We start from the raw sequence: 117,127 nt of genomic DNA on the forward strand, positions 1-117,127 counted from the left end.
GTTTATAAATTTGTTATAATTCTCATGGTTTATATATATTAAATTCCTGTGGCTTTTTATTTCATTGCAAACTGAATGTCTTTTGAACAGGAATGCTCGTATAACATTATACAGCCCTGAGATATCTCACTAGATCTGTTGTTTGCTTATGCTGATTATGTCCCTTTAAATAATGGTTCTTTTAGATCTATATATACTGATGGAAAGAAATAAAGGATCACACGGATAGCAACGAGAAATAATGAGTACATTAAAAATCAATTCATATTGTCAGAAGTTGACTGGGAACAATGCAACATATAGGCAGCACATTCAACACTACAGACATTTAATCCCACATTACAACTTTGTATGAAATACAGACATTACTATGCTAGTAGTGAATTAAATTTGGTCTACAATTCAATGTGTTCCCTTATTTCTTTCCATCAGTATGTCTATTCTCTGATTAGGATTTTCCCCATCCCAACCAGTGTCATGACTGGTATATCAAAGGTTGTGGTGTGTGGGGAAAGTGCATATAAAGACTTGCTGCTAATGGAAAAATGTAGGTTTCCTCTGAAGACCATCACAGTTAGCAAATGTTTGACATCCAATAGCATGATTAATTAATGTGCGCTAGTGATGTTTTTCACCAATTTTTGAGTTGGTTATACACCTAAAGATTCATCTATTCATCAAGATGTATAATGTAACCGTTTTTCAAAATGTGCAGCCTTAAAAGCTAGTGCATAGGGAAATCTTCACCTGACGTGCTTGCATCACAGGATCAAACAACCTTAGTGGATCCATTCAACTGATTGGGGGTTTTCTTGTTCCAACCAGTGCACAACAACTGATCAAAGGCTGTGATATGTGATTTCCTGTCTGGGAAAGTGCATATAAAAAGATCCCGTAACAGAAATTTTCTTATTCATGAACAGTACTCCTGCATCTGCATGTTGAGTTAGTTGCAAGAACAGCAGTTTTAAAAATTCATTACGTGAACGCAGGCTCTTGAATCATGCAACAGTGATAAGTGATATGTTCCAGGCATGAAATATTCCTGTTTTTTTGTTAGTTATCACCCAGTTTTGACTGTTTTAATTGTCAAAAATACCATCATAAATATCTTTCTGCTCCTATTATAACATACACGTTTGTCATATTTACATGTTCAAGATTCCAGTCTGAGCTAAAATGTGGGCACGATACGCTTATGACCACCGACTATTAATCACAATACCATAAAATACTTTTGCTATTCTCCCACATCTGTACCTTTTTTGGCAGACTGGATCAGATCATGTATTTCAATCAAAATTAATATACAGTGAAATCCCTTTAAAATGGACATCCCTGGGACTAAGAAACATGTCCAGTATTTAGAGGGATCCAGTTTACAGAGGTTAAGTTCTGTACTGATTTTTTAAAAGTGACTGTAAAACATCTGGTTTTGAGGAAATTCTGGTTTACAGAGGGTCCTGTTTTGAGAGGTTTCACTGTACTTTGACACAGTAAAACATTTTTCGCATGGGGATGTAAATATACACACCTGTTCTAACATACAGATGTTCAAGAAAAACTATTTCCAGAAATGTAGATCTCCTTGGACATCTTTAAAAAAAAAAAATCCTATTCCTTTGAAATGAATACAAACCAACGGCAGATCAGAAATAACTAAATTATTCAGGATTAGATACGCAAGCTCCTTTTATTGTCTGAAAAAGCCAATATGACATGTATCCAATATGACATGTATAAAATTAATGTTGACACATTTATAGAGAAGAAGAGAAAATGTATCTTGTTACATGTACCTGTACTCCATGGACCGAATTTACAAAGCCTGTTTAGGACTTATGCATACATGCGTTTAAAAAAAACAGGCTTTGTAAATCCGTCCCCATATGATTGTTTCTTTATACCCAATACTAGTCATGGTTAACCACTGAACACAGAGAAAAGATAAGTAGAAAAAAAAGTTTCTCACAGGTATGTTTTAGAAAATAGTACGTAGTACTACAGGATGTGTTAGCTAATTTTTCTACAATTGTAGATTTAATTTTTTTAATCAAATGACTCCCTTGGATAAATGAATGAAAGACGAATAACAAAAACGTTTCCAATCCAGAGTAAAATGAATAAAAACTATAAAAAGGAAATGATAAAATCTATACATTTGTAGTATAATGCTAATGAAATGCAGCAAAGTTTCTTGCAGCTGTGGTATTCAGGTCTATTAAAACCTACAAAAACGTACACACACAACAGATTATTTTCAATACACATCAAATATTCCATATACTGTATATGATTTTTGTTAAAAGTTTTTTTGTGTGTGCTTTTATCCATTTAAGGTTCATGCATGCTATTTTGGACACACACATACACACCTCACCTGTCAGGTGTTAGCTAAAAGAAGTCGTGGTAAAGGCCTTAAATCTCCCCAATGAGCTATTAAAACTTGCTCTGGATTGCAGCCATTACTGGGATGCGAACTCAGCACCTCCTAATCTTAATACAGACAGCCTAATCACTACACCACCAGTGATGGTATTCCATAAACCAAGCATCACCCCATATGTAGCATCATGCTGAATTACCAATGCTGGTTGGTTACAAAGACATGTTACATGGCTAAAACTGGAATAATCATGTGAGAGGATATATGAGAGAGAGAATGTAAACCATTCCAGTCTTTTTAATTGCTGAACATTTTAATAAAGCCAAATTACATTATTTTATGGATGATGGGATATGGCAAAAACATTTTGTCCCCAATGTATTAGTAATTATTTTTGGAACAGCCCTTAAAAAATGTCAGAAAAATAAGTTACACATGTATTAGTATTACATAAACACGCACAAATGGTTTATTAGCAACAGTCAAATACCACTGCTAAATGTTACTGTAAAGTAATCAACTGTTATAATTGTTTTAGACCACAAAACTTTTGTTGAAGGAAAAAGAAAACCCAAACATTTCATACTGATGGTTGACAACCTGAACTAGTTATGTCCAGTTTAATTACAACATGAGAGTAGTGCATTGCTTAGCTTTTTTCCTGGGGTTTTTTTTTTTTTTTTATGAAAAATAAATTTTAAAAATTATCATTATTTTATTTTATTTTATTTGTTTATTAAAGGGCTACGGGTATGTGGGTGAACAAGTAGTGAGGCAAAGGAATTTAAAATTTGAATAATTAAATACAATTGCTTTTTTGCTTTTTTCTGACTTTTTAAAACATTAAATGATTAAACTGGGGGGGGGGGGGGGTGTATTATTTTTAAAAATTTTGATTGGACATAACCATTTCTGACTGTCAGCCTTTAATATGTACAACAATCTATTTTAATTTGGTGAAAAGAAAATTTCTGGGTGAGAAGAAAATTTCGCCAAATTATCTATTAAATTTCAAAAATAGCAGAAATGCTAATATATTCTGTAAAAAAATGTAATTTTTTTGCCAAATTAAAATAAAATTAGAAAATGTCTTTTAATATTTGCAACTGGCGAATTTGGGGAGTGCCAGAGCTAGCCCTGAAGTTTAATAACAGTCCAGCCAAATTCATTTTGTAGTCATCTACCTCCATGCTTTCAAAATTATTAGGGCCGAATTTACAAAGCCTGTTTATGTCTTACACGTGTGTAACTATAGACATTTACAAGGCTTAAATCCCTGTTTAAGAAAACCAGGCTTCGTCAATTTTGCCCGTAAAGTCTATACTGAAGACTTTTAAGACTTTAACATCATGCATGCTTGTGATGGCATTAAAGATTGGAGTCTAAATTCTAAAGTTTTATAAGCACAGACCCTGGAAACACTTCATACCAAAAATATGAACAACAAAACCCATGGACCCATGAAATCAACATTAAAATTATCCTTGGCCACAGCCAAGACAACAAAGCATACACATACACGTAAATCCAAGTAGCTTAAAAACAAAATAAAATTCTCCAAAACAAAAACAACAAAATAACAGCATTTGCACAAAACCAGTTCGAAGCTACCAAGGTTTCCTCAAAATAAGCCCAGGATTTCTACATGTACAATTGGGACTGTCCTTAGTCATATTTACAATAAGCATGGAGTTGGTACATATATTTAACAACATAACTTCCATCTTGGAAAATTAAAATGAATTCTGTGTATCATACTATTACTAGATGTCATGGGTTGGATATTCCTATAGCTAGTAACAAAATATACAACATGATGCTAAACGCATTTCCCAGCATAAACTGAAACGTTTGCACAACATGGTAACACTAAAATCTATATGATTACATGCTGCCAAGTACAAAGTCGTTAATTTTCCCCATCTGTGTACAATTTCTTGTCTATTTTTTTCTAATGTACCCTTAATTTTATCACCCATATGTCACTTTTCCCTTCAATTCCCTTATAGGTCACTTTTTTTTCTCTTTAATTCTCCTGCAATGAATTAAGATAAGACTATGCATAAACAAAAATCTAACATTTTTAATTAAAAGCTTCTAATGCATAATCCGTGGTTATATTCTGGTTAAAAAATTAAAATTGCAGGTGCATTGTATACATGTAAAACATATACTCACTCCCAACCTCTTTTACTATTGGCTCATTTTCAGAAAACCTTTGTAACAAGCTGTCCTTAAACTATAAAACAGCTACCTGTATAATTCATATTATACAATTATACAATACAATCCATGAAAGAATAAATACAGAAGAACAAAAATGTACAAAGTCATTTCGTAAGTTTGTCTTTTTACAAACAACAAGTAGAGTGACCAGCAACATCTGCTTTGTATTTAAAGAATAAACAAAACTACCCACCAGATTTCTACTGCAATCAACTACTAATCTGATTTATAACTATTTCATTTTGTGTGAATTTCGGTGAAGTAGAATTCATTTTAAATGCTTATGCTTGATATTACTTCCTAAAAATAAGTGTATGGCAAGCAGTGTAATGTACTGTATTGACAGGTTAACAATGACATTAAACACATTTAGATACAGCTATACTTCGCCATGTGTTCTGACTTATGTTGTAGCTGTCAAGAAATGTCCTGTGATATATACATTCCAGAAAGTAAATTGAACCAAATCGGAATTACTGATAAAGTGAAATGATTAGAAAGGACTACAAAGCAATAGGAAGCCTTTGTAAGTTGTAGAAAAATTAGTTACTATGGGAAGAGACGATTACAAATGTTGTCAACTGAAGCCAGTATAATATTCAGATCATTTACTAGGCCATCAAAGGCCATATTTATAAAACTCAATATGATTAGGATTCACATTTAAGCTCGAGAGATCCAACTTTAACACCTCGCAAAATGCTTACAAGACTGAGTCCATACACTGCCACTAAGGTTTAGGAACAAGACCCTAACTGTCCTTATGGATGGCTGACAACAGAGGCATTATGTTTTGTGAAGGTCATGAAGAGACATGATAAGTTAGAATGTGAAATGTAGTAATACAATGATTAACTTTTGACATACTGATCACACAATTTCTAACATCTGGAAGACTAAATCAAATTACATATTAAATATTGAATTTAACAAACATTTTTCAGGATATACAGTTGTTAAACACCAGTCGACTGATATTTAACTCAGCAAGACTCCCTGACTGGGTCAGATTTCAAAAGGTATCTCTCACAAACATATCCATCCTTTTGCACATGCACTTGCTGAAAACACAGTCTCCATATTCATGTATGTGTTAACAAAACAAGCATAACTGCTGTTCTAAAGATGAGAAAAATGCAGTAGCTTCTATAGACAGACTACTAATAGCTGCAACAACAATGTTTGAGATACAATAATAATTTCCTATGGAAGTACAGATGTGGGGAAAAATACAATAAAACTATTTGGAAGTAAACATGTTCAATATTTCTGTTACAATTAATGTCCGACATTTTGGCAGCAGATAAGCTGCCTTCGTCGGGAAAATGAGATCCTATTATATTTTATTTTAATATTTAATGGTTTAGTTACGTATAACCATTTAATAACTACCATAAATAAGAATGTTTAAAAACACATTTAATAGCTGTAACAGAAATATTGAACATGCTTCTTTACATGACCCAATTTGGGACTTTCATACAGTATATATTTGGAAATAAACATGATTATTATACATGGCTGACAAACATTTGTTAGTATGTGTGCATACGACAAAACACTAGAATACAAAAAACTAAAATAATTATGTCATTCCATCATTGTACAATGGAGCTGAAATGCACTGGTGTTGTAGAAGATAAGCCCACCCCTCCCCATCTTGAGAACTAGTGATTGTACAATGCCAACTATTCCACAAATAGCACCAACTCTTGATTTACAAACAAAATCTTGCACAATCAAAACCTTAGCCCAGCATGTCTTTGGTAACAACTAGCATTTAAACCGAAGCACTAAATGGTTTGCAAATCTTGACATAAATAAAGAATGTCCAATTTATCAACACATCGAAAGTTGCACATAATCTGCAGTGACAATAATTAATATTTTGGCCAAATTAATTCGACAACATAAATCCTTTTGGTAATAATAACAAATCAATCCAACTGTACCGGTAATTGATTCTAAAAATAAATTCACTTATGGTACTCTTAATTATGTTAATGTCTGATGTATTCTGATACATGGTTATGTCCAGGTGACCTTTCATCCAACCAGTCATAAGCTAGTCTTGAAATGTTTCAGCAGTTTGATGAATTTGAAAAAGCCTTGGCTGATTTATGAACAGTACCAAAATACATCCCACCTCCACTCAACTGAAATGTTCTGATTAAAAATATAAATGAAATGGAACAATTTACAGATGAAATTTAATTGATCCATTTTGTAGATTATTTGCAGATGAAAGTTCACCTAGACCTGTCTACTTTATTTAATCTTTTGGTTGTCTATAATCCATAATAAAACATGAATCAACTATTATTCGACCTCAAATATATAAATGCACATAGTAGCAAATACAGAAATATACTAAAAGTATAACATTTGGATCTTTACTTGTAAACTATTCTAATATATGGACTTGGACTCTTAATTTTAACTCACAGACTGCATACTGTGTTCAAAAGAACTTTCAGGAAATTATGACCAAACTGAAATATGCTCACATCTTCGAATGTCTTTCAATCTTAATGGAACATATTATTTTAATGGTCCTCACTATAATATAAATACTACGGTACTCAAAAAAGAGTTAAAGGTCAAATGTTTTAAAAAATAACCAAACTTGGCCACAAATGAAATCAGCCAAGTTCCCTATGGCAACACAGAAGCAAGCTTTAGTATACGAATGTGATGAGATATGAAAATGAAAGTAACACATGTCCATTATGGGTTTGACCACATCTGTCACACCATGGTCGCATACAATTGATAACGTGAAAACTATTGTGAAACTGCATGGTTTACGCATGCAAAACGTGCATGATGTTTGTAGTGGTACAATACATTTTTTAACCTTTAATGTCAGTTTAAATTCGCCAAATTTTAGGAGAAAATGCTGATCAATTGGAAGTGATAAATGCATTCGACTTTGAACTTCCGTAAGACAACTTAGTGATCAAGACTCATCCTTAAGAACCTATGCTTCTTTCAGATTCAGTTTTATAAGCCATCTCACACCTATGGTGCTAATATCAATAAAAATATAAGGATTAACAAATCACTTGACCCGTAACTTCTTTAGAGTATCAGTAGTATAAATTATTAAACAGCGCAGACAATAAAAGTTATGCTAATTAACTTTCTTTTCTGTAATATTAAGAGATTAAATAAACAGAAGAGGTGAGGGTTTCTATTCTTTTAAGTATGTAGCTAACTTTCAGCTATAATCTATTATCATACTGTACATAAAATGACTAAAATATCCCACACAAAGTGATTTTATTATTTAACAAAAAGGTTATTACCACTGTGTTAGCTACAGCCAATAGTCTCAACTGCAAAAAGTTGTAGCTGGGTAGGAATCTAAACTGGCAGCATGTGCCTAATGAAAGTACTTCAGATCTAGAAACACAACTAAATCTATATATTTATTATAAATTAAGAAAATACCTAAGCATAAGAAAGACATCTTGATTTGAGCAAAATGATATATAACCAATTGTCTAAGAACACTGAGTAGAGGTGAAAACCTACTGAACTGGGCGTGTAACATGAGATGCAAACTGGAATGTATAACTATGTTATGAGAGCAAATGCAGTTCTAACAACCTAGTACAATTATGTACATAACTTATAATAATTACATCTGTATACTACATGTGTATATATCTTCAAATACATATTTCATAGTACTCAAATACGTCTCCCGTAATGATTCAAAGTAAACATCCATACACTGAACACACAACCTTAATAATCTAGAGCAATTTACACAGATCCAATGGGACTAGAAATTTCATCACTGGAAAGCAAGACAATTTTGTACAGACAAATCTTGGCTAAAACATTTATCAGTACAAAATTAAAATGGTTTGATCATTGGTAATTTATGTCATGAATAAATGTATAACATCTGTCTTTTTTTATTTATTTACTGTTAAAGCCACTGATCCTAGTTTCCGAGGGATGAACTTTGTTTTGTTTTGTTTCCCATGAAATTAATTTTGAGCTATTACAGACGAGCAGGACAACCAGAAACACAGAATTTGCCGAAATTGATAATTTGTGCATGGTTGTAATTATATGTAATGTGTAAGTTAATGGTAAAAAAGCCGTAATAGTGGTAAATATTTACAGTGGTTAAAAACTAGGGTCAGCAGTTTTAATGAAGGTAAAAATGCTGACTGGTAGATGATTTTTGTAGCTACAAATTCATCACACTGTTGCTTGAACTACATGCAACGAAAACCATTAATTATAATTCATTTGTAATTTTAATTCATTTGTACTAATTCTTAACTTAAATTCACATGTTATCAGCAAATATTATCACCCAATCTGACAAATATGATAAAAAAAAATTCTCTGATTGAAGCATCACATTGCCTTAATCAGCCTGCCCAGTAAAGGCTGGTTTCAAGTTATTGAAAGTTTGTTTATAAATACTATTTGTTTAATAAGTTTTCCTTTTTTCTGCCTATAGTCTTATATAATAGTCACAGCGATGATGATTTTTATACTTAGTCTATTAATACAAAATTTCAAATTCATAATATATTCAACCATGCGTCTTTTACATCATTAAATCATAATACATTTGTGTTCTACTATGTTTTTTAAGTACATCATTAAAACATAATAAAAATTTCCCACAATATCATCATTTTAAATGTTCATTAGCAAGAGTCAAACCTTGGAGCAATAATAATGCCCAAATGAACATCTGCCAAAACAATGCCCATCTTAAAATACAAAATATTTATAATAAATAATATTCAATTTAGCACATGATTAATTAGGAGATAACCATATGGAGGTTTTAGATTTGTGGGTGTTTTTGTCTATTTGATCCCACAAATGTCATTTTTGACTGAAGGCATTAGTCTGAGGTTAAAAATGAAACATTTGTGGGCATCAAATAGATAATAACACCCACGAATCTAAAAACTCAATATGGTTATGTCCATTGGAAACTGAATTGTTTTTCTACGGAACTAACTTTATATTTGGTATTTCTTAAAAAATAATACCTGGCTACAATCTAACTGTAGACCCTTGAACCGTAAATTTGGCCTGTTCCAACTGCTTATGACGACACTTTCTAATTACGTCATTAGCTTTCCAGGTGTTATTTTTATTTGATCCCGGAAAAAGAATGTAATTAACCAATACAGAACACACTCGCCATCAGTTTACAATAATTAATTAACAGCTGTTGGGACAGTCAACTCAGATTCAAACGAATGACAAATTTCCCAAACATTAGGTTTTCAAACTACTTTGTATCTTTTAGGTGATACAGGTCTTTAGATAGCACTGATTGAAGCCAAAGGAATTTCCCTGTACTGGCCCTGATACAAAATAAACATGATATTCCTCAAACATCATCCAATTTATATTTACTTATTTGTTGTAAAATGTCAAATTGCATCATCTTTTACATGCAAAATAATTATGAAGTCACAGGTTTATTAACCAGTGAAAAACAATGTATATTTACTATACACTACTTTAGCCTCAGCCCAAGATGTAAAATTAATTTACTACCCAATGAAATGGATGAGATTACCAATTATTTTACGCTAACTGCTACAGTAAATACGATTGCACATAGACAAAACAGCAAACATCAGTATTAATGAAAACATGTTTAGTTCACCATCATCATTAAAAATATTTCTGAAAAGAACTGGACCCATTCTCTTTGCTACCATCTGTACTTCTTTCACTGGCAGTAAATGCGACTCAATCACTAGTGGAAGCTGTGACTCATTTTCTAGTGGTGCTTGTCACTCATCACTACCAGCAGATATGAGTCGGTCACCACTAACAGATATGACAAAGTCACCACTAGCATATATGACAAAGTCACCACTAGCAGATATGACACAGCCACTGCTAGCAGATATGACAGTCACTACTAGCAGATATGACTCAGTCACTAGTAGCAGCTGTGACTTGGTCACTAGTAGTCAATCACTGGTAGCAGATCCACTCGAACACTGAACAAAAGTACACCCAAGGTCCTGCTGTCATAATGCCACAGATTTTGCTTTGTGGATAAGCAAACATGACACATTGTCGTAAACAACATTTTACTCAGGTCAGTGGTCATCACTTGTTCCCTATGCTCTTCATTTCCTCATTATCCTCCCAAGAAAATGCCTCCTAAATGAAATTCACATTGATTAATCATTCTCGTCTATAATACTGGTTCGAAGAAGCCAAAGGTAGCCACAGGCAAACTCTTTATATGCGTCTGCCATTGAGAAGAAAGCTGGAAAAACCGGACAGCCTTCCACTCCACGCCATCAATAACAACTGAAAAAAAGAAGAAAAAAAACGCATAATTAAACAATTATTTACGACAGATTCAAAGTTTTGTCTTACTGTTTTTTTATACTTATTTTGGAAAAAAACATAGCATTGTTTGCCTGAATAATATAGTTTGTGGTAAAACAAATAAAGTTTATATTTCCATTAACATTCATTTGACTGTACATATGGAATAATATGACTTCACAATCACCATTTGTTATGGCTGTCTTCATCTTCAATGTGAGATTCTTTGAACTTTGTGACAAAATTATTTCAAGCTAAGGAATGTTTAATGCCACTCCAGCACAAATACTTTGATTAAATCATCTTTTTAAGAGGAAACATATTGTACAGGGCCGTTCAACAAAAGAATCATAGCTAGTGTTAAATGTAGTGACTTAAGGTGAATTTTACAATGCACTGTAAACTTTACAGCCGTTCCACAAAGCAACCTTACAGTAGTCGGCAGTGCCCCTTTATTAAAATCTTCTTTGCGAAGAAGTACAAATTAGTTAAATAATAAATTGGTTACTGACTTTTCGGAGCATCTTGGATGTATTCACTGGTATCAGACATCCATGAAGTAACTTTGTCAGTTTATTTGCTAAGCAATAATTGCCAAATGCATAAGACATGAAAGTTAGCTGCCGTATTTTCGTGTGAAGTTCGTATGGCCTAGAATGTTTTTCATAAAAGTTATTTGGTATATATTAGATCCATTTTTACACAAGAAGTTAGTATCCTTCTTAGAAAATTATCAAATCATCAACTGCCATTTGACAGCTACAGTAGTGGTTTACAACTGCCTCATACCAATTGTAAATTTTCACTGTGAAGTGGAATGAGCTGGCGATCGTAGAAAAAAATTAAGGTCACGATGGTAGATATTTACGGTGATAGTAGTGCTAAGATCACTTTGTGGAATGGGGAAAGATAAAGTAAAGAATAGCAGTACTACGGACTAACAATTGTATGCAATACTTGCCATTGAGAGCTACATTCTGACTTTTCGACGTACAAATAAGACGGCTGATCCCATCAATAATCTGACTCTTTGACTCCAGTTCTTTTGTTTTCTTCCCTATCCTCATAACTGAAAATTATCAGTAAAATAAGAGATAAAATATACAAAGACTACTCTTGAAAATAACCATTTGTAACTGATTTCCGTGTATAATACTCAAACAAGTAATTGAATACATTAGGTTTAGTTAATAATTATGATTTAAAAAAACAACAACTAAATTTAAGTCATATTTGTATGGATGTTTCATGTAATCACAAAAATATTCAGGGCTGAAAATCACATTGGATCAAAATGACAAAAAACACTTTACTGGGTCTTAAAGGGGGTGGGGAGTGGAGGAGGTAGTTGTAAGCTTTTCACCAAAGATCAACAGGAAGAGTTTTTTTCCGGTAGTGCTAGAATCAGAAAGATCTGAGGGACTTTCGTCTCTAACTTCTGAAATTTTAAAAATGATATTCAAGCAAATAATTTTTGTTTTGTTTTTAAATATGTCATTATTTCATGAAATGCCACATTAAAAAGAACTTCCTTTCTTGTTTCTTCTCCCGTATGACAACTGACATAGTGAAGGTGGGTAGGATACACTCGTGGTAATGTGAGCGAGGTCTCCCCACCCCCACAAAAAAGTTAAAAAATCTTCTTTCTTTTCATTATTTATTTCATGAATTGCCCCATTTAAAAGAACCTACTCTTTTGTTTCTTCTCCCGTACGACAACAGACATGGTGAATGTGGGCAGGATACACTCGTGGTTGTGTGAGAGTCGACAGACGTGTATCGATCGGAACGCCGTCTTCAGCGAACACTTGTTGCTGTCCTTCTTACTGGCCTTGTCGAGACCCTCCGACTTGCTGGAGCCAATCCAGTAGTCGACCTGCAGGTCAAGGAACTCGCCTGTCACTCCAGCAGCTATTCCTGAAGGTTGGCTGAAAACAGGTTGAGTCGACAATTAGTTCAATGATGTAGAGTTCTGTACAAGTTAAGAACATTTGTTACAGACACTACAGCACATATAGGAGATAACCTTATAAAGGTTTTTAATTTGTGGCTGTTATTGTCTATTTGATGCCCACAAATGTAATTTCTGACTGAAGGTAAATAATTAACATTTGCAAATCTAAATACTCCATATGGTTTATGTCCATTGTCAACTGAAGCAGTTTCCACAGAACTATATATTGATGTCAACTAAATGTCTTGTATGGTTACATTCTAGCCATAAACCCTAATTTAACTTGTCTCACTTTTTTAATGACATCACCTTCTGATGATGTTACTAGATTTGCAGGTGTTATTGTCTATTGGAGGCCCACAAAGCAATATAATTAACCAATCACAGTTCAGAACATACTCATCATCAGTTGACAATATATGTAATGTGGAGCTGTGTCAACTGTAAGGTAATTTGCCACATGCCTAGAGGATGAACAAAATCTGAATGGGAAATAACAGAGGTTAGTTATTTACTGTAATACAAATATCTTTCAAGACAAAATTGAATGGTTGAAATCTTATAGATTTTTCTTATTCACTTAGTAAGGATAAAGACCCAGATATGATGTTTGCTGGCAAAGGACAGGTTTAAATGATTTTATTGCACAAGATATTCACAGTCTTCACTTGACTGATAAGAATACAATTTTCATTGGTTCATCACAACATACAAATTTCCTAGAAAATGAATACAGATGTTATCTAATGAAAAACATGTACCTTAGACCTCAATAATATGAACACAATACCACCAATACCTAGTAGACGGAGATAAAGCACTGATGTTTGGCGAGCTCGGTGGAGTCTGGGCGTCTCCAGGTTTGAGAATGATTGTACTGGTGGGTGGGGAGCTCGACAGTGCCTGACTGGGAGGACTGGCCGCGCCTTCGTCAAACTCAACTGAAACAACACAGACGACGAAACACTTTGTTACATCTATGATCAAAACTCCTTTTATGGTATTACTTAATGTTAAGAATCATACTCTGCACAAGCCTTGTGTAATGTTTCAAATACGATATGAAGTAATTTGTAAATCATATATGACATCCGTAAATAAGAGGTGCTAACTGCATTAAAAACAAAAAGGGAATTCCCCATTTAAAAGTTCAGGTCCAGATCGCATATATGTGCGATACAAAATAAATTTATCACAGGGTGTCAAAATGTCTTTTTCACTATAGTAAGATTGAAAAGGTATGTAATAAAATACATGTTTGTGTCAGTTGTATAGCCTAATAAACCTCATATTCATTCATGGGGAATGTGATTTTCATTCAGTAATGATAAACATAGTAACAAGACCTCAGGGAAGAATAATCTAGAACCTTCTATAAATATAGATTTTATTACATGTATTATTATTACTGATGGATTTAAATTCAATACACAAATCTTCTGTAAAACATGCCACGGAGCAGTATTACAATAAGAAAACAAAGATTAAAAAAACAAAAGAAGAAAAAAAAGAAAAGCAAAACGAAGACCTGCTCAAAACAATAAAAAAGTGTTATAACAAATATGATAACCCTACACATTTCAGGAAGTATATACAATATTATGTATTATGTTACTTAAAAGGAAAGGAAGGAGGAAATGTTTTATTTAACGATGCACTCGACACATTTTATTTACAGTTATATGGCATCGGATTACTCAAAAGAGACCATTTTTCTAAATAGTTGGGTTTGAACTGGAGAAATGGTTTAACTTTTCCTACTTTTATTGAAGACGGTTAAAAAGGAAAAGAAAACAACAAACCAGATGTATTGGTCAGTTCTTGTGTTCCAATCTTTACCTCCTGAAAAATAATGAATACCAGATACACTATTTGTTAAAAAAGTTTCAACTTAGTTTTTCTAAATTAACTGACAATGTGTGATTTGGAAAAAATGTAAACCAATCTAGAAATAGCATTTAAATAGCAAGTAACCATTTTTCAAATTAAAATAAAGGTTATAAAGAATTAAGGAGTGTTTGTGTATAACAAAGTTATTCCTAAGTTTATTTTGTTTAATGACCCTACCAGAGTACATTGATTATTTAATCATCAGCTTGGATGTCAAACATGTAATTATTGTTTTTCTGCCATACGTAAATGTAGCAAGTCATAATTTCTAAAATACTTACACTAAGAAAGGGTATAAATTTCTGGGAAGATTCTTCATCAGCACTGAAAATCAGAACAGTTTAAAAAAATGTAACAGTCTGAATTTTACGAAGATTTCTAACCAACATTCTGGTCAAAGTGCATTTCAAAATTGACAGTATCTATGTTTCTTCACTGGTATATTAAATTTGTAATTTGTTAGACATGTTGTTCTTTCTGTGAGAATACACATAAAAAAAAGTAAAGTAAAGTTTGTTTTATTTAACAATGCCACTAGAGCACATTGATTTTTTATCTTATCATCGGCTATTGGACATCAAACATATGGTCATTCTGACACTGTTTTTTAGAGGAAACCCGCTGTCACCACATAGGCTACTCTTTTACGACAGGCAGCAAGGGATCTTTTATTTGCACTTCCCACAGGCAGGATAGCACAACGCACGGCCTTTGTTGAAACAGTTATGGATCACTGGTCGGTGCAAGTGGTTCACACCTACCCATTGAGCCTTGCGGAGCACTCACTCAGGGTTGGAGTCGGTATCTGGATTAAAAATCCCATGCCTCAACTGGGATCCGAACCCAGTACCTACCAGCCTGTAGACCGATGGCCTAACCACGACGCCACCGAGGCCGGTACACACACACACACATAAAAAAGATCATTTGCTATTAACTAAAAATATATACATTATCTCCTCTTCTCTTATACTCTAAGGTCAACAAAAAAAAAATTCATCATCATTATGGCTTGGTTCAAAATAAAATATAACATATTTTACCTTACTTTCACTTCCTATCGATATTTTGTAAATGGAATAATTTTTTAATTACAATATTTTCTTCAAATACAAATACAGTAACACTGGTAATCTTAAACATAAAATATTTTAATAGCAAGTTTAACTGAAAATGTTCCAGCTTTTTTAAAAACGGAAGTGTTATACAGCCAGTTTATGGTTACTGTAGGAAGGTGAAAAGTGACAACATTCAAATACTTAATCAAATAATAATAAAAAAGCTTTATTATTACTAGGCTTTGCAAATTGAACATTTACATGTCAGGTTTTTTTTTATTGTTAGCAAAATTAAAATAAATATTATGGTTAAGTTTTATAAAATGAATGCGAAAAAAGTATTATTCGTGAAACATAACATTAGAATTACCATTAGATGTTATATTTATTGTGTACGAAGCCAAAATGATATTGATGAAATTGTCTGTTGTGAACCTCATACCATGTGGAATATCATATGTATGTAATATTATACTGTCTTGTATAGTCAAGCCACATAGTAAATGATAACAATTAATAACAAGCTTACAGAAATATATAACTCACCACTTTCCTTTACACATTACCATAACTTCTGCTATGGGAAACATGTAAACATTGCTGGCCCCAGTCAAGTACTTCGATAAACGATTCACTATTTCTTGAGAATCTGCAAAAACACCCAACAATAAAAAAAATTAAAAAAACACACAAAAAAACATATCTATACCAACACAAGAATTCCACAGCTTGAAATGTCTCGCATACCATAGATTTTTTTCAGTACACTGTGATGGACATCCAAGTTTCACTAACCTGGGACTTATATTTTGTGGGAAACTGATCAAAATGGGAAATTTTAACGTAAAACTTTAACGCACCATCGAAGTAATACCAGTATTTCTTATTACTTTGTAAAAGCAAGACAATAAAATAAAACAAAATTTCCATTTAAAAAAGGTAATGATCAGACATGATCTTAATTTGATGGTTTATAGCTGGACATTTTGTGTAAGATTTAATATTTGCTGCAAGCCATAATTATTTATTTATATCAATGATAAATGAAACAAATTGAGTCTACTGTCAATAGCTGTTTGATAGTGCATACATCAAGTTCTTCATTGAGATTTTTTTTTTTTTTAAAGTAATTTTAGTAAGAAGAATCTCTTAGGGAAAAGGAACATACCAAGGGAAGGTTTTGATGGATCTGTTTTATCGAATGTGTCCTTCCATAAGGAATCAGAAAACAAGGAAGCATAGGTGCTGTCCATAGCGGCAAGACATTTTCCAATACAACTGGTACCTGAAAACAAAATAACTACAATGCTTAACAGCAATTCATGAAAATAGAAACCAGCTTTAAATTATTACAGTTCTCAGTTTTATGATCAATAATTACCATAAAAAGGCAATATAAATAATTAGCTGTTAAGAAAATATTAACATTCACAGTATACAGTAATATTTTGTGACTTATTTTTTTTATTGTCAAAATTAGTTACTGCTTGTGTTGTGATATAATTTATACAATAAATTACTTTACAGCAAAGTAAACCAAAAGCCTCTATTCAGTCTTGGCCAAAAAAGGCGATCGTTCACTCCTGTCCCCCTCTTCACTTGTCTGGCAACTTTTAGTAGAGTGGCAAATTGTCTCACAGTAAAATGTTAAATACATTTAACTGAAACTTCATCTGATAGCATGCCGGGCATCATATCAGGAGAGTGATCTACAGCTCGACTCGAGTTTGCTCATTGCGAAGATTGCTAGTACTGTATCAGACTCACCAAATGGAATGACTAGAAATCGAATGAAGTTCTGCCAGTCTGGAGATTTGGCAGAGAACTGCTCTACATATGGGCGAAGCACAGAGTTTATGTAGCAGTCACCGCCAGCCACTCCAACCTTAATACAAGGGCTCTGCGGGTTGCTGTTACAACTTTAAGAAGAAGAATAAAAAAAATGTACATAATTTAAAAAAAAGAAGTAAATTAATATATTTTAAATGAATTCCATACATCAGATTATTAACAAAATGTATCACTATCAGATGACTGATTTTAAAAAAATCTTAAATCCTTTATGAAACCCACTACATGTAGTTCAAACTCCCCACATCTCTCAATACAGTAATCACAATATAGTAATTAATATTTCATAAAATTTAAATTTGTAACAATATTTAGTCATGATATATGATTCTGACATTATACATGTACATGACAGAAATGCTTAAATACATATAAAGATTATATTGCTTACTAAACAGTTATCACTGATTGTAAAATAGCTACAACAATACAAGCATATTGATTATGGCCATTTTTGGGGGACATTCTAAGAAGCATCACAGCAGATGTCAAATTACCATAGTAACTTTGTTTTTCATATTTTAATCAGCAGCATACATCACAGAAGAATATTCTCGCTTGATTCAAATAAAAAGATGAAAGTACTAAACAAAAAATATATATCATAATTCCTTCAGACATAAACACTTAGAGGTCTTACACCATTCCATTCACTACTGTTACAGTAATAATTTATTTTTAAAAATATTTCTTTTCTCAGTTTTTGTTGCAACCTAGTTTTTTTTATTAAAGTATTTGTAATATGGTGCATACGTCCATATGTCCGTAACAAGTTCTAGAAGCTCCAACTCTACTCTCGTCCCTGAAATTATTAAGCAATACATACTTTGTAGTTTTGGGATTTAAAAATTGTCACATACAACAAACAGTAAAGATTTTAATAAATTTTATGCTGAAGACCACCAGGTCCTGTTTCAATTGTTTTCTTCTTATTGTGATATCTAATTGACGATTAAAGGGACACTCCCTAGTTGTTAACCATTATGCCGTTGTTTTTCACTATTTAACCCATTTTCTCACAAATAAAATTGGACTTTACTTACATTTTATTATTTCGAATATACATTTCCATTCACCTGAAGTGTTTTTTTTGATAATCCTGGTAATCCTGGTGTTTGTAATACCACAAAATGCATTTTTCTTATTTCTTAAAAATGCATGCTCGTTTGAGAAAAAAACGTTGAGCAGACAAGGTCTAATCTATTTTTAGAGGGGATCTTCCCGTTTCAACGTCACAGATGTTGGTATACCACGTGACCGTTATGGTTCAGTTTGTTTTCTCGTGCACGGTTCGCGCAATCAACATCCTATTTATTGTCGTTTGCTTGTCGTTCATTTGTGAGGTTTTTCTTCACAGTTCGTTAACATTTTCATTAACAATAAAGTTCAGACAAGTAAGTATCTCAATACAAAACATTACAAACCCTTAAAACTAATAATTTTGCTAAGTCTTACGATATCTGGAGAGGGGATACAACCTTGGAGGGTGGGGGTGGGAGGCACAAGCTATATTGTTACCTTTATTTAAATAGAGTAGGACAAAAAAAATATTACATTTTCGTCCTGGGGAGGGGAAGTGCCTCCCCACCTCTGGTTCCTACAGACTGTATACTACTACTACTACCACTATCACTACTACTACTACCAACAATAATAAATGGTGCATCTAACTGCTAATAACAATAGGTTAGCCACTATAGTACCCGGTGCCGAATAGCAAATGTAGGCTAATTGCGGTTTATATATAAAATTTATTATTTCAAACACTGTAGTATAGTTAACATGGTCAGTGACGGACTATCATTGTCATCTTATTCCGATTCAAGTATCATGATTGCTGCAGCAGCCACTTCCTCAACAGAAGCACCCATGTTGGTAAAGTAACTTCCTGTTCCAAACTCATTCCTTTTGCTGTCCAGGACAGAACAGATGGAACATGCTCAGGAGAGGTGAAAGGAACTCACCCCATGTCTGTGTGCACTCTGGGAAATTTGTCGTGACATAGGCATTTCTGTGCTTTGAGCGACATCTACCGGTGACATCAGAATACTAACTTTCAAAATTATTTCAAGTAATTGGGTCACAGGGATTCCCATGGTATTTATCGATATTAAACCTGCTTTTTCACTCTATTTTATAAAAACGTTATCTAAGTGTTACAGTTTTGTAGATTAACCAAAATTAGAATTAATTTTCACGGGTTGAAACTAGGGCATGCAACTTTAATAGATGGCAGCTCAGTGGCCATCCAAATATCAACCTGCAATTAGGCACAATCACCTCTCTAAGTAGAAAAATACAGACATGTGATCTTCTCAACCCTTGAAATTCACGACAGCAATCTGCACTGCCACTGCAAAAGCTGTTTTTGTCATTATTGGGTTTTCCTCATTATTACCTGTACTAAACTGCTGTCACAAAATCAACTGAATTCCAAGGGCTATCTTCTAAATGTGTTATTAGCTCAAAACATGCTTTTACTTACAATTTTTGTATTTTGTTCACAAAAAAGCTGATGGATGCCTTGACGTCAGCATCTGAGCACGTGCAGATGATCTTCCACTGTTTGTCCTGCAGCTTCTGAACCAGAACCTGTGACCAACACAAACACATTACGGATTCATCACATGTTATACAGGATGGGATTCAGATACAATCTTATTAGCCCTGACCAGGTCTCTCAGTGACAGTTATACATTATGTAAGTTATCTTCGAAATGTCTTGACAGGAGGGGGACTGACTATAGCTATATAATTGCAAGTTTTAGAGATCTCTGCACAATGCCAATATGTTAAATACTAGTTGCTGATAAATTTTTAATCAAACTTCTAAAAATAAAATAGTCCTGTAATCATCAGTGTTCATACACCTTGGAAACAAAAAAATTCCAGACCTTTTCCAGGCATTTTCCAAGACAAAAAAAATATTTTTCAAGACTCACTACATTGCGCAATTGCATACTTCAAATCTTCGATAAATGTCGGCAATTGTTAGTCTTGATTTCCCAAATATACATTAGTGCCGAGATTCTGCCGGTTTTACGCAACTGAAATTTTCTATTTGAGTACTAAAGACAAATTTTGATACCTTTTCCAAACCAACTCACAAAAAAAGAGGTATTTTTCCATACTTTTTCCAGGTCTGGAAAATGGATTATAAAAATTCCATACTTTTCAAGGTTTTCAAGACTCTGTATGAACCCTGAATCATGCAAAACTACCAATAATCTGCAACCATCTCCAAAGTATGAAAGCAATATTTGCTATCTTGTATGCAGATCTTCAAGTGAATTTTATATTTTAACCTAGAAACAAAGTTAATTTTATTTTATGTTTTGAAAGTTAAAATGAAAATTTCAAGTTAACGAGAAATAATGCTACATGTATGTAGATGCTATAAGTTAATGATACGGGCATCAAATTCAAATTTCAGAGATAAAACTTAGCATAGATTGACATACTAGTAGCAGCACTATTTCTGTTAAGTTAACAATTAAAAGACATACTTGGCCCTGCCATTTTAACTTATTAAATAGAATCATGTTATAGTTCACTGTAGTATTATTACTATTAACATACATACCTGGCCCTGCCATTCTAACTTATTGAATAGAATCATGTTATAGTTCACTGTAGTATTATTACTATTAACATACATACCTGGCCCTGCCATTCTAACTTATTAAATAGAATCATGTTATAGTTCACTGTAGTATTATTACTATTAACATACATACTTGGCCCTGCCATTCTAACTTATTAAATAGAATCATGTTATAGTTCACTGTAGTATTATTACTATTAACATACATACCTGGCCCTGCCATTCTAACTTATTAAATAGAATCATGTTATAGTTCACTGTAGTATTATTACTATTAACATACATACCTGGCCCTGCCATTCTAACTTATTAAATAGAATCATGTTATAGTTCACTGTAGTATTATTACTATTAACATACATACTTGGCCCTGCTAACATCATGTTATAGTTAAGTATTATTGCTATTAACATACATACCTGGCCCTGCCATTCTAACTTATTAAATAGTATCATGTTATATTCACAAGTATTATTACTATTAACATACATACCTGGCCCTGTACCTGGCACGTATCATGCCATTCTAACTTATTAAATAGAATCATGTTATAGTTCACTGTAGTATTATTACTATTAACATACATACCTGGCCCTGCCATTCTAACTTATTAAATAGAATCATGTTATAGTTCACTGTAGTATTATTACTATTAACATACATACTTGGCCCTGCCATTCTAACTTATTAAATAGAAACAGTTCACTGTAGCATTATTACAAGAATGTACCTGGCCGTATCATTCTAACTGTTCACTGTAGCATTATTACTATTCAGAACGTACTTGGTTACACCATTCTAACTTATTGAATAGAACATGTTGTAGTTAACTGTAGCATTATTACTATTAACCTTCTGATTAATTTTTTTACCAAAACCACGATTGAGGGGAGACAAATTTATAACTTATAATCACATATTTTTGCTTAAATTTGTTATAAATACTTAAAATAATGTTCATATGTGAATCGGTAAGTATTATTTTCATGTGTTTTCAAATTTTTATATTATTTTAGAACAGTTAATGTTGATTAAAATTAGGTAAAAAATTAACAAAGTCACATTGACCTGCACCCATTTGTGGCCAGTATTTATGGCCATTATAACAAATAACTGTTTTTCTGACCAGAATTAGTTTCAGAAATGAACTACATGTATGCGATTCATATCCCAATATTTTGTAATTTTTGTTGTTGGTAACACAGTCAAATCTATGATCAAATTAGCTGTCACAATCAGCTATCAATTCCTAAAAATTACCAGGACATTCTGCCACTGTTGTCAAGTGAAAATATTTGCTGAAAATCACTTTTTCAACTAAAAAATTCCAGATATTTCTCACACAAAACCAGTGATTCAGTGTTGTTCTATTATTATTTCTAGTCATTGCTGTATGCAAAACGGTTTGAAATAAAAATGAGTGTTTGTACTATACTGTATGCAGTATACAATGTGTTGGTTTGTGTGACTTCGGCGAGATTAACAACGTACCTGGCCCTGCCATTCAGCTGTATTGACAAGAAACACGTTGTCCGGCAGTCGATCATCTCCATTACCAAGGACATTACTCAGCTGATCAAGGAGAGCTTTACGTGGCTTAAAAAACAAAAACAATGCACAGTTATAGCATATTAGGCTAAATACACATTATACAGAGTTCTGATTATTAACATTAAAACAGAACTTCAACACGCATCTCGTCAAATATTGTATTTTTGTAGTATACAAATATAACATCGTTTTCTAGTACAGCATAAAAGAAGAACATATAACCTTTGAATCATAATATACAAACACAAATTTGAACATAGGTACTGCACAAAGTTATAAAACAAATGAAATAAAAAAAAAAACATGTCAGAAATGGATATTCATATTTTTCTTAATCTGTTTACAATTAATTTTGTTTTAAATCAAATTATCCATGGCAGTTTTCTTTTATAAGGAACTGAAAATTACAGATTAGAAAAGGAACATCAATGCACACATTGCTTGATAACAAAATTGTTTTTGCAATGAATAATGATAAACTGTTGTATATAGATACATATATATGTAACAGTGCATGGACATCAGATGCATATGAACAGAGATTGATTGAATGTGCAATTTATATGCTAAAAGATTGTGTAGTGTAGACCACAAATAACACAATATTATTACTTTAATATGTAAACTGTTTCAAATTTTTATATTTGAACACTAACCTAAAGAAATTATGTATACTTAAAGAGATTATTACTTTTGCACATAAGCAAAATATTATCAAAAGTAATTTTAATTCAAGCTAAACCAGAGATATTAATGGCACTTTAATGAAAAATTATTCCTATAAAAGGGAAATGTAACCCATAAGAAGAAAATAAATTCAACTGTATATGGATGGATTTGCTACACTAGATCATAATATCATGTTGAAATACAATCAATATTAAATTAATGACAAACAGTAATATTGATTTTTGTTTATCTCCAAATAAAGGAAGTACCTTTGATTAATATCTGATAACAGGAAATTACATCTTTATTACATACAATGTATTTCATCAAGAAACAAAGATTGCAGTGTCAGTGTCAATATTTGAAAAATAAATGGAATACATGTACTACAATGTACAAGTGAAATTCAAGTTGAAGCACACAATGGACAAAAAAAAAAATCAATAAAAAAAAAATTCAAAACAGTTTGTGTCACCAACACTCAAAGCCTCAAACAGTGAATTTGAAATAAGTATCTTCAGAGCATCATATATATATTTTTACATGTACAAATGTACCAGTTTGGGCAATAAATAATACAATTCTGACCGTTACTGTAGTAACAATACTACGTACAAATTACTAATTATTTAATGTTTATTTTGCATCATTTTATAAAAATAATAATTAGGTATCTTGAATATAATTTGTGACCAACAGAGAAGAGGTTACCGGGTACATGCAATTTGTTACCTGTTTTAACTGGAAACCAAATTCAGTGTTAATTTCTCTTAATGATTTATAACCTAAATATGGTCTTTTTAAAACAATACATTTATTCTGACAAACATCACATGTATTTTCTCTTCTTTCTTTCTTTTTTAAATTTTAGCAAAAGGTCAAAACATGGCCTTTTATTAAAAAAAACCAAAACATTGCTGATTTATGATATGCACACCAGTAAACATGGGTTAGTGTTCCCATCACCGACACAATATTAAGCTCATAACCAAATATTAAATTTCAAGCATACTGAATACAAATGAGTTAATATGCAAAAACATTTTGTTTAACAATGGCACATGTTCAATTATTTTCAAATTATTTTCAAATTCACATCAATATAGAATTTTTTTTTTTAAAACACTTTTAGCAAATACTTCTAACTATAGTTATTTTCTGACCGAGTTTATCAAATATTCTTCATCGTAGTACTTTCTGAACAAATAGACATCACTATAGTACACTTTTCATAAAGTGGAACTACAGAAGTGTAGAAACTGTGCATTTCTCACAAAAATGGTGGGGTGGAGGAGTAGGAAAGACTGTACATAATGTTTATGTCAAGGTCAATAAGAAGATAATTATATCAGTCTAACTACCATCTACAATTTATTGCAGTTAAATCAAAGCACAACAGAGTTAATTACATAAATATACAGAACTTCACATACGTTGTTTTCGCTTCCTATTTATTGCACGAGTTTATTTTGCACAAGAATATATACCACGAGACCGCGTAGCGATCAAGTGATATGTTCTTTTGCAAAATAGACGAGTGCAATAAATAGGAAGCGAAAACAACGTAGGTGAAGTTCTGTATTTATTACATACCTACTTTTATGTTTTACAAAAACGGTTTTTAATTTAATGTCATAACAACACTTTGTTAAATCTATGATTAAAACTCCTTTCATGGATTCATTTAACGTTAAGAATTATACTCTGCAGCAGCCTTGTGTAATGTTTCAAATACGATATGAAAAGAAAGAAGTGTTTTATTTAACGACGCACTCAACACATTTTATTTACGGTTATATGGCGTCAGACATATGGTTAAGGACCACACAGATTTTTTTAGAGGAAACCCGCTGTCGCTACTCTTTTACGACAGGCAGCAAGGGATCTTTTATTTGCGCTTCCCACAGGCAGGATAGCACAAACCATGGCCTTTGTTGAACCAGTTATGGATCACTGGTCGGTGCAAGTGGTTTACACCTATCCATTGAGCCTTGCGGAGCACTCACTCAGGGTTGGAGTCGGTATCTGGATTAAAAATCCCATGCCTCGACTGGGATCCGAACCCAGTACCTACCAGCCTGTAGACCGATGGCCTGCCACGACGCCACCGAGGCCGGTCAAATACGATATGACGTCATTTGTAAATCATATATGACATAAGTAAATAAAAGGCACTAACTGCAGTAAAAAGAAAAAGAGAATTCCCCATTTAAAAGTTCCGGTCCAGATTGCACATATGTGTGATACAGGATAAATTTATTACACGGTTTCAAAAGGCCTTTATCACTATAGTAAGATTGAATAGGTATGTAATAATATAATTTATATAAAAATTTAAATAAAACATAAATTAGCTGTTGTTAAAATAAGTATTTATAAAGATACACTATTTATACTGATTCACACATAAATATATTTTTAATACTTATATTTTAGTTGTGTGTTGTTTTCGTTATGATTGAAATACATTCAAGCATCTCATACACTTAACAACTAGTCCTAGTTTCACATAATCAAATACAAATAACTTATTTAACAAAGGTATTGCTATATGTAGTAAAGTGGAAGATGTCAATATTTTAGGGGTTGAGAAATGTGCAAATTGGTTATGTCCTGAATCTAGTTTTGACTATGCATCATTTAATAATCACATGACATTTTCATCATTTTGTTTATAGATGCCTACAAAGAATGTAAAGACAATTTCAGGTGCAAACAGTCACTGGATTAAAAAAACAAAACAAAAAACCCAACCCAGATGCTTTCAATTTCAAAGGACATGCTCCCATTTCCACCAATTTTCTTGTGTATAAACTGTGCATTTACCAGTATGTCCTCAACATCCATGGTTAGAGCAGTCATTGCATCATCATCATCATCAACACTTAACAGCAATATTACTTTTACCACCATATTTTGATAGTTTACCCCAAACCTACACCTAGAACAAGACCACTGTGTACCCGAAAACCGAGAGCTGAACAGATGGTGAAGTTGCATGCAGTGCTGTACAATCACCAGACTGGAGGAAGATTATGATGTTAGTTGTTATAAGAGTGATATGCCAAGCGTATTATGTGAGAGTGTAAGTTAGACAACCAGGTTACTGTCTGTCGACCAACATGCTAGTCATGTTGCAGCACACGTTGGCTGACACAAGAAGAAGAAGCTAAAACAAGCAGAAAGGCCAGCTCGCTGGATGTACACCGTGGCCGTGACACTGACCGCGTTGTCGGCACGACCGTAACTGCTTCGCCTTATAACACTCTTGTGTTCCTTTTTCGTCTTTTTTTCACGATACGACGTACTCCTTTCCCGCATAAATCGGCGGGACTTGGGTCTGAGGAGATCTGATTTTAATTTTGGCGACGACTCGCTCGGAGTTTGAGAGTCGGATAAATCCACATCTTTTTCCTGATTGGTTAAAAGGTGGGGATGGAAGAATAAGTATTGGATCACAACACAATCAGGAAAATGTGACAATTTTACGTTACGCATTACAAAATCATTGTTATGTCTACCAAAGTGCACAGGCTATATATTTTTTTTATTTTCTTAAAATAAATCTAAGCTTGGAATGATGCAGAACAAGAACAAACCTAACCCCATGCCATCTGACTGTTTGGCAATATATTTTACTGATTATAATTTAATATAAATATGAAAGGATTGTATACAGGTATTTTTCAGCTTACAAAGCCATCTCTTATACCCGGTACAATGCATTAAGCAATGACATTATGTTTGCAGTTTTATTACAGTATACTAACAGATGTGAACTAATGAAAAAAATCCCATTATACATAAAATAATTCTTGCTCTCACGTAAACTGATATTCAACTATGAGGTTACTTATAAAGTTATGTATTGCATCATTTTAGAAAAGTAATTTTTATTTACTTATTTTATATTTTAAAAGTTGCCTCACATTTTTGTTCGTTTGTTTGTTGGGGTTTTTAAAAGTTTTTTTATGGGTTTTTTGCTTTGTTTTGCTTACATCATTCCAAACCAAACCAAATAAATCCAAAATTATCCTTGATTATAACAGACACCAACATTTTATTTCTTTATTTTATGGTTCAACTAAAAAATTTTATCTCTATTTTTATTTCATTTTACAATTATGACAAATGTAGGGGTTTTTTCTTTCTTAAATACCATAAATACAGGAAACAAGTCAACCATTATCATATACAAGTCTTTAGGCTATAGTGAATAGTATTTAGGTTTTAGTAAATTTCATTTTAAGAAAAGCAACTATACCATAAGGAGAATTTTGTGTTTCGTCAAAATATAATACCTTTACAAAGCATATTAACTGCTTTAAATAGTCACCCACCCTGAACCAAAATCAGTGACCACTAATGCACATTATTATTGGGTTTTTTAAAATTCTACTGCAGTGCAAAATGTCTTGCCTGTCACTGAAACAAGTACCGGGTAATTAAATAATAATGATTACGTCAAATTACTGCAGTGCGAAAAATGACCCCAAATTTGTATCTCAACCTTAACCAATAGTGGGAAGCCACTGCCTATACTTGACATATTAATCACATAATTAGTGTGATGAACACAGAACAATAAACTACATAACACATGCAGTTAGATTAATTAAATGAACAAATAATAACTGTGCTTGCATGTATATTAATATATCCCACTTGCCACTTCAAAATGTTGCAAACGTTGTGTGTGAACACAATTATTAACTTGTCTGTATGGAATTGACCAAATAAAAATGTAAATAGAACAAATAAATCACAACTGATGTACTCAATATACTACATGCCACAGGTTTTTAACACAATCATATGATTCATTCAACTATACAATTATACATACTCTATTCATACAGTTATCAAGTAAAGTGGGACATGTTAAAAAGGTAGTTTTGTGTAAATTTAAGTTTAATCATTTATACAAACAGAATGTTGTATTGTAAATAATTTTTGTTTAATAACACAGTGCATGTAATTATTAGTATCATGGACTTGTTCTGTTTCTGTTTTGTTTCCAACTGACAGTGGGCTACATGATGAGTTGTTTTTAAATGGCAGCCAAAAAGATTAGTTTGGTAAACGATGCAAAAAGATGGCATACATGCAGATATAGCAAAGATTGTGATTATTACTTTTAAAATACAGTCATTATACTGTCTGAAATCTCGGTAAATGGTGCATTGCCACTGCTAACTGTATATACTGGCGTAATTACATGTATATATAGGTACTGCTTCAAGCTATACAATCACTGCTGTGACACATATACATTATGAGTATACTAAATAGCAACAATATTACCTTATCCAAAGGGGGAAAAAAACCCAGATGAAAGAAAGAGTGTTCTGAAATCCCAAATGAACCGAGTTGCTGGAAGCAGCAAAACGAAGGTTAGTTATAGAGAGTTAGCTTTGCATGAACTAGCAGTACTTACAACATTTATATCTACATCAGTCCTCTTTGCAACATTTGTCATATTACAAGTGGGTGGTGTCAAATTACATGTAGGTGGTGTCAAATTAGGTGAACTGTCGTCACTCAATTTCAAGGGCTCCTGAAACGTTGCAGAAAATATCTATCAAATTAGCAGCAGTAACTACTGTATTATGCATGTACTCTGAGAGTCTGTCAACCTCAGTTCCAACTCGATATCACACATGTATGCTGTATATCATTAAACACTGTCAAATTTGCTTATAGTTCTGCCTTATATATGCAAATATGACAAATATATTGTATACATACACTAAATTGTGCCAAGTTGCTTCTAGCTCTACATTATGCATGTTGTATACATTAAACAGTGCCAAAGTTATTTCTACAGTAACTACAATGTATATGGTAGATTATACTATAGTATACATGCTGTATACATTGAACAGTGCCAAAATATTAATTTTTTAGCTCTACATTATGCATGATGATAATGTTAAACAGTGCCAAATTTGTTTTAACTCGCAAATTTGCATGTCTGTATATGCTGAACAGTGCTAAACATGTTCGGTCTCTACACTGTGCATGTTGTATAAATGTATATATTTACTGAACAGTGCCAAATGTGCTTCCAGAATACAATTAAACTGAAACTGATCAAACCGCATGCATGCACAATTCTTTACTAAAAAAAAAAGAAAAAAAAAAGCAACAATAACGCTTCTTGTATTGCCAACACCACATTTTATTCTATTCTTAACTTCAATGATCTACAGGTCAAAATCAAACACTGTAACATCTGGCATCTACATGTAGCATTACTGGCCAATGATGGACATTATAACTATTTCATACTCTGACCCCAGGTGAAACATGACAAAATGGCTTGATAGTATGGATGAGCATCTGTTGCTTAATATACAGTAAAACCCATCTAAATCAGACACCCACAAGACCAAAGTTTGTTTAAGTTTGTTTTGTTAACGACACCACTAGAGCACATTGATTTATTAATAATCATTGGCTACTGGATGTAAAAAACATGGTCATTTTGACACAGTTATAGAGAGGAAACCTGTTATATTTTTCCACTAGTAGCAAGGGATCTTTTATATGCACCATCTCACTGACAGAATAGCACATGCCATGGCCTTTGATATACCAGTCGTGGTGCACTGGCTGGATGCACAAGACCAAGCAAAATGTCCAGTTTAAGAGGTATTAGGTTTAGAGATAAATAATAATCTATTACAAATTCAATGAACTGTCAAGTCTATTTTAATGATGTTTGTGGGTTTGTCCCTTATTTCCTTAAAGTAATGATCAGGCAAGATTTTGGACTCCGACTGGTCTGCATATTCAACAATATTTAATGCACATTATTTCTTAAAATATTGGTATATTAATTAAGAAAATGGCAATGATATGAGTTGACTAAACAGTGTGGGGCGAGTTGACCAACTGCGTTGAGGGCGAGTTGGTTTTGGGGCGAGTTGACCTGCTCCCCTGGGTATGAGCAGTTATTGCTCAAAGTTTCAATAAAGAATTGAATTGTATCCCGATACCAGCTCCCATACAGAAGTGAATATCAACGAGAAGACCACTGCACCAACTTTGTTCTCACTAGCCACTAACAACTGAACATTAACCAACTCACTACCCTTGACAGGCAGTCCAAACAGCTGGGGTGTGTGCCTAGGACAGTGTGCTTGAACCTTACTTGGATATAAAGGTAATTAAAGATGTCAGTCAGAAAAGCAATATGCTCACAAAATTAAGACATAAAATCTAGGATGCTGTATCTTGTACAAAGACTATAATCCTTCACACAGGGAATGCCTTTTATCATACTATGGTATTTACTACAAGTTATTTATTTCTGAGCTGACTGTTTTCTAAATTGAACACAAAAATAGTACTTTTTTTGTTATTTCTGAAACACTTTTACTTTTCTTCATACATCAAACAAAACTGAAATTATATACAAAAAATATTGTTGTAGGAGGATGGGATGGACTATAGAATATAATTCAAGAAATCAATTATATAGCTATAAAAATAATCTACTTGCTTTATATTTCTTATTATGATTTAATTTGATTGCTGAATGTCTTGAAGTAAATATACATGGTGAGAAATTAAAAAATAATATATCTTTAACATGCATAACTCTGATACTTGGCAGAGAAAATGTGGGGTTGGCAATAACAGTAAAATCAAATCCCTTCTGTCGATTCACATATACAAGTAAACAAAAACATCAACTACATGTGTAATCGTTCTGGTTTTACAGTACAAAATACATGATATCTAGCTGAAGCAACTGACAACACATTGCATGCTTGCGATGCCTGACTTGATTAAATTACCAAGTTGGCATTTGACGACACAATACTTAAGTATCTTTTACACTAAACATTGGTAATTAGTTTCAACAACATTATATTAAACGTAACAAAAACAACAAATATATTTATTACATATTATATATAATCATGAAATATATCTACAAAAATTTATATTTAATTAATTTATTTTGTTTTTTTACTGCAATGAAAATACAGAAATCATACGTATAGTTTCCAAAATGAGTTTCATTCTTTTAATATTTTCACTTGTGATTTTATGGCATTATGGTAGTTTGGGATACACATGAAACTTGCATAATTCAATGTTTGTAAGCAGATTTAGAACACTGGTTTATTAATATTTATTCTACATAATCATTTACTTTAAAGGTTACTTTTACATCATCTTGTAAATATTTCATACATAGCCAACATTATTGCTTGATTTAAAATTAAAAAGAAAGTTTCTAAAACTGTTAATAAATCGACATCAAGATATGTATTATATTTATAGAGTGGGCTACACTCAAACAATTATCTGCTAGATCCATTTAACCATATAAAAAAGAAAAGAAAATGCACTGCAATACTTCATAATCTGGCAAAGAAATATAGCAGATTTACTCCTGTCATTAGCAACTTGCTTAGCAATAGTTGGATATTTGACAAAATATGTATAGAATAAATAAACTATTTCATGTATTTTTATCCAATACTATTTCCACATCAACCATAAAGCATGAAAATCTTATCTTTACTGAGTTATCTTATCTTATCTGCTCAGTTTATAAAAATCTTATTTTGACATGAAAATATTTTTTGATTAAAAAACAACATGAAATAGCACGACACATACTCATATCATACACCATATACTAGTGTAACTACTTTCATCCTATACATTAATTATGACAATAATTTCTAAAACTCTAAAACTGTTAGGAACCGAACTACTTTATACAATAAAAACTAAAATAATTATAAAAACAGATGCAAACTACTGAGGAAATTAATTTACTTCAGACTACGTACAAAATAACCCTAGTTACACAATGCATCAATGGATATCTCTGAACAATAACGCTTCACAACAAGCAAACTTACTTGAGACCGAGGTGGTTCAAAATCCTGAGAGTTAGAGGAACGGCTCACAGTAAAAAAGGGTCTAAAAAGAATAGTAATCAAATATCTTTTTAAAAGATTCAATACAATTGTTTACATATAGTAAAACGAGAAATTATGTATTACAATTAAAATTCTGTAAAATTTTAATACTTTATTTAGTTTCGTGATAAATTTTGTTTGCAATTTTCATTAAAAATTATATGAATACTTTTTATTTGTATTAAACATCTGAAATGTAACACTAAATTAAATTTTAAGAGAAAATAGAAATAGATACTTAATTATACTAACAAAACTGAAATTGATCTAAAACATACCGGGAAGACTGGAACTGATCAAAAGCATACTAACAAGACTGGAATTGATCTAAAATATACTGAGAGGACTGAACTGATCTAAAACATACCAAGAAGACTGGAACTGATCAAAAGCATACTAACAAGACTGGAATTGATCTAAAATATACTGAGAGGACTGAACTGATCTAAAACATACCGAGAAGACTGGAACTGATCAAAAGCATACTAACAAGACTGGAATTGATCTAAAATATACTGAGAGGACTGAACTGATCTAAAACATACCGAGAAGACTGTAACAGATCAAAAGCATACTAACAAGACTGGAATTGATCTAAAATATACTGCAAGGACTGGAATTGATAGAAAGCCAGGCTTTCTGCCAGAAAATAATTTGAGGATATGTAATAAGAAAAAAAACCCAGATCATAAGTGCCCAAACTAAATGGTTATGGGTTTGAAATCTTTTGGAATTGAACACTGCATTTTATGCACTTTGACAAATTTTAAACAACAGTTCTTTTACTATAATCTGCCTAAAAATTATAAAAATGTATCCATGACTTTCCAAGATTTTAGAGTACACGTAAATTTACCCTTTGTCCTCTGGCAGAACTAGAAAGTTTACTAGCAAGACTGGAAGTGATCTAAAAATATATTGAGAAGACAGGAATTGTCCTAAAACAAACTAACAAGACTGGAATTATCCTAAAACAAACTAACAAGACTGGAATTGTCCTAAAACAAACTAACAAGACTGGAATTGTCTTAAAACAAACTAACAAGACTGGAATTGTTCTAAAGCATACTGAGAAGACAGGAATTGTTTTAAAGCATATCAAGAAGACTGGAATTGTTCTAAAGCATACTATGAAGACTGGAATTGTTCTAAAGCATACAAAGAAGACTGGAATTGTTCTAAAGCATACTAAGAAGACTGGAATTGTTCTAAAGCATATCAAGACTGGAATTGTTCTAAAGCATATCAAGAAGACAGGAATTGTTCTAAAGCATATCAAGAAGACTGGAATTGTTCTAAAGCATACTATGAAGACTGGAATTGTTCTAAAGCATATCAAGAAGACTGGAATTGTTCTAAAGCATACAAAGAAGACTGGAATTGTTCTAAAGTGTATTAAAAAGACTGGAATTGTTCTAAAGCATACAAAGACTAGAATTGTTCTAAAGCATACTAAGAAGACTGGAATTGTTCTAAAGCATACTAAGAAGACTGGAATTGTTCTAAAGCATATCAAGAAGACTGGAATTGTTCTAAAGCATATCAAGAAGACAGGAATTGTTCTAAAGCATATCAAAAAGACTGGAATTGTTCTAAAGCATACTATGAAGACTGGAATTGTTCTAAAGCATATCAAGAAGACTGGAATTGTTCTAAAGCATACAAAGAAGACTGGAATTATTCTAAAGCATATCAAGAAGACTGGAATTGTTCTAAAATAAACTGAGAAGACTATATTGTTCAAAAGCATCCAAGAAGACTGGAATTGTCCTTAAGAAAATCAAGACAAACTGGAATTGTTCTAAAGGATACTGAGAAGACTGGAACTGTTCTAAAGCATATCAAGACGACTGGAATTGTTCTAAAATAAACTGCGAAGACTATATTGTTCTAAAGCATCCAAGAAGACTGGAATTGTCCTTAAGAAAATCAAGACAAACTGGAAGTGTTCTAAAGGATACTGAGAAGACTGGAATTGTTCTAAAGGATACTGAGAAGACTAGAATTGTCCTTAACCTTCTGACTACTACAGGTGAGATATCTCGCCCTACGTCACGCCAGTCGACATACTGTACACTGTATACAGTGCATATATTCCCCAATTCATATCTCCCGCTGTTTTGCACATGACATTCACCGAAAACATTTTTACTTAACAAGAAACAGTTTATTTTATAGCATGGTAGCTTTTGTTTGGTGTTTTTCCAATGAAAAATACATTGGAATTTTGATTTCAAAAAGTGGTTTTAGGCAAGTATTTTCGCTTGACAACAATGGTGGCACGTCGAGGTCATTTTCAGGGATCGATAGTTGATTGTGACAGTTAATTTGATAATAAATTTGATTGTTTTACCAACAACAAAAATCACCAAATATTGGGATATGATTCGTAGTTTGTTCTGGTCATAAAACCACCGTTATCGGAATAATGGACATAAATACTGGACAGCTGGCCACAAATGCCCGTATGTAGACACAACTTTTTCGATTTTTTGCTTAATTTTAATCACCATTAAACTTATCTAAAATATAAAAATTACAAAAACCCACGAAAACAATACTTACCGATTCGTATATGAACTTTATTTTATGTATTTATAAACATTTAAGTGAATATATGGGAGTAAAAATTATAAACTTGTACCCACTCAATGTGGTTTTTGTAAAAAATTAATCCAGTAGTCTAAAGGTTAAGCAAACCAAGAAGATTAGAATTGTCCTAAAGCATACCTCAGCCTTGGCTTTGGTGTTGACATGACACTCAGCGTGTCGAGTTCTGGACCACTGTCACTGAGGTCATCCAACTCATCAAAAAGGTCATCGATGTCAGCCGGCGCTGCATCAGGGTCAATGAGATCGTGGTCAGCTTCTGAGTCCAAGACCTTTAACACAAATATATCATCAACAGTACACATTAAAACACAAGTGTATCATCAACAGTACACTTTACAATAAGTGTATATTCTCAACAGTACACTTTACTAAATTAATGTATCATCAACAGTACACATTAAAACAAATGTATCATCAACAGTACACATTACAACACAAATGTACCATCAACAGTACACTCTACAACAAATGTATTCTTAACAGTACTTTCCAAAACTAATGTTTCATCAGCAGTACACATTAAAACACTAGTGTATCATTAACAGTACACTTTACAAAACTAATATAATGTATTATCAACAGTACACTTTCCAACACAAATGTATCATCAACATTTTACAACTGTGACAGATTCAAATTTCTATTCAAAATGCATAAACAATTTTTAAAAAGAAAAAAGAAAGAAGAAGTCATGATATTTGTCATTTAATACAATATAATGGTTTATACTGTACCAGTTTAAATGTGACACTTACATCTTCTGAAACCTTGAACTTCTTCAAGAGTGCAATAAACTTTTGCTTAATATTTCGTTGCTGTGGAGAAGAAAATAAAAATAAAATATCAATGAGATTTGACATAGGCCTATATTAGAATATGGAGTAAAAAAACACATGCTTTACATAAAACAAACTGATGACTGTTGAACACCTTTGTTGAAGGTTCTGGAATACTATTAACCAAACACTAATAATGTTTTATTATTAAGTGGGATGTAGCCCACTTGATGCGCTGTCAGTCTAGGATCGATCCCCATCAGTGGGCCCATTGAGCTATTTCTGGTACAAGCTAGTGCACCACAACTGGTATGTTAAAGGCCATAGTATGTGCTATCCTGTCTGTGGGATGGTGCATATAACAGATCATTTGCTACTAATAGAAAAATGTAGTGGGTTTCCTCTCTAAGACTATTTGCAAATTTACCAAATGGTTGACATCCAATAGCCGATGACTAATAAGTCAAAGTGCTCTAGTGGTGTTGTTAAACAAAACAGACTTTAACTTGTGTTAACACAGTAGTCTTGGATAATATTAATTCTAACAAAGCTAGTATTTTGTTTATGACATATTTTGTTGGGTGCAAAGAGGAACATAAAGCTGATTCTGTATTTTTCAGAATTAATTCTGTAACACTATTTAAAAACTTGCAACAAGTCATTAGTTTTCATCAGTGTATCTATTTAAATAGGACACAAACATCATGAACTTCTCATATTGTACTTCCTTCTTTGAATGCACTAACAGATAACAGATGAACTTTACTTGATGTTTTAAATTAAATTTACTGCTAAATGTCACAAAACACAAAAGCTGATCAATGTGTTTGTTTGCAGGAATACATTTTACAAAAGAAAAAAACGAAGAATATTCATGTAGCAGCTAGCTGTTTTAGACAAAGGTTAAAAGACTTGAATTCATTTTCTATTCAAACAAGTCACTGATTCTAACTTATAATGGGCAGATTGAAGATTTTTCATGGATAGGAGTGCAACTTTTTAATATAAAAATATTTCATTTTAAAAAATGCTAAACGGAAAGTTTTTTGTAAACTGATTAAGAATTGCTTAGTATAATGAGGAATTTAAAAAGAAAATTGTTCTTCTTTGATCAATCATTTGTTGTATGTTGTGGGTTTTCAGAGTATATTTAACTCTTTGAAGGGGATGAAACATGGAGCCATCCCCCCCTCCCCATTTTGAGATGAGAGCACTCCTACAAAGTGGATTCAAATGATAACAGTAAAACTATCAAGTGGATTCAAGTGTATAAATGTATCAGATTGCTGACTAAAGCCTGCTTATGACAAAATGTTTTTTTTTTTATATAAGAATTGTTTGTAAGTTTTTGTGAATTTATCAATGTACATGTATACTACTCAAAAGAATTTAAGGGTCAAAAATTTATTACCAAATAAGTTTCAGAGTGTATTAGATTGATGTAAACTACACCAAATTTTTTATTTATTGTTCCATATTTACAAAAAAACACAAATAAACGTCACTGTATACAAGAAAGTCACATGACATGCTGTCAAAGTTGAAGGTTGTCAAACATGGATTTTACACATTAGAACATTCGTTTAATAGTGTGTGAATCCACCCCTGGCGCGAATACACTCGACACATCGTTGCCTCATGCTGTTGATCAGACGTCTGAAGAACTCTTGGGGAATGGCCTGCCACTCTGCCATAAGAAGTTGACCCAGATCATGAAGGTTGGCCGGAGGGGCATGGTTATCCCGAACTCTCCTGCCTAATTCGTCCCAAGCATGCTCTATTGGGGCCAAGTCAGGCGAATATGCTGGCCAATCCATCCTGGCGATACCTTATTGTCTGAGAAAGTCCGTTACCACCCTGGCGCGGTGGGGTCTGGCATTGTCATCCTGCAGAACTGCCCCGCCGCCAATCTGCTGAAGGCCTGGGAGAACCAACGGCCGGATAATCTCATTCAGATAGCGGATTCCATTCAGATTGCCATCCACCACATAGAGGGGGGTCCTGTGGTGGATAGAGATGCCGCCCCACACCATGACGCTGCCACCACTGAACCGGTGACGTTGTCTAACGTTAACGTCAGCGAAGCACTCCCCAGGACGTCTGTAGACACGAACCCGACCGTCGTTGAACTGGAGACTAAATCTGGACTCATCAGTGAACATCACTCGACCCCACTGAACACGTTGCCACCGCAGATGAAGCGTGCACCAGTGACGTCTGGCCGTTCTGTGACATGGTAGGAGTGGTGGTCGAACAGCCTGGCGACGGCAGCGTAGATTATTGGTTCTCAGACGATTGCGTATGGTTTGATCAGACACTTGAGTTCCAGTCGCAGTCCGCAGATTGTCACGTAATCAGCGTGCAGTGGTTGTGCGTTGACGTAGAGCCATATTGGTGATGTAGCGATCCTCTCTATTTGTAGTGCTTCGGGGTCTTCCCGAACGTGGATGATTTCGAACAGAATTCGTTGCTTGGTACCGTTGCCACAGTCGGCCAACGACACTCTGACTGACACCAAGTCTCAGAGCAACATTTCTTTGCGTATTGCCATCCTGAAGCCAAGCAATAGCCCTTCCTTGATCTTCGATAGTCAGTTGAAGTCGTACCATTGTCGAATTTGGAGTGTGCACCGTACACGAACGCAAGCTCCAATTATACGGAAATTCAGCATTGGGAACATGGAATACACGTGCAAAGCGTGCAAATGAAGCGCTTTGTGAAAAAGCAAGTTATGGGCACTTAGCAGACCTTTCACTTTCGCCCTAATTTACGTGCAAATGTAAGCATGTTTTCGCCATTAGAACTAGTCGACAGTGTCAATGACAGTGGATTTTAATTCATTTATGGGTTTCTTAGACCCACTTTCGTCAAAATGGAACAATACCATGCGTGACATTATGGTCTAGCTAATATAATTGACATTCAGAAAATAATGTCGAAAATATCGTCTGACCCTTAAATTGTTTTGAGTAGTATATAATGGTTACAAATTGTATAAAATTGGGTAGCAAAATTATTTTATACTAAATTTGTGACTGCTATTACATCGATAAATTCACACAAAAAATTACAAACATTTTAATAATTACAAACAACACTTCTATTTAGTTAAAATGGTGGGAAGTTTGTAATTATAAAATGAGAAACTTACTCTGGACATAACGGGCCAGACCTTGCCACAACTCGTGTTGTAATGGTGGGAAGTTTGTAATTATAAAATGAGAAACTTACTCTTGACGTAACGGGCCAGACCTTGCTGCAACTCGTGTTGTAATGGTGGGAAGTTTGTAATTATAAAATGAGAAACTTACTCTTGACGTAACGGGCCAGACCTTGCTGCAACTCGTGTTGTAATGGTGGGAAGTTTGTAATTATAAAATGAGAAACTTACTCTTGACGTAACGGGCCGGACCTTGCCGTGACTCGTATTATAATGATGGGAAGTTTGTAATTATAAAATGATAAACTTACTCTTGATGTAACAGGCCGGACCTTGCCGCAACTCGTGTTGTAATGGTGGGAAGTTTGTAATTATAAAATGATAAACTTACTCTTGACGTAACGGGCCGGACCTTGCCGCGACTGGTCTTCCGAGGCCGCGTGTGTCCATCGTCGTCCAGCATCATGGGTTCACTGTCGCTCATCTCGTCGTTGGACGAGTAGTCCTGGTCATTGTAGTCGTGGATGTCCTCCTCATCACTCTCTATATCGACATCGGGCGACCGATCTGAAACATGGCACAATCATCATGTTCACAACGGGAAAGGAGAGAAGTGGAATATTTGTTTTTAACAACACACCAGCATGTTTTAAATCACGATTATTTGGAGTCTAACACATGGTTAGTTTGACACTTGGTTGAGACAGAGGGAAAGAGAGAGGGAACCTGTTGTCACAACATACATGTAGTTTAGTCGTACTGAAAAAAAGTAAGGTATCTGTTATATGTAGTTTAGTTTCCATGGATAGGACACACTACACCTTTGATATACCCTACATGCATGCTGAATAACAAAAGAAATGCAAATATTTTAACACATATGTTTTTTCAATATACAATTAATTAAGTAGATAGACTGTCAAAATGTGCCAAAATATTCACAAGACATTGATATTTTAATATATAGCCCCAAAAACTAATGGAATTTAAACTAAATAATTTAAAAAAAAAAAAAAAAAAACCTAAATTAATATATGAATTTCTTTTTGCTGTTCTGTATATATGCAGTCATAGGACACTGGTTGAGATGTGGAAAAAACCCCGAGTCTGTAACGGGTGACTGATCCAGTGACACATCACACCTATCACCTGAGTTAATCCAGCCCCAATAAAAACAGAAACATACCAACACAGCTAGAACACTGCACATGCTTACACTATCATTTCTGAAGGAAAAACGTTTCAAAAACAGAAGGTGTTTGCTCTTAAATATAAGGAAACCAGATTTCTGTGAAGAACTGAGAAGGAAAAAGGAAAACATATCTAGTTTCCTCTGGAAAGGCTTCTCCACAGTAACAGTACTACTTCCAGGAACGCTTTTCAACAAATCATGCTGCAAAATACTTTCAGAAAAGTTTGTTTTTCAACAAATCACACTCCAAACAAAATGTTAAAAATATGAAATTCAATAAGGAATATTTTCTGTAAAAACAGAATCCTCCATGACTAAGAGTTATCTTTCAAATGGAATTGGTCCAGTACCAACAAAATAACATAACAATGCAATATGGAACCATTCACCATTAGCATGTACATGTAAATCTGCATTACAGAAAGCTTTAACAAACCATTAAACAACAAGTGTGTATAAGTTTAACAGTGAATTAACTAGGATAGAAGTACACAGCTGCCCATTATAATGCATGCACATACATGTAGGTTTTTACTTGTGAAACCCGTGTAACATATACTGTATCTCTTACAATTGCCCCACATGACACATTAATGGAACAGTAAGGTGATTCCATCCCTTTATCACCCACATGGGACCAATTATCACTAGTCACATTTTTACCATTCATGTGTATGTATATCAGACAGTTCTATTAACCGCTCTTCCAGAAATATGTTCACAACACTGGTGTTTTCATATACATGTAGTTATAGAATATGGGTGTATAGTCATCAGTTTCCAATTATCATGATGACGTGTCTGGTAACATCCAAATAAATTGGATGTTAAATGTTTTTTATCAAAGCTTACAAGCATTAACACTAGATATATCCAGTGTAAAACAACCTTCAGTCTATGACAGTTTTGTATTTAACGTTAAATCATGTGTTACTTACAACTTCTTAGCATAATAAATTTTGACAAATACTTTTTGTTTCTTATCATCCTGGTGTTTGTAGAAGGTCAAGACTTGTTTTGCTAAACAGAAAAAGTAAATGTAACCTCATAAACTAAAGGATCATGCAGTGACTTCAAACATCTAACTATTACTGTAATTTTCTATTTGAGAATCAACACTAGTGTACTCAGAATGATGTGTTCACATTATCAATTTACTTGAATCAGACCTCACTATGAACATTATGGAGAGCAATTTAAGGTATTACTATATTGAACACTGATACTTAATCTTTTTGTTGTACTATTTTCTACTTTAAATCACATGCTAACGGGAACTAAATATTAATCTCCTATCCTTAAACATCATTGTCTGTTGAACAAATCATGTAGAAGAAGCTCAATATCTGTTACTTGTCATTGGTTGCTAACCAATAATTATCAGTGCATGCAAAAGGGCAAATTAACAATTGTTTGTTCCAAACACATGTAAAGTGTAAAGTAAAGCATCAATATTAGCCAGGTTGATTGGTCTTAATAAAAATCTACAAAAAAAAAAAAAAAAAAGGAAGAGAAATAATTATATATCTGCTAACTATCTCATGTGAAGACATGAGCGGAAACTCGTCTGCGTGACTTATTAACAGCAAGGGAACTTCAATGCATTTTTCCTACAGACAGGATACAGGTAGGACACTAGTTGATACATGTGTTGCCAATCAAACTGAACTGGTGAAACTAGGAAATAGTCCAATATTCATCATTTTCCTTTAATGTGAACCCAAGATGGATTGGTCTTTCTGCACCAACTTTTCATCATTTGGATTCATTTTTTAATGGTGTGAAGCTTATTTTTTGCATGAAGATGTGTGAAACCGATCTCCTTATTTGACATTTTTCACCTGGAATTATTAACCAAAAACAAAACCATGTGGACAAGATTATTTATTTACCCCAATTGTGCAACAATAATAATATATATATATATATATATATATTTTTTTTTTAAAGTGCCACATTGGTATTTTATCAGATGATAACAATTACCAATAACAGATATAATCTAGTGCAGCAAAGTCAGCGAATGTAATTATATCCAATACAGATAGATTTACGCTGTTCAAGGATGGACACATTGGGTTTTGTGCAGTAAATCAGCTCATGAAGTGTGATGAATGCCAGCTCAATGGAAATGGAGATTCCCCTACTTGTTTGGTGGGGTTTTTTGTTGTCAGGATGCAAGGACTCTGTCTGATTTAAAAATCAATTCCAATTTCCCGTTAGCTCCGATAATGAAGCTCTTCTGGCACAACTTGAGATGAGACGTATAACAGGCTGCAGGACCCAGCACGTTTATTATACAAGTTGCTCACAGTGCCGGCAGGCAGGCTAGCCCTCTAGCCACACGCATTTTCAACTTTATATAGTCTATAAGGCAAAGGAAGGGAAGGAAATCAAGTTTATCTAAAAACCACCAAACACATGGTCTAATATATTGTACTTATGACAAGGCAGGTGTAACCAGTGACCATTTGGTTGGAATGAATGAAAAAATAATGAATGAAAAGAAGAATGAAGAAATGAATAATAAAACAAATTTAGCAAGTGAGAGAAAGAATGAATGAATGAATGAAAGTTTGTTTATTTAACGACACCACTAGAGCACATCGGCTATTGAATATCAAATATTTGGTCATTCTGACTTGAAGCCATTTGAGGAAACCTGCTACATGATTCCTAATGAAGGAAATAATCTTTTATATGCACTTTCACACAGGTAGGAAAGCACATACCACAGCCTTTGACCAGCTGTGGTGCACTAACTGGAATGAGAAAAAACCCAATCAGCTGAATGGATCCACTGCGGTGGTTCGATCCTGTGACACAAGCACCTTAAGCGAGCACTCACAGTGTGTGATTTTGAGGAGAGTTCGGGAGCCCGAGGCTTGCACAAATCATATAGGACTTTCTAGCTTGGCTAGCATAGGAGCCCACATGGCTCGTAAAAATTGTTTGTAAAAATTACATTGATTCTTTGAAATGACACAGTCAACATATATCTCAAAATCATAGGAAAGCACAGTTTTGAATAGCAATCTTTTCCATGGTTTCATGCAAAACATTTAGTGTATCTTCTGTTCTACTGAACACGCACAGTAGGGCTCGCTGGGTTGGTGGCAGGCTCGAAATATTTGCAAACATGGAGTCCTTGTGACACTAAAAATTTTAAAACCAAAATTTCACACTGACTAAAAGTGAGCTAAATCCCACCCCTCAACATTATATAGTCTCTGATAAAGCAAAGGAAAGCAAAGCAAAGCAAAGCAAAGCAAAGCAAAGCACGTTTGTCTAAAAACCACCACGCACCCTGTGCATTAAAACTGCTTGTCAAATACATTGTACTTGTAACAAGGCAGGTGTAACCAGTGATCATTTGGTTGGAATGAATGAAGACATGAATGAATGCAGAAATTAATGATGAATAAATGTGTGAGTGAATGAGTGAGTGAATGAATGAATGAAATGAATGTACTATGAATAAGTGAGTAAATGAATGAATGAACGAATGAATTATGAAATGAGTGAATGAATGAATGAATGTAGATGAATGAAATGAATGAAAGAATGAATGTGGACAGATGAATGAATGAATAAATGTTTAATGACCCCTCCAGAACAACTATTTGGTTAGAGGATTGGATTGTTTTGGTAAACTATTTCAGTGTTTATAATGGAAGCCTTAATTTAAAAAAGAAAAAGAAAAAAAAAGAAAAAAGGAAATGAAAAAAGAACCATTCAGCAAATTTACTAATACTATTAGTAATAACATGATAAATATAATTAAACGTAAATGCCAGTACCGGTACAGTACCGGCACTTATTCAACACTATTAGTATAACCCAATCACTGGAATAAGCCTTTTTTAGAAGTTAACGAGTTACCTATACAACCTTAACATTATGATATGACTGCCAAGTGATATGGTTTGATAGTCAACTACTGATTAGTAACCAATTGGTAAATACATACGTGTACATGCAAATAGTGCCACGTAACATAATCTCTGATATAAGCAAGGAAAAGAATGTTTGTTTAGTAATACCCCAACACATTTTAAACCATAGCTACTAGATACCTAATGTAATATTATGGTAGTTGCTACGCACATACTGTTACTTGGTTTAGAGTAATGCTAGGCTCTGACTACCAACTACCAGCACAAAGTTGGCCAACATTCTGTTGCATAACGACTGTTCAGATGCTAGTCTCAGCGCTCTTACAACTCGATTCTTGTTGTATAACCTATTAGTTGTTAATCTGAGAGCACCCCTCTTAAGTCAGTAGTTGGGGAAATTACAACACAACCATTGAGTTGGCCAACTTCATCTTAGCAGCTGACAGTCTGAACCTAGCATGAGAAGAAAAACCAACATAGGCTAGCTTCTTTTATTGATTAGCAGCAAGGTATCATAGAGAAAAAAGCACATACCAGAGTTCCTGACACAAAATAATATATATGTAAAGGTTCATAGAGTTAAAAACAGAGTGTGATAACCGATTTAAAACAAATGTGCAGTGTCATAACTATTTAGAACAAATAGTCATTATTGCTATAAAGGCCTTGTTTGAATAACACAGTAACTTACAATCTAATGAATATCTAAAAAAAAAAAAAAAAAAAAGGGGGGGGGGGGGGGGGGGCAGGGGCCATTTCAAGTATATTTTTATTTTTATTTTTTTTAAACATAAAAAGTATTATATCATAGTCATCTATATGCACAAGGTGTATTAATAATTATGCTACGTTAATTAATTATTTAAATTGTTGTGAAACAACTATATCAGAAAAAATCAGATATGATAAGAACTTAATATTTTTAAGATGAGCCTGGAAGCCCGGTATTCACAAACATTATGTTGCACTCTGACATTTATCTTACTTGTGTCCAATGTCTCATAAAATATGCTTCATGGTAATACATACTTTTTACCTCTTACACTTTACAGAATGATAGTTAATAATGAGAACATGCAACCCATTACTTTCACCTCAAATCAATAGTAATTCTACATGTCTCTATGTGCTTTTAATCATGCTGTTTTCACAGGTATTTCTTGCATGCACTTTTGGTGTGATAGATAGATCTGTCTTTCTCTAGAGACAGACAGCTAACATGCACGGAATGACATCATTTAGTCAAAATGAAAGCAGGAGAATACAGACAGTAATTAATGACATCATTACTATGTAATTCAAGTTACGTTTCCAGTTAAAATATTCCTGTTACATTTTGGCTCTTGATATACACATTATTCACAAATTAATTAACAGCAATTGTTGAGACTACAAGTAGTACTTGTAAAATATAACTGACTGACTATTCGTGTTCAATATTAATTAAATATTTGGAACAGTTTGCAATTACATTTTTATTATCCAGTTGAGATGTTTGTTGTTTTCTCTAACAGTAACATACAAATGTGTTGATTATTTGTTTAGTATTTTAAAAACTGCAGTTAGGCATGTAAGAAAAATATTCAAACACTCATGGCTGTTGAAGACAGGAAAATCTCAACCCTTTAGAAACTTGCCAAGGTTCGTTTCAGACAAACAGTTGTATCTCGAGGGTTGGGATTTCCCCGTCTTCAACAACGCATGATAGATTCTCTTTATCAGACACATGGTTAGTCTTGCTGGACTGATGACAGACTAGCTACATATATCTCAACACTGTGTGCTTGTGACACGTAATCTTTTCAGCCCACAATTATGCACCAATTGGTGATTTACATCATCTTTTCTGACACAGGCTACAGATCTTTGAAGCTATCTTAGCACCACGATATAGTAAAGCTGTTGTAAGCTGTGACATCACAACATCGCTTGCCATAACCTACGATGGTTTTACAATATTGTAGCACTAAGCTAGCTTCAAAAATCTAGTCCCAGGTCATTAACAGTTTCTTTTCTTACCCCTGTCATGCACCTCAATAAATTGTAATATGCTATGGCTTGTGTCATTAAGAAGTCATAACTTATGACAGTTTTAGGAAAATCTATAGCCTGATTAGTTATTAATGTGATAAGAAAGACACTATGCCTCTTTAACAATGATTGGCTTATACATGTAGCTGCTTCTGAATAATACAATTGTACATAAAAATAAAAGACAAACTATAAGTATAATATTAACAAGGAACAATTCAAAATTATACTCAAAACAAACCCAGTCTACTTTGTGAAAATTGTTTATACAAAATAGCTGGATTCAGTTAAAAATCTGGAAAATAACATCCATTCTATACTAGTAGGTACATGTACAGTATTAAATTGTCTCAGTCTAGCAATAATATTATCTAAACATGCCTATATAATCCAAACAAGTGACTAAACCAGACTACAGTACAAACAAATATGGTGAGGTTTTAATGATCTACATGTAACAACTGTTACATTATAAAATATAAAAAGCTAATTGCAAAAATAATTATGTTTAAAAGGTTATAAACCGGCCATTCCTGTTATTGTCCAAAAATGTAATTACACCTTTATCTTGCCCATCGTAATTTCCTTCCAGATGCCTTGCTGCTATACTAATATGTAATATGTGGTGGCTTTGAGTTTCATTTTGTCTCTCTTTTTCTCAACAAATTGTCAAAATAGATACAAAATAGTTGTGGTTTACAATGTGCTGAGGTGTCGTTAAACAAAACATTCCTTTCCTTTCCTTTCCTTTTCCTTGCAGACAGAGACCGAAATCCATGTAATCCTGTGCCTTAGTAAATGAAGCAGCACATTTGTCAGGCTCATGCAGACTGACTTTAGACTATATATTGATCATAAGTGCAACAGCACCACACCGCAGAGTTAACAGGTTTGTCACCCGTGCACAGAAAAGTATTAGCTTGTGACTGAAGTGTGTTGCCAGTAGCATGATAAATCAGATAGGCAAAAGTAGCTTAATGAGGAGCCTAAGTGATTTCGTACTGAGGTTAGAGAATAATTTTTATATCTAACCTGTTGGACTTGAACCACACATGTCTGGGGATAACAGTTAAGATTAAAAACATTACACATTTAAAAACGAAAACTGAAATGGTCTTGAAAACGCTGAGGAAAAAAAAACCTATCTATACTTAAAAATAAAGGTAATTTTCCACATTTTAAATCCAATCTAATGATAATCTATTTTGTGAAAATTATTACATGCAAAAAAACCAACAACTAGAAAGACAATGAGCTGAAATATATATGTAAAAAAAAAAAAAAACAACAACATTCCCGCATGTATACACATAATGTATACAATATATTACAGGGCATAATTTTATTTTAAATATGTAAAATAAGCTTATGTAATTCATCAAATTTAAGAGGCAACCGGTGCACAATGTAACCAATTTATTGTCCATGTAAACTAAAAAGTGCATAACTAGCACTAGAGCTGAATGACTTCCTGAGGTATAAAACTAAATTTGTGTCAGTAAAACCACTGGTGTGTGTGTGTGTGGTGTGTGTGTGTATGTGTGTGTATGTGTGTGTGTCTATATATATATACTACTCAAAAGAATTTAAAGGTCAGACGATATTTTCGACATTATTTTCTGAATGTCAATTATATGAGCTAGACCATAATGTCACGCATGGTATTGTTCCATTTTGACGAAAGTGGGTCTAAGAAACCCATAAATGAATTAAAATCCACTGTCATTGACACTGTCGACTAGTTCTAATGGCGAAAACATGCTTACATTTGCACGTAAATTAGGGCGAAAGCGAAAGGTCTGCTAAGTGCCCATAACTTGCTTTTTCACAAAGCGCTTCATTTGCACGCTTTGCACATGTATTCCATGTTCCCAATGCTGAATTTCCGTATAATTGGAGCTTGCGTTCGTGTACGGTGCACACTCCAAATTCGACAATGGTACGACTTCAACTGACTATCGAAGATCGAGGAAGGGCTATTGCTTGGCTTCAGGATGGCAATACGCAAAGAAATGTTGCTCTGAGACTTGGTGTCAGTCAGAGTGTCGTTGGCCGACTGTGGCAACGGTACCAAGCAACGAATTCTGTTCGAAATCGTCCACGTTCGGGAAGACCCCGAAGCACTACAAATAGAGAGGACCGCTACATCACCAATATGGCTCTACGTCAACGCACAACCACTACACACCGATTACGTGACAATCTGCGGACTGCGACTGGAACTCGAGTGTCTGATCAAACCATACGCGATTGCGTATGGTCTGAAAGCCAATAATCTACGCTGCCGTCGCCAGGCTGTTCGACCACCACCCCTACCACGTCACAGAACGGCCAGACGTCACTGGTGCACGCTTCATCTGCGGTGGCAACGTGTTCAGTGGGGTCGAGTGATGTTCACTGATGAGTCCAGGTTTAGTCTCCAGTTCAACGACGGTCGGGTTCGTGTCTACAGACGTCCTGGGGAGCGCTTCGCTGACGTTAACGTTAGACAACGTCACCGGTTCGGTGGTGGCAGCGTCATGGTGTGGGGCGGCATCTCTATCCACCACAGGACCCCCCTCTATGTGGTGGATGGCAATCTGAATGGAATCCGCTATCTGAATGAGATTATCCGGCCGTTGGTTCTCCCAGGCCTTCAGCAGATTGGCGGCGGGGCAGTTCTGCAGGATGACACTGCCAGACCCCACCGCGCCAGGGTGGTAACGGACTTTCTCAGACAACAAGGTATCGCCAGGATGGATTGGCCAGCATATTCGCCTGACTTGGCCCCAATAGAGCACGCCTGGGACGAATTAGGCAGGAGAGTTCGGGAAACCATGCCCCTCCGGCCAACCTTCATGATCTGGGTCAACTTCTTATGGCAGAGTGGCAGGCCATTCCCCAAGAGTTCTTCAGACGTCTGATCAACAGCATGAGGCAACGATGTGTCAAGTGTATTCGCGCCAGGGGTGGATTCACACACTATTAAACGAATGTTCTAATGTGTAAAATCCATGTTTGACAACCTTCAACTTTGAAAGCATGTCATGTGACTTTCTTGTATACAGTGACGTTTATTTGTGGTTTTTTGTAAATATGGAACAATAAATAAAAAATTTGGTGTAGTTTACATCATCAATCTAATACACTCTGAAACTTATTTGGTTATAAATTTTTGACCCTTAAATTCTTTTGAGTAGTATATATAGAGAGAGATAGAGAGAGAGAGAGAGAGAGAGAGAGAGAGAGAGAGAGAGAGAGAGAGAGAGAGAGAGAGAGAGAGAGAGAGAGAGAGAGAGAGAGGGGTGGGTGGGTTATTACCAGTGTTTTTTGGAATTGTCAATATCATACATTAGGAATAAAAATTGTATTATGCGAGTCTCTGGTGAAACACACGAGGGTAATAATCTCTTTAGCATATAATCTCAAGCTTAATACATGTTTTTGTAAACTGTACACGGAACTTTAATTCCAGTCCACCATTATTAGATATTCAAAAGATGTAAGAATATGTGATGCGGTGTCTTTTTGAATGGAAATGATGTCAAATCCGAATGACATCATACTGGATATCCTTACATAAAAATAAACTAGTGCTTAACGTTTTTTGTTTTCTGAAAGCTGGGCAGCTATCAATGTAAAGTTGTTATTGAAATGTTTTGTTTGATGACTATGAATGTATACGTCCATTATAATGTCACCCTAGTATGTTTGCTTAAATGTCAATAAACCTAGTGCCATGACTTTGATTAAATTACATTTAATTTGCAAAGTTATAACATTTTTAAAGTATGTGATCTGAAAAATATCACATACTTTGAATCGACTGGAAATGTAAGATATTATATGATATATATATATATATATACTGAACAAAAAAAACCTTCCGATTTGTACATATAGTATTTGTTGTGTTAAAGAATTCATTGTGTAATGAAATTATATAGGTAGTATTAGCCGTGAGCTGTATTATCAGGATTCATGAATTTTATCGATTATTTTTGCATTGTTAATCGTCGACAACGTGAAATTCAATTTGCACATGCATGCATGGTTCGACATGTCCCGTGTAGTATTCGGTCAATTTGTTTTACTTGTCTTACTGACATTGTTGTCAAGTGAACAAAAACGCTTCAAAATTTGTAAAAAAATTAAAGTTTTTTACATTGTAGCATTTTTAGTATCCCAAGAATACCCAATAATTTACGCGAACGGGCGATTGGCATGCTTGATGCTGGCATGTCGACAGAAGACGTTGCAAGGCATGTTGGGAGTTCTAGTCGAGCGATACGAAATCTTCATGGACGTCCGCGGGGTCAAGACCGTTATATCATGAACACGCATTTGCGCAATCGATTCCAAACTGCCACTGCTACTGCTGCTAACACACTTGGGCTTCATAATAACCAAATCAGTGGGCAAACTGTTCGTAATCGTCTGCGGGAGAACGGTTTACATGCACAACATCCTTATGTCGGATGCGTTTTAACGCAACGTCATCGTCTAAATCGTCTTAATTGGGCATGTGTACACACTCGTTGGATACGGCGATGCTGGAATACCGTTCTTTTTCCGGATGAATCCAGATTTTCTTTACAACGTGGTGATGGCAGGGTGCGCGTCTACCATAGGAGAAATGAACGCTATGCTGACTGTTGTGTTCTTGAACGAGATCGTTTTGGGGGTGGGGGTTGTGTCATGGTCTGGGCAGCAATTGCCCATGGTTATTGTTCACCACTAGTCGTCATTGATGGCAATTTAAATGCTCAACGTTACCGTGATGACATTCTCACTCATCACGTCATTCCTCTGTTCCATAACAATGCCAACATCTTGATTTTTCAGCATGATAATGCCACCTCTCATACAGCTAGAAACACTCTAAATTTTCTTAGGACAAATAACATTGATTTCATTGATAACTGGCCCGCTAAAAGTTCTGATCTCAACCCCATCGAGCATGTCTGGGATAGTCTGGACAGACGACTGAGGCGTCATCCCAACCCACCCGCTAACGTCAACGAACTTCGTCAAGCGCTCATTCAGGAATGGAACAATATTCCACTTGCAGAAATCAACACTTTAGTCAATTCTATGCGCCTGCAATGCACTGCAGTGGTCAATTCAAGAGGTGGTCATACCCGTTATTAAGTGGGTGGGTTTTTTTTTAACCCCTACCACACTTGGTCAAAATTTCTCCCAGTTTCTGTTAACCTATGGCCATGATTTTTGCACCAAACGATGCATCATGGAACACTCTTTAAACGCATATATAACAATTATTCCCCCGGTTTGTTTTCATTAAGTTATGTTCAAGCAAAGTTAGCGGAAGTTTCTTATTTTGTTCAGTATACACACACACACACACACACACACACACACACACACACACACACACACACACACACACACACACACACTCACACACATCACACACACTTTGTCAAAGTCATCATAATCAATCTTTGTCAAAGTCATCCCAATACACTCTAGTCTACCTGTACTTAATAAATTACCAGTCACACCTTGACAATAAGGCAAATACTTACAAAGTAAATGGTATAGTGCGTAGGAAACGTTAATTACTAAGGGCAAACAATGAATGTCTTCATTGTGCAGATATATACATCAATAATTACAAGTATTATGACAAACTCATTGATCATGTGTCACTCCCACAGTGTGCACCTTATGTTATCCAGACATATTTATAAGAATAACAAATACAGAACAGCAACAATTAACCCTGCCTCTATAACCATTGACAGACATATTGCTTTTCAATATTTTGCATAATCACAAGATCAATTATGTGGAAAAGAACCTTCTTGGTATTAAGAAGCAGCTTACTATATGAGGCCTCATTAGCCCAACTTGATACATCTGTTTTATATCCACATTTATATACTATAATGTAGGTCTCTGTTTCTGCCTGCCTGTCTGTGTGTCTGTCTCTCTGCCTGTCTGTATACCTGTCTGTCTCTGTCTCAGTGTATGTATCTGAGTTCGTGTGTCTGTGAGTGTGTTTGTGTTTGGCTGCATGCCTCTGCTTCAGTGCATGTATCTCAGTTTGTGGGTCTGTATGTCTGCCTGTCTGTCTCTGTCTCAGTGTATGTATATGTATCTCGGTGTGTGGGTCTGTATGTCTGTCACTCTGTCTGTCTCAGTGTATGTATATTTATCTGAGTTTGTGTGTCTGTGTGTCTGTGTATACACATTTTTAACATCCAACTCTTTCCATGCAATGGTAACATATTCATGTTTTATACTGTCTATATATATAAGCCATGTAATTTATTACTACCGTACTATTACATCTAGGATTGTCCTTGCAATCTGAATTACTAATTTCTTAACAATGAACTGTGCTGTAAATATCAAATATCACTTGTAAGATGAATAAAACACAAATCATGCACATGTAACATACTTTGTACAGCTCTTAAATACAGTATATCCAGAGACGACAGTGGATTGTGAAGAAAAAACTACCCACCCCAAAACAAAACCGAAACTCTGAATTTTTAAGATTGCCCTTAAACCTTCCATTTAAAATACCTGAAACTGTACAAATATTAAAAAAGCCTCAATTTAGGATAAAGCCTGACAATTTTCATCTATGTAATTAAAAAAAAAGTTAAATTGTTTTTAAACCTAAGGTAAAAAACAAAACACATACAGATAATTAACTAAATAAAAATAAAAAAAGGAAAAAAAAAAGGAAAAAGGAAAAAAAAAGAAAAAAGAAAGAAAAAGCCATTAATAAAAAAAAAACCCGGCATAAACTTAACATAAAAGATTAATAAATCAGTGTAATATAAGCCGCTCCACTCTGCAGTGAAACACGAGCTGTTTGTTCTGTATGAACAGCTGCATTATTCTACAAGAAAACAGATCATCAAGACAGTTATTGGAGGATATGTGGCCAGCATGGAACATGATTTCTTATCCTCGAATCATATTGTCAGAGAAGAGTAGAATGAGAAGTTTACGTGCCTGAAGCGTTAGTGGTCTCATTAGCAGTTTTGTCTATAGAAAAATGGCATGATTTATGGCAAAGGAAACCCATGCAAGAGCGTGGACAAAGAGAGATATAATCTGTGATCAGCTCTTAATGGTATTAATGCAGCACTGTGGTTTTCCCCATTCATAGCAATTATAAATTTCATATTAGTTTCAAATATTGGTATTTCAATTTATAAAATAATTGTACTAACTGGTGTTTCAATTTATAAAATAATTGTTCAAATTATTTACATGCTTATATTCAATTAAGGTTCAAGCATACTGTCCTGGACACACACCTAGCTCAGCTATTTGGGCCAGCATTGCATTGCATTTGAAAGTTTCAGAGATCACTATACAATTATAAAACATTAAACAATAGTTGCTCAGTGTTCTTGCTGGTCCATTTCAGCATTTTTTGTCCCTTTTTCAGTATCAGGGGTGGGACGTAGTCCAGTGATAAAGTAGTCGCCTGATGAGAGGTTGTTTTAGAATCGATCTCCATCAGTTTCTTGTTCCATCCAGTGCTCTACAACTGGTGTAATTATCCTGTCTATGGGATGCTGCATATAAAAGATCCCTTGCTGTTAATCAGAAAGACGGTTGGACTGCTGGTGCTCCCTTGCACCTGCCAGTGCAGGCGGTCCCTCTTTTACCCACCCCAACCCTTTCCTGTACTGGACGGAAGAACAGGCTGAGGCCGGTATTTGTGCCCAGGACAGACATGCGTTACAACAGCTTGCTCTGAATGTGCACGTTAAACAATTTCCCATTCCCATTCCCAATCAGAAAGAGTAGCCCATTGTGTCACTATGGTGGCAGCGGATTTCCTCTCTCATCATGTGTGGTCCTTAACAGATGTCTGATGCCATATAATCGTAGATAAAATGTGTTGAGTGCCAATACGTTCATCAGCAGATGACAGGTGGTGAATTTTGGCAGCTTTACTGCTGCTACCACCGCCTATTTTAATGCTGATAGTTATAAACCTCTCTCTATTCAGTAAATATAGCCTCCTATTTTTCTCAAACAGCCTCCTATTTTTGAAAATAATGAACACTTCACAATTTGCTGCCCCAATTTATTTTTCTATACCACTCTTTATTTTTTCCTACCCTGCTATATTTTACTGCACCCTGTTTCTTTCATTTCATTTCAACTTATTTTCGTGCTTATATCCAATTAAGGTTCAAGCACGTTGTCCTGGGCACAAATCTCAGCTATCTGTGCTATCTGTCCAGGACAGCAGGTTAGTTGTTAGTAGTTAATGAGAGAGAAGTGTTACACCTACCCATTGAGTAGTTAAAACTTGTTATTATCCATATGGTTCAACATAACCAAGTTAATAATAATCATATGAAGCACACGTAATTTTGGAAAGCAACGTCATACCATGACGTTACTTCTCCAGTCCTAGCTCAGTGCATTTGAAATATGACATCATTTCGTCGTCTCCTTCTAGTTGTGGCTGAAACATTTTGAGTTGGGTCTTGTTATTCATAAAGACAACAACAATAATAATATGGATAATAAAGAAATTATTACACTCGCGTGTGAGTCGTACTATTTTACAAAACTTGTGTCAGGATTCATGTATTACCCTCGCTCTCGCTCGGGCAATACAAAAATCCTGACACTTGTTTCGTAAAATCAATACGACACACAAGCTTGTATAATAATCTCTATCTCTGGGTGGGAGCTGGTACTGGGCTGTGAACTCAGAACCTACCGGCCTTATGTCCGATGGCTTAATCACTACATCACAGAGGCCTGTCTTCATTTCTACCCACCCTGCTATTTTAAAATGCACAATGGTCAGATCAGGTCATAGGGTTTTACGTGCACATTCAGAACAAGCTGTTGCAGCGCACGCCTGTCATGGGCCATCCAGGACCGGTAAAGGGTAGTGTAGGTGGGAAAGGTCGGTAGCAGGCAGCGGCAATTTAGGTGATGTTGAATTTTGAATATCCCGTAGGATTAAGCTAAAAAATAAAGTTTTGTGCAATTTTTAAAAGGAATTTTGGCGCCAAATGATAAAAATGCACTCTCTGTTTTTTTCTTCACATTACGAAAACACTGATCTATACAAGACTGCAAACCTGACATCAAAGGAAAAAAGCCTCTTGTCAAGTGGTTCTTTAAGCCAATCAAAACCAAAGATAAAACACCTCATTGGATTAGGTATCTGACAACCAATAACTTCCAATTGAGTTTGTTTGTTTCGCATTGAGAAAATACAAATCTGCAATCTCAAAGTGTTTAAGCTTATCTGTTGGCAATTAGCAGCTTGGCATTACATCAGGCTAAACAAGTCAAGGGTTTTAAATTAAGACATGCTAGGATACTTAGCAACTTGATTACTCAAGAAGATTAGGGACCACAATTGATTTTTTAATAAAAAAATTTACCAGTTACTTGTTTGTTTCTTTAGTACTTTGTAAGAGTAATCAAAATGAGAAGCCTTAATTATATCCAATACAGTAAAATCGAGATGTAATCTCCAGACTTTGAAAATGGATACTGAATAACCTGATCCTTGTGTCTGTGGAAGGTCAGGACGATGGATCCTAATGATGAGTTTGACACTGATGCAGCTAGAAGGTGGCAGCAGAAGATTAACTTGTTCATGAACTTTCAACCAAGTCATGCCCCACCTTCAATTTTCATGCAGCTGCTAAACAATTTTGAACTGATAAGCAAATCTTGCTAATCAAAATGTTGAAAGCAAAATGATTACTGACAAATATCTGAACACACAGAAATTAAACTAGGTAGGTAAAACTGACGTATATAGTAATTACAGAGATGTGAAATCCATTTAAAAATAAAATCTGAAATGATCTTTTAAAAAGATAAAATCTCTTTATGTACCTAAAGAAAAGTACTGTACTGTGTAAATGTATTTAATTAACTGTACTACATATATGTAGGTGTCATCACAAGGTCAGATCAGGTCATAGGGCTTAACGTGCACATTCAGAGTAAGCTGCTGTAGTGCACGCCTGTTCAGGACAGGAAAGGGTTTGGAGTGGGTGGGAAAAGAAACCACCTGTGTTAGTCCAGAGCAAGAGAGCATTGGCAGCCCGACCAGGGTGGGTAACAAGCGGGGACACTTGTGGGGCTATGGAATTTTTAATGTCTCATAAGATTAAGTCCGAAAAAATAAAAGATTTGCAGTTTTTATGAAGTAATTTGGTGCTTTTGGAACGGTTCATCAAAAATAAACTAAAGGAGCTATTTTTTTAATTTTAACAAAGTTGGTCTAATTATAGCTCTTTTTTTTTAACTTTGCCTATTGGGGCCGTCTTGGTTGGTCTCTCATGGTTGCCCCCTAATTTTAGCCCTACAGAGGCCTGGATCGATTGGGGGTTCTCACAAGACAATTGTACTGTACAAGTGTACTTAACTGTACTACACATATGTAGGTGATTTCGCAAGATAACTGTACTGTAGACGAGAAGATCACTGTATTATGCATTTGTACTCACCTATATCGGAAGAGCCCGGTTTTCTATTTCCATTGTCTTCGTGATCGACTGGCTGACTAGAGAGACTGAGCACCGTGACATGAGCCACCAGGTTTGTGTGTTCCTTCAGATCACTGAACAGATTGAGGTTTTTGTCAACAGATCTCTGCAGCACCTACACATTACAGAAAACACATGCATTATTCAACATGTCAGAAATGCCCTTTTCTGTTCAGATTTTAATATACCGGGCTTTCTTTCAGGTAATGATGAAATAAAATCCCCTGAAACCTCCCCTCACACACACACTTTAAAAAAAAAAAAATTGTATTACTTTTCATTTCAATTTTTTTTATTAATAATAAAAAAAAGAATATATAACAGCAGCATTATTTTATTTATTGAATGATTTTAAAAAATTTTTTTTTTTTTTTTTTTTTTCCAGTATGTATGTGTGTGTGTGTGTGTGTGTGTTTGTGTGATGGTATCATAAAATGTTTAAGTGGCTTACCCACTAAAACAGTGACATGTATGTAACAAAACTGTTTTCTTACACACACACACACACATACACACACACACACACACACACACACACACAACCATTTTATTAAAAAATATCTTAATGCTCAGGCATCTGTTTATATGGCTTTGTCTACATACATGCTATAGTCTGCTCTCTTTTGTTTACAACTGAAGGTCAATGCACAGAAATTGATTGTAGCGTCCACAGTGACATCTTCCAAGCTTAATAAGTTAATTAAATATCATATTTGATTATTATAAAAATGAGATTTGCCATTAAAACCCAATTTTATAGATATTGTAGCAATTATACAAATAATGTAGGAGATTATTGGCCTGCCAAATTAAACACTGTAAGGTATTTTTCTTAAATAACGATTGGTTTAAACAGCTCATATTCTCCAGAAATGGTAGTTTTGCTATTAAGCACCAAGTGCTATAGGCCAATCAATGAGAACACAGAGCTGCAGTGCCCGCAGCCTATAATCTAAAAAAACAGGAGCACCATTAATATGTCTGATCAACTAGGTTTTACGTTTCTCAAAACACATAATAACAGGTGTGTATGTTCACACACGTTGCCCTAGATACGAGATGGCTGGAATACTCTGCATTCCAATTACATCCACCTTCTGCTCTCCAATGATGCAGAAATCTTTAAGAGAATGTGAGCAGCATGGCACGCACTCTAGCTGCCATTGAGAAAGGGGATGGATCTATAGGATCTCAGCCAGCCAGCCAAGATAAACATATCACAGGAGATGAGATTCAGTCAGACAGCATCATCACCTAACCCATTCATACCATAGTTTCTATGTACGTAATAACTAACAAAATCCACATGGTGCGTAGATGCACATGTATGCAATACAGTCAAACCTGCTATAAAAAGGCAATCTTATACACCAATCACCTGGTATCGAGAGCACTGTTTTGTTTTGTGTTGGGGTTTTTTGTTGTTGGGTTATTTTTGTGTGTGTGTGTGTGATTTTTGTGTTTTTGGTTTTTGGGGGGGGATTTTTTGGTTTGTTTTGGGGGTTTTTATGTGGAGGGGGGTTAGGGGAATATGTTTCTGCTAGGCTATATTATTACATTGTGCAAAAAGACAACAACAGAAGAAGTATTCATCTATGTTACGATATTAGTTTACTCTTGTTTGAGTTGTAATGGTTGTTAAAGCAGTTTATGTTTCACACTCAAGTGGGATATCATTCTGCATGTATCACCTACAAAGAGCACTGGCATGTTTTGCAACACAATATGCACTTAAGACACTTTCTGCCCTTCCCTACAAAATATTTACTTTCCTTTGATGTTATTTGCCCAATAGCTGTCGCTCTTCATTTATTTTTTTATTTTTATTTTTTTGTAGCTGTTAAATGTCATTTTGCATTGATTTCACACAACTGTGGATATATGGAGTGAATGTGTTAACAGTTTGTAGCTGTACAAAGCTGAGGGTGTTAAGGTTTAATTTAAACTGTTTTTTTTCGAAAAGCATTTTGTACATGTATTTTTAAAATGTATATATACATGTGTACATGCACATACAGTACCTTTATCATACATATTAACTGTCTTTCATGTGACAAGATTATAAGCAGATCATCATACTTTTAAAGAAACTATCTCCAGTTTGCTACCATTGTAACATATTTATGACTAACAGATTTTGTTGATGATATTTTCCTGTTTGAAACATTTGTGTATGTATAAACAAGGTGTTGTTGTCATCCTGTTTGTAGTAGCCCTAACCAGATTCTACCTCTCAATAATTCTGTATGTACGAAAAAATATATATTACTAAGAAAATCAACAGTAACTGTTACAACTTTTAACACTCTATCACAAACACATTGGATATTGGACACTCTTATTCTAAACAAGAAAATACATTTACATTAATATGTTACTGTAGTCGCCGAAAAGTCGGAAATATCTTATAAACAGAGATTACTTCACAAGCTTGTGTCATACTGATTTTATTAAATGAGTGTCAGGATATTTGTATTACCCGAGTGAGGGCGAGGGCAATACATAAATCCTGACACGAGTTTCGTAAAATCAGTACGATACAAAAGCTTGTATAATAATTTCTTTATTATCCACATTATCCATGATATTATTTTAAGAATATCAAGGACCATGTCAAAACGTTTAAAACGTAGCTAGGAAATGACGAAATGACATCATTTTCAGAAATGACTTCGTTTTGTTAAGAGATTACACAGAGATAAAACTGGAACAGCCCCAAATTAAGTCATTTGTTGTGCACATGAAATCATTATGACACATGTGTGTCATACTGGTTATATTTTCCTGTACATCTTGAACTATGTGGATAATAATGGCTGCAAACTTAGAACAGTTCCTTTAATAAATAAACCAATAAAGAAATGACCAGCACTCACAGTGTATCAGGGGTGGGGAAAATCAAAATTGCCAATCGGTCCCACCTATGACATAATTAGTAGCCTAACAGCCCCCCCCCCCCCCCCCCCCCCCCCCCCGTTAAAAAAATTTAAAACTATTTTATAGGCCTACTTGATGAATTTATAGTTTATTATCGTTTTACGGGACTTTACTGCTCGTAAAATATCCGACTGCACGTACACCCAATCCCTCAATGTACATTAAAACACCTACTTATCTGTACATTAAATGATGTTTCTAATAAGGAAGATATTAATTCATTTCATATTATGCTATGGTTCTTTACTATATTGTTTTATTGACGCGTCCTGATAAGTGTCGTTGAACAACCAACTTGACACCTAATTCAATGATACTATTGATAGAAGTTGCCGACTGAACGATTAATAACGTCGACGCTGATTGGTTCACCTTGAACTTGAGCTACTGTGTATGACAACCGGTGTAAACCATTTTGTTTCCCATATCATATTATATACCCATCCCATTCATAATAAACATGACAAAAAACACCAAGACATTTTCAATTATGAAAATAGCAATTTACTTGTATAATAATGAAAAACACATTTAACAGTCAACAATAAATACATTTAGGACTGTACTCTTTATGTAAATGTCATGTAAAGTCTCTCAGCGTTCATGTACGGAAGTACTATTTTACAAAGGCCTGTTGGCGACGCGACCCGACAATTCCCCATACAACTGTCGACCTCCATCATCACAAATTAGCCACTTAAATTGCTTCAACCACGCCGACTGAAAACATCGCACTTTAACTTTCTTCTTAGCTGGGAAAGAACCTGTGTCCGTAACCTCCGCGTCGTCCGTATCTACCTCGTCTTGTTTTCGTGTTTTACTCTTATTTACCCATGTAAGCAATGACATATTGATATCTCAATACAAATCGCAAGCATCTGCTTTTCCCAGCAAAACAGTATACATACGTTAAACTTAAATTTTTTGTTTTTGTTGACAAATATAGGCATACCTGCAGCGTATTCATATTTGCAAAAATAGTATCACCTTTGATTAAAGATGAACTCTAGGTCTTTGTTTTAATTAAAGCATACGTCCTTCCTTCATTATCACCAATAAATGGTATCATCGCTAATAAGTAAACCTTTAATCTCGTGACCGGTTGTGACCGACTGTACATTGCGGTTTTTGGTGCTAATCCCATTGATGTAATTATTTTGTTATTACGCGCTTGCTTCATGATCACAGTGCTATTAAAGATTACTGGCTGACTTAATTAAACCTATTGTAATTGTGTACCGATCGACACCTGTGCAGGAACAAACTAAGAAGTGACACAAATAGCTCATTCACCGTGTTCAACGTTTCTATTTCCGGTCATTGATAGAAAAACAAAACATGACCGATTGATTTGTATTAAACGTGTGACCGGTTTAAATGTATCACGACTCAAAATAAACACCTGTTAGGTAAGTAATGAGTTTCAGAAACATCAATAACAAATTAAAGTTGTTTCCAATAATAAAAATGGACAGACGCTTCGGACCGAAAAAATAATAAAAGTGGGACCGGCAAACGCATGTTTTCAAAAAATTATTTCGGTCTCAAAGATTGTGAATCGGTCCGAGACCGGCAAAAAAGGGCTTTTCCCCACCCCTGCAGTGTATGTATGCACCAAAATAAAAGTCAAAGGGCTGATATTCACCCTAAACACTGTAAGGCCATAAATGTGTGTATACACCAAGAAATAACATTCATACATATTCATGGATACATATATTACATGTATATTAACATTTGAAATCATTACTTCAACAAATAATGCTTGTTTTGTACCTGTATGTCAATAAATATATTTGGTCTTATAATAATTTGATAATTATGATATAATACTTGGTAAATAAAAGCATTGTATGGTATATTTTCAGTCTATTAAAACAGACACATATGTACACTAGCAAAAGATGGCAAACAGCATGATGCAATTACTACAAAAGGTTTACTTACATGGGACATGTTAACCTGACCTATAGCCAGAGTTTTAAAACCAAGTATTGTTCTGTTTTTATACTTTTTTCTTCTCTGAAGCATCACTTGCAGTCTATTTCCATCACGCTTAATAAAATGAGGATACTGCAAGAGAGAACAGTTACAACAAATTAACAATAGCAGTTAATAAAACACAAAACAAGAATGAATGAATGAATGAATGAATGAATGAAATGAGCGTGAGTGGGTTAGTGAGTGAGTGAATGAATGAATGAATGAATGAAATGAGTGAGTGGGTTAGTGAGTAAGTAAGTGAGTAAGTGAGTGAATGAATGAATGAATGAATGAAATAATGAATGAATGAATGCATGGGTCTTTAATGACACCCAGGCACACAGAATACACCAGCTATTGGATCACAAAAATATAATATATACTGTTCTGACATATTCAATGTAACAGTTAAAGTTTGTTTTGTTTAACGACATCACTTGAGCACATTGTTTAATTAATCACTGACTATTGGATGTCAAACATTTGGTAATTCTGACTCGTAGTCAACAGAAGAAACCCACTACATTTTTCCATTAGCAGCAAGGGATTTTTTATATGCACTTTCCCACAGACAGAAAAGCACATACCACGCCTTTGACCAGTTGTAGTGCACCAGTTGGAATGAAAAATAATCCATTAGTTGAATGGATCCACTGAGGTACTTCGATCCTGCGACACAAGCACCTCAATGCGAGTGCTCAACTGACTGAGCTAAATCCCGCCCCTCAATGTAACAGAGAAATCTGTCTAAATTAGATCAGTGTTTAAACACAAATTTATTTGACACATCTAAACAATATGTAATCCTCACCCCTTCTCCGATCTTGGTAGGATCTGGGAATGTGTTTAAAAAGAGTTAAATCTAGACTCTCCTATACAAATATCATGTAGTTAGTCTTGAGTCTGATCCTTTATAAGATGGGACCTGGTTTAGTCCATTTTCTAGTAATGTAACTTCCTGCCACGGAACCGCCCACTGGCGAAGTCAGAGGCTGAATCCGTGGTAGGCGTGCCTGAACCTTTTGGATAGGGGCACGTAAATAAAGTTCCCATTCCCATTCTAGTAATGTTCACCCAGATGATTTGTAAAACATGGTCTTGTTGGGAGGTGGTATAGACCAAGGTGGCCATAGTAGGTTTGAGCACGAATACATTGCACAATTCCCCATCTGAGGGGCAAGACATAGCCCTGTGGTAAAGTGCTCGCTTGATGGCTTGAACGGTGGGTTTGGGATCGATTCCCTTCGGGCTATTTCTCATTCCAGCCAGTGCACCACGACTGATATATCAAAGGCTAGGTGGTATGTGCTATCCTGTCTGTGGGATGGTGCATATAAAAAAATCTCTTGCTACTAATGGAAAAATGTAGCAGGTTTCCTTTCTAAGACCAGGGTTTCTGCCAGAGGGTAAAATGGGTATGACGCCATACCCAAATATTTTTGCAGAATTTGTTTTTTAAGTTAACTTTTTGACAAAATTAATTACTCTTTATCATTACTGTATGATTTTCTTTATCCATTTTCTTTCTGAGGGACGAGCCCCCATACCCCTGTTGACTGTGGTTGTATTCAATTCCATAGAGCCATACCCAAGTATTTCTTTCTGGCAGAAACATGTCAAAATTACCAAATGTTTGATATCCAATAGCCGATGATTCATAAATTAATGTGCTCTAGTTAAACAAAACAAACTTAAAACAAATTTTCACATCTCCTAAGTTCAAGGGCCATAACTTGATCAAAAAAGGGTAAATCGCCATGAAAGTGAAATTTGATTTGTAACAGTACATTAAAAAGCTATACACAAAATTTCTAGTCAATATTTCAAGGTCTTCTGAAAAAAGGTTGGACCGGTAGGAAACTAATAATTAAGTTATAAAATCGTGTACTCCTTTTCTATTTCTGAATTCATTCCCAGTGTTCCATGTTGACTTTAAAATAAATGTATATGGTCATTTAAATACGGAAAAGGAAAGATACTATATGTAGTTGCTGGGGACAACATTTTCAAAATCTTAGACATTGGTAATCGGAAATTTATGAATGAATGAATGAATGAATGAATGAATGAATGAAAGGATGAATGAATGGATGGTTTAAGGACACCCCAGCACCAAAACACACATTGGCTATTGGGTGTCATAAATGCATATATTTAAATTTACATGACCAACACGTAAACAGAATGATGGTTGTATTAAATATTGTGCTGAGTTGAATAATAAGAATCATGTAATTCATGATCAACAAATACATGTAACTTTAGGTAAGATTTTAACAAAGATTATTTTATACAGCAGTTGATGTCAGTGGATAAACAAGCAATACATCTTTCACATTATCACTTTGTGAAATCATGTCATCCTGACTGATGGAGGAAAGTTTCTGTTCTTAGGTGCAGCTTTAAGGCCAACACTATTTTTGGTCAAGTAATTTTTTTAGGGTGGGTTTTGGAATGAGGAGTTTTGTCTGTCAATGTTATCAAATTATATTATTATTAATATTACATGTGCATGCCTATATTAAAACAATCCAAAATCCACAAATATTTCTGGGAAATGTTTTTAATAATAACAATAATAAACAGCTATATATGTAATTCAGTTAGAAATAAGATCTGTAGTTTGTGCACTCAGGTTTAATGATTAAAATATTTTTATAATAAATATTTAAGGAGGTGCTAAAGATTTCTTCTTTTTGTACCTAACACATTCCACTACATACACTTAATATAATTATAAAACACACTTGTGGTTAAACAGGACATAAAGGTTCCCCTGAGGGGACAATTGGATTCCAGAATGAGTTAAATTAGAGACAATTTAGAAGCCATAGGTGATTAACACTTATATTTTCTAGATGCCTACTAAACAATATAGTCATCATAATGGCCCTGGTGACCAGACAACCAATTATTTCAACCCCTACATACACATAAATGTATGTAGAAACCTTTTTTTATGAAGCCCTATGATGAGATATATCCTGTTGTAATAACATGCATTATATCATATACTGTGATAACTTGAAAATAGTTTTTATATAATATACAAATGTACACACAATGTATATATATTTTGTAAAAAAGAAGAAAAAAAGAAGATATATTTAATAATGCATGTAATGTTATCAATGCTTGAGATATTAAGAAACAATCGATCGAAGGCAGATAGATTACAACACTCAAGATTAAATTAATTTGTCTTGACTAGCCAGAATTGATATTTTCTTATTTTGTTCCATCTACAACAGATTCTCTTTGTCTTGTGATAGATCTGATTTTTCACACACATGCAACTGATATCTTTGTTACATGTAGTAATATTACTAACTTATTATAATTAAGCTGTGATCTCTATGTTACTGGCAACATAGCCTGGTAGTGCAAGCACCAGTAACCCATAGCCTTCAGGGGCCATTTTCACAAAACATTGTAAGTTTATGTCTGCAATTAACAGTTATACCGGGCATACGTGTACACATCTTTGGTATCTATTTCATGAGGAAAATTACATCATTACGGAAGATGGAGCATTTTAAGGACAAAAGAAACTGACATATGTGCACCTCAAACTATATTTGTTAAACAGTGAAACCTCTCAAGACCGGACCCTCTGTAAACCGGAATTCTTTCAATACCGGACGTTTTACAGAGTCCCTCTTCAAAAACAAGGACATAACTTAACCTCTTTAAACCGGATCCCTCTTAATACCAGACATTTGCCTTGGTCCCAAGGGAGTCTGGTTCAGAGGGGTTTCACTGTACTATAATAATAATAAGAAGAAGAATTGTGGTTAGTCATAAATTTACTTACAATGCTTTGTGAAATTGGGCCCATGCATAACACTTAAGGATTGTCTGTTGTTTCTTTTACGTTCATCGGGGTATGAACAAAAAAAATCATCCGCAAACTGTGAATCGGCGAAGCCGTTCTCACATAGGTTTGCGGATGATTTTTTTTGTTCATACCCAGATGAACGTAAAAGAAATAACAGACAATACTTATAATTAAATTTGAATGATACATGCTAATAATAACACTAAAACGTCATACTTTATTTTGAATTATTTTTTATCCATAAACAATAACGCTCATTAAGACAACTTGCCCATATAAAATGACATCATTACATATGACGTTCCCTGATGACGTAATTTTTACGTTCATCGAAAAATGAACAAACTCCCGTTGCTACGTCTGGACCAATCGGATGACGTTACGTTGTAATGAATATAACAGAAATTTATTTATTAACTTTTAACATAAAATTTATTGAATTTTCATTACAATTTAATGACTCAAATGACATTAATTGCAGCTAACAAAAGTTAGTTTGTTTTATTTAATGACACCACTAGAGTACTTTGATTTATTAATCATCGGCTATTGGATGTCAAACATATAGTCATTTAGAGAGGAAACCCGCTATCTTTTGTTTTTATTAGTAGCAGGGGATCTTTTTTATGCACCATCTCACAAACATAATAACACATACCACAGCCTTTGACATACCAATCATGGTACACTGGCTGCAACAAGCTATAGCCCACAGCGCATCTGGCAAGCTCTTCAAAACTGGGCTACGTCAAACCCCTTGAAGCTAAGATGTCTAGAAATGATGATGAAGGACCCTTGCAGCTAATTCCTAGCTAACATGTAGCTCATGACGGATTTTGCACATTAATTGTGTACATTTTTTTATATTTAACTTGATATACTAGATTTCGCAAGCATGGATGGGTGATATTCAGTATGGCAGATATGCTTTTGAAAATGAGGAGGTTGCCAAAACCAGCATTGCTGCGGAATACCAACTTGTTTATAAAGTTCAAGAACAGTGATATAAATCAGCTAAATGCTGCACTCTGATGTCACAGTTCCCATGTTTTATGGCCAGTTATAAACATTGAAAAGCATACAGACGTCAAGAGAAAAAAAATAAGGGAAGAATTTAACATAGTAAATCATTACATGTGCCTGTCATTTGGCAGTAATTGAAGAAACTGGAAATACAAATTGGCTATATATACACAGCATATATTGATGGACGGAGCAGAAGGTAATTACAGACAGACCATTAACTTGAAGCTGACAGTAATGAGTGGCCACAATTAATCAATATAAGATACACCTACACCTACATGTACAAACACCTGCTTTACAGCATTATCGCTTTACAAATGAACACACCACCCATCTCCATAGGCCCAACAACAATACTGGATCTCACATCCAGTTTTAAAAACAGTTTTGAAATCATTACTACAGACAATTTCATATTACATTAATCATAAAGATGATGATAAGATGCTGCTGTTTTCAAGCAACAAGACAGAATCCTAGTGCTAAGATAGCCTTAAGTGCATAAGGTACATGTAAATGTAGTTAAGCACTTAAGGTGATCTTAGTGTTAAGATCATTTTGTAGAATGGGGCCCAGTTATTTAATTGTATTATAATATTATGAGTACATGTACATGTAGCTGAAGTTAATAAAGAATGTCTTTCCCGCTAAGTTTAAAGGTTTAAAATATTTTGAAATTGGACACTGCATTCCATGCACTTTGCCAAATATTTAACAGCAGTTATCTTACTATAATCTGTCTAAAATTTAAAAAAATATATCCATTAATGTACAAGATTTTTAGGGTATGTAATTTTACCTCGGAACCTCTGGCAGAAACCCTGCTGCCATGTTACCAAGATTATTTATAGAACAGCAAGTTCTTAATGATTAAGGTATAAATTATTCTAATGCAATTCACACAAAAAAGCTAATAAAATTGGACAGCAAAAATGTTTAAATATTTAATATATATGTACTTCTGCCTCAACTTGATCAAAAGAATAAAAAAATTCTAATCAGAAAAAGTGATAGTGTTCTATTCTGTGATTGCACATTAATACCTTTTGCTGCCACGTGACTAGTAAGAGTCCTATACATGTATAGGTAACATGGCAGCAGGGATTCTGCCAGAGGTTCTGAGGTAAAATTACATACCCTGAAATCTTGTAAATTAATGGATATATTTTTTTATTTTAGATGGATTATAGTAAGATAACTGCTGTTAAATATTTGGCAAAGTGCATGGAATGCACATGAACATGTCCTAGGTGTCCGAAACGGAATGATACTACTCTGCATACCCCCTACAGTTGAACGGCTAATTAATAACTGCCCTACCCTACCCAGAGTTACTTTCATCTTCCGATTCCTACATCATGTACACATTATTATGTCAATTCAAGCTCCCATTTCATATATAGACGAATTGAAAAATTAAAACTAATAACATTCAATTGAGGTTTTGTTTTTTTACTGTATTATAAACAAACTGAAAATGTGTCAGTCATAACCACCTTAGAAACAAATATGTACTCACTTGTAATGAAAACGATAACTCCAGTTCTGTATCAACCAAACCATTTGGAGGAACAAGAATTTCGTTAGATCGTAGAATTCGTTTTGAGCTCTGAAACAAAAACATAAAATACATATACATGTATGTACCTGTAATAATACGATTAGTATTATACATGTGTGTTAAAACAGTGCCCATCACAGCAACATGGATGGATACAGGAGTGGAGGGTTGCATACACTGCTCTTGTGATAAGTACTGTACCAGTACTTTTTCTCTCTCTCTCTCTTTTTTTTTTTTTTTGGGGGGGGGGGGGGGGGGGGGGGTAGTAGTACTGATGACTTAGACAGACAATGGTATTATGGCATTTATCAAGGTATGTAACAAATCAGTAACAATAATACATATAACAAAGACAATTAAGCAAATAAATTAACAGTAGCGTATATCGTAATTTTATGCGAAATTTTACCATAAAATATACTGTACAAGTCAACAGTTACGGAAGTGGCAAACTCTTTCTGTAGAACTTTCCATATCACTTTCAGTACGGATTATCTAGTGATGAAAAAAATACACCAGGCAACACCCGTAACTTCACTACAGGCATCAGAAATACATGTACTTAACACAATTTATTATAATATTTTGTTAGCATTCACTGAGGTCCCTTCCCCATGATGCACCTGATGTGGGTCTTTATAACATCTAGAATGAACCTCAAGGATAGCTTCCCTTGCCAGATACAATATAGGTTAGGGGGTTGCTTACAAAAACATCTATTGCAGCCATTTCTGAATTTGTACTATTGCAACTTAATTTTTTTGTTTTTTTAAAATAACATGTACATGTAAAAAAAGCATTCACCATAAGGCCCATCTGGGGTACAAGGGGGGGGGGGGGGGGGTGGCGACAATCTTTAGTGGAGGGGGTAAAGTCTCTGGTGAGTTTGTTTTGTTTAACAATACCACTAGAACACATTGCTTAATTAATCATTGGCTATTAGATGTTGAACATTTGGTAATTCTGACACATCTTTTATATGCACTTTCCCAGACAGGAAAGCACATACCATGGCCTTTGACCAGTTGTTGATGCACTGGATGGAATGAGAAAAAAACCCATCAGTTGAATGGATCCACCGAGGTGATTTGATCCTGCAATGCAAACACCTCAAGCGAGCACTCAATCGACTAAGCTAAATCCTGCCCATGCAAGTCTCTAGTGAGGTGCACAAGCCAGATGTTTATCTTTATTTATATGCAGTAGGAAGAAAGACATACATTTTGTCGAGTAGTGGGCACTGGCCTCCACACCCAAGAACCCTCGTTTCCTCGGACCTGCACCTTACTATTTGTAGAACTTTCTGAAAAAAAACTACTTCTCATCTGCTAATAGTAATACTGTATGCATGTATTCATATTCAAACAAAACAATTGTCGATTTGTAGAAATTTAAATTGTAATATCCACAAACACATTTGTTTTTTGTACATGTATTTGATGGGAAAACCCCCGTGAAATTTAAGGTGTAACTGCTTAAAAGGTGGGAAACTGATGAAGTGATCTAAAACTATCGTTGATCTGGAATTACTATAAAAACTGTATTTGAATGGTTTGTTTGTTTCTCCTTCTTTTTTAAATGTTGATATATGAAACACATGTCTGGTTTGCAGCAATTATTACAGCATAAATACTGATGGTGTCATCCACTGCTGAAAGAAATATAGTAACACACACATACATGGCATGCATGGCATGTAAGTGTCTAGTAATGCTTCTAAGAAGATACCAGTATTTCCGACAATAAATGTCACAAGAAACATACACACTGGGAATAGATACATGAGTACAGAGCATCAGTAATTTGTAATTACATGTAGTTTATGAAATCTGGAAAATCAATAAAAATACTTTCAAATAATTTATTCTACTCCTTTGAAGGGTGGGGTGCATGAGGAGGATGGGTCACAAATAATTCTAAAGGACCCTTCAAAGTACACGTACACATACATACATACATACATACATACATACATACATACATACATACATACACAAATGTACATACATACATACATGCTTCAATAGCTCAGAGCGTATCATGGTTAGTCTTGCAATTTATGGGTGATTCGGTGCCACAGGTTCAAGTCCCAGCAATGGCATGGGACAATTTGTGAGGCCAGAAAGGATTTAATTATCCCCTGCGCCAGTGCGTTAATATCTATGTATGTAACAGTCAACCTCGACATACATACAATATATAGATATTCATACATCAATACATACATACATACATCAATACATACATACATACATACATACATATACTCTTCAAAAAAAGAAACGCAAAAGGGTACAAATGGGTTATAACTCCGATTTTATGTTTCCTACCGGTTCATGCTTTGTGAATATAAGGTCATTGCATGTCCCAAACACATTCCCACGGTTACATTCGATAAAACGCAGCTACTGTACAATAAAGTTCCAAAATGTGAATATTCGCAAAAACGCAGCCACATGCAAACCATGTCACCACTGCACGTGTGTTGTCTGCACGTGCAACATGAACACCGACAGTATAAAAGTGCAGGGTGTTCGCTTGCCTGGCCTCTGTATCTGGCCGACAGTTGACAATCCAGGACATGCCACGTCTCAGTGAACCGCAGAGAAACAATGCCATCGGCCGACTAGACGCAGGCGAATCCAGAACGGCCGTTGCCAGGGCATTCCATGTGTCCCCAAGCACCATCTCCAGACTGTGGGACCGTTACCAGCAACATGGATCAACACGTGACCTCCCTAGATCCGGTCGACCACGGGTCACTACCCCCGGGCAGGACCGCTACATCCGGGTACGCCACCTTCGGGAACGATTGTCTACTGCCACCTCCACAGCCGCAGCAATACCAGGTTTGCGCAGGATATCCAACCAGACCGTACGGAACCGCCTACGTGAGGTAGGAATTCGTGCCAGACGTCCAGTTCGAGGTGTCATCTTAACACCACAACACCGTCGACTCCGACTGCAGTGGTGCCAGATTCATCGACAATGGCCTCAACTGCGATGGAGACAGGTGTGGTTCAGTGACGAGTCCCGATTTCTGCTCCGACGTCATGATGGAAGATGTCGCGTGTATAGGCGTCGTGGTGAACGTTATGCGGCAAACTGCGTGCAGGAAGGGGACAGATTCGGCGGGGGTAGTGTCATGGTGTGGGCAGCCATCTCACACACTGGCAGAACTGACCTAGTCCACGTGCAGGGCAACCTGAATGCACAGGGCTACATTGACCAGATCCTCCGGCCACACATCGTTCCAGTTATGGCCAACGCCAACGCAGTGTTCCAACATGACAACGCCAGGCCTCACACAGCACGTCTCACAACAGCTTTCCTACAGAACAACAACATTAATGTCCTTCCTTGGCCATCGATATCACCGGATTTGAACCCAAATGAGCATCTATGGGACGAGTTGGACCGACGCCTCCGACAGCGACAACCACAGCCCCAGACCCTGCCCGAGCTGGCAGCAGCCTTGCAGGCCGAGTGGGCCGCCATCCCCCGGGACGTCATCCGTACTCTGGTTGCTTCAATGGGCAGGCGGTGCCAGGCAGTTGTCAACACACGCGGAGGCCACACCCGGTATTGACTCCAGATGACCTTGACCTTGGTGGTGTGTCCTATCACTTACTCACAATGGACTAGAGTGAATTGTGAACAATCCTGCAACATTTGGTAATTATCGGACTCACCATTCAATAATTAAATCAATTCTCCAAATGTTACGACAATGTGGTTTTGCGTTTCTTCTTTTGAAGAGTATACATGTACCTGATGTAGATATTTATACATCAATACATACTAGCCAGTGCCAGGTCTGCCCACTGTTTCATGCATGTAAGCGGGATTGACCGCGTAGATTGTAGGCCCCATGCATATGGTTGAGTTAAAAGAGCTTCCTTTTTATGGAAGCTTCGATAGCTCAGAGCGTATCATGGTTAGTCTTACAATTTGCGGGCGAATCGGTGCCACAGGTTCGAGTCCCAGCAACGGCATGGGACAATTTGTGAGGCCAGAAAGGATTTAATTATCCCCTGCGCCAGTGCGTTAATATCTATGTATGTAATAGTCAACCTCGACATACATACAATATATAGATATTCATACATCAATACATACTAGCCAGTGCCAGGTCTGCCCACTGTTTCATGCACGTAAGCGGGATTGACCGTGTAGATTGTAGGCCCCATGCATATGGTTGAGTTAAAAGAGCTTCCTTTTTATAGAAGCTTCGATAGCTCAGAGCATACCATGGTTAGTCTTGCAATTTGCGGGCGAATCGGTGCCACAGGTTCGAATCCCAGCAACGGCATGAGACAATTTGTGAGGCCAGAAAGGATTTAATTATCCCCTGCGCCAGTGCGTTAATATCTATGTATGTAATAGTCAACCTCGACATACATACAATATATAGATATTCATACATATGACATGTACTGTAGTCAACTGTGCCAGTGTGTCATTGAATATATGTATGTTTAAGTCAAAACCCAACATACATACAATAGAGATATTCAAAATATAAAAATACATATATAGCCAGTGCCAGGTCTGTCCACATCTGCATGTAAGTCAAAACGTTGCCAAGCCATGGGGCCTTAGAACCGCGTGGTTGTTGGACCGGTACGAATATGGTCGACTAACAATCGTTCTATTTTTTGTGGAACGTAGTTGGTCTGATTGGTAGCATTCCGGACCAACAATTGCGGGCGATTGGGTGCCATAGGTTCGGGTCTCGGTAACGGCATGAGGAAATTTGTGAAGGCAATAAAGGATTTTAATATCCCCTGTGCCAGTGCGTCATTGAATATATTTATGTTTAAGTCAAAACCCGACCAACATACAATAGAGATATTCAAAATATAAAAATATATACCTACATACATACATACATACATGTACATACATACATGTACATACATACATGTACATACATACATGTACATACATACATACATATGACATGTACTGTACAGTCAACTGTATTACAATGAATGAATGAATGAATGAATGTTTAACGACACCCCAGCACGAAAAATACATCGGCTATTGGGTGTCAAACTATGGTAATGCAAATAAATAAAGTGATGATCAACATCAATATAAAAATTCAAGGTTTAAACAAAAACAGTGTAAAGAACTGTGCAAAAAAAACAAATACAAATGTCACAGAATTTTACGGATACTGAATTTTACTCTAAACTTCAAGTTGTGCTGTATTGGCCATTCTCAAAGAGAATCTGCACCACGGTGAGGTTACAGCACGCGCAGGGGCTGTATTACAATTACATGCAAATAGGCAGCTGATAAAATCAGGTTTGACTGTATTCTCATAAGCCACTCAGAAATCAATGTTGCAGGTGATTTTGGTTTACACTTGAGTGTGCTTTGGAATGATCAAGCAGATAACAGATAAGCAGATACTATTTATGTGATACAGAAATGCATACATACATGTACAAATACCTCTGGCTATCTAACCTTTACAACAATACTGGCTTTGTTACAACTCAATCTAGAAGCTTATGATTTCAGCAATTAAGATATATTATGTGCATGTATTGTATTTCAACTTATTTTCGTGCTTATATCCAATTAAGGTTCAAACACGCTGTCCTGGGCATACACCTCAGCTATCCGGGCTGTCTGTCCAGGACAGTAGGTTAATTGTTAGTTGGTTAGTAGTTAGTGAGAGAGAAGAGGGTGTAGTGGCCTTACACCTACCCATTGAGCCCTTAAGAACTCACTCTGGGTTGGAGCCAGTACCGGGCTGCGAACCTGTACCTACCAGCCTGTAGTCAGATGGCTTAACCACTACGCCACCGAGGCCGGTATGTGCATGTATATCTTATTTTACCCACACAAAAAAAGAAGAAAAAAAAGTAAGAATAATGGGCTCTTGGTGATTAGGGTGGAGACAGGTGGGTGATGGTGGAAAGATTTAGTTTTTTTAAATGTCAGTCATGGTAAAGTGGGTTTTTTTGGTCCATTTGTCTGTTTATTTGGTTTTAATGTTCATCCCAAAATGTGCTTATACGTATATATGTGTGGTAAACTGTGCATAAGCAGTTCAGCTTTCTGAAATGCCACCATACACATAGATCAAAATTTCTATTGCTGTACATATATATTTAACATTTATTTTTTGTGTTTTTTTGCTATTAGAGTTTTGGCTTTTATATGTATATTTTACTATTCAGATTCTATATACAGAGTATATAAAATGTACATACTGTATATGTACAATACATACAATTTATGTTAAGCAGGAATTTATTTAAAGAATTTAAATATGGCAATTAAATAATAAAATATGTTTAGCAAAACAAACAGAAAAAAGGAAAAAATTATGATTGAAGAATTAAAATCAGGAACAGTGGAGTGGGTTAAACCGAAATCCTGGTTTGTTTTTTTGGTTTGGCTCAGGAAATAAAATTGCCACAGTCATATGCACTTATGTGCGCATCATCATGCATTACTGGAATACCAGTATACTATCTACCAGGAAAGCATGCCAGAACCAATTAAGATTTGTGCAAGTAAGCCTACATTATTAGTGTCTTCATATAAATTTAACTGTGCATTGGATACGATCTTGTCAAAACACACTACATCTCTACATAGATGTCCGGGAATCCAGCACACAATGCATTTTATTGATTTCTAGATATCATTTAATAATCACTACAAGCAGTTCATCATTCCTTCATTTGATTATACCAAAATGTGTAACATTATGGCCACTGTGGTTTGACATCACAAAATTCCTTCGAGTTCTTTCCCAATTGAAGTATTCAACCATATATGATTAAAAATTTGCATCTACACGTATGTCACATGTCATGAAAATTAGCATTCAAACATGAAACGTTCATTGTCTGACAATCAGTTTAATGAAATGAAAATTGAATTTTAACTACATACATACATGTACAATAGGAAAAAACTAAAAGTTCTCTCTTTAATATATTTTTGAAGGTATGTTTTCATTTATTGACAGGAAGGAAGGAAATGTTTTATTTAACGACGTACTCAACATATTTTATTTATAGTTATATGGCGTCAGACATATGGTTAAGGACCACACATATATTGAGAGAGAAAACCCGCTGTCGCCACTTCATGGGCTACTCTTTTCAATTAGCAACAAGGGATCCTTTATATGCAACATCCAACAGACAGGATAGTACATACCACAGCCTTTTTTACATCAGTTGTGAAGCACTGGCTGGAACGAGAAATAGCCCAATGTGCCCACTGACAGGGATCAATCCTAGACCGACCGCGTATCAAGCAAACGCATTACCACTGGGCTAGCCATCGGTCTACAGGCTGGTAGGTACTGGGTTCGGATCCCAGTCGAGGCATGGGATTTTTAATCCAGATACCGACTCCAAACCCTGAGTGAGTGCTCCGCAAGGCTCAATGGGTAGGTGTAAACCACTTGCATCGACCAGTGATCCATAACTGGTTCAACAAAGGCCATGGTTTGTGCTATCCTGCCTGTGGGAAGCACAAATAAAAGATCCCTTGCTGCTAATCGGAAGAGTAGCCCATGTAGTGGCGACAGCGGGTTTCCTCTCAAATCTGTGTGGTCCTTAACCATATGTCTGACGCCATATAACCGTAAATAAAATGTGTTGAGTGCATCGTTAAATAAAACATTTCTTTCTTTCTTTTACCACTGGGCTACGTCCCGCCCCCATTTGTTGACAGTGTACCAGGTATCAAGGCATATTGATGATACAGTTAAACCTCTCAAAACAGGACCCTCTGTAAACCAGAATTCCCTCAAAACCAGATGTTTTTCGCTGCCAATTTTAAAATATCTGTACAGAAGAAAACCTCAGTAAAGCGGATACCTCTTAAAACCAGAATTTTTACTTGGTCCCGAGGGTGTCCGATTTAGAGGAGAATATTGTATATAGGAAGGACAGCAGATTACAACAATGCTGGATTAGTATTCTCTGTTACGGAAATTAAATGTATCATGTGAGCCACTGGACTTTAATGGCTTTCTTATAATGAAAACTAAGACAATTCAGCTCCTTTACTTTATTATAATATCCCAATGGTGCCTAGTAGTATTTACTTTGCTCACGGAAATTGGCTGTACCCTTGAATAAAGGCCATAATTAGTCCTTTGGGTAGTGATAGGAAATGCTGTAAGGCCCTCTATTCATGTTGTGTAAGGGGCAAGACGTAGCCCAGTGGTAAAGCGCTTGGTTAAGGTGAGGTCGGTTTGGAATCAATCCCCATTGGTGGGCCCATTAGGCTATTTCTCGTTCCAGGCAGTGTACCACAACTGGTATACCAAAGAACGTGGTATGTGCTACTAATGGAAAAATGTAGCAGCTTTCCTCTCTGAGACTATATGTCAAAATTACCAAATGTTTGACATCCAGTAACCGATAATTAATAAATCAAGGTGCTCTAGTGGTGTCATTAAACAAAACAAACTTTTAACTTCATGTTGTGTAAGTCTTGGACTGACCTGCATCTTCACAGCAACTGTTATGGAAGTCAGATCATTTTCTAATGGCTTCTGGACAACAAGTCTCGTCAGTGTCAGAGTGCATAACCTGTGGAGATAAAGGAATACAGGAATACACTGCAATACATATTACATGTCTGCTAAGTGACGAAAGAAAATGATAACTGGCAGCAGAAAATTACTCATTAATATTACATGTAAATGTATAAATGTACTTAATACACGGTCATGCTGTTTTATCAAGTACATTAGGTACAAGTAATCAAGTGAGGAATATTCATTTTTGCTATATATCAAAATTAATGATACAATCTGGTAATTTTGTACATATGTAACGGGTGCATGAGCAGGAATGTTTAGCAGGGCAGGTCTAGACTGTGTCGAGTGACGTTTATAAGGGGGGGGGGGGGGTGACACGTTCCCCAGCAGAGAGGAGTTTTGATCTCCCGAACCCTCCCCATGCACATGCCCCAATGTAAAAAGGCAGATTTAACAAAATAAATGACAGCATGCACTTAACAAATCAGGAAGTTACAAAGCATATAAATATTTATGGGGTTAATTGGTGAGCTAGTTGGTGGGCCAGATATACTCCCCATTCTTCCTCTAAGGAAATTGTAAGACAATGTTTTTTGATGGCCTAATATGATAACACAGACCTCGCCATTTAAAAGGAGCTATCAGTCCCGCTCTCCATCACTCTCCTGAGACTAGTTCAAGGAGTCATTTTAGCTCCCCTTAGCATGTGAATTTATATAGTGTCAATATATCTTAAATTAGTGGGGGTTTTTGGGTTTTTTCTAGTATTTTTGGTACAAATACTGTACATAGAGAAGTAATGCAAGTAGATTCTGAACCATGACTAGAGGATTTTGAAAATGACTCATCCAATGGCTAGTTGATTTTTAGAAAATTCTAGAAGCCTTGACTAATCACTTCCATCAGTTTTGTTCATGGCGAGGTCTGTAACAGTTTAAAATCTAGTTGTTTGCCATTTGGCAACCGAATTCTGTTCTACAGGTAGTGTCTGAAGTTTGACCACTGAGTTGAAAAACATGCGGATTACATGCAATTATCCAGCATCACAGTGGAAGTTGGCAGCATCAAAATGTTTTGCACTAATTTGATTACATGTATGTAGTCAGCTAGGTTATTCGAATCCTTTTTGCCTTTTTTTTACTAACTACATGTCCTAAATGTGCATGGAAGGATTATTATGAATAAATATTATCTTTTTGCTAGATAACTTTTTTTTTTTTTTAAAGGTTTCAGTTAACCCATTACTTAACATCAAACAAATTTTTAAAAAAGAAAGTTTTTATTTAACTTGTTTCCATTTTACAATGTTTTTATAAATGTTTAAAAGACAAGGTTTCATCATGGAGTCTTGTAGGGCTGAAATAGATTATTGGACAAAATCTAGGTCTAGGTCTGTGTGATGGAAATTAATACAAATCGCTTTATGTCGCAAATGACAAACATGAGACAATGTATATCTAAAATAAGCAGGAACATCCAGACACATTATTATGACCATGATTATATACCAGTGACAAATGACAATCAAATACTGTAACATCCATACTATGAATGTTAAATTTCATAAAAATCAGTTGGGAAATGAGGTTCCTACAGCAGTGACACTGTGATCTATATGTTTGGTAAAACTGGCCTTGACCTTTAAAATAAAGAGGTGAATTGTGAACTCTTTCAAGATATCATGATTCTATTCCTTTATATAAAGTTTCCTGAAAACTGGATGAGAAACTAACAAATACATATATGTACGAGTGCGTAAATACGTATGTACTAATACAGGCAACACACTATATCCCCTCAAAGACTCGTCTTGAGGGGATAATAATACAATAATAAACAGGTGATTTAAAATCCAGTTGGCAGCTTTGATCTTTAACGAAGTTTAGTAAACCTATGTGTTCGAAGCTTGGTGTACCTCAATTGAGTTAGGTCGAGTTATGAATCATTGTATTCCTTCATACACACATCAATTGATTTACCATAATGCCCTACAACCATTCATAAATTTAATTCATTGCTTTCAGTTTGAATTAACATTTCTTTGGTAAGGGTTAAGTTGCCATGGTTTGGTGGAAATCAATTTTCAAAACAGCATAACATGTGATTGGTGTTGAGTTTTGTTTTTTTACAGTTTTTGTCACTGTAGTAACATTACATGTATATTAGTACAGCTCGGAATTATACCACAAAGGCATTAGCCTGCATTAAAAAAAGGGGTGGGACGTAGCTCAGTGGTACAGTGTTCGCCTGATGTGCGATCGACCTTGGATCGATTCCTGTTGGTGGGCCCATTGGGCTATTTCTCATTCCAGCTAGTGCTCCACAACTGGTATAATAAAGGCTGTGGAATGTACTATCCTGTCTGTGGGATGGTGCATATAAAAGATCCCTTGCTGCTAATCGAAAACAGTAGCCCATGAAGTGGCAACAGCAGGTTTCTTCTCTCAATTTCTTTGTGGTCCTTAACCATATGTCTGTCGTCATAGAACCATCGATAAAATGTGTTGAGTATGTCGTTAAATAAAACATTTCTTTCCTTCCATAAAAAAAAACTGTATGCCAGATACCCCTCAACACAGGACGTTTTACTTAGTCTCTTGGGTGTCTGGTCTAGAGGTGTTTCATTGTAATTATAGTGCAGTCTAGTATTCATGGCTACCTGACCATGAAGACATCCAGGCTGTTTAATTTGTGACTTGCTTGAGTAGCATTTTGTCAAGTACAGTCAGGCCTATGCTAAACAGCCACCTAAAGGTTTATTACCAAGTAACATCTCAGCAACAGGTTTCTGCTTAATAATATTTTGATGGTCTTCTACAAATTTAAAGGCTATATACAACTCACCAGCATGATGCACCGTTGACATATGTTATACAATACCATATTTGACCAGGCTTTAATTCTGCCAGAAAATAATTTGAGGGTATGTAATAAAAAGAACACAGATCATAAGTCCTCTTACAAGGTGGTTATGGGTCTGACATCTGTTGAAATTGAACAGGGCAATAATATACTTTGAATAATTTTAATCAGCAGTTCTCTTACTATTATCTATCTAAAAAGAAAGTATTAATTTCCGAGATTTTAGGGTAAGTAATTTTACCCTTCATACCCCTCTGGCAGTGGGGGCAGGATGTAGCACAGTGGTAAAAGTGCTCGCTTGATGCGTAATCAGTCTAGGATCGATCCACATCGGTGGGCCAATTGGGCTATTTCTTGTTCCAGCCAGTGCACCACGAGTGGTTTATCAAAGTCTGTGGTATGTGCTATCCTGTCTGTGAGATGAAGCATATATAAAAGATCCACTGCTACTAATGGAAAAATGTAGCAGGTTTCCTATCTAAGACTATATGTCAAAATTATCATATGTTTGACATCCAATAGCCGATGATTAATAAATCAATGTTCTCTAGTGGTGTCGTTAAACAAAACAAACTTTAACTCTGGCGGAAACCCTGTTGACCGTGTACATGTATGGGGAATGCACATGTAGCTCAGTGGTAAAACATGGTCAGTATAGAATCGATACCCATCGGTACTCCAACCAGTGCACCAAAACTGTGTATGTGCTATCCTGTCTATGGGATGGTGTATATAAAAGATTCCTTGCTGCTAATTAAAAAGAGTAGCCAATGAAGTGGCAACAGCAGGTTTTTTCCCTCAATATATGTGTGGTTCTTAACCATATGTCCGATGCCATATAACCGTAAATAAAATGTGTTGAGAGCTCATTAAATAAAACCTTTCCTTCCTTCCTTCTCATTGGTGCATCCATTGGCCTATTTCAAGTTCCAGCCAGTGCACTACAACTGGTAAAACAAAGTCTATGGTGTCAATGACTATCCCCTCCGTGGGATGGTGCATTTAAAACATCTCTTGCTGCTAAACAAAAAAGTAGCCAATGACGTGGCAGTAGTAGGTTTCGTTTCACATTATCTCTGTGGTCCTTAACAATGTCTGATAACAATAGTGGACAGCATACATGTCAGTGTCACCTATCACATTTGGTATTGGGATCACCGTTTTCAGTACATGGCATCATGACTTTATTTGAAAGTGACTTTGATCATTAACTTAACAGTTGTGTCAGTCAAGAGTATGATTGACAGGTGACTGTTTAATACAGGTTTTCAATTGTGCAGGTTTGCCTATAGATACAAGAACTTCTCAGCAAAACACTATCCTTCAGCTGTATAAAATTTTATTTTACTCCTTCCTGATTTGTATACTAGCCAACAAAAGGTTTGATTGTATGTTTCTATATATAACCAGCAGCAACAGGTTCTTGACCTAACTCAAATAGTTATATTATCATATTATATAACTGTTTTGATCATATCCCTCAAGGAAACCTAGGTAGATTCAATTACTGAAATGCCACTCCTGTGTTACAGATAAGTGTGCATGAACTCTACCAGTTTAATAAAGGATCTATTTTAAGACCAAGGTTCTCTATAAATACATGCTTACATAATTATATAGCATTAGACATAAGTTAACTAGATACTGAAGGCATCCAATTTAAGCTTATTGTCATGAATTCTATTTTGTGCAATCTGTGTCACAGTGTGTGTTTCAACAGGATTTCAACATCACAACTGAGGCTTGTTTTCTTGGTGTCTTTTAAGACAAATATATTGCATATTACATGTTCACATGAATATGAATTAGTTAGGATCAATAATTTGTTAATTCTATAATGCATTATCTGATATATCTGTTGATACAGTGATATAATTAATTCATGTAAAATTTTGAGAGAACTTCTAAAGCAATACATGTCCCCTACTGAGTTAAAAAAATTTGTATCTCGGCCATAACTCAAAAATGGGTAAATTGCCATAATAGTTAAACCTGATCAGTAACAGTTTATGATAAAGCTATACACAAAATTTAACCTAAAACAAGTCATTAAAAAAACCTGTATGTGGGATGGACAGACGGATGGCGATGAAACCTATAGTCCCCTCCGATTGGACCGGTAGGGGACCAATTATGAAGAAAACAAAAGACAGAATTAAGTGAACCAACGTAAAATATTTCCCAAGCAATAAAGGAATTTAATAAAAACAAGGTGAAAATCTATTGAAAGAATAATTAAAAGCATTTGGTATAGACACCAACAGATCTGCAGAGTTCCAAAGGCCAAAACCTACATGTAACTAAAGTTGTTACAGTTTGTTTTGTTTTAACGACACCGCTAGAGAAAACTGATTTATTAATCATAAGCTACTGGATGTCAAACATTGGTAATTTTGACATAGTCTTAGATAGGAAACCTGCTACATGTTTTCATTAGTAGCAAGGGGTCTTTAATATGCACCATCCCACAGACTACAGGTAACTAAGGCATTGCTACTAAAATAATTTGGTAATATAAACTTGTGTAAATCACATGAGAACTAAAATCTTGAGCTATTTTAACCATTCCCAATGCCAAGACAAGTTGTAATCTAGCAGTGATACTCCAGTAACAACTTCTGTCTGTCCTAAATTCTCAGGATTATTTTGTAATTAATCTTGGGAAGTGTGGGAATACCAGTAGTTATTGAAACAATAGTAAACACAAGAGATAGACTGACAGATATACTGACAGACATGCATGTATGCACTGAGATGACAACAGGGAAGGAAAGGAATATAACTTCATCTCAGCACACTTTTTACATATGGCTACTTGTATGTGTGTAACATGTGGTTATGTTGACAAATGGTTGAAAGAGGAAACCCACCACCATCATAGGCTATTTCTTCCGAACTGCAGAAAGAGATAGATACACGTAAATACAGAATACTACACTTGTTTTTTCTATATACTATATCATTTCTACAAAATGGGTGAACTTTTCATTTTAGTATCTGGCCAAACCAAAGTAAGGTCAGATACCATGGGAGTTTCGTAAAAATGTTATCTAGTGAAAACGAGTATGGTATTTCATTCATTACCCACCATCAAATAATGTAATATTTGACAATTACTTCCAACATTATTCAACGAGACATGCGAATGTATACGACTAACACTTGTGAAGATGAATGACTTCACTCGCCAAAATGACATTTTGCTACTATACCTGGTGCATACAAAATTTATAGGACACAATCAGATGATCACCAGGTGGGTAATAAAATGGTAATAAAACCATGCTCTCTGATGTGGGTACTGATTGGAACAGGAAAAAACCCTGAGGGTGAACGGTAGATCATTTGACTCATCACACCACCAGGGCTTTAGTCGGGTCAATTTATGAAATTTTAGGCCTGTACCCCAAAAAAATTGCAACAAAAGGTTTTTTTGTTTTATCTGATACATTGGGTATTAGGCATTGTCAGAAAAAAAATCGAAATGAATCTGACCCCGGGAAGGGGGTTAATTAGCATAATTTATACATGGCGACCCCCCAAAATTTCAATGTACAGGAAACTTTTTTATGCTTCATTTTTCAGCCCACAAATGTATTACCAAGAGATAGAAACATATGATACCAAAATACCAAATACACGTCAACAATGTTGTATGACATCACCATGACGTCATAATGACGTCATTTTGTTTGAGGTGACCCCGCTTGTGAATTTTGGTGCAACTTATTGTTATATAGTAATTAATTTGGTAAATAAGTTTTTCTATTTCAAAATAGTGGGATTTATTGTATGCAGACCTTGCAAAACTTACAGAAAAAATTGAGTCTTGCAATCCATTTTCAGTCAGTGATCCAAGTTTGCGGAACATAGTCACAGGAGTTGTGGCTGATGATAACGTAGATGTTGATGATTCATTTACTGTGGGGCAGAAGATCGTAGACAAACTCCCTGGGGAACCAGTGTTCACTTATTCATTCAAACGAAATGATAAATCAAAAACCCTTGGTGATGCGTCAACAGTGAAAGTTGCACCAGACAAATCCATAGATCCTGCCCTATTATTCCAGAGACTGATCGTGGTTTCCAGGACTGCAGACCTCTCCTTGGAAGATGTCCTTGACTATGAGTTGAGTCCATTTCCCCCTGCTCTTTTTGAAGCAAACTATGTATTCCGGAAACCGGATAAACCCCAATTGGCCAAGGCAATTCAAGGATATGCCACTGAACTATCTGGTGAGGCAGACTCAAATGACAATCCTGAGACGGCAGTCTCAAATGACATTCCTGAGACGGACTGTTATGTTTTAGATGGTGGTTCACTGATGCATCGTGTTTCATGGACCAAAGGGGTTACCTATGGCACAATAGCAGACACCTATGTTGATTTCACTATTCGTAACTATGGAACGGCTACTGTAGTCTTCGATGGCTACAAGGATGTACCATCCACAAAAGATTGTACTCACGAGAGACGGAAGCAGAAACAACACCCGTTAGTTAGTGTCACCCCACAAACTGTATTCAACGGGAAAAAGGAGGAATTCTTATCAAGGGGTCAGAACAAACAGAAACTTATTACAATAATTTCTGATAGGCTTAGGGAAAACGGCTGCACTGTAATCAATTGTGAGGCAGATGCAGACTGCGAGATTGTGCGAGCTGCCATTACCTCTGCTGAGTATAGATCTACAACTCTGATTGGAGAGGACACTGATTTGTTGGTGCTTCTTCTGTACTTTCTGAACCCCGACAAGCAGCATTCTTTGTTCTTCCGATCTGATAACAAGTCTCGAAATAAGATTCAGGTATATGACATCAACAAACTGAAGCTCAGACTTGGTCAACCCTTGTGCTCACACTTGTTATTCATACATTCCTTTACAGGATGTGACACCACATCACGAATATTTGGAGTGGGAAAAAAATCGTTGTTCCAGAAGTTAGTGAAAGAGGACAAAGATATGGAATCTTACGCGCGTTGCTTCAGTACACCTGGTGAAACCTGTGACTCCATAGAAAATGCAGGGGTGCAAAGCAATGGTTTCTCTCTTTGGTGGGAAAGTGACCGACAGTCTGTCCACCATGCGGCATAATGTATTAAAAAAGAAAGTTGTTTCAGCAACAACCTTTGTTTTACCAGAACGGCTGCCCCCTACTGCATCAGCAACGAAATTCCATTCGCTCAGATGTTATTACCAAATCATGACATGGCTTGGGAAGGAAGACACTCTTGATGCTACGGATTGGGGCTGGAAATGTGAAGATAATAAATTCCAGCCTGTAATGTGTGCAAAGGCCCCAGCCCCAGACAGTTTGCTTAAGATAGTCCACTGCAACTGCAAAACCGGATGCACCTCAGGACGCTGCACATGTCGACAATATGGATTACCATGCACATCAGCTTGTGGACAGTGCCAGACTGAATCATGTCAAAATACATTCAACCAGTCAGCAAACTTGGATTCTGACCTTGATGACTCCGATGACAATGATGCCTAACATAGTTTGGTACTGTACCACATTCCGTCGTTATCATTTATTGTCACATGGTTGTAGTTGACGTCACATGAGGTCAATTTTAGTTCTGCTTTGATGTCATTATGCTTGATTATCTAAATCATTGCAGTATAATTCACCTGGATATAGTCCAAAACGTGCCAAAATCTGATTTGCCATCAAAATACGCCGCAGGTTAAGTTGTGACGTCATTATGACATCATGGTGACGTCATACAACATTGTTGACATGTGTATTTGGTATTTTGGTATCATGTTTCTATCTGTTGGTAATACATTTGTGGGTTGAAAAATGAAGCATAAAAAAGTTTACTGTACATTGAAATTTTGGGGGGTCGCCATGTATAAATTATGCTAATTAACCCCCTTCCCGGGGTCAGATTCATTTCGATTTTTTTTCTGAAAATGCCTAAGACCCAATGAACCAGTTAAAACAAAAAAACCTTTTGTTGCAATTTTTTTGGGGTCAAACCTTAAATTGATCTGACTACTTTAGGATTCATTAATTTAGGCACAATGGGGCCTTTTGTCTTTTCTGAGCGCAGGAAGGTTGTTTTAGTTCAGTACTGTCATTAACAGCTGCTGTAGAGTTGTCAACATTCAGAAATGTATTTCAACATGTTCAGCATGTTTGTACTTAATTTGGGTGTGATTATTTTGGGCATATGTATTTTGGACAAAATGTTTATTGCCTCATCTTTGATGCAATCTAAAGCTCTGACACCACAGATAAATACTCTATACCACAGGAGCTACATCACACCCCTAAGATGCCAATAACTCCAGGACTAAAAATCAATGGCCGTTTAATTCATTGATTACTAGACAGGAACATTATACTCTATTTGCTCAATAGGCCAAATACACAGCCATTTATTTAAAGTATTATGTTTCATTAAGTAAGCTTATTCATAAAGACATGGCCATCAATATTGGTAGAAATCTATATCCATATTCCTGGTAGACAGAATGACAATGAGATAGCAGGTTTGACAAAAAGTGACTGCATGGTGAATAATGAAGCATTCTAAAATCATGCAACTGGTAAATCAGCTTAGTGAATGAATATCAAACATTATTTGTATGTAATTTTTTGTCACAAATATTTTAATGATAGCCTGGATTTAACTAATTCAGAGACTAGGTTTTTTTTTTTTAATTTTACATTAGTGATTGCTGCTTCTGAACCTTGCCCTAAAGTCACATCCATGGGGATAGAAAAAAAGAAATGTTTTATTTAACGACGCTCAACACATTTTATTAATATTGATGGTTATATGGCGTCAGACATATGGTTAAGAACCACACCAATATTGAGAAAGGAAACCTGCTGCCGCCACTTCATGGGCTACTTTTTTCGATTAGCATCAAGGGATCTTTTATATGCACCATCCCACAGACAGGGTAGTACATATCATGGCCTTTGATATACTAGTTGTGGTGCACTGGTTGGAACGAGAAATAGCCCAATTGGCCCACTGAAAGGAATCGATCCTACACCGACCGTGCGCCTTACCACTGGGCTACTTCCCACCCCTCCCATGGGGATAGAGGTGTACAGCTAAATTAAAGACTATCCATTAAAAGATTCAAGAGCAAGTTAGAGCTACTTTGATATACCAGTCGTGGTGCACTGGCTGGAACGAGAAATAGCCCAATTGGCCCACTGATGGGGATCGATCCCACACCGACCGTGCATCGAGCAAGCGCCTTACCACTGAGCTACATCCCGCCCCTCCCATGGGGATAGACGTGTACAGCTAAATTAAAGACTATCCATTAAAAGATTCAAGAGCAAGTTAGAGCAACTTTAACTGAACTTAATGGATGTTAAAATCAAATACGAAATGGCAGTCATTACAAAATACAGATCTAGATATAACTATCAAAAGACAATTCAAAGGCAATTTTAAAACAAGGGCAAAGTGAAAATGTAATCACATGAACTACAAATGCACATGTTATTTTACCAAATTACAGGTGGAATAACCAGAGTTTAGATAACTGGACATGAAATATAATTTTACTGATTTGCAGTTCCACTCCCCACCCCACCCAAACCCCTGAAAAATAAAAATACAAAAATAGTTCAGAAGTGCCATTTTGGTGAACCTGAAAATTAAAAATAATCTATTAAAGGTTATCTATGGGGTTGTTTTTTTTATTAACTGCATAGGTATTGTCTTGGCATGTGAACCAATGAAGTTAAAGTTTATTTTGTTTAATGACACCACAAGAGTATTCTGATTTATTAATCATCCGCTACTGGATGTCAACCATTTGGTAATTCTGTCACAGAGAGGAAACCTGTTACATTTTTCCATTTGTAGCAAGGGTTGTTTTATATGTACCATCCCACAGACAGGATAGCATATACCATGGCCTTTGATATACCAATCATGATGCACTGGCTAGAATGAGAAATAGCCCAATGAGTCCAAAGAAAGAAATGTTTTATTTTATATGCACCATCCCATAGGCAGGATAGCACATACCACGGCCTTTGATGTACCAGTCGTGGTGCACTGGATGGAGCAAGAAATAGCGCAATGGGTCCACCGACAGGGATCGATCCTTGACCGATCACACATCAAGTGAGCATTTTACCACTGGGCTACGTCCCACCCTTGTGAATAAAAAAAAAAGCCCATGAAATATGGCATTTCACATAAGAAAAAGGGATATTTATTTGATTACACCTCAGCATGTTTTGAACCAGGATTATTTGGTGTCTAACATATGGTTGTAAACATGTACCAGTATTTTGACATTTGGTCATAGAGAGAGAGAGAGAGACGGGAAATATATTGTTGCCACATATGCTACATATTCTCATATAAAACACTGTCCCATGAATAGAATAGAACAGAATGAATTAACGAATGTTTAATGACACCCCAGCACAGAGTAGAACAGTACATACCACGGCCTTTGATATAACAGTAATGGCACACAGCAATAAAATAAAATAAAGAGAAAAAAAAAGACCACTGTAAAAGATTGATCCTGCAACCCATCGCATCTCTGGCCACTACTCATCCCCTGGTATTTCTCAGATTCTTTGGTTAATATGTTAAATTATGAAGTATGTTTGTCAACTTCGACATACTCATATTTAGTGACTTGCTAACTAGATTTATATTAAAATAAAGTTTTGTATGTACTGTATGTATGTGTGTGTATATATATATATATATTATATATACCCTGAAAGTCAAACCCGATCTGTAACAGTACATGATAAAGCTATACACAAATTTTACTCAATATATCAAAGTATTGTGAAAAAACACTAACAGAAAACTATATGTGGGACAGATCAACCTAGCTAGCTGTGGAAAGAAAGACAGACAAAAGGAATGTGATGAAACCTATAGTCCCTCCCAGATGGACTGGTATTAAGAATTAAAAATGGAGAATATTGTATGCATAGACAACATTCTTTTAGGGAGGCCACCCAAAATGAGTTACTCAGTTAAAAATTACCTGCCTGGAGACCCTAAAAAGCCATTTAATCACAAGTCCTGTATGTATGTACCAGTATGTATACACACTTACATTGTGTAATGCTAATGTTACAATACAATGTACATTTAACGTTAACAGCTAATTTAGTTCCGAGTATAGCTCAGTATACATAATATATAACCCATGCGCACTGATGTGGTACACACAAGGGAAATTACGAAATAATGATGTGATAGGGAAAAAGTAGGATTCACAAATGGGGACACTAACATCATTTACATTTGGCTGCCCCTGTGCTCCCACACTCCAGTTTGAATGACTGAGGAAAATCTAGCAGGAAGTGTAGAAAAGGTGACATTCAGGTCGACCAGTAAATCATTCATGCTGAGAAGGCAACCGGTAATTGCTACTTCATACTACAAGAACACCATACAAAGTAAACCTACGAGAACACGAAACCAACTGCCTTCAGTTGCTGTCAGTCACTTCAATGTAGTGGCATGCTAATGTTTTTACCCGTTCAGAATTCCACAGATAAAGGTAGTTTTGATTGTGTCCTATACACAGTTTACAATTACTACTGCTAGTAGACATTGTCAGAAAAATTTACACTGCATACTCATTCAGTTTAATACAACAAACATACATGTATGTATGTTATAGTGTATGTTAGGAAACAGAATTTAGGGAATATCCAATAGTACACACATTATTACCTTATATGTCTACAATTATGCAAATATATTATTAATATTAGAAAGTAAGGTCTATCACCCCAGGCAGTAGGGATGTAATGATTAATCAATAACTCGACTTGTCACGATATTTCTGTCCATGATACAATTTTCAATACATTTACTGTTGTATCGATAACTCAAAAAAAAAATCAAATCGACTTTTTTTTCTATTCATTAAAATAAAAATAAAATATCCAACCCAGTTCTAAGACCACCCCACTATAAAGACCACAGAATATTTCCAATGTTATTTTACAGAATATATACTCCAGTATTAAGACCATCCTCTTATTATTGATTACGACCAGTAAAGTCATACCCAATGGTCGTTTTGTATATTTTGACCTCACAAATGCGACCACAACATTTACCTGTCAGGTCACATATAAAAAAGTTTGTTTTGTTTAATGACACCACTAGAGCACATTGATTCATTAATCATTGGCTATTGAATGTCAAACATTAATTTTGGTAATTCTGACACATAGTCATCAGAGGAAACCAGCTACATTTTCTTCATGCAGCAAGGGATCTTTTATATGTACTTTCCGACAGACAGGAAAGCATATACCATGGCCTTTGACCAAGTGTGGTGTACTGGTTGGAACGAGAAAACCCCCCAAATCAGTTGAATAGATCCACCAAGGTGGTTCGATCCTGCAACACAAGCATCTCAAGCAAACACTCAACCGACTTAGCGAAATCCCGCCCTATGTCACATAAGTGACAAACAATAAATAATGCGGTAAAACCATTCTAGTACTTTCTTTTTCACAGAAAATGCCAACAGATGCAACGATTAGCTGCAATCAGTCACATGAGCCTGAAGTCATGCATTTGTATTTGGGGCAGTAGACACCATAAAACATCAGAAGGGTGTCATTTGTCCAGCCCAGTGTTTATCACTTTTGTGCAATAATTAAGAAAAATAATGGGCCTAAACACAATTAGGCTTGACATTTGATTATTCTTGCAGTTAGAGGATACCAGGAATGGCACACAGAAGTGTTGTTTGTTATTAAAAATAATTAATAACAATATTACAATTCTCAATGAATATGTGACTTAACCATTGTTCCATTAAGCGGTATGGATAGAAAGATTATCATTCCAGGAATCGACCAATGAAGGTTTTATGGTGTAAAAGTCACTCTTTGGGTCTGTAAATGAATTAATGACTGCTGTTTATATATATTGTTTCAGACGCAATACAGCATATGACATACTCGAATCATTTTATTTATAATAGTAACAAACTAAAGTAAACACCTAGAAACTACAACCAGGACCCGAATGCTCTTGTTTCTGTAAATGATTTTTTAATGACCAGACTTTAGTTTTAAAACAAATAACTGTGTGAGCTGGCCATGGCCCTTTCGATATAATTGTGACATGCCGAATTATTGATTATGGTAGTCCCACTCCCATGGCTAGTGATATTCAATGTTGGGCTAGTAAATAACTACTATTGCCATGCCCGATGGCTAGTGAAATTTGTTTGTCAAATGCTGCAGTTAAGTAAGTCTATTTTGTAAATCTGAATATCCTGCACCCCCACCACCACCACCACCACCACCACCACCACCACCACCACCACCACCACCACCACCACCACCACCACCACCACCACCACCACCACCACCACCACCACCACCACCACTCAGTGTTAGTGTTTTAAGCTCTATCTCCCTCTCTAGGTGAAATATCCGATTATTACTATTAATTAGTAAAACTGTATTAATTTAAAGTAAAGTAGGGCTAGTGAATTTTTAATCATGGCTAGTAAATTAACAAAAAAATCACCGATCCCATGACTAGTGGATTTTATAAAAATTCTAGAAGCTCTTGATTGTTACAATTAATCACTCCCCTCAGTTTTTTTTCACATCGAGGCCTGAGACATCTGTGTTTATCTTTTGATGTCCCCTTTGGCAGACCCTCTGGCCTATTTCTAATTCCAGCCAGTGCACCATGACTGGTATATCAAAGGCTGTAATATGTTCTATCCTGTAAGTTAGATGGTGCATAGAATGTTAACAGATCCCTTGGTCCTAATAGGATTCCTCTCTAAGACTATGTTAGAACTACCAAATGTTCGACATCTAATAGCTGATAATTAATAAATCAATGTGCTCTAGTGGTGTTGTTAAACAAAACAAATTTTAACCGTAACTTTTGGTGGCTTCTCAGCAAAGGTATTTGGCTCATGTACCACACATTCTGACACTAAAATGTCTTCAGGATATATATGTGCTGGTCACATTCCCATTTGGTTATTGATGTCAACCCATTCACGTCTGTGACAAACTTCTCGCTGATTGCTCCCCATCTTTACGTTGTCTGAGATTTCTCATCTATTAGTATTAGTGAGCTGTGGTCAACTGGTACACGCCTGCTGACCTGCAATATTGGAGTGATCATGCACCAAATGCCATTTCACAATCAATGTGGACAGCGGTTCATGAACACTGTTGATTAAATCAAGGAACCAATTTCCAGCTTCCCCAGCACACACAGTGGCTTACCAGGAGTCTATTAACCTACGTAGTTCATTGCAAATGCTCATTTATCAGACAATATTATCACGGAGAAAATATTAGCAAATCTATATTGGCTCTACATGTACAATAATGTAAACACTGTGTTATGGTAAAGACCAATTTACAGTAATATATATGTAATGCATAAATGTCTAATTTCTGGAGAAAAAATTTGGCTCAATGTTCACTATAATATAATGATTACAATTTCACCCATACCTATATGTGCATGCAGTTCCAGCTAAACCTGTTTGTCAATAATTCCAGTTTGGCTTTCTTATGTCTAGACATAAGCAGAGAAAAGGAAAATTGTTTTGGAAATAAAAAGAGAAGTTTTATTTTTAATGATTAAAATATAAATAAAATGTTCAGCAATAATCACCCACAGTGAACAGCATCAATGTTCATCTACTCATGAAGTTTGAAATTGGGTTTTTTCATTTATTGTTTTATCCTACATACATACAAAAACTATCTCCAATTGCTAATGACACATTAAGATTAATCATATATAGTTTAGTATGCAGGCTTCGACACTAAGGTACGTCCGAACGACATTGTCTAGTAAACAGCTGGTTCGGTCTAGTCATAAGTGTTTCTGAGTAGCCCGACTGGTCGTGTTGATAATTTATGAGCAGTGAATTAATATAATATTTTCCATTAAACTATCGACACGGAAATCCCAGGTTTTATAATTAGACGTGATGCAGTGGGCAGTGAATAACTGAACAATCCCGACTGGTGCTAACTGCTGACGGATCCAATATGGAAATGTTTGTAGAGGGTGCCATTCGTCACAACTCAGTCGATTCCGTTGATACCGGAATTGACCGAGCTTTGTCGAATATAGAGTGTGCGTTTGCTAAATTTAGTGCGCATAGATCTATGTTGTAAATACTATCAACGAAAACAGTATTATTGTTTCTGCTTGATACTTTGGTACATTGTAATAAAAATGCAAAACATACAAGAGTATATGTTCTTTGAATAAATATTTTTCGGGTTTTTCAAATATACGACAATCGATTTCGTTTTCAAATTATTTACACGTGGTTACGGTCGTATTCGAGCAGACAAAAAATGGACCTGTTTAAATACGGGTTTTCATCTGACAAAGACCCGTCTGAAACTGACTTGTCCAAGAAAAGAAAGAGTAAGGCAGAATCTAAAGAAAAATATGAAAAAGAATTAGCCCTGCTTAGGTATATTTTGTCATTCAGCAGTTTGGTCTAGTTGACATTAGGTCAGGTCTAGTAAATTTTAAGACATACTAGTCCACTGGTCTAGTAATAAATAAAGTTAACGTCGAACCCTGGTATGATATAAACCAGTGTTCGAATTTTACAACAGCACCAACGGCAATTGCTGTAGGTGCCCTCCTTACTTGCTGTTATGCCCCATAGTTCTTACTGTGTCGAAGGTAACAAAAATGCTGTCCTGCCTTACCTGGTTTGCCAATGTGCCCTTCAGAATTTTAATTATTATTTAGAAATAACACAAAATGTAACATGAAAATCTAGCGAAGTCGGTCTGCTTGTTGACACATAAAGTGACAGGTCAGTTATAGCAGGATGTAAAACAAAACGCATTGAAATGCCCATAACAATAACGTTATTAACAGCAGTTTAAGTTGACAACATTTAAAAATATAAACTGTGACTTACACATTAGTGATTTTAAATATCATATTAACCAATATATATCTTTCTGACTTGGCAAGATGACTGGGACATAGCAGTCATGAACAAGGTTTATTCTGTCAAGCCGTTCCCGAGAATGGCAGTCTTCCTACAGGCGGTGCAGGAAGGATGAAGTAGTCTTGTGCCGTGCCTGCATATTTGATACATTCATTTATTTTAACCTTCTAGTGCCCAAGCACTCAAAATTAAATAAAAAAATTAGCATATTCATTCAACTTATATTGAACATGAATTTTCATAAATTTGTATATACTTTTAATAATCTAACATATCTGCTACATTGGGCATATAAGGAAAATGTATCATATATACGACATGTTATTAACCTTGTAAAATACATTATTATGGCATATATCTGTATCAAAGAATCCAAGACCATAATGTGAAATAGTTTTTGTCTCAGAAACTTGATAAAAAAGTTAGATGCCATCATGCCCCTCTTTTGAAGGAAAAGTTTGCCTTCGTTCCCCTCCAACTTGCTTTGGTGCCCTAAATTTTGTTTATTAAACCGAAGGCAACACTTGCCGTGCTCCCCAGAAATTGAAATTCAACCCCTGATAAACTAATCAAGAAAATATAATTTCAAACTCCATGAACCGTCAACATTCTTACTATGGTTTGAGTATGCTGTTTTATTTGTATACTGACCAATGTTTTTAAAAATTGCATATCTTGTTGTTTCCAAAAGAGTTACATCAAGCCAAACGAATTATTGACCAACATTTTTTAACATATTTGCTGTCCACGAGATATACATACATGTACAATGTAGATGTAAGGGTTTGCAATTCTCATATATTTGTGAAAGTCAGTGTGACTCACACAAATGGAAAATGAGAGTCAACACGAGTAAGTTGGAAGTCGAAATTTATTTTGATTAAAAATGTAATAACTGAGATGCACATATAGTATTTCAACTAGCATTTTATCCAAATTGCTAATTAAGCATGTCAGGCTATACAGTTATTAACTCATAAAAATAGATTACACACATGACTTGCCCAAACAGTGTCACTACTATGATGACATATTGGAAGATGAATTTCATTTTTTGTTTATATGTCCATTATATAGGGCTTTAAGAACAAAATATCTGTCTCCAAAATACAGGTGTCATCCCAGTAGATTAAAAATGAATAATTTTATTAAATAAAATATGTCATACACAGAAGTGGAATTTAAGTAAATTCATTTGTGAAGCACATAGAATTCGAGAAATATTCTGTAACAGTTAATTCAAGTCATTTGGTTAGTATGCGTAGATATTATGATTGGTCTCCATATTTCATATGTATGTGCTACTCTTCTTGTAACAGGGTGGTCAACCCTAACAATGAAATAAATAAATTAAAAAATTAAAAAATTAAACATGTCATACATTGTTACTTTGTTTCTCACAGCAGACTATTTGATATTTTTTAACAAGACCTCGACATTACCACTTTACAAGCAGCAACATAATTTGCATTAGATAAAATTAAATGACGTAGTTGTTGACACCTAATTTAATAGCCTCAAATTAAACACTACCTGTATGTCATGGACTCAATAAACAAAATTTATTTTCATTATAGAATTCTGAAAGTTACAGTTATTATATGAACATGCGTGCCTGTACTCATTAAATGTATTCATGGAACTGTTCTCCTTTATTGTTAATATTAATAATAAGCATCTGTCGACAGCGGGCTGGCAGATGACCAACACTAACAAAGGCATGTGTGAAGGCAAGCTTTAAGTACACAATTAACACACCCATGTATGTGCATCTAGTAGACTTGTAAATTGTGACGAAAATAGTTCTGTAACATATTGTACCGTACTTGTTTTTATAGGGAGGGCATAGTACGTTAGCAAACTTGTGCCCAATCCTTTTGTTGTTTATGTAATAAAATATGTTTTCAAGCAGCTCGTTTTTACATATGTACTCTGATGTAGGGATTATCACAATGATTGTGACCATCCTATGACCTTACAACTCTGCTGTGACCTGACTATTGTTACCTTTTTAGTCAATAGGCAGAAGGCTTCTTTTTAAAATTATATTAAAGGAAGAAAATGTTATTAAAGTACTGTGTTAATTTTTAAAAGCATTTGGACAGCATTATTGTGAAAAGTCTGTTTCAACGTACATGTATGTAGTACATGAGGGCGGTATTGCAGACACTATGGGCTGAATTTACAAAGCCTATTTATGTCTTAGACGCATGTAACTGGGCTATTTATTTTTACAAAAAAGGGCAAATAACGATAAGACATTGCAGCTCAAATATTTTCCACAAAACAGCATATAATATAAATAAACAGGGATGCACATAAAAAGCATCATCACCCGATGCACTGAATATGATATTTTGCAATGTAGATGCATTAAAAACATTTGTGGTTAAAATTAGATAACAAAAATATCCTCTCCGTTATTGTGTACAAGAGCACATGTTATCATGATGGAATCGAAAAATCACTAACATACTAAGTGTTTGCCTTTAATAATGTAAGTAAATCACTCACAAATACATACGTTTTTTAAATTTCAATTTAAAATATTAAAATAAAACTACACTGCACCTTTTATTTTTCATTTTATTGTCTTTACTGTTATATTATCTACAAAAAGGACCCAAAATTTGATTAGTTTAAAAGTTATCCACCAGATGGCACTGTCACATCTAGGTCAAGCTTAGATCAACATGTTTAGCACATGAATACTAGCTGGGTATATTTAAAGGCAAGTTATTATTATTATTTTTTTAAACTTTTCAATGTCACACTTATTGTCCGTCTTTACCATAAATTTAATAAAGTATTCTAAAAGCATGAGAAACCCATCATTTATATTTGTTCATTCACTAAATCTGTTTCTAAAAGCCATTTGCATGATTGCATTACTGAAGTACATTGCAGATGGCACAAATACCATGTTATGTGTCTTTACCGTTATAACTTTTGTTTATGTTGAATGATGGAAAAGACAGATAATCCAGTCTAGCTTTACATCTTACATATGCCTGTAATAGTAACAATTATAGATATCTATATATATTTATAAAGGAATTTACCATTATTAATGCCTTACGATAAACAGCAGTACTAAAATATTTTTATGTACATTTTAAAAAATTATACATTTTTAGTTTTGCTACTTGAAATATTTCACCACTGAAAATATCTGATTTAGATTTTACTATTAAAGACATAAAAACATTTTTTTATTTTTAAAAGTTCTTTATCATTATTTGGCCCTTTTTATGAAAACAGCCCAACATACATTTAATAATAATTTATAATGTTTAAATGCCTGTTTAAGAAAAACAGGGTTCGTAAATTCAGCCCTATATATCTGATGACAAATGTAGCAAATATCAGTACAATCCTCAATACCCAAGGTAGCTAACTAGTTACAGAAGAAGAAGTTTTTTTTGTTTAACACCACCACTAGAGCACATTCATTTTTTTTAATTGGCTATTGGATGTCAAACATATGATCATTTTGATAGTTATAGAGAGGAAACCTGCTATATTTTTCCATTAGTAGCAAGGGATCTTTTATATGCACCATCCCACAGACAGGATAGCATATACCACGGCCTTTGATATACCAGTCGTGGTATACTGGCTGGAACAAGAAATAGCCCAAAGGGCACACCGACAGCGATCAATCCCAAACCGACCTCACATCAAGCGAGCACTTTACCACTGAGCTACATCCCACCCCTAACTAGTTACATTTGCAGACCCTATAGTTTCAACCCTTGAAAATGGACACTAAATATGGTTAATCTACAAGCCTGTAACACATTTGGATAAGTTATAACAGAATGAAGCAAAAGGTTGTGGCACTGAAATTGGGAAATATCCATAAACAGTAAACTAGAGCTACAATTGTTTCGATAACCGTTACTTCACAAGGTACATGTATATATGTACATGTATGTGGTTTTTGAAAATATGAAAAATACATTTTGTCTTACACATATATTAGAAACACCAGGATGACTAGAAACAACTCAGATGTATGGAAATGGGTAATCTAAACAACAAAATTTAGGTATAATGTCTGATTTTCATTATCAAACATGGCTTTAATAGTGAAAAACATCCCAAAATCAGGGCTTCTAGAATTTTCAAAAAATCCACTAGCCATGGGATCAGTGATTTTAAAAATCCACCAGCCATGTTTAAAAATCTACTAGTGTTACTTCTGTGTTTACGATACATTTGTAACAATAACTGAATAAGACTAGAAAAAAAAAAAAAACAAACCCAAATATGGCCAAAGCATGCACTGTATAATCACTATTAATAATAAATTAATTCTCTCAAAGTTTTTACAGGTAAATAAAATATATGGTACCACACTCTTTATATGTACTGCCTGAGTTGATCGATACATTGTTTAGTTAAATGTTTGTGTTGTTTAAAGACACCACTAGAGCACATTGATTTATTAATCATCGGCTACTGGATGTCAAACATTTGATAATTTTGTCATCTAAAGGAAACCTGCTATATGTTTAAATTAGTAGCAAGGGATCTTTTATATGCACCATTTCACAGACTGGATAGCACATTTCACAGCCTTTGATATATCAGTAGAAGTGCACTGACTGGAACAAGACATTTTTAGATCAGTTTTATTACAAAATGTTAACATTAATTACAAGCAAAGAAAACTAGTTTGGTAAATTGACTGTTGACCGTTTTCATTATGCTTATAGTGTATTACTAAGACTATATTTGCAAATCAATGAGTATAACAGGGCTGTTTTTTAGAAAATGTCTTTGTCTCTTTAGCTTAGATATGAATAAAATGAAACTGGTAGGTACATTCATTTTTCTTCTTACTAACCATTGGGCATGCATGGTCGGTGAGACTTTTTACTAGGCCTCCCGTAAAAAAACACTCACCACTGGCGTCGAGCTACAATATACTAGAAGCCCTGTCGAAGTGTTTAAAAACTAGTGTCTGTTATTTTAAATTGAACACCGACTAGAAACTGTAATGTTCAAATACTGTTTGATGCCAATGATATATGTACCACATTACTGTATTTGTATTTTAAATTATCCACAAAAGGTGAGATTTTTCAGTCATGCTTGGGTGTTATTAAACATTCATTAATTTATTAAAATAAATATAATACTTCAAATACATGTATTCATATCTAGCATATACCAAAAGTGTGACAAAAATGAAATCCAAGCTCTATGCATGCGTACACACGTTTGTGTGTAAACAAAGATGTAGGCAAACTGAATGCCAAAAATACAGATCTTCTTAATTTGTTTATTTAAAATGGAGAAAAAAACAGCAAATTATTCAAACATACATCTGAATAATGACTAAGCCAAGTGCTAATCTACCATATCCATGCATGTCCAAGCTAGTGTGAAGTTTCTCTGTTGCAACGTGAGTAAGCAACTGGATGGGAAAACACAAACCGTGTTTACAAACAGCTTGTTCATTCTTTGATCTGCAAAGGGAAGGGCCTTGGCTGATCGAAATAGCTTAAATTGGTTCAATGTCACAAGCTGTCTAGACTGTATTCAAATGTAACACAAAACAGTTTGTCAGCACTTGTGACATTTATAAACAGGAACTGTCACCAATGACAAGTGACCACAAATAAGACCAGTCAGCTGACATATTACATCTCCGGTGTAGGTCAGTGATTCTGAACCTTTGTGACCCAGCACCAGACTAATTCAGTGAAAATCAAAGGCAGAGCTAGCCGTCCTTTCCCCAAATTGTGCATTTCTGATATTCATCCAATTAAAATAAGTGTATTGAAACAATAGAGAAAACCTACAGTAACAAAAATATTAATATATGTTATAATCATGAACAAATTCATTTTGTAGACATGTATACATACATGATGTTAAAACAGTTTTAAATTTAACCTGATTTTAGTGTGCACACAAATCTGAATAGCCCATATCAGTGTCACCCCCAGATGTTAGAAATATTAATTTTAAAAATGTAAAAATACATGTATCATAATGTGCATGTACAAAAATATGTTATATGCAAAATTTCCAATATTAATTATTTTATTAATCATTTATTATTATTTAGTTTTACAGAACACAAAAGACCCATCATAATATTAATATAGAAAAACATTTTCTGGTTTCCTGTAATCTGATCATCCAGTTTAACTGTGGTATATATGACTTACCCAGTACTTTACTTACTTTATAAAGAGTGTGGGTGGGGGATAGTTTATGGTTTTTGTTACTTCAGATTACAAATATCAATCAGTCATATTTAATCATCAATATCTGCATTAGTGCATGATAAATGTTCTGATATTCGATTATATAATAAAACTGAAAATTAGATGGGATTTAGCAAAGTTGGAATCAGTTATATAGTCCATAACCTAATATGGGAGTTTCTACGTCATAATACTAAATTATATTAATAATATATAGTGAGATTTTATTACTATTTCTTTCAGTGAAAATCTAATCTCTGCATTCTTGAAGCACATAAAGCACATAGTCCTAAAGTGTTAGCTATAAAATGACGTGTTATCAAGTTCTGTGAACTGTACATTTATAAGATGAAATAGTTGGAAATATCTACTGGCCCTTAATTAATGTTGTTGAATATAAAATGAGACAACTACATACATGTACAGGTGTATATTTTATATATACATATAAATGCATATATATATACACACATGTATGTATATACATGGCAATTGTGAGCCTATAACAAGACTATGTTCTCTCTGCACTGGTCAGTCTAATTGGGAACAACATGTATACCATTCTTCCAAATCCGGGGTCTACCCAGTAATTAACAAAGCTCACTTAAGCAACATTGCATAGTCTTTGCAAGTCTTTCTGCACTGCACTGCGAGATCGCAAAGTTGTGAGAGCTTAGTGAATCAGGCCCCTGGTCAGCTAGAATAAAGCTAGTTTGCTAAAGCGACATTGAAATCTACTAGCCAAAGTGTCATATATAAACATATGTTGAGAGAAACTAGCAATAAAAGAAATAACGTGGTTATTTTTTAATAAAAATAATTATTGTACATGATGTCATATATATATATATATATTTATATACTGTATATCTTAGCCTATAAGTCGAAAAAATTTCACCAAAATATTTTTTTTATAACTTGGGGAGTCGACTTATAAGAGGGTAAACAAATTTCATCCAAAACTATTGCTGTTTTAGGGATTATTTTACAAGTTTTATTGTTGAATTATGTCCTGTATTTATACTCAAATATGTTAATTTGACAAATTAATTTTTTTGGCATTAGACCGGTTTTGGTTATGCAAAAAGGTGTGCGATCTCACTCACATGCCAAGACAGCAGACCACTTAGTTAAATTAACAGCCATCACTAATAGCAAAAATGTAAACAATACTAACTACCTGTTGCCTGAGTTTATTTTGAAATCTGGTCACTGGCATTGGGTTTGTCGCCAATTAGATTCATGAATATTAATGAGGTTTCCCTTAAAATAGCTTAGACTGGTCTCCGCAGTTCACTGGAGCAACAGGAACACATATATTTTAGTACAAAAACCAGTGTACTTTTCAGAGTTATCCTCCTTACATCTATTAACATGGCGGCAAAACGTGATTAATTGATAATACTTTCAATTTTATCATAGTAATCTGTTGTCAGTGTTGATAAATAAAGTTGTTGTCTATGCACAAAACCATGCTGTACAGTAACAGTCAAACAGTTTCACTATCTACTAAGGGAATATTTCGTTTTGATGTTATGTAGTTTGATTGGAATATTGCGATGTACAAAACGTGAAAACCGAAGTTTGTTCAAATATTGTACATTATTGTTATGTGCTGAAAATAAGAAAAACTTCAATATTTATAAGTTGTTTTTCATGGGTCGACTTACAAACAGGTCAATAAATAAAAAAAAGTTTTCAGGGCTTCAAATTAGGGACTCGACTTATAGTCGAGATCGACTTACATGTGAAGATATACAGTATATGTATAACTACAATTTTACAGGTGTATATAAGCTTCAAACCATGGCATTAGTGACAGATTCATTTCACTGACATTATCAATTGGTTTTGCATTATCAACTGATCAATGTTTTATCACTACATTCTTGTTCAATGATTATATTAAAAGGTATTACTAATTATCTACTTGTTAAAGGTGACATGTGAATTTAGTCGTTTACCATAAATACATATAATGATGATTGAAACAGGAGGAAAAGTTCATAAAGTCAGACAAAAACAATAACAGGCAATGTATACTGCCCAAAGAAGAAAATGTAAATATACATATATGTGTAAATATATACAGTGAAACTTCTCTAAACTGGTCCCTCAGTAAACCGAACTTTATTTCATGGTCCCGTGTTTTACGCAGCTTTAATCACTGAAATTGACCCCTGAAAATTGAAAACCCCTTTACTCTGAATACCGAACCAATTACCCAGTCCTGTTTTGTTTATTTAATGCAAATTTTACCTCTGAATACTGAACGATAAAAAAACTTTCAAGGAGTGTCGCATATTCCGACCATACCAATAAGTTGTGAAAGTCATGGGCTTACTAACAATATACCAGATGATATGCGCATTCTCGGTGTAGCGTGTCCAGGCTGTATTTGTATTAAGTTAAACAATGCTCCGATTAGTCTCTGTTACCTAGAGGCATGCTTAATTGTTATTTGCCAACTGTACCCAGTCATATATATGTAACAGTGATTAAACATCTAATGGCTAACATGAGCATGTGCATGTTGCACTAGCTATGTTTGCAGTCAGGTGATCCGATTGAAGATGGCGAAGTGACAATAAACAAAACAATTAGTGGGCACCATATAATGATTGATATTGATAACAGTCTGATCAACCGGTTTCAGATATATACAAATTGCACAAAATAACGAGTTTGTGATTGAATTTAATAAAGATGAATGGTTCTTAAAACATGTTCAAGATATGGAATTTTCAACACAGGCTACAGCAACGATGTGCACATTGGCAGACAACAAAAAAAAAATTCAACGTTAAGCTCGACTCTTAAAATAAAAACCCAAACATTTCTTAACTTTTCAAAGTGTTACATGTACATACACGTGTTATGTGTACATACAAGCTCAACAAACTATATATGAACTATATAAGGAGTTTACACTGTCAATGTTTTTGCTAGAAAGAAAGTTTGGAGTACTGATCTATGGAATTGAAACAGGCCTCCCCCATAAAAAAAAAATGGGTTAGGGTTAGGGTTAAGAAAATCATACAGTAATGATAAGAGTCATTAATTTTGTCAAAAGGTTTAATGTAAAAAAAAAAAATCTGCACATTTTTTGGGGGTATGGCGCCATACCCGTTTTACCCTCTGGCAGAAGCCTGACTTTAAATTTGTTACTGTTGGTTTTTAAATATAATTTAATACACGTTTCATGTTGGCAATGGCTAATTCTTAAAACCTCAGTAAAGTACTAAACCAAACACCCCTCTAACCAAACATTTTATTCGGTCCCAAGGGGGGTTCGGTTTAGAGGATATTCACTATACATGCATAATTGTTTTTATAAAGTTATCATCTGATATTCCATTTTTTTATCTACCGCAAACGAGCTTGGTAAGGCTGAATCAAATTAAGAAAATATTCTATGCACAATGAGTTCCTGTATGATGAGACTTAATTTTTTTTAACAGAAGCCAATTTACTTACCCATGATAAAGTAAATAATTTTACTGATATGTGAAAACAGCCTGGGCCCATATTTTTAAAGCTATGTTAGCACTATGATATCGTAAAACCATCATAGGCTATGGCATTTGTTGTGGCGATGTCATGGCCTGGTCTTGTTTTATGATATCAAAGTGCTAAGATAGCTTCGAAAATCGGTAGCCAGATCTTTAGAAAGATTGAAAGTAGTTTAAAGATTTGCAAAGATTCAGTGGCATGCAACCAGTTATCATTCATTTATCAGTAAGTACTTTATGCAACATTTATCAGGGTCATTCCACGCCAAAACAACCAAATTCCAGAAATCTTCCTGGGTGACCATCTCCGATTTTCTTGAAATTTCACCCATTTGTGCATCAATATAAATGATGGATGCATGCAAACTTTTAAGTCCAAATACTAAGTAGTTTTGAAATTATGACTGGTCAAATGCAGGGCCCGTTGACCCATTTTTTGCACTCGCGACTGTGTTAAGTGATTTTGGATGATTTTTTAATGCTAGTAACTTTTTCAATTATAAAGATATCAAGTTGCAATTTGCTGTATTAGCTAATTCATACCTGGAGAATCTATAATTGTACTCATTTTGTACATATCTGTCATAGTTTCTGTCCTGGAGACCCCTACTGTTAGTTTTGTATCATTCGGAAATGATATTTATTTAATTTTGGGGGACTATTACTCCCTGATTATTTATCACAGATACAAACTGTTATTTGATTTGAAGTATATACCTATTGATGTTTCTTAACGAGAAAGCTTATATGAATCAAATGTTTTATTAATGTGTAGTTAGGGTCCAAAGTTGAGAAGAAAAAATAAAGTGTGAAAAATATACCTGCATACCAGGGGTGGTTTGACCACGTGGGCAATTACCCAGCATAATGAGCTTTTAACACGAGTAACTCATGTGCATATGCTATATATGTACCAAGTTTTGACTTTGTGGCTCAACTCCTTGATAGTTAAATGAACTTACATTTATAACCCCCGTACAAAAGCTTGTGAAATTGTCAAGTGATTTCAGAGGCTTTTTGGATGCTAGTAACTTTTTAATTATAAAGATATGAAGTTGCAATTTGCTGTATTAGCTAATTCATACCTGGAGAATCTATAATTGTACTCATTTTGTACATATCTCTCATAGTTTCTGTCCTGGAGACCCCTACTGTTTAGTTTTGTATCATTCGGAAATGATATTTATTTAATTTTGGGGGACTATTACTCCCTGATTATTTATCACAGATACAAACTGTTATTTGATTTGAAGTATATACCTATAGATGTTTCTTAATGAGAAAGCTTATATGAATCAAATGTTTTATTAATGTATAGTTAGGGTCCAAAGTTGAGAAGAAAAAATAAATTGTGAAAAATATACCTGCATACCAGGGGTGGTTTGACCACGTGGGCAATTACACAGCATAATGAGCTTTTAACATGAGTAACCCTGATAATTGCCCACGTGGTCAACTTTGGACCCTAACTACACATTAATAAAACATTTGATTCATATGCAAATTGCAGCTTGATATCTTTATAATGAATTAAGTTATTAGCATTCAAAAGGTGCCAGAAATCACATGACACAATTTTGCATGCGTCCATTATTTATATGGAAGTATAAATGGGTGAAATTTTATAAAATTTGGAGATTGTGACCCAGGAACCTCTGGTTGAGTTGGCATGGAATGACCCATCATTAAAACAAAACATGATGTGCTTCTGCAATAACGAAGGGGAAGGGGTGGGGGAAATGAATGCAAATTCAGACCGCACTGTTTAACAGGAGCTATCACACTGGCATCCCATTGCTCAACTTTTTAACTTTATTAACGTGCCTATACCACTCAACTGAAATCATGTCAAGGAGAGTAATTTTTAGCTCCCCTTAGCATTTTTTTTTAAAGTACAATAAAAGGAATAAATATCTCAATACATGGTAATATTTTTGTATGGCTCCCCATAACCCAATTAAGTTAGGAGTGCAATTAATCACTCCACTAAATTGTTTTCATATCCAGGTGTGAAACTGTACACTCAAAACAATTCTTGGTAAAAACTGACTTGGCTCTCCAGCTACATACCTGCCATATTTCATCAGCTTACATATAGTGATATACATACACTAATATATATTTATCCTGCAACCAACGTTTCTACTGACAGAATATAATGACGGATTTAAAGCAAAGTCATATCCTGCTACTAGAAGGATATGACTTTTGACATCACTTATGTGACGTCAAACGCATAGCCTACATTATAAAATCACTCATTTGAAAACTAAATCATCGTACATGGCTGAAATAAGAGAAATAATAGCTTTTCCCCTTAATTTTTATGATCTGCAAGATAAAGATAATAACTAGTTAACGACGTTGGATATCTCCTTTATCCTGTTCAGGCCGAATGAGAAATTCCACTCAGCAGAGCCTCACAGAATTTTCCGTTCTTACCTTCACAGGATAAAGCAGATATCCAACATCATAAACTAGTTATTCTCTATGTAATAAATATATATATATATATATATATACTCTTCAAAAAAAGAAACGCAAAAGGGTACAAATGGGTTATAACTCCGATTTTATGTTTCCTACCGGTTCATGCTTTGTGAATATAAGGTCATTGCATGTCCCAAACACATTCCCACGGTTACATTCGATAAAACGCAGCTACTGTACAATAAAGTTCCAAAATGTGAATATTCGCAAAAACGCAGCCACATGCAAACCATGTCACCACTGCACGTGCGTTGTCTGCACGTGCAACATGAACACCGACAGTATAAAAGTGCAGGGTGTTCACTTGCCTGGCCTCTGTATCTGGCCGACAGTTGACAATCCAGGACATGCCACATCTCAGTGAACCGCAGAGAAACAATGCCATCGGCCGACTAGACGCAGGCGAATCCAGAACAGCCGTTGCCAGGGCATTCCATGTGTCCCCAAGCACCATATAACCAGACTGTGGGACCGTTACCAGCAACATGGATCAACACGTGACCTCCCTAGATCCGGTCGACCACGGGTCACTACCCCCGGGCAGGACCGCTACATCCGGGTACGCCACCTTCGGGAACGATTGACTACTGCCACCTCCACAGCCGCAGCAATACCAGGTTTGCGCAGGATATCCGACCAGACCGTACGGAACCGCCTACGTGAGGTAGGAATTCGTGCCAGACGTCCAGTTCAAGGTGTCATCTTAACACCACAACACCGTCGACTCCGACTGCAGTGGTGCCAGATTCATCGACAATGGCCTCAACTGCGATGGAGACAGGTGTGGTTCAGTGACGAGTCCCGATTTCTGCTCCGACGTCATGATGGAAGATGTCGTGTGTATAGGCGTCGTGGTGAACGTTATGCGGCAAACTGCGTGCAGGAAGTGGACAGATTCGGCGGGGGTAGTGTCATGGTGTGGGCAGCCATCTCACACACTGGCAGAACTGACCTGGTCCACGTGCAGGGCAACCTGAATGCACAGGGCTACATTGACCAGATCCTCCGGCCACACATCGTTCCAGTTATGGCCAACGCCAACGCAGTGTTCCAACATGACAACGCCAGGCCTCACACAGCACGTCTCACAACGGCTTTCCTACAGAACAACAACATTAATGTCCTTCCTTGGCCATCGATATCACCGGATTTGAACCCAATTGAGCATCTATGGGACGAGTTGGACCGACGCCTCCGACAGCGACAACCACAGCCCCAGACCCTGCCCGAGCTGGCAGCAGCCTTGCAGGCCGAGTGGGCCACCATCCCCCGGGACGTCATCCGTACTCTGGTTGCTTCAATGGGCAGGCGGTGCCAGGCAGTTGTCAACACACGCGGAGGCCACACCCGGTATTGACTCCAGATGACCTTGACCTTGGTGGTGTGTCCTATCACTTACTCACAATGGACTAGAGTGAATTGTGAACAATCCTGCAACATTTGGTAATTATCGGACTCACCATTCAATAATTAAATCAATTCTCCAAATGTTACGACAATGTGGTTTTGCGTTTCTTCTTTTGAAGAGTATATATATATATATAGACACAGTAAAGTACTCTTATAACAAACCGGAAGGGACCATGATAGTTCAACAGTTATAGCAGTAATTCATTGTACACATTTGCATAAGTTGGTTGAGATAAAATAGGACTTCACGATCAGCTCATTCTATGCATGCTCATTCTTCATTATAAGTGTACTTTACTGTATATTATTTCTGAATTTTTGACCAAGTTTGAGCTATATTATAATTCAAACCCTTAGGCCACCTATTTTTTATTAAATGGTTTACAGATTTTTTTCCACAAAATATATGTAGGTGGTCGAAATAAAAATAAAAGTTTGGGATCCATTTTTTTATTATTTTTTTCTGACCAATTTTTTTCTGTCGGAGAAAAAAGAGAAAATTTTCAAATCCAGATTATTCATCATGAACACACACACACACATATATGTTGCAAATGGATTTTGTGGTTGCATGTACTTTCTCATTCACTACCATTCTGCTTCCTGGGTTGTTTAATACACCACTCTTGCATGTAGCATTGGTTTGAATATATTTTGTCCTTTTAAATATACAGGTATGATACTACAAGTCATGGAAAAAACCTAAAGTACTTCATAATAATTTGAGGATATTATATTATAAAAGAAATTTACAAAAGTTCATGCAAGATTTTGGATGGAAATTTGTTTTTATTAATAGTTTGAAATCTTGTCACACAAGTATCATGCCCGATATATTTAAGATACAACAAAACGTCTTTATATCAGCATAGTCTTAATAGATATGAAGTGCACTCATTTAATAGTTCGCATGTTCTTTTCTTTCAGTTACAGTATTTATATCTCGTTTACATAACTAATGTGGATATATTCATGTTATTTCAAAACAATTACACTAATAAATATATACTACTCAAAAGAATTTAAGGGTCAGACGATATTTTCGACATTATTTTCTGAATGTCAATTATATTAGCTAGACCATAATGTCATGCATGGTATTGTTCCATTTTTACGAAAGTGGGTCTAAGCAACCCATAAATGAATTAAAATCCACTGTCATTGACACTGTCGACTAGTTCTAATGGCGAAAACATGCTTACATTTGCACGTAAATTAGGGCGAAAGCGAAAGGTCTGCTAAGTGCCCATAACTTGCTTTTTCACAAAGCGCTTCATTTGCACGCTTTGCATGTGTATTCCATGTTCCCAATGCTGAATTTCCGTATAATTGGAGCTTGCGTTCGTGTACGGTGTACACTCCAAATTCGACAATGGTACGACGTCAACTGACTATCGAAGATCGAGGAAGGGCTATTGCTTGGCTTCAGGATGGCAATACGCAGAGAAATGTTGCTCTGAGACTTGGTGTCAGTCAGAGTGTCGTTGGCCGACTGTGGCAACGGTACCAAGCAACGAATTCTGTTCGAAATCGTCCACGTTCGGGAAGACCCCGAAGCACTACAAATAGAGAGGACCGCTACATCACCAATATGGCTCTACGTCAACGCACAACCACTGCACGCCGATTACGTGACAATCTGCGGACTGCGACTGGAACTCGAGTGTCTGATCAAACCATATGCAATCGTCTGAGAGCCAATAATCTACGCTGCCGTCGCCAGGCTGTTCGACCACCACTCCTACCACGTCACAGAACGGCCAGACGTCACTGGTGCCCACTTCATCTGCGGTGGCAACGTGTTCAGTGGGGTCGAGTGATGTTCACTGATGAGTCCAGGTTTAGTCTCCAGTTCAACGGCAGTCAGGTTCGTGTCTACAGACGTCCTGGGGAGCGCTTCGCTGATGTTAATGTTAGACAACGTCACCGGTTCGGTGGTGGCAGCGTCATGGTGTGGGGCGGCATCTCTATCCACCACAGGACCCCCCTCTATGTGGTGGATGGCAATCTTAATGGAATCCGCTATCTGAATGAGATTATCCGGCCGTTGGTTATCCCAGGCCTTCAGCAGATTGGCGGCGTGACAGTTCTGCAGGATGACAATGCCAGGCCCCACCGCGCCAGGGTGGTAACGGACTTTTTCAGACAACAAGGTATCGCCAGGATGGATTGGCCAGCATATTCGCCTGACTTGGCCCCAATTGAGAAACACCTGGGACGAATTAGGCAGGAGAGTTCGGGATAACCATGCCCCTCCGGCCAACCTTCATGATCTGGGTCAACTTCTTATGGCAGAGTGGCAGGCCATTCCCCAAGAGTTCTTCAGACGTCTGATCAATAGCATGAGGCAACGATGTGTCGAGTGTATTCGCGCCAGGGGTGGATTCACACACTATTAAACGAATGTTCTAATGTGTAAAATCCATGTTTGACAACCTTCAACTTTGACAGCATGTCATGTGACTTTCTTGTATACAGTGACATTTATTTGTGGTTTTTTGTAAATATGGAACAATAAATTAAATTTTTGGTGTAGTTTACCTCATCAATCTAATACACTCTGAAACTTATTTGGTTATAAATTTTTTACCCTTAAATTCTTTTGAGTAGTATATAATCGGGGCGAATCGACTCACTTTTGGGGCGAAATGCTCCATACGAATAAGATTTTAGAATGAACCAACCCTGGGTGAACGGGTCTAAGGGTGAAACAAAACAGGGTTCGAAATTGTTTTAGGGCAAAACGACCCGGATTCAACAGAAATTGGTCTGCACATGTCGTAATTTTACTGCTTTGGCACAGGCATATAAATACTGTATTATACATAGATGCTTATTGATTTATACTTCTAATATGTATTTATGATGTTGAATTAGTTAATACAAACATACTATGATAAACTGTTCAATTCTGCTACTTAAAATTCTGATTTCAACATATAGCCGCTTTCCGCAAGTATCAATAACAACAACAAGATGGTGGCCATGCACCTGTGCACCCGCACAGTACACGGCAAAGTCAAAACGCAACGTACTTCTGAATAAATAATTTAACAAAGACAGAATATGATTTGACAAGTATAATTTTGGGAAAAATACCCTTGAATTACTTTCTTTTTTGGTCAGAACGGCGGTAAAAAAAAATAAAAAAATGTAGGTTTGCATTTTTATTTTTCCAGCGGGACTTTTTAATGAACTTTGGCGGATCTGTAAACCTATTAATCAAAAACGACTGGCCTTATGTTCATATAATAATAACAACCAATTGCACAATCGAAAAGTGATCGGTTGGTGCAAACTGACTATAACCAATGACTGATGATGAAATTCCAACCGATTCCCAACACTAGTTCTAAAACTATTTTAAATTTGTCAAAGCACATGAAAAGTGGTGTCCAATTTCAAAACCATAACCACCTAGTATTCAGTATTAGTAGGTATACTTATATGGTCTGTTTTGATTTTATTAATTACCATTATATTTAGTACTCACTCAAAGCTACATGTAACCGTGTCAGTTATATATATTATTTTTTTTTTAATAAACACTCACAGAAAATAAATGAATTACATGTAAAATGTACATGTACCAGTGAATTGTCAAATTTATTTTCGAAGTGAGTGTTTTAAACTACACTGCATGAATGAACAGATATTTAATGACACCCCAGCACAAAAATACACTATACTGCAGTCTTGAGAAGTAAACTTACAAATGTCAACTACATGTATGCATGATCTTTTTATCAAAGAGAAAGAACAATCTGAATGGCATATTTCATGCTTTTCACATTAAAAATAATGTCAGGCTTCTCAGAATTGAACACAAATTTGCATAACCCATCACAGGTTATGCAAAGAAATTTCAGTTAACCAATTTGATTTTATGTTCCCCATTACCCATTATGCAAATCATGTTACAATGCAAGAATAAAAAATTGGGTTACACAAAACTAGTGTTACTATATTAACAAAGATGTGAGGAGTAGCAACAGTCATTGTTCCCCACAACAAGAATTTATTTTGCTTTAACGACACCACTAGAGCACATTGATTTATTAATCATTGTCTATTGGATATCATGAACATTTGGTAAAAGGTCTCTGATAATTGAAAATTAGCGTTAAACCATTTATGTAGTTAGGCAAAAACAAATTCAGGTAAACCATTTTGTTTTTAGGTAACTCATCATGAACATGTAAATGATGTCATAAATTAAATGAGTGAACGAAAAATGGGTTACGCAAACTATACTATATATGCAATCTAATTAAAATTAGCTCCACTATTACATGTGGATCTAAAGACAGCCAGTTGGAGCTCATGTCCACCAATCAAAACCTTACTTGCAGAATCCTGCCAGTGATTTAAAACTAACAACACTGCGTAGTCCCCAATGTCCACGTAACATTTCGTCTGTAAATAATAATTTAAATATTGACCAATCACACTTCGCCTTTTATAACGTTATTTGGGTGCATACAAATTCTAAAAATATCGGGCGAGTCTATTTTAGTGGCCGCAGTACAGCGAACCATACCAATACGTACGGGGTGGGTTATCAGTCTTCAGTTTTACATTACAAATTATTTATTTTATAAAATAAAACATGTTTTAAGGCATTCGTAATTCACACAAAACATGTCGTATACCCTCAGGATAATTCGGAATGTTTTCAAATTATTTTTAAATCACTGGCAGGATTCTGCAAGTAAGGTTTTGATTGGTGGACATGAGCTCCAACTGGCTGTCTTTAGATCCACATGTAATAGTGGAGCTAATTTTAATTAGATTGCTATATATGCATATATGCAACCGATGCGCATTAATGCACAGACAGTTCTAAGCACATATCAGTCATGGGACATTGGATGAGATTGAATAGGTGAAAATCCTCACAACAAGCTAAGAGCATTGATCAAAATAATCAAACTAAACGTCTGTGGCATTATATACAGGAAAAAAAAGCATTTTAGACACAGTAGCTGGCAACCATTTCCCTTGATCTGTTAGTATTAATTACAATTTACAGAGAATCATCTCTAGCCCTCCCTGACATGACAACATACAAACAGGGCAGTGTTTGAGGACATTCTGGCTAATTAGTTTAGTTTTGAGTAAACCCATTTTTCATTAGCACATTAAATTCAGGGCATCATTTACATGCTGGTGACAGGTTACACAAAATAAAATGGATTAGCCTAACTGAATTTGTGTGTATAATTTTTAATGGATTAGGCCACACAAATTTCCAGTTATTATAATTATTATTATTACTATAAATCTGTGTTGTCCCAGTCGTATGGTAGTAGACTTAAAGGGACATACCCTAGTTTCAACCCGTGAAATTTAACACTAAGTTTAGTTAATTAATCTACAAACCTATAACACATTTGCCAAGATTTGGATAAAGTTACAATAGAGTGAAACATGAGTCTGTGACTTTGAAATGGTGAAATACCCTCTAAAAATAGACTAAAACTCGACTCCATAAGTCTTACTTCTCAGACGCACATGCGTTTTTAAAAATATGAGAAATGCATTTTGTGATATATTAAAAACACCAGGATGACCAATAACACTTTGAATGTACGGAAATGATAATCTAAACAATAAAATCCAAGTTAAGTATGATTTAAGTTATCAAAAAACGGTTATAATGGTAAAAAAATATGCGTTAGTGTTTAAAAACTAGGGTATGTCCCTTTAATGACATGTTAAGGATGGTTACCCATTTGTCAGCCTGGCATTCCCCCGTAATCAAAATAGCTATTTTGCAAAATTGTAATTCATCAATTTTTTTAAACAGCATCACACTAAAATAGTTAAATACTTGCATTATTCAATCCTACTCTTTCTGACAAAATGACTGACAGGAGATTGTTACAAATGTATTGACCAGTACTCGAAAACTGATACTGACAGCGATTCTGAGTGACACTGACAGAACGAGCAATGTTGTAGAAACAATGTCAGTTATCTGTAGATAAAATGAAAACAAGACCTACATTCAAAAACTATGCAACATACCGTGGAACGCAATTCGGAGATGTTTTTTCAATTTCCCATGAAGCAAACAGCTTCATGGGAACGGGTTTTGCCCCAGACAAAGTACTAGTCCGAGAAACCTTGTCCGCCATTGCCAACCGACAGATTATCTGTTCGGTTTGGTTCGTATTTTCCTTTTGCGACAAGAGCACTAATATTTTAACGCGCTGTATCGTCAGCGGTTCCAAAGAGTTATTGTTTCAGTAATATTTTTAAGTATGTATAGCTGGTACCCACAAAAAGGCACACTGGAACAAAATAATAATTTTGCATGATATTTAATCGTCATTGATATAAATCTAAATCACCAAAACATTATCCAAAATGCCAGGATTCACAAACACTGGATATTATAGCTGTGCATGCAGGCTATTCATAATTAGAAGAGGAGTGAAAACGTGTTAAAATGCAATCTGTAAAGTTTTAAAAGACGATTTATACACATAACACACACAAACACACATGCACGCACGCAATTGCACGTACCCATGCGCGCACACAATAATAATTATTAATGGACGCGCGTGTGGATATGTACTTATAAGATGAGTGGACGCGTGCGGGAGTGTATAAACACACACACACACACACACACACACACACACACACACACACATACACGCACACATACACAGACACACACACACACACACACACATGGAGAGAGAAAGAGAGAGAGAGAGAGAGAGAGAGAGAGACGGAGACAGATAGAGACAGAAACAGAGAGAGACATAGCCAGACAGAGACAGAGCCAGAGAGAGACAGACAGAGACAGAGACAGTGTGTGTCTGTGTCTGTGTGTGTCTCTGTGTGTGTCTCTGTCTCTCTCTCTCTGTCTCTGTCTCTCTCTCTCTCTCTCTATCTCTTTCTCTCTCCATGTGTGTGTGTGTGAGTGTCTGTGTGTGTGTGTGTTTATACAAGAAGAAGAAGAAAGAAACAAACAAACACCCCCCCCCCCCAGGAGATACACTTGCGGAGAAAGCGGGAGGAGGGGGCATGTGCCCCCCCCCCCATCATCACTTTGTAGCAGCAGCGATGGTTTTTATATATTTATACATGTGTGTGTGTGTATATATATATATATATATATATGTCTCTGTGCGTGTGCCCACCCACCCCACCCACCCATCCCCACCCCCCACCCCCACCCCCCAACACACATACTCTTTCTGGCATTTTCGTACGTTCGTGAGATACAATATATATATAGCTACGACATTAAGACACCAACACCGCATAGTACTTTGGTGTCCGCCTAATTACAGCCCGGAGCCCGAACGTTACCCGGAGACAAAAACAGTACTCGGTTGCGAATGCCGAGGTGTACATTGTACATATTTGGCACAAAGATACACCTCAGCATGATGTATTTATATATGTTAAAACAAAAATGTAGAATTTTTTATTTATTTATTTTTTTGGAAAAAAAAAGATTTTTCATGTTAGGGCTGTAGGCCTACATAACAAAATCTGTATTCACCGTCCGAAGAAGGAAACGTCAATAAGTAATTAAATATGGCATATACAAACATGGGATTTGGCATGAGGATACATCTCAGTACGATGTATTTAAATATGTTTTTAAAAAACGTGTAGAAAACAATAATAATTTTAAATAATGTTTTTAATCTTCGGGCGGAATACGTTACAAAAACGTTCCTCATCGCCCGAAGCCCCAAAGCAACACGAAGTTCAATACAAAAAAAACCCACTACTGTCGGTGTCGAAATAACTATTATGTTTCATCCACGGGCTGACTTGAGAATCGGAGTGTTGTTTTAGTTAATTGGTCCTTTCTTTCCGTGGCCTGCACATGTGATTCCTGATTGGCAGGTGTATATTGCAGGGTATCGACCAGGTAAGTGATTACCACGGTCTAGACATGCGTACAAAATACGTGCCAGTTTTTTTTAAGATTACAGGGTATTGTGGGCGTAACCTGTCGCGACTATAGTACAATGTTAATGGACATTATCAGCCGCCCTGCTTCATTACTGTAAATAATGCTGTAAAACCCTTGATTAAGTAGACTTTCCCATCTAAAATTACAAAACTGACCAATTACGTAGTACCAAAGAAAAGAAAATTATCACTTGGGTATCGTGAGTGGTCGTTTTTACTCTAACGCACCCTACCAATAGGCCTAATAATATGCTACTTTTTTTTTATGAGAGAAAAATACTATAACCCCATTTCATTCTATTGATGCAAATAGAAATATATTTAGTTTAAAAGTTGATTATACTCTCAAGTCATTTATGTTGTTTTACAAGCCAGGTTAATGAAAGTGAAGCGCCTTGTCGTAAATTAGAGCGTTTGTTTACACTGTGCATACAGATTTCATTATGTACAGCCCGAACATAAAAAATGCGATATTTTCTAAAAAAAAACAACCCCAAAAATGTTTGTCCTACATTTATATTTTTTACATATTTAAATACATCATATCGAGGTGTATCTTTATGCTAAATATGAACAGTATACACCTCGGCATTAGCATCCGAGTTTTGGTTTTGTCTCCAGGTTACTTTCGGGCTCCGGGCTGTAAATTGGTCGACCGGTCTGGTCTGGCACCATCAGTTTCTCCACCCTCCGACTCGCTATCCGTTTTTTCTTCAGTATCACTGTTGTAAGTAAATGTGTGTCTTTCTTCATTTACTAACAGCTCATATTGATACGGAAAAACGTTTTGCGAACGAACACTCATTGTTTTGGTAAGCTGTGCAAGTCTTAGATTCTTTATGAGTGGTACGGACTAATGCTTTTAAGTGTAAGGCTTCAGATCAAGCGACGCGTCTCTGACGTCAGGGACCTCGTGATTGCCCTGCTCATTAAAGATCGGCAATTTCCGCTAAGAGCTCGTATCTGGGGTTCTTTTATGGAGATATTTTAAGTAATTAATTTTGTATAAAAATTTTTTTTAGGTGATTCAATTTATAATTAATTGTACATGGTTGGTGCCAAATATGGTTTACGTGACATGTTTCCTTTAAGTCAATATTTGACCTTTGTAAGTAAAACCCTTATACCTTGTATGTAAATAAACTCGACTTTTACTGACCGTAATAAACAAAACCTTTTTAAGATGACGTCCACGTTAAAAGTGACCAGGCATTTCCAAACAAGTTAAACACCATAACTTACTGATGTATTATTAGCTTCAAATATTTAGTTTTTTCTTCTAAAATAGATAGATAAATAAATAGATAAATAGATAGATAGATAGATAAATAGTCCAAATTGTCTTTTTCAGTGGAACTGATTGCCTAAGTCACTCAGTATTTCAAACGTGCTTAAATCCACCATAACACGAATGTCTTGAGCACACCTTCCCAGTTCTCTAGAGAGATCTGCCTGTTATACAGACAGCGTATCAACTTTTAAAGCCCCTGACTCTAGTTTTTATGCAGTATAAAATATTTTAGTCCGTTGTACATTTTTTTACTGTTAACTTGCACATTAGTTACAAATATTGCTATTTGGATAGTTTTTCACAGTTGCACTTATTATTTCAAGTGCAATTATGAATAAATAAGGTGACAGAGGATCTCCTTGTCTTACCCCTCTTTCTACTGGAAACAAAATGATAGATGTTCGTTGTTTTGATTATGAAGCGAAACCAATCATTTCACAACAAAAAAATGACTCTAACATTTAGTCCAGGAGATCTCCTACAGCCATTGGATTCTAAACAAGCTAATCTACAGATTAGCATATCTGTTCCACAAGTAACCTCAGTAGGCTCTCAAGGTGACATTGTCAAACGCTCTTTGACTATGGCCATAGTCAATGAATAGTACCCAGAAGAATCCTGGATCCATGCATACACAGATGGCTCATCAACAAATGCTGTGACTAATGGAGGTGCAATTATAAGTCTTGCAATTTAAATTAAATCACAGAATAAATTATACAAATAGTAAATTGATGCACTGTAATTTATATAAAATGGAACAATTTACATTTTGTGGAAACACAAAAGAAATATTAATTCATCTATTTGCTGAATGCCAGTATGTTCGAACTCGGCATGTTTTTTTTTTTTGTTTTTTTTTTTTATGTATTAGAAATAAAATGTAAT

At 35.3% G+C, this 117,127-nt stretch overlaps 1 protein-coding gene across 2 annotated transcripts; it reads right to left on the reverse strand.

Moving 5' to 3' along the window:
- Window positions 1-1,674: 1,674 nt before the first annotated feature.
- Window positions 1,675-113,138, reverse strand: LOC121371520 (phosphofurin acidic cluster sorting protein 2-like). Of its 2 annotated transcripts, XM_041497467.1 has the most exons (22): window positions 113,029-113,138; window positions 76,501-76,588; window positions 67,965-68,054; window positions 61,546-61,671; window positions 56,623-56,776; window positions 39,423-39,598; window positions 35,851-35,910; window positions 35,213-35,364; window positions 32,423-32,483; window positions 28,972-29,091; window positions 26,760-26,948; window positions 22,806-22,910; window positions 20,196-20,302; window positions 17,627-17,778; window positions 17,028-17,144; window positions 16,406-16,508; window positions 15,083-15,125; window positions 14,714-14,753; window positions 13,711-13,852; window positions 12,650-12,885; window positions 11,919-12,026; window positions 1,675-10,936 (listed from the first exon to the last, which is right to left on the reverse strand). In XM_041497467.1, exons 1-22 carry the CDS (start codon window positions 113,136-113,138, stop codon window positions 10,818-10,820), a joined length of 2,598 nt encoding a protein of 865 aa, XP_041353401.1. In that variant the 3' UTR covers window positions 1,675-10,817. The 2 variants fall into 2 exon arrangements, with proteins under 2 accessions (XP_041353401.1, XP_041353402.1); XM_041497468.1 differs by lacking the exon at window positions 26,760-26,948.
- Between the last annotated feature and the right edge of the window lie 3,989 nt (window positions 113,139-117,127).

This window comes from Gigantopelta aegis, chromosome 4, assembly GCF_016097555.1.
Source record: "Gigantopelta aegis isolate Gae_Host chromosome 4, Gae_host_genome, whole genome shotgun sequence".
In the NCBI taxonomy this organism is placed as follows: Eukaryota; Metazoa; Mollusca; class Gastropoda; order Neomphalida; family Peltospiridae; genus Gigantopelta; species Gigantopelta aegis.

What these genes read in the sequence shown, in the direction of transcription:
- LOC121371520 (XM_041497467.1), bottom strand. Translation starts at nt 113,138, where the DNA reads ATGGCGGACAAGGTTTCTCGGACTAGTACTTTGTCTGGGGCAAAACCC. An exon ending in TCTCCGAATTGCGTTCCACG is followed by an intron (nt 76,589 to 113,028) that starts GTATGTTGCATA and finishes TTATCTCCACAG; the next exon opens with GTTATGCACTCTGACACTGA. An exon ending in CTGATGTAGATATAAATGTT is followed by an intron (nt 26,949 to 28,971) that starts GTAAGTACTGCT and finishes TTAACCAATCAG; the next exon opens with GAAAAAGATGTGGATTTATC.